This window comes from Acipenser ruthenus, chromosome 13 (assembly GCF_902713425.1).
Source record: "Acipenser ruthenus chromosome 13, fAciRut3.2 maternal haplotype, whole genome shotgun sequence".
Lineage (NCBI taxonomy): Eukaryota > Metazoa > Chordata > Actinopteri > Acipenseriformes > Acipenseridae > Acipenser > Acipenser ruthenus.
Window position 1 is genome coordinate 22,350,251 of NC_081201.1, and position 144,179 is coordinate 22,494,429.

Sequence of the window (144,179 nt, forward strand, 5' to 3'; positions counted from 1 at the left end):
TCCACAAGGGTAAAGTAAAGCCTTTCTTACTTCTGGGATACTTCAACTTTAATAATGTTACATGTAATGACTTTGATAATGTTTTTGTAATGAACAAATATTCGAATCCATGTCTGAATCCTGAACAGATATCTGAACATGAAAATGCCTTGTTCGTTCCAGCATTATAATAAATATATGTTACATAGATGGAATCAGTGTTCTATAAAGTACAGTATATAGTATGTCTTATGATGTATTACTAGAATATACATTATACGTTTCATTTCATGGTGTGTCTGTCACACCCTACATTGTGAGCATGATAACTGCTTTGATTCACCAAGCTTCTATTTTATTATTCAATCCTAGCCTCCCATGTATGTTTCGGGTTGCATTTGACTATAATCTTTCACTCACGCGATTATGAGGACCCTCTCTATATGCTTGCACTGGTTTTTATAAAAGGTAATGGCTGCAGATAGTGGAATATATGATTCTAGTTGATCATTTTGGACGACCCCTTATATCAACACAAATATTATGTACATTAAAGTACTTCTGAATTTACATTTAGATATTTTATATACTTATTTATTTAGTTAATTCAAATGTTTAAACACAATAATTCAGGGAGGATTTTTTAAAAATGTGAAAGGCAGTAAAGGCAGGAGCTGCTTTGGAACCTCAGTTGCGGCTCTATGTTCCGGAGAGCTCCGGTGACTCAGCCGTCCGGGTCTTTGTTTCACCTGTACCTTAAATTACATAGTGAACCAACCTACTTCCAGGTCAGTTCGTTAATAAAACCTAGAGCCCTCCAAAATTAAGAGACCATATTCAGACATTAAATACGTTATAAAAGACACTTTATATATTTGACTTTCTTATATTTTTACCTCAGATTTGTCCTTTTTAAATGCATAACCAGTTTGCAGCAATTCTGCCAGCACAAAAAAAAAAAAACATGTCATCATCCTTTTGTATCGATTGCAGTTTCACAGTACAGATGGAAATGTGGCAGTGTATTCCCACCTGAGCCAGGGCCTAGAGGTAAAGAGCTTATTCGTAGAACGCAAGAATGTTATTCACCGTCCACTATTTAAACAAAAAGTGCAGAAATGCCATCAGCATCTCAGTGGTTTCAGTGGAAAACAAAACTATTGGTTAGCAATAGTGAAATTGTTGCTTTAGCTTGTGAGTTTACACAGACCCTCAGCCCTTCAAAGAGCTCACACTTTGTAATTTTCCATCTCAAACTAGCAGAGCCACGTACCCCCTGTAAAACACACCCCCGTGAACATACACAGACAAGTATAAACATCCACATATTATGTTTTCCTAGTAGTGAACCCATTGACAGCAGTCTTGACTGATCTGTGACAATGTACTGTGACAGTTTACCAACAGTTTTCTTTTCTCTTATTCGCAGCATAGGAATTTGAGATATACATGTTTTCCCAAACGTTGTTCTGCATTTTTACAAATCACACTGTTTCTTCCTTTTATCTTATCACTTTCTGTGTGGTAGGTCACACTGCCCTAAAGTATTTCATTTTGAAGCTATAACTTTAAAACATTCTAAAAACCAAAAGAAAATAAGCCAAGTAGATACATGTTTCAGCTAGTGATTTTTTACTAGACAAATCTGAGTTTACATATCAATGCTTTGCAGACACTGCATTTCAAGTAGGGGCTAATTTGTGATTATAACAGGTATGTCGGTAACATACATCCTCCACCATGGCTGTACATTTTAATTCAGTATGAGTTGCTATCAGTATGAAGCTGATGACCATGATGGAAATCAACAGTATGTACAGAGCATTATAGAATAGGAAATGGCAATGAAAATTGGATAAGTGGTATTTAAGACCTATAACTAGTTATTGGGTAAGCAAATGAGGTGTAAGATTGTAATAATTGTATGTGCCCCTTTAAATCATTGAATCTCTGTCTCTGAACATTGTGTGATTTTTCTGTGGGTTTTTAAATCCACTGCTTAGCGCTGCCCTGTCCTTATGTAAATGTGCACCCAGCCCAAGGTGCCTCTATGTATAAGACTTGTGAAACTGGTTTTTCATGATTCTCAGAGAGCAGTTTTGACCTCCGGCGGATGACCCTTGTTTATGCATGAGTTGTCTCTACTTAAAATCAATGTCTCTACTTGATCAATAGGTTGGACCACAATCAACCCAGCTAAAGCTGGTTCTAATACACAAACTTCTGCTAGGAGTAGTGCGCTGTGCCTTTGGTGGTGCGTCTCAGAGTGCCTACTGGCGTGCCTCCAGTGAAGGGGGGCCACTCTGCTCATTGGTAAAAGTAGATTTCTGGGTGTAGTTCCACACCCAGTAGGTAGTAATTTGCTGAGTATATTAATGCTTGTAAAAGGTATTTTCGTTGCTCAAGATTCCATCTATCGAGACCTGTAGGTTTGCCTGCAGCTTTGTTTGCTCAAGATTTCACCTGTTGAGACATGTAACTGCACTTACATTATTGCTGTGATTGCATCCTGTGCTGTCTTTGGGTTTGCTTTGTTCCTGAATGAAACTCTTTTGATTGAAGATTACCTGAAGAAGACTGACGTATTATTTTGAAGAAAACAAACCTATTATTACAGAGGTGTTAGTATAATGGTAAATTATATCAAAATGACTAATTAACACTAACTGGAATAATTTATTTAACCTGTTCACTAAGTATATTTTATATGTAGAGTTGGTTCCGCCTAATCGGGGAACTGATAATCGGGATTTCTGCTTAAATGGGATACAACTCTGGGAGACGGTTCTTCTCAATGCTATTTATATAGTTTAATGGGGACATTACTTTGTTTAATTGCGATACAGTATTTTCAAATGATGAATGGAGAGCGCTTTTCTGAGCAAGACAGGTTTGCGTAGCGCAGTGCAGTGAGTATGTGATTATCCTGTGACATGCATAAATTGCGTAAACCTTGTTGAACTCTTGAAAGAGCTAGAGTCTCCTGTGGTTTTGCAGGCTGATGTTGCAAAGAAAGTTGGTGTGTCAACATCGCAGGTGCCTCACCTTGTGAAAAGATGTGATTTCATTCTTTTTCATTTAATGTAGAAATAAAAAACAGTGATTTGTTTTGTTTAGGAATTTTAAAAAAAGTTGACTCATATTTTAAATTATGTATTTAACATTTAATCATAATGTGATGTGATTTCATTATTTTTCTTTTGATTTAGAAACAAAAAAGTGACTAAGGTCGTCTCCAATGCCGCTCGTTTAATTGGGACAGCCGCTTATTTGGGATATTATGACTTCTCCCGAGGCGTCCCGATAAAGCAGTGCCGACTGTATATATCTACAGGAATGGATACAGTGTACAGCTGGGATGCACAATGTGGCCACCAAAAGGTCAACTTACAGCCCCTACATATAAGCCAACCATACAGGGATGATTAATTAGGGAATTCCATTAGGATAATGTGTAATTTATGTTTTAGTCAGTATTTAAATTACTTGATCAGAGGAAACCCACTGACCTTCAGTTCTCCTGAGCTGTTGTGGGGATTACTGTGGTGAGAGAATGGCCAATTATACATGTAAACTTGTGGAGATAAATAGAGTTAAAATAACTGGACATATTGGAACCATTGCATCAGTAGCTCTTAGCACTGTTGTTGCCCTATACTTGTGCAACTATTACCCTAAGTAGAAACCATTGCCTTTGGAGATCTTTTGGTAGGCATAGTCTAAAGCCGATCACTGCTTATCCTCAGAAGAAATGCAGAAGCAGGAATTATGTAGAGAGCAGCAGATGTAACGAACCATTCCCTGGAGAGCTCCACTGAGCTACTCATCTATGCATTTGTTCGATTACCAATTCTGCAGCAGATGTGTTGAGGGTCACTGGCCACTGCAGGAGCTTGCCAGGGGAATTGGAAGGAAGGTTGGAAAATCAATTATTGAGCTGAGCTGGAAATTGCTTTTTTTTACAGGCAGTTCAAACAAATCCGAATCTTTGTTATACTGTAACTGTATTCGAAGCACAGGGACTGGACATATAAAACAGAATCACACAACACTGCCCGTTACAGATGAGTAACTACCCATTACTGGTTAATCAGCTACAGCAAGGAAAATGAACCTGTACTAAACAAGGTACTGCATAAGAATTAAAACCCCCCCTCCCCTACATTATTATTATTATTATTATTTATTTCTTAGCCGACGCCCTTATCCAGGGCGACTTACAATTGTTACAAGATATCACATTATTTTTACATACAATTACCCTTTTATACAGTTGGGTTTTTACTGGAGCAATCTAGGTAAAGTACCTTGCTCAAGGGTACAGCAGCAGTGTCCCCCACTGGGGATTGAACCCACGACCCACAGGTCAAGAGTCCAAAGCCCTAACCACTACTCCACACTGCTGCCGTTTAAACATTCGTTTAATATTTCGCCCAATCTGGAGGGTGGCTGTTTAATTCGAATGCAGAGAGAGGTGCACAGTCCAGTGGCAAAGTGTATCAATCCATCATGCTGTAAAGCTCCTAACCACTAGTGAATCAATAATCAACATCATTTTGATGGTTGCCCTGACTCCTGGTTGAGCTGTGGTGGAGCAGATAGACCCCTCAGCACCCCATGACTGGCTCAGCTTTCAATGTGGTTGCTGATGGGACGATACCGCTAGTCCCGTGGTACCGCTCAAATCGAATCCAGAGCGAGTACCGTCGGTGGATTAACCAATCACAGCCAATTGCTGACAACACGTGCTTGCCAGGAGAAATCATGAACGAAACTGTTGTCTACAGAGGTGTCCAGGCACCCTGAAGTGTTTGATCCCTCCCATATTTCATAAAAAGACAGGCAAGTCAGTATTTTATGCATCACCCCTGATAAGCATCCTTCCTGCCATTTTTATTATTTCTGTAGTTCACAACTATTTTTACTAAATAACTGGCTTTAAAAGGATATTTTCTAGCACTTTAGTAGTAGGCTACTTGCTATCAGCAACGTATTGTGTGTTTCTTTGCTAAGCTCAGATCGCTCATGTCATACACCTGCATATAGATGACAGAAAAACAACGTTGAAAAACAAACCAGTGTTTTTATTTAGTAGATTATATGGGGGGCATTACAGCTATGGCCAAAAGTTTTGCATCATGCCTTATAGAATTAATAATGTTACGTTGACATACTGAAATTGCATATCGCTTTGTAGTTTTCCAAAAATTGAAAAAATCTGACATTTCGAAATCTGTACTATTATTGTAGTTTCCAGTAGACTTTTGAGATACCATTGTGTAGTTTCTTAGATTGCATGATGTTAAATAAAATATCGAAATTATGTTCATATAGGTTTTTCTTTTAATTATGTCTGCATCCTAATATTCTACTAGGTGATGCAAAACTTATGGCCGCATATGTAAATTATATTCGAGCACATAGCCTACGGTGTGGTACTGACAACTACTGTACCATGTAGTGCATACCGCTCCTGTGTGTCCGGGTGCAGACTAACGGTACCGCACTGAAAATGCCCAGCGGTGCCGCGCCACGCCTGTCTGTCTCGGGCTTTAACACAGAAAACAGGAAGCCAGAATCTTAAATGGTTTATTTGATATGATCAGTTATATTAATCACAGTGGAACCGGCTTCCCTCACAGCGAAGTACAAGACTACCTGAAAGTAATACATGCAAACATGTCTGTGACCTAAAATTCAACCAGATGCAATGTATTTAAAATTGGCACATGGAAGACCTACATTGTGAATGGCAGTGCATCAGGGAAGGTACAGAATCCTTTCATCTAGAAGCTTACATCTTAATATAAAAAAATAACTAGTACAAACAGTATATAAATACCTCTTGGTAAAATTGTCAGAGGAAATAAAGATTAATCTTCAGTCTATATTTTTGATGTCAGCTTATAAAAATTGATTTGTGTCATTACTTCGTAATTATAAAATACTCGATGGTAGAGTATTTTAAACGTATTTGACAAACGTTTTGACAAGCCAAATATCTCTTATGCTGTCTCTACAGTCAATGACAGTAAATTACAATACGATTAAACTGATGCTGCACGAACCAACCTTGTCTATGCATTTTAAAAGGTATCTTGTAACATCTAGATTTCAGGACAAGCTCATTTCTTAACTGTTTAACATTCTATATGTGTGTTTTGTAAAAGAAAATAATGATGAAAATCAGTTTCTGAGGGGACAGAACCCCTGTTGAAGTTTACCATAGTAAATGTGTGATAATTTCACAGTTTTCCCATGCTTTTCTTATTATTACACTATGCATTTACCTTTGTTAACCATGGTTTGCAATGTTCTTAACCATACCTCTGTGGGCTTCACAATGCTTACCTATGCTTTACCGTGCTTTATTACACTTTTCTATGTTTTTACTATGTAAAACTTTTATAAGGGAAGTTTCAGCTGCACACTCATAGAGGCTATTTTTTTTCTAAAAACCACCTCAGAAATTCAACATTTTAAAGCAGATCCAGTTACCAAGTAATCATGGTAAATGATGAAAAACAGGAAAATGACAGAAAACACACAACACTGGGGTATTAAATAGGTAAGAAATGAAATACTTTGAAAATCATATAAAGTATCACTATTACCTCATTTCGACAGTGATTGTTAGTCTCATGAGGACTGTATTACATTGGTTGAAAGTGACCTCTGACACTATGTGTGGCTGTGTAACCTCTGAGCCACAGCCGTGATGAGGGCAGCTCCTTTCCCACTCCCGTCTTCAGAAAGCACAAAGGTGACGTCACACTGGGGGGCCAAGTCTTTCACGGTCTCCTTCAGTACCTTCGAGAAACTAGGAAAAGAAGACAGGAGTCATAAGCCAGCTGTCTACAGTCATTTCTACTGAGCAATACTGCACATTGCCCAATCAACTAATATTCCAGGTTTTAATCAAACGGTTACCTTAAGCTACACGACTGCCATTACCTTGCTGATTAAAGTGACAATACACCAAATAAATGTCCACTTTTATATCAAAATAATTCATTTGCCTCTTTTTTACTAAATTCACCTTTACCTGCTGATGTTAAAGGTAGAATAAATAGGGTGTGTAAAATGGTATAGTTCTTTCACCTACATATTTGGTTTCCAATTCTTGTTTTGTTTCTGTATTTCATTACATCCTTGACATTTTTAGTTTGAGCTCAGCATGGTTCATAGAAATATTTTCTCTACTAAAGACCAACAAACACGATTCTAGTTAGTTCCCCATTAATTGGTTTTGGATTTGGTTTCTTTGACAAAAGTCTAGAACAGTCTGAATATAATGAATATATAATAAATATATTATATATTATTATAATGTTGTTACATTGTTTACCGTCAGGAGTTTAAGAGATTTAATTGCACAAGATTCCATGGTTAGATGATGAGCTGATACTATCTCTAAAGCCAAAGAATCAGCCACAGTAATTTAAGAGCAGCGCTACCATTATGTAAAACAGTATGTAGCGTGAGCTTTGTATTAAAGCAGGGTCAGCTGTTGAACAAAGTTTATTTCTCAAACTGACCATTTAAAAAATGTGAAAGCAGAACACACAGAAATGCGTGCGGTCAGCTGGCTTGCATTCCCTTCCCTTCTCCCCTGCTCCAGCCATGACGTACAACAACCTTCAAACTTGATTATTTCGACTTACAGCCACAAACATGCGCGCATTAGTTCATAGTGCTTTAGGGGCAAAAAACGGTGTAATTAACCCTTTCCAGGAATCGGGTAACCTGGTTCCTAGAAGGCCTAGAACCGACTCTGAATTCTTCTACCTGATGTCATGCTTAGTACTTACATATGTCGGGCAAAAAGATTGACATGTTAAATACATTGTAACTATGCATAAAACCGTAATTATGTGTAAGTATGCATGTATTTACCATGTAACTATAATGTAAACACAGAGTAATTAGACACACTTCATCTAAAGTTTTACTGAAAATGTATTTCATGCCTATCACTTCTGAAGTACTGAATCTGGCTACAGTTTTGTTGTCCTCAGTAGACATTAACCAACTGAAGAGCCGTAGGAGGTTGTGCATGAAAAGGAAGGGCAGACACGCAGGCCTCGCCTCACACTCACTGTGGGTGCAGCTTGTAGAGCGTCCCGTCCACCCCGACGGTGATGTCAAGCTGCTCCAGTCCTCGGTTCTCCCGGATCTTGTCGGCGATGGCAGCCATGCCGGCCCCACAGATCTGAGCGGCTCTCCGTGAGACCACGCCACACACCTCCTTCACAATGATACTGTCGTCACACGTGCTGTCCAGACCCAGCTGCTGCAGGATGCCTCGCACCTGGAGCAGGGCCAGACGGTCACTGGGTTGAAGATGGGAAACAATTACAAGATACTCAATAAATGTTTAAATACTGTAGTTATTCCATCAATGAAAATGACCAAATAACAAAGGGCGAGATTTGGTTGATTACAGCAATTCTTATAAGTGAAATAAACACGTCCATGAACGTTCACAGAGTACTCTGTTTATATAACAAGTGCAACGTAAGGAAAAGAAAGTAAGTTAAAACTAAATTAAATGGCTAAATTAAGATAATTCTTCCTTTTGATTAAACACTGTGTCTGCTTTGCAATACGGTGTAATTTGAAACAGTGCGATTCGCCCACACATTCTGTGGTTGGATTTGAATGAATTCCCCCAAAAATAAACAAAATCTCTCAGGAGTGAATACAAAACAAAATGTTAACACTCAAACTCTCTACCCTTGTTTAAATATAGAGGGCATTCCATAAGATCCTCTGCATAATTGTTAAAATTGGTTATCTCTATTTTTTTAAGCAAAGAGAAACAAATTCAGGTCACTTTGATGGGTGGTGCAGATAGTCAACTGGGTGTGGCTGCCTGATTTAATAGAGAACACCCTAATAAGCACAATATATGGTATTGACTTTGGTGTCTCATTTATGGAACACCCCGTACGGCATATATAAAATGAGAAACATTAAATTCTTACAGTATTTTCCTGTGGAGTGATCTACATGGATAGTATGTTCCATGCATTCTTGTAACTCATTTCCATGAAGACTTTGATCAAGTCCAGTAATCTACAATATGAGCTAGATTGTAAGAAGTGAGCCTGGAATATCACACACTACAAATTTACCTCTCAATCTGGGACAGGAACTTGGTTTCGAATATTCCCCTGGTCCGGAGCCTCTCTGAGATCTGCCCTCTGAACAGCAGCCCATGTTTGGTCAGGTCAATGAGAATTTGACGGACTATCTCCCCCAAGTACATGCCACTGGTCATCTTCTCATACCTGGTTACACAGAAGAGAAGGGATCTAATGGCTGAATGTTAGGATCAAGGTGTGCTCACTTGAGTCCTGAAATTTCTCAGGGAGCATGATTGTTTAACTGTAATTATTGCTTTCATAAGCAACAACTACAGAAAAGAAATATAAATGTTGAATCCACAAGGCATCTTATTACATTGACAGTTGAGTGGCACAATCAAATTACATTTACTATTCAGTTTATATACAGGGGATAACGAAAAATAGAAAGTCCTGCAATATGTAACACATACTGTTTGTGTGAATAGGATGTCCCTCAAGTGACTGTCAACTCTTGAGTCTGTAACGGGAGTGTATCACACAACATTGCCAGTTGTGCTCTTCCCCCTTTAACCTCGGCGATCGGCTGCAGCGGACTCTGTCTTCTTCTACTTTGACTTGCCACAACAAGGCCCCCAAACCATCATGACAGGCATAGCTGACAGCACAAAGGGTCTGTTAAAATCAGGGTGGGATGGTGCCCAGCTTCTCCAGTCTTCTGGGGTTAATCGTTTGTACAGTATGTTACTTTTTATTCTTCTTCCACAGCCCCTCCTCTTGAGTCCAGAAAGTAATGGATATAGTGGTTTAGCCTCGAGAGCAAATCCATCAATAAAAAGGCTTTAATAATGAAATAGCCCTAACACAGACCGGATTCTTTTTTCAGTCTTGCTGTCTTCAGACAGTCCCGATGTTGCAGACAGCGTATCCTTCTTCCCCATTGATGACTTGGTTTCAAAACTACAACCAAGATGATAAACCCAACAGTTGCTCCAATTGTCACTGCTGTTGAAACTTCCAGCAGCTGCAGGCCACTCGCAAGAGATGCAATTGGAACACACATTTACTGGCTTTTTACTGCACAGCCAGATGGAATATAAAATCCTAGCACAGGTTTACATCAGCTATATTCATTTAGGAGTGTAGTAAACAAATCACCTGAATAGTTTTTTTTTTTTTTTCCCTTGAACCTGCATAACCAGCTCCTTAACTAGAATGACTGAATTGTCCTGTCCTTGGGATATTGCGCCCTCTAGTGACACCTTTTTTGTTAGCACCTGGTGTTACAACAAGGACTCACATTCAAGTAGCAATCCCTGCTTATAACTGATTCTAAAACCGAATATTACAAAATATCTTATTCCCTAGTTCAGATAATTTCCCACAAGTATGCCGAGTCTCATGAAGATCTGTCTTCACTATATCTTTTGCCTCTGTAACAAGGAGAATAAGTACAAATTGTAACCACTTTTTGACTCTGAATGTATCCACAGATACCATTGTGTTTTGTATGTGATGTTATAGTGTTTATAGATGTCCAGAAAAGTAATTTGAATGGCTCTGAAACAACTGGGGTGGCGGTAGCAATACTCTAAAATTAAGTCTGATCCTATAAAGGTAGTCACTGCAGTTTTCCTCCATCCTTTAATGTAACTTGGCTGGAGTGACTAATGTGACTCCCAATGATGATAAAATATGCTAGCTAGGTATTAATACTTTACATATAATTAAAGTGAATGATAGCAAACCAAGCTCTTCTTTACCTTTGTTTACCTTGGTTTAGGGACCCTTCATCGACTTCTCTGTCAAACTTGGTTCGAATGAATTCAATGCAGTCATTGTCCCCGAATCCCCCCCACTCGGTGTTTACACACATTCTCCCTTCCTCTCCCTCCACTGTCTCTATGTTCCGCATCTCCTCCATGTAGCACACGTTACTCCCAGTCCCTGTGGCAGGGAAACACATGGATCACCCGTGTTAAAACTTCACACAACCTCGGGGAACGCTTCATTTTGAGAGACATCAATAAGCAAAAGCAGAGTTACTGAAGTGCACTCGTTAATAAACAGTCAAGAGACATGCAGTAGGTAATTGTAACCAGACACAGTGTTATTCCAAAACCTAATAATCTGTTTTACATGTCTGCAGATTTAAAACCGCCAATTATGTTCCTCGCATTGGACACTCGTTAGGTAACTTCCATCATCAGCACAAATTGGAGAGATTGATTTCTACCGGCCCATAATCTTAACTGGGACTGACAGAGTCCCCATTGAAATTGTGGAAATGTAGGAGTCTGATTTGAAATTGCTATCAAGGCAGTCCCAGTGGCAAATGGAAGCGTGGCATAAGTTTAGACCAACAAACCCATTTCACTTAGGCCCTCCAGAGGTGAAAGGCAGGAAAGGCTTGCTGTTGACTTGCTACTTATTAATTCCACTGATGTTGCTCCAACTAGACAATTCTGTTGCCCCCTTTCATCGCTAAATACTGTACACTAAAAAATACAGTGGTGGTATATAGTGGCTTTAAAGGTAATAAAGTCTTTTGTGTGTGGTCTTTTTTTTATATTACTACAATAATTTGCAAATATAATTAGAACATCGAACCTGGTCCAGTCTAGAACTTCATGTTAAGCTAAGACTAAAAAAAAACAAACAAGTGTCGTGCCTTACCCGCAATGAGTCCGATTTCACAGTTGGGGTCCTCATAGGCACAGGTCATCATCGTTCCGACTGTGTCGTTCACCATGGCAACAATATCCAGATCAAACTCCTGAGGGGAGACGCAGCTCGGTTACACAAGCACAACGGGGAGAAACAGGATCGTAATGAAAAATGAATGAGGACTTACATTTCTCCTTTTCATGGCTTCCCTTAGCATGTCAACTACATCCTGCCCCTCACAGTCTGTGGCTTTGAAACCTTTGGTCCAGCTAACAAGAGAGCCCTAGAGCAAGATAACAAAACACAACAGCTTGTATTTGTGTTAATGTTAACGTATGTAATTTATACAGTTCCCACACATATTAGGAAAGATGATTTACTGAAAGAATGGGGGTCCCCACTCAGACCCCGAACTTACTAAATTCCCAAGTATACCGGAATAGATAATCGTCTATTTAAAATATGCAAGAGATTTCAATTAACAGTTTTTCCCTCAAGTGCAGTGGTAGTCCAAATATGATCCACTTACTACCATGTGAAGTAACTTGGTTTGACATTTTCTCTTCCTTTTACCCTCAGAAGTAGGTTTCTGGCTAAGGGCTGCCAAGGACAACACTACATTGAATGTTGTACCAAAATCTTTTTCATAGTTTCAAAGAGGAGTTGATTATCTATCCAGAGATATCAAGGTAAGTGTGAGGGCTCTGAGTGAGGAAAAATAGGTAATAAATCCCCACCCCTAGTCTTGCTGTAAATCAGATGTTGTTTCCACAATAATGTGAAATCCCTCCCACAACTTTAGTAGCATCTGAAATATTAATGATTTACTAACAATACATTACAGTCACCACTAAAGAAATGGGTAACAGCAGTTCACTGAAATCCAAGCAAGCTGTCGGTCTGAGTGGTAATATGCGTCAGGAATTTCAACAACAACAGGTACCAGTAAGAACATTAGAACATAAGGACATTTACAAATGAGAGGAGGCCATTCAGCCCATCTAAGCTCACCTGGTTCCTAGTAGCTGCTTGATCTTAGAACTGTCAAGTTGGGTCTCAAAGGATCCAAGTGTCTTTCTGCCTCAACAACATGACTATGGTTGCTCTTCTTTGAACACTCCAGGGCCACAGTGTCCCTTTGGTGATGTGGTGACCACAACTGGACACAGTACTCTAGGTGCAGTCTCACCAGTTCCCTCACACATCAGAAAAGAAACATAATAGCCACTGGTTTTCTTTTGAACTCATGGGTTATATAAGGAAACCTTGCTCTTGTCTGATGTTGGAAACAAAACAGTCTCTTAATGGAAAGAATGAGACACACATACCTTATCAATTCCAGCCTGCCTGCATGGGAAGGAGAAGGTGAATCCAAGGGGCAGGCAGGCGTTCTTCATCCCCATGTAATCCAGGAAGTCAGAGATGCACTGAACGATGTGATCGAAAAGCTGGAGAAGACACAGGCATTGGTATGAACTGATTCTTACAAGCAGGTCTAGTTTAGAACTGTACATCCTTCACTTTAGTTTACTTATATTAAAAAGCTAGCCGTTCACTAAACTTTTAAATGAAACTCATCCATAACTATTAAACACTCTATAGTGCTGAATTTAAAATTGCTCAAAATAAGTAAATACATACATATATTGTTTTATGAATGTATTAAGTTTATTTTAAAAACATGGCAAACCATGTTAAAACTGTTAAATGCATAGTATAACACTGGAAAACTGCAAATTTACTGTGGTAAACATTTTATAATGGAAGGTTATACTAAAGCCTGGAATAACTATTTAATCAACAGTGGTCTTATTTCCATCTCTGAATCAGCTCCAAATTGCTGGACACCAATAAATTAGCAATGAGCCAGTACCACCTTCGTCGTTATGTTTTTGCTAGATTATGCTGAAGATCACTGTTTCCAATCATCTCAATTGGATGAGTGAATATTGCTAAACATGTATTTGTAACATACAGGAAGTGGAGCACTATGGATACAGTCGGAGGCAGGACTCACCTCTTCACCAGTTCCCTGCATGATTTCCAAAGGGATGGCATAAATCTTGTTGTACATTCGGATGGATTTGCGCAGACCACTGTAGATTTTGACCAGAAGGACTCGGAAATTGGTACCCCCCAGGTCCAAAGCGAGAAACTTTCCTCTTTCTGCAATAAATCATGCATGTTTTGTTAGCGATACAGATTTATGGACTGATCACCTTAGTACCTCCAGACGTGCGCTCACTGCTGCCAGGGTGAAGTACTTCTCAGAACTCAAATCTCTTGGACACGGTAAACCAAATATTCTCTTCAAAACCATTGACCAAATCTTGCATCCAGCCATCGATAAATCCACCTCCCATTCATCCTCCGCTCTTACCTGCCATGATTTCTCCTCTTTCTTTTGGAACAAAATCAACACCATTTATTCTACGCTCTCCTGCCATAAAACCCAGTATAGTAGTTGACCAGCTTGACTGTCCTGCTCTCTCTTCCTTCCCTCCTCTCTTCATTACTGATGTCTCTAGTCTACTCCAGTGCTTCTGACCTTGCTCCTTCATTATGCACACTCTCAACCTATCCCTGGTCTCAGGCTTGGTTCCTTCTGCCCTCAAGACGCCAGTGCTCAAAAAACCCTCCATTGACCCGGCTGTCTTATCCAACTTCCGTCCCATATCCAATCTTCCTTTTCTCTCCAAAACTCTTGAAAGGGCTGTAGCCAGCCAGCTGACGAAACATCTCACAGATAACAATCTGCTTGAATCTCTGCAGTCTAGCTTCTGGCCACATCACAGTACAGAAACCGCTCTGCTCCAGATTGTAAAATGATCTCCTGCTCAATGCTGATGTTGCTGCTCCCTCTGTCCTTGTCCTCATTGACCTAACTGCTGCTTTTGATACTATAGATCATAGCATTCTTCTTGACTACCTTCAGAAGTATGTTGGGATCTCTGGAACCTGTCTCTCCAGGCTGTCCTCTTACCTAACTGGATGCATGCAGTCTGTTTTCTATGATGGAAGCAGTGCTGACACAAACCCGGTCATTTGCTGTGTCCCTCAAGGGTCTATTCTCAGGCCTCTTCTCTTCAACGTCTACATGCTTCCATGGGGGGGTCACCTTATCCGCCAACATAGCCTCATGTTTCATTTCTATGCAGATGACACCCAGCTCTACCTAAAACTAGACCCTGGATGTCCCTCTGCCATGGTCCGGCTCTCAGCTTGCATCCAAGACATCGAGGCCTGGATGTCTGCCAGTTTTCTTCAGCTCAACACCAAGAAATCTGAACTTTTTCTAGTAGGATCGAAAACTCAACTCAAGAATCTCAATATTGCTGCCTTGAACCTCGGAAACTGTCTGCTGCTGCCTTCTCTCACTATACGAAGCCTTGGTGTACTTCTGGATAGTAACCTCTCCTTTGATGCCCAAATCTCCTCTGTAGTCAAATCCTCCTTCTACCACCTCCGAAACATCTCAGAGGTCCGTCCCTACCTTTCCCTCCTGGATGCAGAGATACTCTGTCATGCATTCATCTCCTCTCAAATCGACTAGTGCAACTCTCTCTATGGTGGTCTTCTGTCACGCGCCATAAACTGACTGCAGCTTGTTCAAAATGCCGCTGCTAGGATCCTTACCAGATGTAAAAACATGATCACATTACCCCCTGTCTTGCCCAGCTGCACTGGCTACCTGTTAAGTTCAGGATTACTTTCAAAATTCTCCTGCTTGACTACAAGGCCCTCCATCACACAGGTCCAGAGTATCTCTCCAACCTGTTGACCCACTATGTCCCTGCCTGCAAGCTGAGGGCCTCTGACTCAGGCCTGCTTGTTATACCCAAGCAAAAGCATGTCACACTCAGAGAGCACTCTTTTAGCTTCATGGCCCAGACTCTCTGGAACTCTCTCCCAGCTTTAGTGTGTGCAGATCCCACAGTCACTCGCTTCAAATCAACTCTCAAGACCCACTTGTTTTCTTTTGCTTTTAACGCTCTCTAAACCTTGAATCTGTTATTAGCTGTTGTCTAAACTGCTATTTCAGGTTTTTCACTCCATCTTATTCGTATGATTCTGCTTGACAGACGCATCCACAATGTTTAGAATTCACATCCTAGCCTTTTATTTAATGTATTATGCCTATATTTAATGTATTTGCTTTTTTTTATTTTACTGTTGTATTTAATGTACTATGCCCTGTAATTAATGTATTATGCATTGTTCCTCACTATCTTGTAAAGCGCTTTGTGATGGTGGTCCACTTATGTAACTCATTTATCATTTGATTTAGAATATAAAAACCATACCTTTTACAAACTAAAACAGTAAATTAATAGTTTGAATGGAAGAAAACTAACATTAACATCTTAGTGAAATTCTTTGACATATATTTTGACTATGTGCATTTAGTAGTAAGGCCAGCCCTTTTTTAAGACCACATTTTGTTGTTCCCTTCTCTGATTTGTGTAAAAGTATACAGTTCTAGAAGATACTATTGCTGGTACCGTAGCAATGACTCATTGTATTACAACTGAGAAATGGATGATTTTGTAAATTATAAAAAAAATCTTGGGGTCTGAAGCAGCATTTCAACTGCGACCCCTCTGCTTCTCTGTGTTCTACAAGCGAATCCTAAAGTATTTTTTTACAGTGCTGTACAGTACAGTAACTACTATAGGAGCTCTACCTGTCCCATCTGGTGTCCCGTAGACGTACGATGGCAACATCTTGACGCTTGCGCTGTGATGCGTGTCCTTCTTCAGCCCGCGCTCCAGTTCCACTCTCATCTTGTCCTTCACATCCTGCAGGTGCTGGCGGGACAGTTTGAATGGCGCGAGCGTCTCGTCGATCTGCTTGCGCTGAGACACCAGCCGGTACGCCACAGCCGTTACCATGGCAGCACCCTTCCCGCTGCCACTCTCTGACAGCAGGAACCGCACGTGGCAGTCCGGTACCAGACGTCTCACCACTTTGTGTAAACGCTTAGCATACCTAAACAGAAGCAGCAAAAACAGAAAAACAGGTATGGATCAGTACAGTGGACTATTGCTAATCTGAATCAATACGGTAATACAAGCAGATCCCAACTATGTTATTATAATGCATATGTAACATAGCGGAGGATGGGTGTCAGTCTGCATCAGGTGGTTAAAAGCATTGTCACAGGGAGCCCTGTAACTGGTTCGTGGAGTGTGTGTGCCTGGGAGAAATCAGCTGCGACACACAGCCGGAGACGAGTTGCTAAGCGACCAGCTGAGCGGGAGGCTCACCCTGATGTTTGTTGACATCAAGGAGGGGAGCGTCCGCTCTGCAGGAGCTATTACCACAGAAACCTTTAAATGCAAGACGGTGCCTGTGAAAGTGATTGCCCAGCGATTGCTCATTTTGTGTGGCAAACTTTTATTTTTAGCTTTGTTTTGTATTGGTTTCGTTATTAAATGTGACACTAGAGTTACCATTGTTGGTACCCTAGTGTCAGTACTGTGTTGAAATTATATCTGAGCTCCTAAGCGGCGTATCAACACGTATCAATGTTCTGTGTCTGTGTCAGTATTTTCCAGTGACTACCCACACATGTAACACATCCCCTGTTACAGGCACATATACCAAAATATAAAGTATCACGTCTAATTCATGGTTGGACTGACACATTTTAGTTTGGGCTTAAAAAAGACTTAACCTACTGTGGGTGAGTTCTGTAGACTGTTCCATCCATAGCGACGGTAGTCCTGAGGCGCTTGACTTTTTTATTCTCTTGCAGACGAGTAAGAATTGCGGCTAAAGCTGCAGCACAGAGGTTGGCTGAGCGGAATGAGACGATGGTGCAGACATGCTGGACAGCAATGCAGTCATCCTCTGAAGGGCTGAGTCCCAGATCAGCTAGGATTTCCTTAGCATTACTCAGACCCTCTTTATAGCTGAAACAGCAGAGAATTGCATACCAGTTAGACTGAAAAAACAGCTTTCAGACTTGGGTCTCCTTGCTGGAATCATGAGAGAGTCACTTTTAGAACATAAAATCTATGAACAAGAGGAGGCCATTTGGTCTATCAATGCTCATCCAGTTCCTAGTAGCAGATTGATCTCAAAACTCAAGTTGGGTCTTAAAGGATCCCAATGATTCAGCATCAACAGCATGGCTAAGTAACACATTCCATACCATCGCCACCCTCTGTGTAACAAAGTGTCTACTGTCCTCTGTCCTAAGTCCACTTCATTTCCAATTGTGTCATCTCGTCCTGTTTTATGTGATGCACTTTTAGTATTGGTTAGGATTAACATTGTCAACTCATTATTAGTTACAGTGATTGGAGATTGTAATTGCTGCTATAGTCTCTTTCCCAGCATTTTTTGCAAGAAACAAGTAAGTGCTGTATTTACAATTGCAGCACGCTTCCATGATTTCAGCACCCAGCAGGATAAAAACAGTATCAGAGATTTTAAAAAATGGCATTTGCTTTTATATAAATTGATTTAACAATACATTATCAAATATCCTTTATTCATTAAGCATTTTTATTGACAAGCATAGTGAATAGCACGTCATAAAGTTACTAAATTAATTTGTTTGCATTTTGGGAGAGTTTCTTAAGGCCTGTATGCCAAAGTTAGAGTTGCACACCCCTAGTGATCATTTTTCAAACCACCACGTTTCTTTTCAGAAGCAGACACAGTGGTCGGTAAATAATGATCTCAGGAGAAACAACAGAGAATGACAGAGAACACACATTTAAGGACATTACACAGGAAAATATTTAAAAAATGTACATAAAAGGCCATTTTTCCGGTTGTTAATGATTTTTACTGAAAGGTTTTACAAAAGCTTATAATAATTTTTGATATCTTACATTAGGTAGAAACGTTTAAGTTTGGAAATTGGCCAGTTAATAATAAAACAAAATGCTTGAAGTTGGAATGTTCTTACTTTTCTATTTCAGCCACGTGTTTGGTCTGGAACTTGCCCTTGGTGCGGAGTGCGTCTGACATCCTGCCCTGAAACAGCAGGCCTTTCCTGGCCATCTTCACCAGAATGATTCTTACCAGCTCCCCCATGTACATTCCACTAATCAGCTTCTCAAACCTGTTCAAAGGCAAGAACAATTACTATATAAAAGAGTATCTACAATGTATGCCTCTTGTGTCTCTCGATAGCTTAAAAATGTGCTAAAAATGATATCTAACAAAAGAGAACGATGAGAGAATATTAAACATGGGGCTCCCGAGTGGCGCATCCAGTAAAGGCGCTCCACGCGGAGTGCAGGATGCGCTCTATAGTCTGGACGCCACGAGTTCGAGTCCAGGCTATTCCACAGCCGACCGTGGACGGGAGCTCTCAGGGGGTGGCGTACAATTGGCCGAGCGTCGCCCGGGGGGAGGGAGGGTTGGGTCAGGTAGGGTGTCCTCAGCTCACCGCACACCAGCGACCCCTGTGGTCTGACCGGGCACCTGCGGGCTTGCCTGTACGCTACGAGAGAGCTGTGTTGTCCTCCGACGCTGTAGCTCTTGGGTGGCGGCATGGTGAGTCTGCAGTGCGCTTTAAAAAGCGGCCGGCTGACGGCACACGCTTCGGAGGGCAGTGTGTGTTCATCTTCGCCCTCCCGAATCAGCGCAGGGGTGGTAGCAGTGAGCTGAGCTTAAAAAATAATTGGCCATTTCTAAATTGGGAGAAAATAATACAAATATTTGGCAACGACTAAATTTATGAAATTAATTAATTAATTAAATAAATAGTTTAAACATTATGGGTGGGGCTTCTGATTTTGGGTTTTAATCGACAAAAACTGATAAAACACTCCCATACAAAAAATATGAAATTGGTGTATAGCCAATAAACACCAGAAAAACTGTGGAAAAACAGTGGAAATGGTTACTCAATTCACATTGACCACCCCTTTCCCATTAAAAAAAAGTACTACTACAAAAAAAGTCCCAGTGCAGCTGGGCAATGTCCCTCCTTCCTGAATTGTATCTATCATTGATTCGTTCTGAATACTTTAAACCCGCCCCAACTACTGAGTGGCAGAACATTCCTACATTGCTATTGGAGACTCCACTTGCAAGATTTAAAATGAGATTACAATCAGGAATGGAGGCCTGTTCGCAGGATTTAAAGCCGATTACAGTTAAAATACAGAGGATTTAAAACAGAATTGCAAATTGTGGCGAAATGTAAAAAAATGCCTACACACAAAAAAACTCATCAGAATGTGCCCGTGACCATAAGGATTTAGTTGTGGATCACAGCAAAGGAAAGAAGGTACAACGTAAGTACTGTCGAGTTACTATTATACATATTTTGACAGAAAAAACCACCCAAGCATTGTGGAAAGTAACTGAAAACAATAATTTCGTACAGTATATAAAAAGCAAAAGCCTTAAAAAGAAAAGATTTACATAAAACACAAAAATAGCTAAAAACAGAAAAACAGAAGCCCTAATTATTGGCCATATTTTCAAAGTGTTTAATCCAGCCTTTAATTAACTCCTAGTTTATGACAGATGTTAATTTTACAAAACTAGAAAGATCCAAGTTATATATATATATATATATATATATATATATATATATATATATATATATATATATATATATATATATATATTATTCCTGGAAAAGTCTAGACGGCAGCAGGAGATTGAACGCTTAGTTAGAGAAAGAAGACAGCTGAGGAAGCAATGGAGAAGAGCAGAACAAAGTCAGAAGGAGGGACTCAATCTCTTACAAAAGGTCATAAAAGATAAGCTTGCAACATTGCACAGAGCTGAGCGCCTACGGAAACGCTACAAAAAGAAGGAGCGTGCGAGAACTAATTTTTATAAAGAACCAATTCAAATTTGTAAAGAAGTTATTCACCAGTGAGAAGAATGGCACACTAAAAGCATCTAAGGTTGAGGTGGAGAGATATTTGGAGGAAACACATACAGATTCAAAAAGGCAGGAGCCTATGTCAATTCCGTCAGACATCCCACCTATCAATCCACCAGAATACCAAATGGAGGACTGTGCACCTAAGTGGAAAGAAGTAGAGCAAGCTGTGAAAAAAGCAAGGGCTTCATCATCTCCAGGGCCTAATGGAGTTCCGTACAGAGTGTACAAGAGTGCTTCAGGAGTTCTACGAATTCTGTGGAAATTGATGAAAGTGGCATGGGAAAAACAGGTTGTACCAAGAGCATGGCGCTGAGCAGGTGGAGTCTTTATACCTAAAGAAAAAGATTCTATAAGCATCAGTCAGTTTCGTCCTACTTCCCTATTAAACGTAGAAGGCAAGATTTTCTTCAGCATTATTGCTCAGAGATTGTCAACTTACCTATTAAAGAACTGCTTCATTGACACTTCAATACAAAAAGCGGGCATTCCAGGTTTCCCAGGATGCTTAGAACACATCAATGTGATCTGGCAACAAATTCAATCAGCTAAAAAGGAGAGGAAGGAGCTCAATGTGACATTCCTGGATTTGGCTAATGCATATGGTTCAGTGCCACATGAACTTCTTTGGGCAGCATTTGATTTTTTCAATGTACCGATGACAATAACAAATTTAGTGAAAGCCTACTTTGGAGATTTGCAATTTAGTTTTTCAACTTCAGAATTCAGCACTACATGGCAATGCCTAGAGGTTGGAATAATGGCAGGATGCACCATTTCTCCACTGGCTTTTACCATGGCAATGGAAGTAATCATTAGGGCATCAAAATGGGTAGTAGGAGGAGAGCGCTTGGCTTCTGGAATGCGACTACCACCAATTCGAGCATACATGGATGACATGACAACCATGACTACAACAGTAGCCTGCACTAATCGATTATTGGGCAAATTAACCAATAACATTGAATGGGCACGAATGCAATTCAAGCCCACTAAATCAAGGAGCATCTCTATAATTAAAGGCAAAGTAGTAGATAAAACATTCTTCATTAATGGTGAGGCAATACCAACAATGTCTGAGAAGCCAGTGAAGAGTCTTGAGAGATGGTACGACGGGTATCTAAAGGACACAGTTCGTGTGGGAGAAGTTGGACAACAAGCAGTGGAAGAGTTGAAGAGCATAGACAGCTGCGCTCTACCAGCCAAACTAAAGCTCTGGTGCTTTCAGTTTGGTCTACTGCCGAGTTTGCTGTGGCCACTGACTGTGTACGAGGTTTCTTTGACAACAGTGGAGAAGCTGGAAGCTTTAATCAGTTCATACATCAGGAAATGGGAGATCCACGCTGCCTCAGCAGAGTGGGACTTTATGGTAAAGGAATACTGCAGCTACCAGTCTCCGCTCTAACCGAGGAGTTTAAGTGTGCCAAGGTCAGACTGGAAATGACATTAGTAGAGTCACGCGACAAATGCGTAAGGGAGGCAGCACCTGTGTTGAAAACTGAAAGAAAGTGGGTGGCAAAGAAAGCTGTGGAAGATGCAAAGGCTGCCCTTCGAATTAGTGATATCATGGGGCAAGTTCAGCAAGGAAGAGGGGGTCTTGGTCTCAGTTCAGCTCCTCCTACATGGCACAAGGCAGCCCCAGCTCAACAGAGGAAGCTGGTAGTCAACGAGGTGCAAAAGCAGGAGGAGAGGATGAGGTGTATAAAGGCCATTTCCCAGGCCAAGCAGGGAGAATGGATGAGATGGGAGAGTGTGGAACAACGCAAGATTGGCTGGCAAGACCTATGGTCAATGGAACAGAGCAGGATCAGTTTCCTCATCAGGTCAACATATGATGTTCTCCCATTACCACAGAACCTAAACCTCTGGGTAGGAGAGGATCCTTTGTGTTCATCACCTGCAACATTAAGGAACATTTTGACAGGATGTAAGGTGGCTCTTAGCCAAGGATGGTTTACTTGGCGCCATGACCAGGTGCTGCGATGTTTGGCCTTAGCATTGGAAGACAAGCGTAACATGACCAATAAGTTGCCACCTGTTCCATCAAAACATTACACACAAAAGACAACATTCCTCCGCCCAGGAGAGCAACCACCAAGAAAAGGTGTTAAAACCAATCCTCGCCCAGGACAACTGGAAGCTGATAGAGACTGGAAAATGCTGGCAGATGTTGGTCAACGGCTTATTTTTCCACCTGAGATTGCCACCACTAACCTTCGACCAGATATTGTCTTGTGGTCTGGATCAGCACGCCTTGTTCACCTGGTAGAGTTAACAGTGCCATGGGAGGATGCTGTAGATGAGGCATATGAGAGGAAGAAACTGCGGTATACTCAACTAGCCACTGAAGCGGAACAGCGAGGATGGAGAGTCCGGGTTACCTAGTGGAAGTGGGTTGTCGAGGATTTGTGGCACACTCTACAACCCGGTTTCTCAGAGACGTCGGATTCAGTGGCCAAGAGTTGCGTCGCACAGTGAAGAACTTATCTGAAGCAGCAGAGAGGAGCAGCAATTGGCTGTGGTTGAGACGGAAAGATTCTGGCTGGGGATCTCAAGCACAATAGAAAGAAAGAAACGCTGATGTACAGGTAAGTAAGCTGGGCTGAGTTGAGTGGGGGACAGAGGAGGGTGATGCTGGGACGCCAGAATCACCGTCGAGCCCTCTTGGGGTGTCATGGGCTAGTTGACGAAACACTGAGGATGGAAGGTGCCCACTTGAAGACCCCAGAGATGTACCCTACTTAGCTCAATCCAGACGGTTGTCATGCTGATGCGCTGGGGAGGCTGCACTGTGGTTGATCCCCGGAGCCAGCATCGCAGCCGTTGTGTGTGCTGATGCGCCAGGGAGGCAAAATAAGCTGATCCCTGGAGCCAGCATTACACTTCAGCCATTAACACCAGACAGAAGGATATCTACATCATCATATGGAAGGAAACGTAAATGGATGGAGACACATATGGATCACATTAGTTTACTGTAAAGCTATGTCTTAGTTGGTGCTTATCTTGTCGAGAGCCGAGTTCAAATCAGCATGAAGTTTTAACATCTACTCTCATGTAATGGAAATCATCTTATATATTTCAATTAATATATTTCAAGTTATAAATTTCAAGTTCTTTTAAGCACTCTCAAGGTGTTTTGGTTATCATTTTGTAACATTCGTACTGTGCTTTGTTTTAAAGAAACCGATGGTAACAAATACATTTAACCATAGGGTCATTACAAAGAAAAAAGGAATCTGGTTAAGAAGGAAAGCACAGCCAAATAGCCAGGATTTGTTGTTGTGTCTATCATGAATAAAAAAATAAAGCAATAAAGAAAATATCATATGTGTGCTTTACTTATATGAAAGGAAATCAGCCACAATGGTGGCGATTTACCTGACCAGATAACCACGCTCAGCCGAGCAGTGGAAACATCCTGTTTGGTTGCCATTGGCAGCCATAGCCAGGCACACCAAGCAGTGGAAACAGCACATTAGGTGTGATATTTATCTAACTCCTAGTTGTGTACGTACAGTTGTTTCCCAGGGTTGATGGATCCCAAGTCAATATCTCTGTCGAACTTGGTGCGGATGTCTTCCAGCGAGCTGTCGTCCCCGAACGATCCCCACTCAGTGTTGATGCACATCCTCCCCTCGTCCCCTTCCACCAGGTCAATGTGTCTCATCTCCTCCATGTAACACGCATTGGTACCTGTACCTGGTGGCATTGTATTCATAATCTGAGAGCATTTACAAACAAGAGTACTGGGTAACGTTGTATTTTGCATGGAATAAATAGGTTTTTAATTGAAATGATGCATTAATTGACGTTAACTTTATATGTGAATTAACAACCAATATCAAGGACTTGGTTTGGTTTCTTGTAGTTCTACCTTGGAATTCTAACACATAAAAAAGGAATATTAAGATACAATAAACAAGATGTTTGTAAAAGGCAGCTGATATTTGGAAAGGGGTTGCTGGGTAGGAGAGAGGGTGTTAGAGACAAGGAAGGAGGAATATTGGACAGATTGGGGAGAGAAGATAAAAATAACTATATATATAAAAGACAAAAGAAGTGTTTTTGTTTGGGATGAGGTAAAAGGCTTAGCCTTCCTCTTGTTAATTAGTTTATCATGTTGTATTTATTAGTGCTCAGGGAGAGCTAGGTGTTTGTTTATTTTGGTTGCTTCCGCTCACTTGACTGTGAACAATAAAAGTGAGCAAAACGCGCTGAACTATAAATTCTGAGTACGCTTCCTATATCGCGGGGCGTAGTGTCCTGACAACAGGGGCACTTTACCACTATATGCAGTATATATATATATATATATATATATATATATATATATATATATATATATATATATATATATATATATATATATATGGTTTAGTTTGGAGCACAGTGGGAGCATTTTATATGACTACAGAATGCCTTGCATCATATTTTTGTCACCCAGCACTAGTGTAGCAGGTAGTGTTCTGTAATGCTTAGACCGATTCCCTCGGTAAGATGAGGTTAAAAGCTCTAAAACCATGAATCCAGACAAGCCCAACACTTTTACACTCGACTGGTTCAGCAAACCCCATAACTACATAAATATAAACAATCCCAATGTATCTCTGGATATCCTCCTTACTGATGCTGGCAGTTCTGCTAGTAGTGCATACAAATTAGAAACGTAGCCTGTATTTACCTATAATGGCACCAACTTCACAGTACTGGTCATCATATCCACAGGTCATCATTGTCCCCACAGTGTCATTTACCAAGGCCAAAACATCCACATCCATGCCCTAGTGAAGCATAACAGACATCATAGTTAAGCACACCAACCACACAGGAGAATAAGAGGGTTATCAAAAAGGAATGATTACATCTACAATATAATGACTGTGACATGTATTCATTTTAAGCAACAATATAGCAAAGTTATTGTTTAGAAAGATGTTATAGCGTGGAACTTTAGCACTGATATATCTTGTTTTGTCATTTAATTCAGGCTTTTGTCTAAATGTGAATATAAACAAGAAAGAATGAAGTCAAAATTCAATGTAGCATTACCCCGGTTTTGTCAATAGCCTTGCGCAGGGAGTCCACCACATTTGTGCCTTGCACTCCTCTGGCTTTGAAATGCTTAGACCATGATAACAGCACGCCCTAGAACAAACAAAAGATGTGGCAAAACCAAACATATTTCTATAGTCTAATAATGAACGTACTGCGTGGTTGTATCACACTTTATTTTAAGGACCCTTTACTAACACAGCATTGTTCATTTCAGGGATAATGGCACTGCTGTGGCATATTACAAGGTAATAAAGGGAGTCAATAAATTCTAAGGCTGGAGGTCAAGGGCATTATTTGAAAGGATGTTCCATTATTACTGAGGAACACGCTACAGCAATGCCATTATCACTTATACTACAAGTTTTTAAAGTTATTTATGAATGTACCTTTGTTTGTCTGACATAGTCATTGTAATCTGAGGGTTAATTTGAGAGCAGTGTCTGAGCGTCTCTGTCCAGCATTTCATCAGTAAGCAGTGTCATTAATTAGTGTCATCTGTTCCATTACTGAGCAATAATAGAACAGCTGACCTCCATAGAAAACAATGGAAAAGCAGTGCCCGGTTCTTGTATAATATTTGTTAAAGGTTAGTTTATATATAGTCACCTATTCATTAAAAAAGGAAGTAAAAACTGTTCTGCACACATCCCTACTTTGGGATTATCAACTTTGCTGCATTGAAATGGTATTTAAATTATTTTAAGAACCACTTTTAAGGTGGTTTGTTAAAAAACATGTGATCAGGTTTTATTTTTTTATTTCTTTATAATTGGTTAATATACATATATAAATCATTCAGTTTGACCTGAGCCTATTCAAGCTGTTTTTTAATCTTGGTAGTTCTCAGCAGCCGAGCAAGGTGGCACCTGGTCACTTCTTTGTGTTCTGATGTACTTGGATGGGTTGAGTCAAAGTAAAACTACTGCAGGGGCTTATTTTGTTTAGACCAGTGATGGGAATCGATGGGCGAAATTAGCACTCATGATCTGGTTTTCTTCAATGACTGATGATCACTTAATCCTTCATATAGTTTTCAGTGTGAATGTTACTGGTTAATACTTTCTGTGTTGTCCTTTTGCCTTTCACTTTGTTCAGATGTAGTGGTTTATTTTAAGACAATGTCTAGTTCATCATAACCTCAAAACTTTAAAATAAAAACTTAGAAGAAGCTAAGGCAAGAAGACAAACATTTCAAATAGTGCTTTCACTAGGTCACTGATGGAGGCAAGGCACTAACCGAAATGCTTGTCTGTGTGACTTTCTTATCTAGTTTATTATTAAATCGAGAATAGTTTGTTGAACCAGAAACAACTGATAATTCCAGTCATGAGTGCAACACTAGTTAAGACCACCAGACTAATTTCATTTGAGTTGGATTCAGACCCAGGCCTCCAGAGGTAAAAAGCCATGAAAAGTTGTGCTGTCAAGCCCACAATGTGTCAGGAATGGACATGGATCACTGTGCGTCTTGGGTATTGATTCCTGCTCTTTCTCTTACCTCATCTAGTTTGGTCTGACTGCAGGGAAAGGAGAAAGTGAATCCTAGGGGGTGTCTCTTTGTGTTCATATGTTTCCGCTCCATAAAATCCTTCAAACATTCAGCTACGTGATCAAACAACTGCAAGAAAATAAGCGACATGTGATAATATGAACACAATCCTGTATAACTCAGGACAAAAACAAAAAAGAAAGGCTGCTTACAGCTGTCCCTTTGCCACTCGTGATCTCCTCCGAGGTTGGGTAATGCTGGCTTTCCATTTCGACTCTCTGCTTCCCATTGTCCGATACCTTCACCCGAAGCACTTTGAACTTAGAGCCACCAAGATCCAGAGCGAGAAATTCGCCCTTCTCTATAAATAATGAACAGTGTTGGCTTGTAACAAACACTGCAATAGCGTTTGAAATTGCATACAGATCCCAACTGGTTAAATGCTCATTGGCTGGCAGTAGTTGAAATTACCTGACTGTGAAGACCATATTGGAGTCTAAACCTTTGTGGTTCAGAGCCCCCCCCCCCGGGTCAGAGCCCCCCTTGGGGGTCCACATCACATAATAGGGGGTCTATGGGGCAAACGTTACCCTTCTCAAAGATTGGGTCTTAAGATGTACTGATCCACAAAAAGGGAAACAAAACCGAACCAGGTATCTACAGACCAATAAGCCTGAATTCTATTATATGTAAACTTATGGGAACTATAATAATATCCAAAATGGAAAATTACCTTTATGGTAACAGTATACCGGGAGACAGTCAGGATGGTTTTAGCAAAGGGAGATCGTGTCTAACTAACCTGCTTGATTTTTTTGAGGATGCAACATCGACAATGGATAATTGCAAAGCACATGACATGGTTTATTTAGATTTCCAGAAAGCTTTTGACGAAGTCCTGTATAAAAGATTAATTATCAAACTGAACACAGTAGGGATTCAAGGAAATGCATGCACATGGATTAGGGAGTGGTTAACATGTAGAAAACAGAAAGTACTGATTAGAGGAGAAACTTTTTCGACCTGAAAAAAGAAACAAGGACCAGGGGTCACAAATGGAGATTAGATAAAGGGGCATTCAGAATAGAAAATAGAGAATCGTGGGAATCTGGAACCAACTCCTCAGTAATGTTGTTGAAGCCGACACCCTGGGATCCTTCAAGAAGCTGCTTGATAAGATTCTGGGATCAATAAGCTACTACCATCAAACGAGCAAGCTGGGCCGAATGGCCTCCTCTCGCTTGTAAACTTTCTTATGTTCTTATGTATGTAAAATACACATTGATCTACTGTAGGAAACTTAGTTAATGCTTTCTGAGTAGATTTACTGACTTGTATACAGTATAAACCTTTTTGTATTTCAGATTTGCATTCTGTTGTAAACCTGCTGTATAATTATCAGCTATTCTGGTGTTCCAATGAAGAACCCCAGTCAAATATGTACTGTAAAAAGTATGCTATTTAATACAGTATTTTGTGAGTCCTTGAAAAATAAACGCTGAAATAGAGCAAAGCCTCCTTATATTTTCTTCACAAACCAGGAGTAGCCCATTGAATAAAATACAGAGACAGCTGGTTTTATTCATTAACTACAGGTTTATGATACTGAAGTTTGGCTGCAAAGTTGGAACGATGCACTTCATTATGATAGCATGGTTTATAGGTCAAGTCACAGTATCAGGGCTAGCTGGAGTTCACTGTAGCACACTGCGTCTTACCTGATCCATCCGGGGTGGACCTGACATGCGTGGGCAGCATCTTAACTGTGGCTGTGGGGTTTCTGTCCTTTGACAGGCCCTTTTCCATCTCCGCCCGGAAACGGATCATGATGTCCCGCAGCTGCTCGTCCGAGAGGCGCATGTGATACAGGAACCTATCCACCTGTTAGACAGAACAAAGGGTACTGTACTTTTGAAACAGTGTTGTGTGATGCACTGCAATTATGGATTCTGTCCTGTCAGTGAGAAGACATGAGGTTAAAAGCTCTATAACCACGAATGCAGACCAGCTCAGCTCTTACATCGTGGTTAAGATGCTCGCTTGCGGTAAGCAGGGTTATACCCAGTCTCCTCCCTGCTCATATATTTTGGCCAGGGGTGTCAAACTCAGTTCCTGGAGGGCCACAGTGTCTTCTGGCTTTCGTTCCACCCAAGCGCTCAATTACTTAATAGGTCTAATTATTTGATTAACTGGACACATTTAACACGTCTCACTAGGCCTCAAAATGTTTCATAAGTAGTGTACCTTGAATCAAGTGCATTTTTAAAACCATCAACTGTTAAAGACCTTGAAAAATATTAAATATGTCAAATTCAACAAATAATTAGATCAATTATGTTAATTGACAGCTTAAGTTGGAATGAAAACCAGAAGACCCTGTGGCCCTCGAGGACTGGAGTTTGACACCCCTGTATTAGACTAATATGTTTATTTATTGAATTGAGTGTTTAAATACATGTAGGGGTAATGGTACATTTAAGTAAAATTGAAAGCAATGCAAAACAACAAGGTTGCATGAATTAGGAATCAGTCACCCTATTGACACTGTTATGCCGGGTGTTTTGTGTGCAGTCTTTTGGAGGCTTACTCCTGGTACTGCCAGCCTACACTGCATTCTTAACGGTTACATTTTATCATGTTTTATTTAACGGACTGTAGAGCAGAGTTTCATCATATTCTTTTCAATGAACTGCTGGCTTCACAGATCCCAGTCGGCATTAATCTCAGAGTACTTTACCTAAAGTAACAGACAGGGTTTCAATCTAATAAGCCATGCTTGCAGCGAGGCTTGACTCATAATATTAAGCTCCTGTCTCAGTGGAATAGACTGCTTCATCATTTTATCATACAGATTTAAGGGATGTGTAATTCTGTTTTGAGCTGCACTCTGATTCTTGTCTCTCCAGAGCTACACAGACTTCAAAGAAATAAGCTATGTTACATGATTTGCAGCTATGTATGAAAATTGGATTTAGAAGCTGTAAATTGAAACTGTGATTTATTTAAGGGAACATGGCATTTTTGTTGCGTGTATTTTGACATGCATGAATGGGACACATTTAGAATGAAATCTTTGAAAAATGAATTATGGTAAAACATTTGTAAAATCTGGACATTTACAATACAAATGTCTAAACAAAAATCTAAATAAAGGGCCTTGCTCTTGTTAAAGCAGGGTTGTACTGTTCTTTGTATAGGCCTACCGTATGCTTGTACCCTAAAGTGTAACTAGAAAAACCATAGAAAAGTGTTTTGAAAAAAGTATTTGTTTTTCACTGTATTTTATGACATTGATGAATAAAGTTGTTGAAATGTTTGTCTAATTGTATACGATTGATTCTGTTTGGATCTGGATGAAACCTCTTTCAGTACTGCCAATGGCAAAGTGGTATTGCTAAATCCAAAATAAATACTAATAGTTATTACAAGGTAACCAGGACAAAGCACTGACAATTACACCCATACACTATTGTGACTGATCTGATCTAAACAAACACTCACAACTAGGTAAATGTGCACAGCTTACCTTTTGAATCTGGTCTTCTTTCAGTTTTGAAAAGTAAAAGGATAGCAAATGTACAGCAAACATCTTGAACCCAAAATAATTCCCCAAAGCAGGTTTCTTGGATAAAAAGCTACTGAATGAATCTCATCTAGTTCTTAAAGTTTCTGTAAATCTCAAGTTTTCATCAATAGCAACCTGGCCCCTTTAGTTCCCAAGTCAAGTTTTGCATTCTTTGAGAAATGTCCTGTGTTATTGTAGGAGAAAGAAAAGCCCACCACTCTGCCGGTTCAATAATTAATGCCCAGCCTCTCACCCTCTGAATCCTCAACACATTGTTTACTCAAAGCTATCTTGCTGGCTACTGTCCAAACCCAATGGAGAGAGAGAGAGTTTGTCTGATAGGCTCTTTAGCACTTTGCATTTATTTCACAATCCATTCTAACTGCACCTTCATCTCTTTAACCTGTAATACAACAGATAACATGTAACGTATGTGGCAACCCACTAATGACAAGCTATAAAACAGGTAATTGCTGGAAAAAAGCACACTTGATAATAACTCTGGTTACAATTTTGCATTTTTAAAACTGCTGGGGTACAAGACATTGCAAATATTTTGTAAAAACATATATGCCTTCTAAAGGATAGCATAGATAGGAAACTTAGCATGGTACAAGTACAGTAGAGGTGCAGTTACTGAAAGGGTTATACATGTTTACTGTGGTACGCCATGGTAAAAGGACAACAGAAAAGTGTAGTAAATGGCATAGTTACTTTGAGAAAACCTTTAGAAGGGTACATGTATGGGTGCTATGTTCTGGAACACTATTCTGTGTTTTTATTCATCTTAGTTGTCATTAACTTGTACTATATCTAACTATATGGGTTTCAAATGTGTAGAAACAAATGTTATAGAGAACCTGTAGTCTCAGGTTTGTTTGCCTTACTGGCTGCAAAGCATGACAGTCATAAAAGGACAATTTCACTTATATGACCCAGGAAGTGCAAGACGATATGAACGCATGTCTTGCAAACAGAGATTTGAATCTAGTGTAGTACCAGATATCTGGTTTGCTAAAAAAAAAAACGTGTTTCTTTGAAAACTGCACATTTGAAACCTATAAAGTGAATGGATGTGCAAAGCAAGGAGAATTTATGGAACTATTTTGTTAGGTACAATAACTGTAATACAGTATGGGGCTAACATTTTAAACATGAACTTGTAAGGTATAAAAACAGCTGCCTACCTGCTGGTTTGAGGTGCTACCTGGGGGTCAGGCATTGGTTTAACCCCACCTGGACTGCTTGCTTATGAAATACCTCGGTATTCCTGCAAAGACAAGTGTCCACTATTCAAACACCTGCAGATAATTTAAATGAGCAAGCCATCCCACAAGTTTGTTGTTATGGAAAATGTTGGATGCTAAATGGCTGGGTGGCAGTCTTGGATAACACATAATGGACCATATTCACTAAAGACTTAAAAATAAGGTGCTTTGTTGGTTAGCATCTGCTGAATATGCCTAATGCATTGTAATGTATTAAAATGATGAGGAAATATCAATGGTAGGCCAGAGTATTTACAAAAATGAATGGGGCACTACTCCTTTAAACAGCTAATTCTGTCTTGTGGTCTGTATTTGCCTGCCTTGTTTTACAGTCAGCTGTTCTGACAGCTTTGGATTCCTGAATCTTGGTATTATAAGATTCCAGAATTACCTTCATGTAGGGGCAGGGAACAGCTGAATTAGTTTGAGGTCTCCAGCAGTTACCGATACATTTCCATGACAACCTTCAGCTAATTAAAGGAAACCAGTGAGAACAAACACACTGCACAGCACGTCTTTCTCCACCTTGTGCCTGTAATACAACTCAGTCTGGGATTTTCAGTAGTTCAGTAGTTTCCTTTGCAGAGTATTTTGGGTTTTTTTTTATTCAATGATTTCATGAACAAATATGAGCATGGTCATTCTTGCCACTGAATATATTTTAAGCAGATATATTTGCCCCAGTACTACCTTCTCAGCCTCTAAACAGTCCTGGTTTTCACTGTGTAGAACAGAGTTCCCTTCTGGGATGGTAATGTGCTATTGTTTTATTTGAATTCCTTTTCAAGCACAAAAGGGTTTCAAATATTAATATATGAGTTACTATGCATAAGGTTTCATTGATTAACATCAGGGCAGAAGAAAATGAATAGGGTCCTGGTAGTTATATTAACAGGAAATCTCTGGAAATATTTAAAGTGTAATATGCTGTCCCAAGTGTATCCTGAGGAAAGACGAATCTGTTTATGCATATAGGTGCTGTAGATGTGTTCTGTTTGTCTGTAGATACTCCTGCAGGCATGGATGTACCCAGAGCCATTTTCAGTGGATAAATAAATTTCTAGAACACCCCTCTCACACCAATACAATACATAAGACCTTTAAGGGATTACATGTGATTTTAATTCCGCACGTTGACTTCATCAGTCCATTACTGCAGCAATTAAAGGTGTATCCGCAGCCTTTCTAAGACTCATGACAGGTTTCACAGACTCTGATTACCACTAATCTTGGACTTAACCATAAGTGAGATAGTTCAAGATTAGTGATAATCAGGGTCTGAGAAAAAACTGAGTGGTCATTAAAGTTGGAATTAAAACAACATCATACATGAGAAAAAGAAGGTCCCAAAGCAGGATGAAGTTGTGAAAAAAGAAAAATAAATGAATTAAATGTGCAAAGAACCAACAGCTTTTCATCACCATTAAAATTGGAGGCAGGCTAATAAGAAAATAGATGTTAAAGTCTATAATGAATTAAAGTGAACATGTAAATTCATTGTTTGTAAGTTCATATTTTCATGTTTTCTTTCTTTTTATGACGCTGAAAATGATTTAATAAATTATCAAAGCTTTTATCTTTCTGTAAAAAAGTTGATGTGCTTGTCACTAACACAATAATTGTATGAATCTTACCTCTCACTTTTATTCACAGGTTCAAATATAGTTATAAATGAAACAAACGTGTATTTTCATTAAAACCGTGACGTACTACAGTAGAAAATTCTCAGTTTACATTTGTTATCTTCGAGGAAGTCTGTCATTGCTTTACTTCCTTCCTAGGTCATTTCATCCCAGCAGTCTTTGGGGTCATGTTTGCTTAAACATGTGTTTCTGTTAAAACTACACATCTGAGGCCTATATAGTGAATGGATGTGCATGATGGGGGAAAGATTCTGGAATGTTTTGTTAACTACAATCACTTTAAGGTTAGTCCTCAAGGTTTTATATGGTATTTTCCTAGTCTTTACAAGTTTCAAAAACATATTTTTATTGAACATTTTAATACATCTTCAAAGGCACTACAAAACAGTATTACTATGTCTTCTACTGCTTTGCCCTTGCAATGAGAACTCCACTTAGAATTCATACTTACTGTACCAATTTAGCACACTATCCCGCAATTTCAACCACTGACCAAAAGAAAGTGTGCCTAGTTGAAACCAGTCAGCCAACCTTTTACGCCCAAAGAAAATGCATTTATTTTGTGGTGGTGTTGCTGGTTGAGACCTCTCCTCTTTAATGGCAGTTTCTTGTTACCTGTCTGTTGATGTGGAATCATTTTTAGCTGCACTGCCAGCAAAGCTAGCCAGGGTTGCTATGATAACTGCATTTTTTTGGAGAATTAACCAGAAGCTGGGGTGGGGGTTGTGTAAATATTTAATATGTAATGGGATAGTTCAGGCACTGCAAAGTGTGATACTCTGCTTAACTACTGAGCTATTGCAAGAAGGAATGTGGTGCTTCACAAACGTATTATATCATTTAAGTACAACACTATTTTAATTTTTTTTTAAATGCTCTTTAAGAACTTGCTGGGTATTGGCATAGCTGGTTTATCCAAAAAGGTTGAACAGTTCCAAAACAAATTCTTAAAACACTATTAGGAAAAAATGATCGCTTGCAGGTCACATTTTCTACCACTTGCTGCTGCAGAGCGATGAAAGACTTTGAAGGTGGAAGCTTGATGCCTGCAGTTGAAACTGCCTGTAAAGACTGTGAACAACCTGGTCTCTACTACTGTAGTGTGCATAGAAGGCCATTTCACAATACTGTAAATATACAAATGATTTGTTCTGTAATTTCCAAATTGAAATGTAGCGGTCTGCAATATTATTTATTTGACAACATGCTTGTTTGTGCAGCTAGCTGTAGCAGTTTGCTATGGAGTGCTGGCTGTCTGTCTTTGCAGAGTTGCTGCCATGGCAACCTGAACCAGTTCATTCTGGATACCTTCTTACCATTAACAACGCAAGTCCCGGAGTAACTGTAAATCATGGGCATGTGAACCAAATAAGCTCAGTTACAAGCAAACAGAGTATCTGTTTTTGAGAACCACTAATTTCTGTTTGAAATGTATTTCAGAAATATTTTTGTGGGGCTAATTTTAGCTTTGGCTTGGTGCCATTAAGATATAAGGCATTACCAACTGGTAAAGTGAGGATTATTGCTTGTTAAAAACACAAACCCTAGCATTACATTTTAATTATGACAGGCTGTGACAGAGATTGTGAGAGCACTGAGTAAAGGGAACAGACTACCCTGGACTGGATGGCCCGACAGTTCATTCCCAGGGTTAAGCGGAAGTCGGCCATCTAGAAAGGGGACTGAGCGGTACACTAAATCATCGACCCAGAAGGTTAACAGTGTGGCATCTGCGGATTGGAGGAGTGGGTGCGCTCGTTAACCAAGGGGTCATGGTTGCCGGTATATAAAGGGGACGTAGTGAGGTGATCTGTTCCGTGTGATGGTTACGCTAAACCAAAAGAACCTGTAAAGAGAAAAGTACTGAATGTTTTGTCTGTCTCATCTTTAATAGAACTGTTTGTTTGTTATTAGATTACACGGCTAACACGATCCGGAGCTGTCACTTAAGGCCAGCACTAAAACCGGACAACACTGCACATTTTATCACAAATAACTTGTACTTCACCATGAGCACTACAGCACTCACTTTGGACTTGTGACTGTGTTTGTGTTTTGTGTGTATGTACTGGATTATTATTATTATTTATGGGACTGCAACCCATAATTATCCACTGTGCAATACGCATCGCTGTGTACTGCCAGCCCTTTACTGTTTGGTCATCAGACCATTTGGATTTACAAAATAAAACAGAAACCATTTCACCCATACTTTGTTGTCTGTCTTTCATTGTTGGATTACTGCACCTGCACACTAATTACCACTTTGCCACACAGCCTTTATAAGCTTCCAAAAAACAAGAATTATGAAAACTGTGTACAAAGTGTCCAAATCAGTTATCTTTATTAACTGGCTGTAAGGAACAAGAACTGGGGGTGGTGGTGAGGAAAGTCAGATTACACAGTATAAAAAAAGTTGGACAGAAAATTGAAACCAACCCAAATTGCAACATATAGTCCAAACTGTTTTTTCAGTCAGCTGTTTGTTAAGCAAATGGCATTCCAGTTATATATTCTGTAATAAAATGTGTCAAACTGCATTGAGTGAGTTCCAGTCCTGATCTACAGATGATACAGATATGATGTATAATAGGATCTGTTAGTAGGTGCTCTAGTATTCTAGACTGTACATTTTCACAAGAAAGTCTCAAAATATGAGTGAGTATGGAGCTTCATTGACCCCCAGCTTACCTGAATAAAGGCAATAACCAACAAAAAGCGGTCAGGTATACCTTCAGAACCACTGAAATACCTTCCAGATTTCTTCAGTGATCCATTCACTTAAACCTCAAGATCTTACAATCTAAATACATCAGCTTGATTTTATCTTATAACACAGCACTGTAATTGCCTACATGTCATTAGAATAGTTTACCTTTTTGGAAAACTTTGATTGAAAAGAAAGACTCTAGCACTGCAAATCTACAGGTGGAATTTTAACAGAATGATGAAGATTATGTTACAAAATACCAAAAAGAAGGTCAAGTCTAAGTGTAACTGCCATACTTTATAAATTGCCAATTGTTTTCTAGAGGATGTCCCAGGGATCAAGAGGCTAAAGCCACCTGCACCAGACTCTGAGTCACAGTTTAAAGGTTACTGAGGCTGTTATATGCCTGTCAAAGTGCTTTTGCAGAAATTGTAGTTGCCACATATTTACTGTATAAGATGATAAACTTTTATAACTTTGCAGTAGACTTTGAACACAAATGACAACTACGTTTCCTAATATGAATGCATGTTTTACAGATTGGGCGGCTCAGTGCATTATTCTACTGCAGCACTGTGTATTTTCATATTAAAATTAACAACCACGAAACACAGATCATTGACATTTATTAACCCTTTCACAAATATTATCGTGTTAGCAATATTGCATATAAAAAAGCTATTGAAGTACATTTTATTTTATAATAAAACAGTTAACAAAATCCTCACAATTAAATAGTTATGGTAGTTTATACCATCTACATTTCTGAAGATTTCACTTCTTACCTGTTTATTATCCTATCATGAGCGTTCTCAATCATTTTTTTCTATGTACATCTTTGTTTACTATGTCTATTAACTTACAGAACCCACCATTTTAGGTTTTGCAACTAGGGAGTTAATAAATGTAAACTCTATACAAAAATCATAGCCTCAGAGGGGACTGAAAATACAGCTGCATGCCCCCTGGTGGTCATTCTTTAAACAAGGCATGTGTTTGCTTGATAAACACTGTAATGATCTAAACATAAACAACAATACATAATGAACACGCACACTAGGATATAAAACAGGCAAGGAATAGAATATTATGCAAAAAGTATCTCATATATTCAGAATAATCTGTTTTACTTATTTTTCTTCTTTCCTTTCGAGTTGATTTTTCTGCCACTCCCTGCAGTTTCTTTCCAGGGGTCTTCCCCATTGGCCTGGCTAGCAGCCCACTCCCTCTGTAACTGCTCCAGCAAATCTGTACTCAACAGTCCCTCCTGCACAAGCCTGGAGCTCAGGGATCCGTCTTGCCTAGTGTCTAGTGTCCTGTAGCCCAGCATTTTGGAGCCACGGATTCTCCTTTGTCCCTGTTTTTGCTGTCTGGCTTCAGGCAATTCCTCTGCATTCAGCCCCCTGTCCTTCGGGAAGGTCCTGTGCAGAGGGATGTCGTCATCTGGGATGGCGTCTGTGCCAGTGCCGGAGGAGGTGTTTGTTTCGGAGGCTCTGATCAACCGGGTGATGTTGCGCACTCCTTCCTGAATGATGTTGTCCAGCTCTTTCTGGATGTCACGGATAAGGTTGGCGTCCGGGAACATGTCCATAAACCGGTAGCTACAGGGAGAGATGAAATGTAACATGTTAAAAAAATCGGATTATATAATCCAAATTATGCCTTGAGACAGGATGTTGGCAATTAACTTTCTCAATTGTTTATTTATATGTGTCAGGAGACGGGTGTCACTGAACCAGGACGCTGTAGCAGGCAAGCAGAGATAACACAAAACAGATGCTTCTGTAAAAAAATAAAAAGCAAGTCTGTGAAGTAACAAAAAACAATAGAACACTGTTGTAATAAATAAACAAAAAACAATGGCCAAACTGCTTTCGTCTCTCCACCACAGGTGCTCCAGCTTTTCTGGCAAAGTTCTCAATTGTGCTGACTGACACACTAAGCAGATCTGCCACAATTGCCTGCGACGCTTGTAGCTCCCTGCTACTCATTTAGCCATTACATTTTCATGTAGATGACAGGGCAGCTCCTTATCAAACTCTGCAGAACCTGCCAGTAATTTACTGCCATATATAAAAATGAGAACCTTTAGCCTACTAGCCCAACTAGGGAGAGCTTGAGGGATACTCCTAGTGTAGTTGGTGGTGTGTTCGAAAAGGGGCGACAGCCTACAATAGCTCAATAAGGTGTCCATACTGTAAAAACAATCACAGCATTTGGTAGTACTCATGCAAAGGGACCCAAGTTCTAATATAGGCACCCACAATATCATTGTTACTACTGTATTTCTGCACCTTCTGTCATTACAATGGAGGTAAAAAGAGAAAACTCCCTCGCTAACGTTTCAAAATAAGAAATAAGAACATTCCTAAAGACATAACACAAGGTGTCCTACAAGTCAAGCATCACAGGCATAATTGTTATTGGCTGTCTCTCCGTTAGGTGTGTCATTAAGCAAAGAGAAACTAATTCAGATCACTGCGATGTGTGGTGCAGACAGTTAACAGGGTGAATATCCTAACCGACATAAGATACTGCCCAACTCAAACACAACTGAGCGAACGTTTCATGAGTGTGAATACCTTAACCAGAGGTAGAGGTCCAGCGTGAGGTGAACAGCCTCCAGGTGCACCAGGTCCTTGATGTTCCGGGGGGCCACCAGCGGCCAGCGGACATGCCGGCACACCCAGTCAAAGGTCAAGGGCTCGTCTCGACTGAACTGCCTGGCAAACTGAAAAACAAGCATTGCAGGTCAGTCTGTCTTCTTGGATTGCAGAACTATAAAGAAAGGAACGAAATACGATGGCCAGAAATAATACAGGGAACGTGGTCAAATAAATGCTGATTTACAGACTCAACAGGGTTATTCATAAGTCCTGCATGACTATACGGAAGTAATTTGCTTTAAGTTTAGGTGTTTCTTTTTATTTACAAGGGATGTGATTTTTAATAGTTGTAAAAAACACACACTGACCCACCAATGGCTCCTTTATTTATTTATTTTCCAGCCGTGACCCAAATTCCCGAATTAAATAAATATGATCTCTGTTGGAATGATTTTAAACTTTTGTACATGCCTTTGTAATGGTGGGGGCACAAAACACAAAGAGATGCAGACTTCCCCCAATACACCAATTACTATGAATGCACTCATTTGTAAGCCTGCTTTGGGGTGTTTTTAAGTGTTGGGAAAACACTGTTCTAGTTGCTTTTTGTCACACATTCCCAGTGCAAAATAACATCTCAATAACTGTCCTTTGTGCCTTTGTACTTTCTCAGACAAAACTCAGCAAAAACAAATAGTAATTGGTATGCAAAAGAGACTTGTAGTCTTAGAATAAACTGTTTGAAGGTTCAGAAGTATGAGAAGGACGGTTAATAAGGTCATACAAGGTTCTGTCCACATCTATATAATGATTATATTCAAAAGAACGATTGTGAGAGCAGCATCACTAGTTTTAATACATGTTTAAAAAATAAACAGGGAAGCTGCAATCATGATCGTTCTTTCGGACCGAAAGAAAACTAATCACTTTCCCAAGCACGCTTTCTTGGTGCTGAAAGAATAACTCCCAAAACAGAATCCAGAGTACAGCACGGTATCATAGTACACACCGTCGGTGTGTAACATAGACCGAGCTGGCAGATACTAAACAACTACCGGTATAATGCAGGAAAGCTTTAGTTTAATAAACACATACAGCAGTATATCAACCCTAGATTGATCAGTAACAGTTTGTACCTCCTTACTTTGCATTCACATGGATTTCAATATTAAAGACACTGCTTACACAGTAGTAGGCTAGGCTACTGATTACTGTATTGGTACATTTTGTCAGCGTTTTGAAAGTATGTACGAAAGGTGCTCCTTTCTTATTCCACTTCCCGTTCAGCCCATTTTATTTAAGTTGAATTAACTGCCCCCCAGGTTTGTCAAGCAAGTTATATATATATATATATATATATATATATTATATATATTATATATATATATATATATATATATATATATATATATATATATATATATATATATATATATATATATATGACACTTATCCAGTTATCAAGTCGCTACAATATATTTTTATTTAAGTTATATGTTGAATAGCCTACACTATCCTGTGGTCCATTGTTTCATTTCTCCATTTAGTAGCTTATTTATATATTTGTGGGGGTGGGCATGTAACTTCGGGGATGCCAATGCTGCTGATGTGTGTTGAGCTTTGATTCTGCATTCCATGTGCTGGTTACATTTGAGTGTATACTCATCTGAGGAATATTGGTATGTGCTATACACCTATGATAGCTGCTTGGCAGGGTATTGTTAACAGTCCATTGTCGTGTAGTATTCCAATTCTGTACATTCACGCGTAGCTCTTGTGTATTTCTGCTATATTGGTATTGAATGTGCAGGTGGTTTTGCGAATTGAGCAAAAAACTGCTATTTTCCAACTTTTTTGTGCTGTGTTGGAAAATATCAATTTTTGTGCAAAAGCACTAATTTTTGCAAGGGGATTGCGCATCGCTTCGAATATCTGGGCCATGCTGTATTCCATTTAAAGGTGTAGTGTTTAAAATGCTACACTTATCTAAGTTTGAGATTTCCAGGTTGCTCATTAACAATATTGTTTTTTTAAGTTCTATACATCCGGAAGTTTAACAATCAAGCTTATTTGTGTTTCACTGTAAACGCACCTTTAAAAACGAAGTGCAGACGAAGGGCTGCTTCCTGTTGATCGGTGCAGTACAGAACACATATCTGGATCTCAGGTTCAAAGGGATGTGCTGGATCATGTCTGCTAGGAACTTAAAGTCATCAATGTTGCAGACAAAGTAGAGACCATCCACTTGCGACAAGCTCACAAATATATCCTGCAGGGGAAGAAAAAAGAAAAAAAAAATCACTTATATATACACACATGACTATCCTGAGTTTTATTTATTGATAGGGTTGAAAACTGAGATAGTTGCATAATTTGCTGAAGTCCAATTTTAGCTAGTTTATTTGATTAAAGATCATATTAAGGCAATCTATATACATAGAATAAAACATTTAAAAATATTTTACATAAGCAATAATCATGAGAGAGAGAGAGAGAACACATGTCGGGGTGTGTGTGGGATGTGTTCTATGTAGTTCCCTCTGCTCATGATATTTTTAGTACATACATTGTATTGGATACCTATCTATTCTACCATGATGAAACTTTTCTTACAACATCTTTTTCACAAGGTATTGTGTGGCTGCAAAAAACAGTTCTAGTGCAAAAGAACTTGTTTTACAGCCCATTGTGTACACAGGACACACTGGAAACAGAATGGAGTTGCAAGTCACAGTTTTATAACCTAATCTATTCTATCAATCTTAGTTTAGGAAACCTAAGGGGGTGCTCTATTTGACAAAGACTGTGTAAGATTCTTATCACAAGTTCAAAGTGCAGCATTGCAGGAAGGTTTTAGGATGGTTAAGACATTTGAAGTGGCACAATATGCTTGCTGCCATCTCAGTACTTACAATCAGATTTGACAGAGTAGCATCTGGCAGATGGTAGGCAAACATTTCAATCTGCTCAGCAGTAGGGTGCAGGCCTGCTGTCTACAATGAAAGAAACAGAAAACATGTTTAGTAAAGGAAGCCAACATGAAAATAACATTATTCAACAAGTTACAGGAAATTCAAAATAATTCAATTTTCTTACTCAGCCCATTTTTACTGAATTAGGGATGCCAGAAAAAACTAGCATAAAAAATGTGATATAGCGTTAGATTTTGAACATAATAAATGTTGATGGGATGAAAATACAGCAAGGCTTCCACTGTTTGAGCTGTTCAGGGTTCTCTCACCCCAGGCACGGATTATTATACTGGGCTGCAGGATCTGCTGCCTTGTCCTGTTCTTCTGCTTCTATTCATGCCCTTGAGTCCTAATCTGAGTGCCGAATCTAAAATAAAAACTTCAATCCGATGTTCTTATCTGTGCCTTTTTGTAGATTTACTGTTTGTTGCATCTACAGTACTATATAAAAGTGTTAAAACACCCATACTTGGATCCTATGATACTGGTGACAGCATTCATTTAGACAACAACAAAGAAACTCTCAAATTATGGCTTGAAGCAACTCCAGGGTGCTGTATATAATATTTGTATTTGTGTTGCACCTTGTTCTAGGATCAAAACATTTTAATGTGTGTTTCTGTGGACAAATACATTCTCTGTGTCACAACAAAGCGGATTCACTTGCCTATATAGACACACTGGCTTGTGATGCAATCTTTGGTACAGTAAGACAACCAGCAAGTGCGTAGGGCAATCTAATGGTTATTTTGCTGGACTTGTCTAATTAATAATAATATCTTTATTTTTAGCACCTTTCATAGTGGACCACCATCACAAAGCGCTTTACAGAGGTAGGCTGTGAACTGTGCATTATATGCAGAGTCACTTACAATAGGACATTTATTTAACATCTCATCCAAAGGATGGAGCACAAGGCAGTTAAGTGACTTGCTCAGGGTCACACAGTGAGTCAGTCAGTGGCAGAGGTGGGATTTGAACCGGTGACCTTCTGGTTATAAGCCCTGGACTTTAACCACTGGAACACACTGCCTCCAGTGCTTGGAACTTCCAGCTACAACTATTACCTTTCACCTAACCTAACCTGACCTGATTGATGTTGTGTTATTTCTTTGCTGTAATTATCCACAGTGTCCAGGCCTGCTCACCTCAATGGTGTCGACAGTGCGGCTGAGGATCTCTTTCAGCACAGGCAGGTCGTCGCGGTGCATGGTGGTCACCTCGCCCTCCTTGAACATGGAGCTGAAGCGGCCAGCCCTGCCAGCGATCTGCAGCGCCTGCGAGGTGGTGATGGTGTCCATCTCCTTCTCTCCCTTCTCGTTCACAGTGGGCTTCACCAGAGAGTTGAAGATGATGCGCTTGATACTCCTGCACAGGAGGAGACACAGATTGTACTGCTAAAAATACAAGGAACATCCATAGATTTCTTATATATTTTCCAACCAGGTAGAAAATGTTAGCTTTACATAAGTTTCATGTAACATGTTTGCATAGTTACTGAAATGAGTAGAATCCCCCAGTGGAAACGAAGTGCAGATACTCACAAATTCAATCCCATTCCTATAGCATCAGTAGCAACAAGAATCTTGCATGGGTCATCTGGGTCATTGAATTTCTTTGCTTGAGCTAATTTGGTACCTATAAAAAATAAAAAATAAAACATAATTATAATTATATATACAGCTATGGCCTAAAGTTTTGCATCACCTAGAATTTTAGGATATACTGTATATATATATATGAACATAATTTAGATATTTTATGTAACAGCATGTAATCAAAGAAACTACACAGTGATTGCAAAAGTCTACCGGAAGCCATAATAGTAGTATAGTTTTTCATGTTAGATTTCAAAAGGTCACATTTTTTGTTTTTGTTTTTCGTTAAGTACATGGAAAAATACAAAGTGGAATGCAATTTAATATGTTAACGTAACATTATTCAGCAGGTTTCATTCGACTTTATGAAGCAACATTTGTTCATTCTATAGGGTGATACAAAACTTTTGGCTATAGCTGTATATATATAGTAGCTGTATAAATATACTACAGAAAGACGTACACATTGTGAATTGATGTATAAATACATCTCATTTAGCTTCGATTGACATTTAATATATTTTTTCACCTCCCCCTTGCCTTTCTTTTTATATTTTACAGTAACTCTGCATGGTTCTGAGTTCTGTTGCTCAAATATTACATTTAATTAGGGAGCCATCAATTTTGATTTTGTATTCTGCCATACCAAAAATCTGCAGATGTGTTACAAAAAAAGAGGAAATGAAAAAGCTAAGTCTGCATTGGTTGACAGTACACTTAAAATATAGCTGTTGAAAACCCTGCAAAGATGCTTTCACATAGAGAAAATACAGTTACCGTATTTTTTTATTTTATTTTTTATAATCTGCACCAATGACTGTTAGTTATCATTCCCAAATTTTAATAATTTCAATCAGTATCCACCTGGCAACTTCTCCTGTAGAATCCTAGTTGCCAGCTCTTTTTAACTTCCTGATTTCAAAGAAAAAAATCACAGAGAAGTTGGACCAACAGATTCCTGTTAGAGAGCATCATTATAATTTATAAGAGGTTAATCCCCCATCCCCTCCCCCACCTATAATATCACTTGCATTTTCATTCACAGACTGTATACACCAAGGGGGCACTACAATACTACTGCTTCAAAGACTACTTCAATTAGCACTGCTAATGTCCTTTACCAGGAGGTAGACTGCCATATATGACTGCACACTCCAAGCCCCTGGCCTCAATCTGCCTGCTGATGGAGTAAATGTCGTTCTTATTGAAGCACACCACACAGTCTCCAGGGTGCAGGTTATCGAGGGACTCAACTGCGTGGTCCAGCACAGTCATGGACGTCAGCCTCTTGTAGTTTCTAATCTAATGAATGAAAAGAGATTGACTCTTCAGTATTTAACAAATGCACACAAACCTACTAAAGTAGGGGAATTGTAGATTGTATTAGATACATTTACAGTGGTGTTTCAACAAAACTATTCATCTCAAATGTATAAAACTCCAGGAGACACTGATATGGGTATCTTGAGCTGGTCACAGAAAATATCCCATTTTTGTTTGTTGTCAAAAGCTTCAATCCTGACCTGTCACTGCAATTTAGTCCATGATTTGTCCCTATCAGATTTTGTGATATGAACTGTGGATTTGAACTCTGGCCTCCAAACTCTGTATAATGCATAATCTTTGGTTTTAATTGCTCAGCTGACACCTACCTCCACTTCCTCCCCTGTAGAGTACATGAGCTCCGTAACAAAGTCAATGGCAGCAGCTTCCCCACATACGTGAATCTCTTCAGCACACAACCCTGTTTCAATGGGAACACATCACTGTTTCAATGGGAACACATCACTATTACTATGACTGTAAACAATACTTTATAGAAATACTTTACGTAGTCCAGACTTTTCTTTTCAGAAAAAGACGACAATTACTTTTTTCATGTGCAAACCTTTTTAATATCTCACAACTATGGTTCTTTGTCTGAATGCTTCAGCCAACTGGGAGATCTGTTCCCAACATACCTAAAAGCGCTCTTGTCCAAGCCCACCCTCTGGAAAGATCTCTGATCATTTGGATTTCATCGATAACAGCGACTTCATCTGGGAAAACAGACATATTCATAGTAATACAAAAATAAAATATGCTGCATAACCTTCATATTTAATTTATTAGGACAACTTGGCACAACACATACAGTACAGTACTATACACTGATCAGATCTTAATTTGAATATTGTTTTTTTAATCTCGTTATTACCCCATACCAGGTGACCATTTATTATTATTTATGACAGTTTCTGCTCGAGCTGTGTAGAATTTGTGTAATGAGGCCAGTATAAAAATGACCACTTGTGGTGTGCAATGATAACGTGTTTCCATTGCAAATCTTTAACAAACTCACTATTTTAAACTGGCCTTATTATACACATTCCACCTTGCTCAGGCTTGCTCAAAGACCGCGCCAAAGGTAAAATATGATGGTGAATCTGACTATTACAAAAACTCTTGCATGAGGCAATGCAGAACACTCTTAAAAGTGACTATTAGTCCTCTGTAGTGGTTCAATCGGCACCCTAATTTCGTATTCGATTATCGTATAGGCATTTATCAACGATAATGAATGCATTGACTTTTTATTATTCAAAATAAAGAACAAACATTAGTTTAACAGAAGGTCCAATAACTAAAAACACTGTTGTGCATAATTGTTAAACAAAAAGGCATTCAAATTTGAACACTTAAAAAAGAAATACAAAGGACTTGAGTTTTTAACAACTATAAAGAATATGCATGTGTCCCCATCAGATGTCCCTTTAACCGCCGTGGTTATATTGATACCTAAAACCACCGCAGGCAGTCATTATGAAGGTTACATTTTAAACAACATCAATATTAAAATGAAAGACAAACATATCGAATACAACTCAAAAGTTTTATTGAAGCACGTCATATCAAACATCTTCACAGCCGAAACACTGTATTTAAATGAACAATTAAACATAAAAGGGTTTATTTTCTAACTTACCACTATAAAGCACTACTTCAAAAAAATGAAAAACTATAATAAAATAAACATTTCAAAAGAAATTAGTTTGTGAACAGGTACATACAAAACAAATGTATTTTGTAATTTAAAACGAAAGTAACTCTGCGTGTGTCACTCTGTAGCACAGAATCCAGGTTGAGCTGCTGCATCCTGCTGCTTTGCAGTTTTCTGATTGAAATGTTTCTGCCAAAGTGCCGTGGCTAGATTCAAGATGAAATCTCTCCTACTGATATTTTACCTGGTGCATTCCTTGTACAAAACGAAGGAATTGGTGGCTGGCATGTCCAGTAGAGATAACAACAGGATTGTATATTAAAAAAAAAAAAAAAAAAAAAAAGATTATTGTAGGTTATTGTGACAGAAATACAATGAGTTCTGGTGATAAATCTTCCTCCCGACCTGTGAGGGCGCTAAAGAACGGGAGGAGAAGTATCTGGAAGGGCTGGCCTGACAGTTCGTTTCCGGGACCGGAAAGTGGGTCAGCCTGGAAGGAAGCGAGACTCTGTTGTAAGACCGTATTGATTTGACAGGTAAACAAGGGGCAGCTGCAAGTAATAAGGCAGCTGCAACCGTTTACCTAGATATCATGCGGGATTACATATAGGGGCCAGGGTAACGCTGTTCTTTTCCTTCGTTTGGGTTAAGCCAAGGACCGAGAAGGACGGTATTGTGAAGTGCTGTATTACTCTGTAAAGAGTTGAGTGTGTGTGTGTTTTTTGTTTGTTTATTGCTGTACAATAACTGTCTGTGTTTTTGAAACCACCAGACAGCTAAAGCACATCCGGAGCTGTCGCCGTGGGCCAGCACAAACCGGATCACCACCTCACAACTGTCACCGAATAAAAAGTGTATTCATTCACCACCAGCACGACTGCACGCACCCGGGACGGGTGAACGTGTTTTTGTTTTCTTTATTCAGGACTGTAACCTGTCGTTTTCATCCCCGCGCTCTACACATCGTTGTGTATTGCCGGGGCTTATTATTTACGGTCGCTAGACCAGGATTTAAAATAAATAAAAACATTTGTCACTGGATTACCGTTGTCTGCCTGTCACTCCTGCACCGCATCACCGCTACACCTGTTCCCCTTACTAACCACTTTGCCACAGTTATATTCAAAATAAAAACGCGTATTGTAAAGGGTAGTCAAAGTTCCTGCCACGGCAGTCATATTGACGGTTTTCACTTTTAAAATTTTAATTGTGTGTGTGAAAGATACGTGGTTGTCTGTTCTTGACTTTTCCTAATACATGTATTAAATACCCTGATCGCAAAAATAAAAATGTTATAATCCCCTCTACCTAAAACCGTCACTTTGACTGCCTTTTACAATACATGTTTTTACTCTGAATATAACCTACAATATTCTGTTTTTTATTAAATATACAAGCCTGTTATCTCTACTGCCACGGACCTGGCAGCCACCGATTCCTTCCTTTTGTACAAGGAACGTACCAGGGAAAATATCAGGAGATGTCATCTTGAACAGCGCTGCGGCAGAAACATCTCCACCACAAAACTGCAAAGCAGCAGGCTGCTGCAGCTCAACTTGGATTCAGTGCTACACAGAGTAACACACACAGAGAAAACATGTTACTTTCGTTTTAAATAAAAAAAAATACACTTGTTTTTAGTTTTGTATGTACATATACCTGTTTACACACTAGTTTCTTTTGAAATGTTTATTTTATTTTCATTTTTTATTTTTATTTTTTTAAGTAGTGCTTTATAGTGGTAAGTTGGAAAATCAACCCTTTAATGTTTAATTGTTCATTTAAATACGGTGTTTCGTCTGTGTTTTTTCAGCAGATATTTAAAAAGAAAAGAGGGGACCCAGAGGTGAAAAAAGATAGGACAAGCCTGGTTCATTAACAATGTGAAAACTGTAATGGAGTTCAGTCTCAAAGCAGCAGTTCAATGACAGCCTTGTATTGGCTAGCTACCTGACTACAATGGGGTCCACTCAATCTTGTAGGTTTTTGGCACAGCCGGGTATTTTCTGCTCTTCCTCTCCCCCATTTCCTGCAGATCTATAGTGTGCTTGACAGGTCTCAGAGATTGCTGTTCAAAGAAGAGGTACTTACATGGAGTGGTGACGCTGCACATTTCTATTGTACAAGCAACGTGACTAGACTGCTTTCCTTCTGGGTTGACGAAGGTTCGCTCTTCTCCTGTCACCAGGTCACAAGGCACATTCTGAAACAAGCACAAAGCAAGCGATCAGGATCCTTTAAAAGCACCATGACCGAGGTCCATGGTTTATAAATGCAGATTATACAAGTGCTTATTGAAGAAACGTTTCAACTAGTACTTTTTATTTCAGAGGTGTTTTATTATAATGTAGGAGTTATTATCCTGCAAATATGAAGTCAGTAGCTCTCTGAGGCTTTGACAGTGTACCAATGGCAGCATTGTAAAAGTTCTCCACAAGATTATGGTCATTATTACTGGAAACCAAAAAGTCACATTGACCACAATAAGACACACAGCATATGTCATGGGTCAAAATGAAGGGTATTGTTAAATATTGCTTGAGGAGTTTCCATTAATACAAAAAATATGAAGGCTTCTGAAATGGTTATGAGATACTGTATGAGCAATAGACAATGGAGGTGTATTGTGTTCATCTAAATAGTGTCAGACCCTAATACCGGTACAGCTGACCATGGGGAGTGTGTTGTGTCCTTTAATAAAGATGCTTTATAATTTAATCTGTAAAGCGTCTTATAATTGTATATATTTCTTCAGAATTAATGTTAAGGAAACTTCACTATGCAAATTCAGGCACACAATGTACTTCCACTTTTACAAGGCAAAACCCCCTGAAAACCAAACTTTCCACATTTTATTAGCTTCAGTGCCATTCTCGCCTCATGATGGTGCTATTATACTTTAATTACAAATACATATTCTCTGAAAAAGAAGTCTGAAAAATCACCTCCAGCTTTACAGACGCTTTCAGTGTTGTCAGTGCTGGGCAAGTTCCAACTTTCAGACTGATTTACTCTGTGTCATTTAGCTGTTCCACAGTTTCAATAAAAACACTCAATCCAGCTAAGTGAATTAGTAAAATGTTTCGGCTACTGCCTTCTTCAGTACACTAGATGAAGTACACTGAAGAAGACACTCGCCGAAATATTTCTACTTGTCTTAGTTTTACCAATAAATCTGTTTTGTAGGTGCAGGTAATGGCAAGGTAATGGTAAAGTTGATCAATGAGTATCGGAAAATCAATTCTATCTGGCATGAAAGTGTAATGTATTAATGCTTGTTTCATACTATTTCTATGTTAATCTAAATAGTGACTCAAAGAAGCAATTGATTTCACAGTGTTCATAAGATCCATTTTCCTAATGACTATAGCATGGAATACATGCTTAGCATATATAAGGATAGCAAATAGACTAAACATCCTGAGTTACAGCACACAAGCAGACATCTGTGGAATGACATACTGACAGCATTGTTACTCTTTTCAAAGATCTCATGTGCCAGCAGCTTTAGGGGACCACAATACACGCCGGACTTGGCTGTTAAATATCTCTGGATAGCATGGTGCGTTTTCCCACTGTTTGTGGGACCGGCATGAAAAATGATCTTCCTCTGAATAGCTCTGGCTTCTGGATACCTACAGCAAACAAGAAACAGCAGGTTATCCATTATTCAGTGTGCTGATTTTGCTCGGAACACCCCATCCTTCTCTCCCAGCTTCTGCACAAACCTACCAATTAGCTGGCACACGTAGGTCACTGATTTTACGGAGGTCCTCCATGCAGTCCAGCATTGGGAAGATCTGCTTGGCATGTCTCATGAAATAGGGGTAAAGATCATCTACATGACCTGGGATGAAGACATGTATTAGAAATCAGCAATATACTAGTTTAAATGACCTATACTATATGTTTATATTTTCGGATTCTGTACTGTATTAGGTTTTTATAGTGTTGTTAAGAGGGGTTTGTAAGCTGTACCTACAAAGCAAAGCACCTGTACTCAGAAATAGAAGTCCTCTTATTCGGAAGGCCTCTGTCATTCACTTATTAGGATTATTGGCTGGGTATTTCTAACGGAAAGCCAATTGATGCAATGCAGATTCTTATCAACATACTATTGAATTTGTAGCAGAGTTGGTGATTCTGCTACAGTATATGTCAATATTCTAAACATACATGGTTATAAATGCTGCGTAGTGCAGGGCTGTCCAATCACAGTGCTGGAGGGCCATTCCACTCCAGGTTTAACAGGGAAAATTAGATCATTAACTCATTCAGGGTCTGGATGGAGGTTCAGTTGGTTCCATTAAACAATTTACAACAGGGCTGGAACAAAGACCAGGAGTGGAAGAGCCAACTTTAGCCACCCCTGGTGTAGTCCAATTGTGTCACCACTCTACTTTCCGCCTGAGAACTCGTTAACTCAGATTGGGATAGTTGAGTAATCTTCAACATATGGAATTCCCAGAAGCATAATGAGATTAATTCTATATGTTTTAATAACAGCCTTTGAGGCTGAAATTAGATAATCGAGTAATAAATAATAAATTTGCACATAAGGAACGACTGAGTTACCTGACCCTGAAGGAAATCTTTACATTGTTTATTTTTTCTTTATGTAAATAAACTTTATCAGTTTGCACCACACCAGGCTCTTTCTACAGTGTTACGTATTTTTTTCTTTCCCACTAACCTGCGCCACAGCAGAAATCATTTAAAATGATATGTAAGTCGGCTCCAAGCGCATCCGATTCAAGAACATATTTTCTAAAGCTGATAAATGCTTGATGGAAGAGGCGAGCTGTAAAAGAAGACTAGATGCAGATAAAGGCACCTAACAACTTTGTTAAGTCCTATTCCAACTGGATACTGTGCATACTGTACAGAGGGACAGGCACATTCACATATACCCAGACTCTGAGTCTCTCAAATACTAAGTTGGAAAACCTTTGCTAAGTTTCATCAGAGTTGGGTAAGTGGATTTGTAAAATTATTTAACAAAATAAAAAAAATAAAAAAACACAAGTTCAACAACCGCAAATGTTAAAATGTTTGCTCAGTATTAAACTTTTCAGATTTTGGTTATTGACAAATATTGCATGACAGTTTCTCTATGGCTGGTTTCCTTTTTTTTGTAAGCTGTTTCAAACATGCATAGTACAAATAGACAGGGAGATCACCAGAGGGAAAGTGCACAAACTATTGGTAATGTCTGTTGCATTACTATGCAGGTTAATGCATTTCATCTCAACTGGTAAGTAATGGATGGCTATGTTATTGACTACAATATTTCCACAGGGGAGATGCTGTTAATAGGCTTAATGCAGAACCCATTGGGTTTACCCAACTAAGACCCTATTGCCTCAAAATATCTCATCAAGCACCAGGCCAATAGCAACAATAATTATTATTGCAAGACTTGAAACCAAATTTACAAATAGAAGTTTGAAAAAACTGTCAAAACACTTCATATCCTGCCAGGTTGCCCTGAAAGTAGTTCACAAGATGAGAGGTTGAGGGTTGTAGTATATGACATGCAATTCAAGTAGTAGGTGTAGGTCATTTTATAGGAGACTGTGTGGTCCAGTGGTTAAAGAAAAGGGCTTGTAACCAGGAGGTCCCCGGTTCAAATCCCACCTCAACCACGGACTCATTGTGTGACCCTAAGCAAGTCACTTAACCTCCTCGTGCTCTGTCTTTTGGGTGAGATGTAATTGTAAGTGACGCTGCAGCTGATGCATAGTTCACACACCCTAGTCTCTGTAAGTCGCCTTGGATAAAGGCGTCTGCTAAAAAAACAAATAATAATAATAATAATAATAATAATAATAATAATAATAATTGTGACCTGTTTTTTTATTATTTATTTTAAAACGAGTAATCGTTATGCAGCTACAAGTTTACTTTACTTACCGTCTAAACCATTCTCTGCAGCCAGTCTCTGCATTTCCTTCCTTTTGTAGAATCTGTTTAAAACCTTAAGCACTTCACCTGCAAAAAAAGGAATCACCAGCCTTACTACTGCACCCAAAAGACGTGTCATTTGTACATGAACGATAGGAAAAAACAGGTACAAAAACTGCTGTGTCACACAATCCAATCCTGTTTAAGTTAATAGTAAATATCCGTATATATTCAGGGCATTCTACTACAGAAGAAACCAGACTTTTCTGGCTGTCTAGTTCGTTTACATTCTTTAAAATGTAGTTTTACCTACAGGTGGGCAAGATTTCTCCCAACTTAAACTTTCATTTCCAACATGAATCATACAAGCTTCAGTTAAAACTTGCAACAGTAGGAGGTTATGTCATTGCACTACATGCCGAATAACTTTATTCAGATAACTTGACTTAAGGCTTCAGCTCAAAATACAAGAACCAGAGTGACCCTATTGTAAAAGAAAACAATACCTTTAGTCGGTGGATAATAATAATAATAATAATAATAATAATAATAATAATAATAATAATAATAATAATAATAATGTACTCAAATCTCAACGCCTTACTTTTATCTAGCGGCTGGGTGAGCTCCGCTCCGATGGATCCTTCTCCGTTGTCGGTAGCTTTTACGTGCAGTGGTACAAAGAGAGAAGTATCTGGAGGTTTGGCGGCGCTGCTTGAAGACGCATTTCGGCAGGAGATGAAGCCAGAAGCCCCAGTCTCGCCAGTACAATGTCGCTGTACAGCTGAAGCCCCTGCGCTGCCCTTACCGAGCACAGCAACGGTGCTGCGGAGACATCTTGCCCGGTTTGGAGCACGAGACAGCAAAAACAGGCACCGTTTTAAAGACATGGCTTATTAAATAAATGAAATAAATGATCGCCAGCTTAGGTGTATCTATTCTATCTAATATTTTATCCATGTAAGGGTTTGTTTCGATAAAATACAAGATACATTGTGTTCAATAAACTGTTAACCACATTCTAACTGCTAAGGACGGTCAACATAAGTTTCATTTCGACAACGTGGAAAAGGACCCCATGTGCTCCAAAGCGCTCTGAACAATTGCCTTAACAAAATTGTTAGAATGTATTTTTAAAAATGGATTCAGTCAAGCATGTAAACCAAAGTATAACAAGACATGTTATTATGTCATGTATAATAGTATTTTAAGTCCCTTGTGTTGTTATTAATAAAAAAAAAGCCTGTGGGTTGTTGTTGTTTTTTTGGATAACAGTACGAGTCGACTCAATTATGCTGGAAACAAAGGACCCAAGGGGTCGAAGTTCTTACATGTCAATTTCTTTCTGGTGTTATGTGCCCAGGAGCGCTGTAAGCCGCTAAACATGCATTCGGTTGCTATTGTGTTAAACGTGTTAATAAAACGAGGCCAGGATCAACATCTGTTTACTATAGTTTTAAAAAATGCTTTAACCAGAGTCCTCGCTACACTGTTACAACATGATTACCATAAAAAAAGCCTTTCACAGAGTTAAGAAATCGAAAAGTAGGGTATGCTATGATAAACCTAAGTACTACAATTTAGAAATGTTTACTTGTACAAACAGGTTGAACAGTTGTATGTTATTTACAGTGGTCGTTGTACACAACAAGGACAGTTAGAAGGCTCCAAGGTTGACTTCCGGAGCTGATTCATTTTTTCATGATGAAATGGACACTAACGCGCCCACTGTAAATGTGTGGTTTCACTAGTATTGCTCTACAAAGCAGCAACCACAATTAGCGGCATTTGTGACGATTTCAGCAGGTGGTACTGTTGAAGAATTAAAAAAAAAAAAAATCTGATACTCTTTTCGGACATTTTCAATAAGTTATATTGTTAATACTGTGTACACCGTACAGTCAGCAGAACCTAACGCGTTCCAATTACGAATCGGTTCTCGCGAGATTGAAACACGCCCTAGTTATTAAATAACCCCGCCCCTTTTGTGACAGGCAGCGCTGTAGTCAATCATCGTTTGGGTTCCAAATCAATGTAAAAAAGTCGCAGTGCTTTAAATACGTAGCTTTTAAGATTTAGGAAACTAACCGGCTTTCTCGATTCACCAGCAGGTGCACATCACCCTTGTATTGCCGCATCCCTAGTTTATGCACCATCTTGGTAGCCCAGTGAGTCGGCGTGAACGTGAAGATGGCCTCCATTACCAGCTCTGAGTGGAGAGTGTTGTGCGAAAAATACCAGCGCTCTGTTACGCTTTCTGAGATCGAGTCCAAGAAAGACCCAGAGAACGATCCCTTCCGCTCCAAGTACAATGCCAGGGAGCTTCTGAAACAGATCAAAAGTTCTCTAGGGCAGTATGCCGGGGAGAATGAGAACGAGCAGGGGGAGAATGGTCAGCAGCAAGCAGAGAAAGAGCTCCAGGTGGAGCAGCAGATCGCCGCAGGAGGGGATTCTCCGGCCGGGTTGAGCGCAGCGCGGCTCGGGGTTATAGAGTACCAGCTCGGGCTGAACCACACAGAAACCGAGGAGCTGTCGGCCGGGGAGGAGCACCTCATGAACTGCATCCGATTGATGGACAAATACGAAGTGACCCAAGAAAATATCTCGCTCTTCATACAATCCAGGGTATTGTCGTCATTAATAACAATAATACAAATAATAACAATTTTAGTTGCATGCTCTGTGTCGTATTAATATTTGCCTGTTGTTAATATTCCCAAACTACCCGATTGTGCTGCGTGTACGCTCTGTTGTAACGTGAGTAACATTAATTTTCTGCAGGTGACGGTTGAATATTCACAAAAAACACTTATTAAAGAACTAATTTGCAGCTGTCAAACCAGAATTACGGTATAATGATCTAAAACGACTTTACTGTATCCCCATCAATGATTTACCAACCCTGTAATTTCGAGCAGAGGGGGGTAGCGTTGAAATGCAACCTACCACCCCTACGTGTTTGGTAAACAGTATGTTGATGTTGTGTTCAGAATCAAATTGGTGTACTTTGGGCTGGAAGAGGTGAAATTGAAACTGCTCAGGGTTTCTTGGAGTCGGCGGAGGCCCTCTATAATCGCTACATGAAGGAGGTGAGTACATGTCAATGACATGTTAATCATTTTTAGGGATTTTTTTCTTAAAGATGTAATCAGCAGTCGCTCAGAATACTTGTGTCTTTACTAGTAAATCTGCATTAACGACCAGTGGCCAGTTTAATTAGTTTTTAATAAATTCAGAGTTTCAATTTGCTGCTGACCTAGCCCTGGCTTTAGACCATTCTTTCATTACATTTCTATTTTATGTACTTGAAGCAAAACAGTAAATATATATATATATATATATATATATATATATATATATATATATATATATATATATATATATATATATATATATCTTATATATATATATCTATCTCTCTGAATATAAATGTCAAACAGAGTTTTTTATTGTATTGAAGTGTGTCTATAAATCCCCACCTGTATTAGTACAGTTAATGAGCCATGGTATTTAAGAGAATTGATCCTTTAACATTTCATTTTAGGATGGAAAACCTCCAATGGATCCCAATGAATATTTTATGGCAGAAGAGGAAAAATTAACTGAACAAGAACGAACTAAACGGTATGAATACATGATAGAAACAGCAATAATATCGATACCGTATGTTATGGAGAGGGTTTTATGGTACCTGGCATGTATAATGTGATTGCAGTTGAGCCACACAGCTGTAACTAGCGCAGGGGTCTCCAACCTTTTTACTACTTCTGATTTTCAAAAACATTTCCAAGCCACTCCTCAAAGAAATCCCAAGGTAAAAATAAAAAAATGTTACTCTTCCCTAGATTTCAGTGTGAGACTTGACAGTGCATGCTGTCTACCAGCCCAGCAAAATCTGGCTTGTAATTAGAAAACGCAAGCCTGATGGAGTCGTTCAGATGCTCGTCACTCAGACGGATTCAAAATTGATTTGATAAAGTCCACGTCAAACGACAGATTCACATGGATATGGTATCTTGCTTTCAACTGAATAACGTTTTAAAGATTAAGAATCTCCATTTCCTGTTCAATACAATCCAGATTAAACAATGACCCCACTTGTTCAGAAATGTCACTTACATCCATAAAGGGATTCGGAGCAAACATTACACAAGGTTCCAGCTGCTGAAAATCATGAAATCTGTCATTAAATTCTTGCCTACATCTGGTCAAGAGGTCTCAGTATTTCCTGGGTCTGGTCAAGAGATCGCAGTATTTACTGAGGTCCACGGCTTCATTTCCCTCAAACATTTCTTGCACAACCAGGAAAGTGCTGGATTTTTTTAACAATGCACCGTCTGTATGCCAACTTTGTTTTTTTTGCTAGAAAGTAAGCAACTTGGAAAGAGGCTTCTGTTATAGCATTTGCTTTTTTTCACTGGTTTGGAAAAAAATGACTGCTGTTTCTGCGAAGTTGGCTTTAGTTCACTTACTTTTTTGACTCGGAGATTGCTTCCTGCAGCATTGCTATTTTTTCCAACTGCAACTCCTGCGCCACACATCAGGCAAATACACTTATAAACAAAAACTCATTTTCCCATTCTTTGTGGAAATAGTAAGTTTTTTTCTGTTTTTGGATGGATCTGCATCCATGATTCACTCTGATCCGATGATTAGTGACAGACTTTTTTTTATTTTTTAACGTAATAAAGACAAAGTGAAAATGAAATAATTTGAAGCTACCCTTTAAAACTATTTAGTTCTGAGATGTTGTAAAGGGTGTGTTCATAGAGCAGATTCATTTTGATCGCTTGGTGCACATCTGAACAAAATCTGACTGCTAGAATGGTATAATTCTCACTTTTATAAATCTAACATGACTGCAAATATGGGATGTTTGTCACAGACTCCACTTCCATGCAATGCCGTCATGACACAATTAAAAAACAAAAAAAAAACAAAAGTGTCAAGCTGATGTCCTTTTCGATGAACTTTACAAGTCTTTATATCCTACAAGGTGACACAGTGAGTACACTGCAGTGTGACACCAGGGGTTCACATCAACACTCTTTTCTAGTTTAAATGGGGCTGTTTTACAGTGTTGAAACCAAAGTTAATGCTAGCAGTATTTGTTTTGTTTTACCAACTAGATTTTATTTACTTTTTTTTTGTATAAGTTTTAAGTTTCAAGTACATTCACAGATCTGTAAACATTTTTAAACTGCTGCTGTTCTCTCTTTCCTTAATAGATTTGAGAAGGCCTACACTTATACTTTGTACTATCTGGCACAAGTCTACAAGAACTTGGAACAGAATGATAAGGCTGGTCTCTATTGCCATACCACTCTTCAGAGGCAGTTGGAGTTCAATAACTTTGCCCCACTGGAGTGGGCTGTCAATGCAGCCACACTTTCACAATACTACATAACGAAGGTAACTCTTGGATATCGTTTTCTCAATAATGTGCTTAATAAATCTGTGTTTGCAGGCTTGGCTTTCAGCCTCGACTGGCTTCTGAACACATTGCATGTAAATACGATTATTTAGCTGGAAATATAGCCAATTCAGTACTCCAATAGATTGTCTGCTAACATGCAAATATAAAGTAACCATTTACCACAGGAATAGCTGCAGCATGTTCATATTTGTCTTTGATACCTGCTATGATGGAACTGCCCTTACATTGTTCGTTCTTGTTTATGTTCCCAATCAAGTCTTGCTACATGGAAGGACGCCACTGTTTGGCCGCTGCAAGTGTTGTTGTCGGTCTAGCTGGAGAGGTCCCTTCTGTGGCAGCTGCGAAAGAGAGTAAGTCAGTGTGCCAAGGAGGAGGGACCCTGCACAGAGGACACGTCCCCCACAGGCTAATGGACCAGTACAGGTGGAAATACACACTTTATATTGTGTGTGTGATTTGGCAAATTACAAGTTTTATGGCCTACAAGATGAGTCAATCAACCTTTCAGAGTGAGTTCTACAGAGACCAGCTGTTAATTTTCAGTTGCCAGTATAAAAGGGGAGGTTGATTACCAGAAAAGAGATTGAGAAATGAACAGAGCTCTTGTAAGATGATTCAGGATTAAAAGGAAAACCTGTCTTTGAAAAGTACAACACACTCTGTTTTGCCTGATTTGCTTTAAGTATTTCTTTTGTTTGTGAAGAATAAAGGTGTACAGACCCATGTACACCTTTATTGAACAGTTTCCTTACCACTTGTCACAGTTTATATGGATGGCTGTCTTTAAAAACAAGCAATCAAATTGTGACTTTGTTTGCTTGCCAGCTGGCTCATGTTTCTTCATCCCCACAAGGGAAGGGAATGTTTTTGTAACCCTGCCTCCTCTGCTGCTGCTTTGTTTCAGGTGAGGCAGAAAGTGAGAAGCGGGAAAAGCTTTGCCAGAGGAAAGCTGAAATTGCAAGGTGCTGGATCAAGTATTGTCTGAATCTTATCAACGATGCCAAAAAGATGCTGGAGGTAAAACTGTCATCTTTTTAACTTTGCTTTCATTCAGAATGTGCCCTGTACCATTAGTCCTACCATTATCCTTGCAATCCACTCTCCTGTGCATACCCATCAGTTAACAGGGCCCAAATAGATCATTTAGTGTGTTTGAATATTTAAGCACCCCTGTGTCCAGTAATTAACTGTTTCAGTGCCACATTCTTTTAATCTCTGTCCATGTTATTGATACAGATCCTTCACATTCAGACAGTATCTTTTCCCACTGTTGTCTGTATTCTATGATCCCCTCAATAAAGTTACTTGGGGGGGGGGGGGGGGGGACCTTTTCTTTGCCACTTTGTTTTGGGTTAAGAGAAATGTTTTGTAATTTGGTTTCTTGGAATTCAAACTTGCCTAGTCATGTGGTTCCCTGTTTCTTTTGAAATGGCACCTTGTTCTTCCCTCTCATTTCTAAATCGTCTGCCTTCAGGATAACATCGGCGAGCTGGATGCAGACCGTCAGGCAGAGATGAAGGTGCGGCGGAGACAGGAGGAAGAGGAGAAAGAGAAGGGCAGGAAGACGGTTGTCCTGTTTGGGTCCAGCGATACGTCCGACTCTATTTTAAGCATGGAGGAAAAAGTGAGCTGCGCCTACCCATTGGATTTCAATGAAGCCCGAGCCATCTTCTTGGTGGGTCAGAATTATGTCAACGAGGCAAAGGAATACTTCCAGATCGATGGGCATGCCACAGACCATATAGAAGTCGTTCAGGATCACAGCGCCTTGTTTAAGGCTCTGGCGTTCTTCGAAGACGACTATGAGAGGTGTTGCAAAATGCACAAACGCCGCATCGACATGCTGGAGCCCATCTGCAAAGACCTGAACCCTCAGTATTACCTCCTGATCTCAAGGCAGCTCCAGTTTGAGGTGGCGGAGACCTATTATGAGATGATGGATCTGAAGATAGCAGTGGCTGACAAGCAGGAAGAGCTGGAGGCTCACACCATCAGGAAGATCAACCACCTTACCACGTCCTCCATCAAGTACTACGAACTGTTCCTTGATTCACTCAAGACCCCCGACAAAAAATTCCCTGACAAGTTGGAGGAGGATGTCCTTCGGCCTGCTATTGTCGCCAAATTCCGTATCGCTCGCCTTTACAGCAGGATTATTACGGCCGACAGCAACAAACAGATAGAGAACATCAGTCAATCCCTGGAGTATTACCGCTTTGTGGTGGATTACTGCACTCGGAATCAAGATGCCAAAAAGGCTGTGGAAACCGAACTGGAGCTGAGCGAAGAGATGGCGAGCCTTCTCCCACTAAGACTGGAGCGCCTTAGAGCAAAACTGACCTCTGTCAACTAATCAGCCACATTGACCTGCAGAAGAACCGTTCAGAATTGCACTGGCAATTCTCTCCTGTCAAATTCGTCAGATGTGATAAATGTTTCTTAGAAGCGAGCAGTTTATTTGCATGGCCACTTTTAAAATTCTATTGGTATTTATTAGTGTAATTCTTCCTGGCCTGTAGTTAAATGTATGTATGTATGTGTATTTCAATTAATGTATCAAGTAAAAAAAAAAAAAGTTATGTTGGAAAGTACTAATAATATGTAGTTGGATGTGTACTCTTGATTTTTCTACTATTTTTATATAGCCTAGAGTCAAACTTGAAACATGTTGTAGCACATGTACAGGATTATGATAAAGTCTGGTCTACTGATCATTAGAGTAAAACTCCAGTGGAGATTATTCATGGTAAAGCTTTTTCTTTTTTTTCTTTTTTTTTTTTTTTTAATAATACTACGAGTCGACTCCATCATTTGGAAACAAAGGACCCAGGGGTCGGAGTTCTTACATGCCAATTTCTTTCCGGTGTTATATCAGAGATGCCGAGTAGTGCTGAAAGCCATTGAACAAAACTGTAACCCCTGTATTATTATTATTACTAGTTTATTTAGCAGACGCCTTTAGCCAAGGCAACTCACAGAGACTAGGGTGTGTGAACTATGCATCAGCTGCAGAGTCGCTTACAACAACGTCTCACCTGAAAGACGGAGCACAAGGAGGTTAAGTGACTTGCTCAAGGTAAGTCAGTGAGTGAGCTGGGATTTGAACCGGCGACCTCCTGGTTACAAGCTCTTTCCTTTAACCACCGGACCACAGCCTCCTATCTGTATGAAAGCCGTGTATTCGATTGCTATTCTGTTAAACATGTTACTAAAACAAAGCCAGCATCCACACCTGTATCTATTTAAGTAAAATAGGGTGTTACGTGGCTTTCCTATTGAACGATGCGCACGCCGCGAGCACTTCCTAACAGTAGCAAGTCAAGCTCAGAGCTGCCTTGCTGGAAGTCCAAAATGGCCGACCTGTATTACCAGTGTAGTGGGCTGCAAATTGATTTTTTCAAATATGGATTTGTAGACCTACTTACCAAACTTAAACTAAAGACATCATTGATGGCAAAAACTGTTAAAATACCTTGAGGTGTAGAGAAAACAAAAGTATTAAACACAGACCATGAGTTATTTAGCAGACTTATGATTTTAGCACTGTCCAGAGTGATTGACCTGAAGGAGGTATTTAAGTATGAGCTCACAAGTGTCCCTGTGTCACAACCTCATTTAGAAGGTACCTGTAAAAAAATGTGAAATCAAAGTGTAGCAGGATAGCTTCTGGAATGAGACTGAGACAAGAAAAGCTGCTTTTAATACACAAGTCCAGGAACAAATAAACAGGCACAAGGGTGAAAATAAAAGGTTTAAATAAAATACAATAAGTGACTGTAGGCTGGGTATTCACTTTCACTACAGTCTCCCAAACACATTATGCACACAGCTCCAAACTCGCCTACACACCAGGCCCCAAACTAAGGATTTTCTCTTCCTTAAAGACCAAGTGGCTGGAGCCTAAATAACCATTAATCATTCAATTAAAGCTCCAGCTACATTCCCACATGTATTATGGCAGGGAGGCTTTTAATCGACACGATCATGAGGACTCAATAAAGGCAGGGGAACAAAATAGAAGGCAAGATTCAGAATACAGCAGTTTAGTAAAAATCCACAGTCTGTGTAGCAACATACCTATGACCCTACACAAATTCTACAACAATCCATGCAACAAGGAGAACTTTGGAACTTTTCTATCAGACCTATGGTGTGATGTAGCAAGTTAAACCCTGCAACCTGGGAAGGAGTTAGTCATTGCAGGTGGTTTTAAAAACAAACTGATGGCAAAGTCTCTGTTAAGAGACAGTGTAAAGAAGTTCCAGCACTTTATTTTACATGAGGCAGCAGATACATGTTTCTTCTTACATGCAGGTCATGCAGCACTCAGCTGTCCACGACTAGTCATGTGGTCACCAGATTCAGATGCAGGAATTCTTTGTGTGCATTTTTCATCACAACTGGCTAGCCAGGAACTTTGGCAAAGGACTGGCATAAAGGACAATCACATGCAAAAACATGTGGTTCAGACCTGCGTGATGTACTCCCTGCACTGTATGCTATCACAGTGTGATTCCACAAGTGCGCTGGCAGGAATTGGGAAAGTAAAGCCACTAAAAACTTTCAAAAAATGTTGCTCATTTTGTTGGATTACAAAGCTTGGGCTTTCAGTGCTGTGCAGAGACTCATAACAACTCTGTATGGTGACGAACCTGATGGTGGTGTGAATCTGTTGTGCTGCAAGAAGTTCTGCAAGAACTAAAATAAAAATGAACTTCTACCCCCAACATAAGACAGTCTACGACAACATGCAATGAGGGCAAACTATCAAACATCTGGCGTAATGCTTTGGTGGCCAAACCTCATATATCATCGGCCACTGGTCATGGCTGGCACAGGGATAATGTCAGTTGCATAATGGTGCCAACGTTAATGACACAGCAAGCATCTCCTGGTACACTTTTACAGTTAGTTTCATGTGGGTGTAGGAAATCTGAGTGCAAAAGTCACTGCAGTTGCACTAGGAACAGGAAAGACTTGCCTGCATGCACTGAATCCTGTGAATGCATGAATGAAGATTGCTGCCAAAATCCTTACAGTTCAGATTATTGTAAATGACTCTGAATCTGATGAAGAACAAGATTCCAACTCTGATCAGTAACTCATGTAAATTCACATCAGCTCAATATATTCATGAAAACTGACAATGGTACCATAAAAACGGACCCCTTTTTAAAAAATATTTTTACTTTTAATAGCTCATTTTCAAAACAGAAAATATAATAAATATTTTTTTAATGCCATTATAGCGTGTTAATTAAAATGTGGTTCCGGGCCGATTCGTCTCCTTCCATGAACTCCTTCTGATTGATATACATGACTACGATACATAGGGAATGCAATAGACTTCATGACAGTTGATTACTGCTTTAAAAGCTTAAAACCTTCATAAGATACACAAGCAAGAATATTTTTAAAAATGTGTAGGCCTATCCATCCCAGTACGATCACTATGCTTATAAAACCGGCACAAATATTTTAATCGGGAAATAAACCAGCCAGATGTCAACTCTAGTAGTATACCGGATTTATACGCATCATACACGAAGAGGTCATACGCAAAAAACACTATCATAATGGACGTTTCCCCTCAACTCAACACCACACGACCACGCGTTCTTACTGGTAAGTTAGTGATTAGCAGATGTGTCAGCCGCACGAAGAGCACAGCGTGTGGTTTTCACTAACTCTACTGTGTGGAATAAATTAATTTCTTTCTAGTATGTGTAAATATCGGGACTTTCTTCCTATGCATCGTGACGCTGGACATTTGCTAGGAAATCGGGACTGTCCCGACCATATAGGGACTGTTTGCATGTATGGTACTGCATCCAATTGCTGGACAAATATGAAGCGACCCAAATATCTCACTCTTCATACAAGCCAGGGTATTGTCATCTCTAATAACAATAATACTGGAGATGTGCGAACCGGTTCCTTTGAAACCGGGTACACGGTTCCTGCTTTAGAACCTTGCGTATGTCCTTCGGCCTGCTATCTTCGCCAAATTCCGTATCGCTTGCCTTTACACACTGCTCTGGCAATTCTCTCCTGTCAAATTGTTCAGATGTGATAAATATTTATTGGAAGCAAGCAGTTTATTTGCATCGCAATTAGTTTATTTTATTGCTATTTATTATTGTAACTTCTTCCTGGCCTGTAGTTAAATGTATATATTAAGTAAAAAAAAAAAAAAAAAAAAAAAGCTATGTTAGAAAGCATTAATAAAATCTATAAATGTATGAATGTGGCTCGCTCAAACGTTAGTTAAGTTTTTTGCAGTTAGGAATCCCTAGTTGCAGCGGACGACTGTGTTAGAACCAAAGAGGTGGCAGTCTTTAACCGTTAATGAGCAACTTTATATTTGTAAAGATTCCCAAGCTGAATGTTATTGAGCCAAGTGCAGGGATGCCACTAAATATATATAGAATAATGATTCTCTCACAAATAAGGGTGAGCATTTTGTATTTTAATACTTGACCAATAGGTGGCACCAAATTATAGACTAAACAAAAACGATTTTAAAGCAGAGAAATACATTACAGGAATAGCTTTACACATTGCTGCTAGAAATCAAGCATACAGTATACTCAAACAGTTCTTTCTTGATCAGATTAGATTGAAGTTAAAGTTTTCAAATATTTTGAACTTTAAGAAAGCACAGACTAGTTGCACTTGTATTTCAAAAGACATATTATGTGGGGGCGGGGGAACTAAGTTTTTATTGGTGTCGTTAATAGGTCTGTTTGCTGTAAGCGTGTGATGGGGTTTTAAAAACACTTTTCAAATCCAGTATCACTCCTGGATGAATTTTTAAGGGCCACATTCAGTAATGAAGAGCATCCAAGAATTCAGATGTATTCAGAGAAAAATATGTACATGTAACACACGGCCAAAACATTTCAATGCATGGCTTATATATCAGGTAACCTCAGTTTAAAGAACTACAAAGAACTCCATGTTAACAATGGGTTTTTGCCTTGCTTGTTATTACTTGAATGACTAACAGTTCTAGAAGTTCACCTTTATCCTGGAATATTGTTTTATAAGTAAATAACTACCTGTTTTTCTATCTATGGAAACATCTCATGCATGAATAAGTGGAGAAAAATAGATGATAGGTCCACAACCAAAGTCTGTACTTTTCTACTGCTCACATTTAAAATATTAAAGCATTTAATTGTGGAATTGTTGTCATGAAACTGGATATAAACATTATTTAGTGTACGCTCTTGAGAGTATCAGATTCTCAGGGAATTTTTCCATATATCTGGATCATTTCTTATCAAATTACAAAGAAACTTGTTAGGTCTTTTTCTATAATAATCTGTAATGGTGATCAACTTTTTCATCATATCTCTAATTTTGAATGTACAGCCATATGCTTGCATATCTTTTGTTAAATCATAATTTGGTTTGTATGCATTTTTAAAGTCTGACGTCCAAGATGTATTTTGACTTTAAGATTAGATCTTGGTGCTTGTGATATTGTAAATAAGAGAGTTCTCACACCAGCTAGTTTAGTCTTAACTCATTTATGTAACCGGAAAAATTGAACCGCAGCTTAAACATAGAAATGCCACACTTGCACATTGTATACTAGGTAGGGTATAACGATTCACTGGGCATGCATCATGATACTTTCTTTAAATGCTATATCTCATCGTAATGGAGGTATGCATCATTTGAGTCATGATAAAAGACCTAAAGCACAACATAGCTCATTGTAGTTCACCAAATAGTTCTTGAATGTTGGTATGAATACATACTGTACTGTCCCCTATCCCATTTAATTTTTGTGTCAACAAAATAGTTAATCATTAAATGACCAACTCATATTATTATGCATCATACCAGTAGCTCATCAGGACCAACACATGTATCATGATACACATGTATCATGATACATATTGTATCGCGACCTGTATATCATGATACAAAATGAAACATGCAATTAGTGTATTATTACACTGCTAATAGCAGGGCAGCAAATTATGAACCCATGGGTTCTTAGTGGCTGATCAAGCAAAGGCACCATTGCGTGGAGAACAGTCAAACGATCAGGTGCTTACTGGTTTGAAACCTGGTTCTGCTGAGTTGCTGATCTTGGCTGGGGGCCTATAGGGATGCATTGGCTTTTTGAATACCTTGTAGCACATTAGCGGCCCCTACCTTGTGTCAAGGCAGAGAGATCACGGGCTGGATCCTTGCTTCCAGGGTTCAGTACCTTGATCACAGCTGTTACGTAGGTCCGGCAGTAAAGATTGGCTTGACAGTGTAAAAAAAAAAAAATTATAGTATACAGATCGTTAAGTGGGTTAAAGCAATGAGGTAATTTGGGTAAAAAAAAAGGATTATCAACCATAGCAGTCCAATAAGTAGTCTTTCTAAAAGGACACTCGACAACACAGGTGTAAAGTAAGCAGAGGCAGAAACTGGAACGCAGAAACTGGAATGGAAAATACATGTTTGAAGATAACCACCAATGGTCATTTGTTGAGTGACCTTGACTTTGACCTCTTGCATTTTTTACTTGATCAAAATTATTTTTCAAAAATGGCTGAACAAACATTCATAAAAAAAAAAAAAAAATATATATATATATATATATATATATAGTATAGTATAGATTATAGCTTGGAGATTATTTAATTAACTGGTGGCCATCTCTGTCTTTTTATTTGACAGGTTCTTCATTTTGTACCCTATATATTGTGGACGTGGTAACTGGTCTACTTTTTTTACTAAATTGGTTTCTCTAATTAGTATTTACAACTGTGTGGGTAATTTTGTTTGAATCTACATAATCAAAATGGCACTGCTTTTGTACTGGTCACAACTCCTAGATCAGCAGTTAGCTGGTTGGGTATGTGTGGCAAAGTGGCTGCTGAGTAGAAAAGGTGCAGAGGTGATGCAGTGCAGAAACAATCACAAATGGAAACTAATCCGATTTGGAAAAGGGATCTTTATTTTATAAAAATCCCGGTCTGGCGACCAAACAATAACCAAACAATAATACACACCAATGTGTAAAGCTCAGCAGGAAAATTATAATAATGATTTGTAAACAAAACCAATAATAACACATTATCAGCTCCCACAATAATACTAACACAATCACCAGTCCCGGTGCGTGCAGTAGTGCTCGAGGTGGGTGACAACAAACAAACAATGTGGTGTTGTTGTTCTGGGTAGTGCTGGCCCAAGGCGCAGCTCCGGAGATGTGTTAGCCGTCTAGTGAATTAACAAAACAAAAGACAATTACTAACAGTGCTACAAACAAACAAAACACCCACAAATACTTTTTCACAGTTCAAATGGGGAATCTCCCCCGGTCTTTCTAGTTCCGTATGCGCTCTGAAACCAAGCGAAGGAAAATATTTACAATTCTCCGGCCCCTTTATGCCATTACGCATGACCCCTTGGTAAACAATTGCAGCTGTCTTTACTGTCTGCAGCTGCTACATCGTTTACCTTCCGGGTCAATACGTTCCTGCAACATAGTCTTGCCTTCTTCCAGATTGACCGACTTCCGGTCCCAGGAAAAGAACTGTCAGGCCAACCCATCCAAAGCCTTTCCCTTTTGCTGCTTAGCGCCCTCACAGGTCGGAAGGGAGATTTACAACCAAAACTCATCATATTTCTATTACAGTAAGCTATTGGACAGCATTTAGTTTTAAGGTGTCATTGCCCTAAATATTTTTAACCAACGGTTGATAATTGCCCAACTAGGTCTGGTGGAAAATGTGAGAGAGAGATTGCAAAAAGCTTTTTCATCATGCTTTCTCTTTCTTGTGGTCAGGCCATGAGAATGATTAAAAATCACTAGGAGAACTCAGTAATGAGAAGTAGCTATTAGTCTCTGAACTTCCCAAATTTTACTTCAGGTTCCATTAACCAGCTTACGACCACTTTATTCAACAATCCATTTAAAAAATATAATTTTTTAGCAGATCTCATTATGGAATCTACTTTGCATTCCTTGAAATCCAACGACGGAATGAATGACCAGACAGCGTATCCCCTTTCATACCATTTAACAACAACTGGAATGCAGCTTTACAGTCGTATTACCAATAATTAGGAAGTGCTTGATGTAACTGTAGGAAATGGAAATCACATTAACCATCACATGGATTGAAAACTGAATGATTGAAAACAGCACACCCTATGGGCCTCAGGGGAAGCAACTGCCTTTCAAATGATAGTGCTCCGTGCTTAATACTTTTTCATCAAATTAGATGTTTAGTCCCCAAGTAACTAGACTAGAGCTTCTGCTCTTAAGTGTTCTGGCCTGCAGTGCGGTTCCTCTGAGTCTGAATTAATCTGCCACTCATCCAGCCATACGCTCATGTGCTATTCTGTCAATGGGAAGGTTATATCATAAATGGACAGGAATACAAGTGAAAGTCAGTATTAGTGAGATAGAATAATACAGTAGAATAAGCATGTTTGCAGAGCCTATTGTATAATTAATCTAGGTCCTGCAGGTACATTTTTGGAGGGTTACGTTTTACAATTGACCATCTCTTCTCATATGGTATAAGAGCCTGTCTTGTGGCCAATCACAGTCCTGGAGGGCCATTCCACTTCAAGTTCAACAGGTAAAATGAGATCATTAACAACTTTAGGGTCTGTATGGAAGTTTAATTTAGAGCAAGGTTGGAAGAGACCATGAGTGGAATGGCCCTCCAGGACCAGGATTAGCTGTCCCTGGTCTAGTGACCCCTATTGGTCAGGCACTGACCAGACAGACTGGGCCTTGCCTCCAGGATTCATAAACCTGTTACCTTCCCTAGCTTCGGTTCAGTGGGTGAAAATAGATAGACATTTGGCTTGACACTGGAGTGGGAGTCGCCTTCTGATCTTCAGTACTGAATTAGGCATTTCAAATAGGATAGAGAAACAAAAAATGACACTGAATGCATGCTGCTAAGTCCCTGCACAATGCAAAATATAATGTAGAATTTCCATCACACTTTGAAATATAGACTTAAACTGGTTCTATAGGTTTGGAAAGACAGTTTAGACAAGAGTGTTTAGATAAGAGTGTTTTGTATAGCAGGAAAGTGGACAACACTTGGTAAGGTACTTCAGTATATTTAAACGGAAGGATCTATCTGTTAAGTGATAAGCTACATTACAAACCAGATGCAATTTTTCAGAAACATGAGGAAACATAAACAGAGCAGCAACAGGAACTGTTTTTAAACCACAAAACCCAGGCTTGAGTAAAATCATCAGCAATGATGAACAGATAGTAGCCTGTTTGATTACTGTTGACTGCTCTTACCTCTGAGATGTGTTTGTACATGTGTTTATGTGTGTGTGCATGGTTGCAGTGTATGAAATTATACATTGTATCACCTTAATTTTTCTAGAAATGTTTACTTATTTGTGTTTTAATAAATTAAGCACATATTTTTATCAGTGATATTGATGAATGTGTACAGAACACAAAGCACCAGGATCCTATAAACCACCTTTTGTTAATTGTAGCTAATTCTGCTGCTTAATCACTCACTCAAATGGCTGCTTATTCATAATGTACTGTACAATACAAACCCAGCTAATTTCCCCCCATAGAACCTGTGTTAAAGCCAGGTTGTGTAGTTAAGTACAATAAAAGAAAAGCTGTAGACAGTCATACATCAGATGATTATTTTTTTATGAAAGTAATACTATCAATTGACATACATAGTCAGATTTTCAAACCGGCAACATAAACGTTTTATTGAGTTCCCCCAAAGTGAGAGAGATGCCCGTATACAAGCAGAGACTGCAGGCCTAGTTACACTGTCTTGCTGACACATTGGGATATGTTTTATAAGTGTTACTCCAGTCTGTATCTAACTTCTGTTTTTGGGAAAGGTGAGAAATACATTTTGATCTTGCAAAATGAGAAACAACCCATTTTAGAGCGATTAAGAAACCCAGGGTGATATTAGAATTTGTTTCTAGTTCTGGAATGTGACTACCACCAATTCGAGCATACATGGATGACATGACAACCATGACTACAACAGTAGCCTGCACTAATCGGTTATTGGGCAAATTAACCAATAACATCGAATGGACACAAATGCAATTCAAGCCCACTAAATCAAGGAGCATCTCTATAATTAAAGGTAAAGTAGTAGATAAAAGGTTCTACATTAATTGTGAGGCAATACCAACAGTGTCTGAGAAGCCAGTGAAAAGTCTTGGGAGATGGTACCATGGAGATCTAAAGGACACGGTTCATGTGGGAGAAGTTAGACAACAAGTAGCGGAAGGGTTGAAGAGCATAGACAGCAGCGCTTTACCGGGCAAACTGAAACTCTGGTGCTTTCAGTTTGGTCTACTGCCGAGTTTGCTGTGGCCACTGACTGTGTACGAGGTTTCTTTGACAACAGTAGAGAAGCTGGAAGCTTTAATCAGTTCATACATCAGGAAATGGGAGTTCCACGCTGCCTCAGCAGAGTGGGACTTTATGGTAAAGGAATACTGCAGCTACCAGTCTCCGCCCTAACCGAGGAGTTTAAGTGCGCCAAGGTCCGACTGGAAATGACATTGGTAGATTCACGCGACAAATGCTTAAGGGAGGCAGCACCTGTGTTGAAAACTGGAAGAAAGTGGGCGGCAAAGAAAGCTGTGGAAGATGCAAAGGCTGCCCTTAGAATCGGTGATATTATGGGGCAAGTTCAGCATGGAAGAGGGGGTTTTGGTCTCAATTCAGCTCCTCCTACATGGCACAAGGCAACCCCAGCTCAACAGAGGAAGCTGGTAGTCAACGAGGTGCAAAAGCAGGAGGAGAGGATGAGGTGTGTAGAAGCCATTTCCCAGGACAAGCAGGGAGAATGGATGAGATGGGAAACAACACAAGATTGGCTGGCAAGACCTATGGACAATGGAACAGAGCAGGATCAGTTTCCTCCTCAGATCAACATATGATGCTTTCCCATCACCACAGAACCAAAACCTCTGGGTGGGTGAGGATCCCTCAGTCCTTTGTGTTCATCACCTGCAAGATTAAGGGACACTTTGACAGGATGTGAGGTGGGTTTTAGCCAAGGACAGTTTACTTGGCGCCATGATCAGGTGCTGCGATGTTTGGCCTTAGCATTGGAAGACAAGCGTAACGTGACCAATAAGTTGCTACCAGTTCCATCAAAGCATTACAAACAAAAGACAATATTTCTCCGTCCAGGAGAGCAACCACCAAGCTTAAAATGAAATGGCCAATAAAAATCTACTTTATCTTAAAAAAGAGATACATCTCTTTATTTCTTTTGTTAATATTGTAGCATGCACAGGGGAAGGCAGCAGCAGGGCTGGTAGGTGACGTAATCACACACGAAGAAATGAGCTCGATATACGCTCCTTGCAAAGGAGCCGGCTCTTTTGTACAGTGGTATTGGTGCTATGCTTTAGTGCGAGAGGTCCTGGGTTCGCGCCCACCCTCCGCCTGTGTGTGCATTGCCTCGCCCTGTGAGATGTGCCTGCCTGCGTTAGCCAAGATCGCTACAATATGTTTGATACTTTATATAAAACAACTCAACAATGGCTATTGGCTTCCTGTTCAGAACTACATTTCTCTGTATCCTAATGATAAAACAAAACACTCATGTAGTCATCATTGCAGTCTGAGAGATAGTAAGACACTAGCAAATGTCATATACATATAGTATATGACATTTAAAAATGTTGGCAGTATACTGTCGATCATTTGAAGTTCCACAGGCTATTTTAAACTATAAATTATTTTAAGTAACTACACAATTTTTCAAAACGAAGCTCAGTGCACAAGAATATGGTATATAATTGTGAATATTTTTATTCAAACTTACTGTTTGCAAGCAATTATGTTTGAGATACTGTACTAATAAGTACATTTAGATATATGATTATATGTACCTATTCAATACCCATCAATGCTGGCCCAATTCCTGGTAGCTGATTGATCCCAAAATGTTATCAAGCCAGGACTTATGGTTGGTTACACAGAACCTAATTAATACTAAAGTTGGATTACTTTACCTAACATTATATAGTCCAATTAGTGCTAATCTAGGTCTGTGAAATCACCCACTAAAGTATGCAAATGATTCAGCAGTCTCTTAATCTCTTCCAAACTTTTGAGAGCTGGTGTACATAGAATGTAAGTGTGACACTTGTATGTTAATAACTTCTGCTAAAGAATGTCTTTATCGGTACTCCAGATACATGTAAAATTAAGTGTGTCAAATGCATGGTGCTTAAAGGTGCCTTTTCTATGCCTGTCGCTGGGGATATGCCCTACTTTCAAAACAGTTTACATATGTGTTCAACTCTTTCTCTGTCCGTGGAAACATATGTAGTATGTACCAATGTGTGTGAATTGAAGGGTTGCAGTTAGACGCAATTAAGAAACCGATACAATAATTCAAATAAGTGCCAACTTTTAGCTCAAAATGCACAGTGAACTTTTGTGAAGCCCTGTCTGGTCTGTGTAATTATATTTTTGCTTCTGTGGCAAGATGGTGTTAAGAAGGGAGGAAGCACAGCAGGTTTGGCGATTTTTTTGATTAAAGAAAAATGTATTTGATTTAAATCAGATTTTTTTATTTAAATCGAATTTTTAAAATAAAAATGTATTTATTTTTTTAATTATGGATTTTATTTTTGTAGTACAGTAGTTGTAGCTCTACAGTACCACCAAACTGTACATTTAAGGATATTTATCATTGTGGCATCCTCTAAATGTGAACTACAATATGTTAACTTAGCATATGAGAATTTAGCGATGGAGTACACCAGAGAAAAATACCCTTCACTCATCCCAGTCATTGTTTTCTTTTACTTTTCTTTCTTTGATTTCCTCTTTCTGTGTCAGTCCAAACACACACAGTTGTTACTTAGGACTACTTTGCGTTATATAGTGTATTCAATTGTTAAAGTTCCTGATTGCACCACTAAATAAACCTGGTTTCAGCGGGTCTTAACACATCGTTCAATTGTCTATTTGGGACCCCATCAGAATCGCTTTGGCAAATATGTTAATGATGGGGCAGGCACTCTATAATGGGTAAAGACATGTCTTCAGAATACCATTAAAGTGCACTATTTTTTTTTACATCTTCGCTTCATTTATGAGCCAGAGATTCAGGGACAAGCGCCGTTCACGCTTGCACTCGCATCAGAATACAACCCTAAGAGTTTTAGTTCATAGACAGTAAGAGTTTTTGGTTTCTTTTTAATCACTCAATCATTCATCCTTGACCAGGACACACTTGAGTGACTATGACTGACGCATATGCACTTAATCACCTAATTATTGAAACAGTTGATTGGACACTGGATATGGAGTGATTTCAGCTGTTGAATTGCAAGCTTGAATAAAAGCAATAAAGAAAATCACAGAAAATAAAACAATATGCCACGTCTGTCAAGAGAGCAGTGCCTTCGTGCAATCGGCATGTTGGAGGCTGGACTAGGGCAGTGTACTGTGGCTCGATGTCTTGGGTGCTCACAGCCAGCAATTTCGAACCTGGCGAGACAGTATAATCAGAGACACTCTGTCAATGACAGGCCACGAACTGGGAGACCAAGAGACGAACTGGGAGCCCAAGATCGACAAATCATTTTGCAGCATCTTCTTGATGTCAGTTGTTAATCAGCACTATAAAAAGTCACTGCACCTGCTCTAAAACAGACTTTGTCATTTTTTGATCACATCTAGTGAATTTTATCAAAATATAAGTGATAAGTTTCTTTTGATGCTCAAATATAAGTGATAAGTTTCTTTTGATGCTCAGAATATGTAAAATAGGCAGTAAATGAAAAAATATTGATATCAATGATTTTTTTTTTTTTTTAAATCAAGTGATTTAAATCGACTTGATTTAAATCAGCCAACCCTGAAGAACAGTGCTGAAACTACAATTACGCTGTGTAATCAAAGTGGATAGCAAACAAAGTCTGTCTTTGTAAGTACCATTTTGTAGGGAGCAGTCACCCGAGGATAAGTGAGAAAATTAAAATCCAGGAAATACCACAGATGTGATTTGAAAGGTGTGAAAAACCTGGTTGTGGTTTTATCTCATCCCAGTGGTTTATTTCTGTAGCTAATGCAGTTTCTGTCAGTGGATTATGCACCCAATGACCAAAACAAGAAATATGATCTTATGTTATTAGGTCGTTTGTAGGTAAGTTAATCTTGTAACCAAATATATTTTTAGCCTTTGTTAATTAGTTTTACCATCATGCTATTTGCACATACTGTACAAGAGCATCCTAGCAATCACATATTAATCACACATCATCTGGAAGATTAAAAATATTTATATGTAGCCAAATGTAATACAAAACATCTCTAGGAGGTTAGGAGTGTATTGTGCAAACTCAAGGCAGGTATTATGGTCACCATGTGGATTGTGATGGAAGACATGATCAATGCATAAATGTCTCTGTTTTTCTAATGAAGACCCTGAAGAGCTTCCTTTGTATAAAACTCTTGACAGGGTATGATAACTGAGAGGTAAGAAAAAGGGATTTTCAAGCCTGATGTGTAATTACACAAAGAAAAGATAAGTCCTTGAAATAAAATGGCTGAATACAATGTATTCGCACAATGTATTCGAACAATAATACACATCACAGTATTGGCCAAATTTGTCTCCCTTTACTTGTGTACTCTGAACTGCAGTTCCATTTCCTGTGGAGAGATGAGAACACTGATAGCTACCACATCCTGTTCCTAATTATGGCACCCTTTCAATTGTAAACTACAGAAAAATGCACAGCGTTGAAAACAAACCTTCTCTAGGGTATAGTCTCTATTAGCTGCATTGAAATGTAGTTAAACTTAATGTTAGACTTTGTGAGTAAGACTGCAGCCCCCTCCTCCTACTCAATGGAAACAAATGTAGTTGTGGGGGACTGATGATGTCATTAACACCAGGGCATAGTTTGTTCCTTTCAATGTGCTTTTTTCATTCTGTTTAATAAAATAGGCAGAAAATTAGGTCAATTTAATTTCCATATAAAAAATCACTAAAGTATCCAGTAATGAAGGGATAATGGCATTGCCATCATGTGGCTCGTTTAACTCCAGGAACTGATTGATCTCCCCCTTCACAAAGTTCTGAGATCAATCAGTTACTAGGAACCAGACGAGCTCAGATGGGCAGAATGGTCACAGCAATGCTATTATCAGTACTACAGCTTTACAAATTTATTTATTTATGTATTTCTACTGAAAGAGCAGGGCTCAAGCGTCCCTGTGAAGTGGTTTTAGAGCAGGTGCCATTAATTAGTGTCATCTTTTCCATCTTTGAGTAATAACAGAATGGCTGATCTGCATAGAAAACAACAGGAGAGTGGTGTCTGGTTCTTGTATAATATACGATCACATGTACTGCAGTATAACGTAGGAAACGACAGTGTTTTTGGGTGACACTATAGTGTTTGTTTTTTTTTATATATAGGTTACACCACCCAAAGATACCTTTAAATTGAGAATAATTATGTAGTTTACATTAGGTAAAGTAGACGATAGTCCAATATTAGTGCTAATCTGGGTCTGTAAAGGTAAGGTAAGGTATTCCAGGATTAATGCTTGGATCCTGCAATCACCCATATAAATATTTACCACCATAAATTTGCACAGTCATTTTGCAGTTTTCCAATAGTTATGCTATGCATTCAGTATAGTTTACCACAGTTTGAATATGCTTTTTCAGTCACTCATATCGCAAAACTGTTTGAGATACAGACTTCATATACTTTTTCATGGCTGTTTTTGCAAAATATAACTGTAGTCTTCAGTTTGGCATATGGCCAATATGGCTGCCATAGTGTGGTCATGAGAATTTTAGATTGTGGATTTTAAAGGCCAAGCACTCACAAACACTGGCTCTCTGTCCGGTTCACAAACAGTATCCTGATTCACTTGCTCGAGTGGTTATTGTACAAGAGAAATAATCCCTTTTTAGGTAGTAGGTTTTCAAAGCTGCTTCCTCAGCACTGTTAAAACCTCAGTTCTCATTTGAGGTCTTGACTTCACATTTACAGGGTTATATATGAACACTGCAGTTGCTTTGACATTGGCACAATGGCACAATTAGAGATACTGCCTTCGTATATATATATATATATATATATATATATATATATATATATATATATATATATATATATATATATATATATACACACACACCAGAAGCTCTCATTTTTAATTTACAGCAATGGAGGGGGTATATGTTACTGACATACTATACTTGTTTGAATATGCCATGAACACTTGTGTTTCAATAAAAGTATACAGGGATAAAATATGACTTTCAGATAAAGGGCATGATTTTTTTTAGAATCTTGCCATTCAACCTGACAGAAGCAGCCATCAGAGGTAAACCAAGGTGATGTGACCCAACGGCCCCCTGAAAAGAGAGATACAGCAGCAAAGAGGCCTGAGGATGAAAAGACAGAGAGAGAATTTGAATGACAGAGAGAAGTACAGCCAAACTTTTAAGACAAAGAAGCAATGGTTGTGGGAAACCTCTATAAAAACACATGAAAGAATGAATGTTGTAAGATGAACATGTATCAGTGCTCATCTGGTTCCAAGTAGCTGGTTGATCTTAAAACTTAGTTGGGTCTTAGAGGATCCCAGTGATTCAGCATCAACAACATGGCTAGGTAACTTATTCCATACTAACTGCTCTCTGTGTGAAGAAGTGTCTCTTGTCATAGTGTCCACTAAGTTTCCAACAGTGTCCTCTGGTCCTAGTTATGGGCTGTGCTTAAAGTATTACATTCCCAATATGCTTAAAACTTTTAAGATGGATATGTGGAACCACCTAATATGACATGAATTCTGAACATTTCCTTCCACACTTTTTTAGCATGTCCTGATCTTCCCTTTTCAAGGTCAGTCATCTGCAGTATCTGTCTGTACCGTTCTGCAGTTTGTTTAGACTTTAAAATACGTCTTCTTTTCCAGTCCTTTGTAACCTCACCCATCAGTCGTCTATTTTTGGATATTCACAGACCAAAGTGTGTGCGAGAAGACTTGTTTCACACGATTGCCTCAAATCTATAAACTATCACTGTTTCTTTTTAGAGAAGTTATTTTTTCAACTCAGAAGGGCTCTTGCTAACAGTGCAGCACACAGACTCCTACATTTTACTGTCGCTAAATAAAGTAGTGTTAGTATTAAAGCATAGCATATTTTCACTGCTTGTCAAAAATGTACCAGCAGTATTTAGAAAAACATCAGTCAGCATCGTGTTCAGACAGCTGTGGGGCAAAGGTGTTTAGTTTCAGGCAACACCTATAATCTTGCTTTCCTTACATGATTACCTTAAACGATAACCTTACATGCAGTTTTCAGTAATATCTCTTTTATAACTCTTTTTGTGTTTCTTGCATATTTACAGTTCATTGGTAACCATGATATTTCAGTTACGGTACTTATTCCTTTAACTCAAAACATTCATTCATTTAGTATTCCAAAATCAAATGAACAATAATATGTTTAGTAAAAAAAGTCTTGAAATGTAAAATGTTGCATTGTTTAGAGTGTAGCGTTAAATAGATATTCAAATCTGATATTTCCTGTCTGTTTTGAACACTTAATGGCCATGTTGTTTATATTATATGAAATACTAAACGTAATCAAGTTTCTTTTAGTATTTCTAAACTTAGAACTCTTTTATTAGATATGGATGATATTATATTAAAATATTTCTTGGTTATATGTTGATGCTCAGCATTTTCCCAAAATTATTCCTGTATTTTTGCTACAGCTGAAATCACCGAAAACATCTAGTGTAAGAAAAACCTTGACATACAAATCATAAAACTACCCTATACTGATAAGATCGTATATGCCAAAATCACGTTGTTAATGTGCTTGAATTCTGGCCAGCCCTTGTAGCAAACTCTTTACTGTATCTTATCATGCTTCTTTTTTTAATAGACATAGGGCCCTAAAAAAATAAGAAACCATTATAAAAGAGGGTCCTCATAAAAATAAAAAAAAAATTAAAAAAATAGTGACGTTTTACGCTGTTCGTGTCTGTTTTTTCTGTTTGCCTGTCTGTCCGTCCGATCGTCTGTCTATCACACTGTATTGGGTGAACACGATATTATTACTGAGTTGATTCTGCACCGGTCTTCACTCCCCGTTTATCATACACCCCAACCCTCCTATAGACTTGGATCGCATGTGTCTATAATTTGAATATTTCTAACCTGTGCATGCACTCATTCACTTTATTAACTTCAGCAGTACAAAAGCATTACATCGTCACTTCACGACGGTTTACTACGGGATTACGAGGACCCTGTGCATGTGCCTTCGCTGTTTAACCGTCTGTATTGTTAACAGAATCCATGACACAGAATGGGTCATTCCGAATTCTGAATGCGGTCCTATGGGTGTTAGTTCATATAAGGTTCAGCTTGACATGGGGGGTATAAGATCAAAATCAGCTAGTGGCTACAAAAGAGATATGATATGTTTCCAAGTCACTTGATCATGACCACAATCTCTCTGTGTCATCAACAGAGCCTTTTCAATGTTTTGTTGTCACACCGCACTAACTCCTGGTCAGAACCACATCTGAACACTGCAATAAACAAAAAGTATACTGATGCTGTGTACCGCAAGTATGTGCACTGAACTGCATAGCATTGTTGAATAAATGCAGAACAGACTGTGTTTGGGCCATTTGTAGACCATTTTACCCGACTCAGATCCCTCGCTTACAAAGTGTCCCTGAATTGTTTATCCTCAAATGCATGCAAAAGACTTTATTGAGCTGGCTTTCCCATAAATGCAGTACTACCCCTAATTCTATTAATGTACTTCCAATGCACTATTGGACTGCCATTTGTAAGGGAACACTTGAATTAGACAGTCTTCATTTCTGAGCAACTCTTTTGCAGGGGGTATGTAAGTAAGTATATTAATTTTGAATTATTTTCAGTATTAATATGAGCTGCTTGGAGCTACTGTACAGTATTAGAAAGTGTGCTGTAAAAATGTGTAGGACAAGTGTCAATAAACTAAGGATTCTAAATTGTAGGTCAATTGTAAAGTACTTCTATTTTTTCTTCTGTTTTTGTCTACACGTCAAGAGAGAGACATTCTATGAATGTTCCTAGTCCCTGACTGGCTCACCTAGTAAGGGAACTACCATGTGCAGAGACATAGCGATCGTGATGGTGCCCTGTACAAGATATATATATCCAGTCAGCGAATAAAAAAAATAAAAAAGGGTTCTTTGTAAATGTCCAATAGAAATGAAACCTAAACCCTACAAATGTACTTTTCTTGCCTTCAGTAATGCAAAGTCATTGATGACATGATCATGGTTCAGAGAGTTGGCCAATGCAAATTCAATGGATATAATGGCTAGATTGGACAAGCGTCCTTGGCCCATGGAGGTTCGGAGATCATTTTTAATCAATTCCAGCTTACTGAAACTATGTTGGATTGTTAGGGAACTTGCAAATAAATTACCTACCTGCTTGAAAAATCTTACTGTTAGTTGGATGGGAAAATGTTTATTTGCATGTAAAGAATTATATTATGTGAAGATTGGAACTAAGTTTTAGGTTACCAATAATCAGTATAATAATTAGAATTAATAGTAGAAGATGCTGAACTGGAAAATGCTGCCAATCTCTCTTTTGGATAGATTTTCTGTGGAAGGTTCCGAGCCCAGAATAAAGAAAAGGAGACTCACACTCTCTAAACTAAGAGCCTGTTCTTGAGAAATATTATTTGGCTGCAGGGCTACATTTGGTGCAATATTGGATTTTCAAAAATGTTAATGCCAGATGTACCCACATGAAACTATTTGGAAAACAATCTGACTATTCACTCCTAACTGGTCCCCCCAAAAAATGTTTAAGCATTTCAAATAAAAAAAAATGCTATTTTACATACACTAAATTTCTGGTGTAATGTTTAAAACTGTTTAGGATTAGACAATGATTATTTAAAACTGGAGGATATTCCATCCACAAAATAGAAAAAGCTTGGTATGAACACTGCAGGACATCTCTCAAAATGACCACAATATAGTCTACACACTAATAGCATATGTCCAATCGAATAAATATGATTGCTGCATTCTAAGCCGTAAAAAAAAAGACCATGAAACTGCAGGGCACAAATAAAGCATAAAAAAACGACAATATTAGCCAAACACTTGTGCCCTTTTCACGTGGTTTGCAGGGTGAGTCATACAATCAGGGTAGCACTGGTTCACGCCCAGGCTGTGCGAAGTTGACAGTCTTTGCTGAGTATTCCACAAGGAGTGTTGCATTGATTCTGGTGCTTCTGCGGGTTAGGGAGGTACAATCTGTTTCTCCTCACTGCGCTACAGCTCAAAGCAGACTCCTGCAAGGATGACCACTGTTCACCATGGGTATAAAGAGGCAATTAGCTCGGTAGTAGATCAGAGGATGCCCACTGACCTTCAGTTCTCCCAAGCTGTTGCAGGGATTGAAAAAATTAAAAACAAATCAATATTTATAGCCCCAGGGAAAACTAAAGGGCACAATAATACACAGAAGCTGTCTAAATTTCAGTCAATAGGTGGCACTGTGGTTACTGCATGCAGCATGGTATAAATGGGAATGACTTCCTGATCCCTGGTTCTCCTACCCCATTTTTCGCAATATCGCAATTTCCTCAATCCCAATTCATGTCTAAAATCAGTTACCTTCAGGGATTAGACTCAAACATAAAACCATAAGAATAAAACGTCCAAGACAAAAAGAAAAATAACTATGAAAGAAAAAAAATAATAAGCAAACATTGGATTGATATTAAAATCTTGTCTACAGTATAAAACAAACTAAATAATACATTGTTGCTTTGATAGATGTGTATTTGATTGTGTGTTTTGGATAACAGACATTTATTTGTAAAAGTGCTGGAGAGCCAATTACACAAAAAAAAACCTGGAAAAACCTGCAAAATAAGTTATGAAACAGAATAAAAAAGAAAAGCATCAGATGAAGGAAATATTGTAAAGCAGACCATTTATCATCCAATCCCAGGGAACATTTCTATATTGTGAAGGCTTGCGTATTACAAAGTAACTTAGACGAGACGTGGTAATAAAATTGAAGCATCCTAATAAACAGGAAATCACCTGGTTGCACTGGCTAAATAAAATGTATTCATTGATGTAGGGCTTAGCTTATTGATTTCTTCAAAAGATATATATTTATATATGACTGAATTGTAGCAAGTTACCAGTGGTTTGGTCCCTGGTCATTTTGTACAACAGGTAGCTCATAGAAAAGGGTAGCATAGAGCAATGCAACTCACAGCATTTTGTGCTTATACCACTTGTCCATTTACTTATGATAGATGTTCCTGCTCTTGTTAGCTAGCATCTGATTTGCTGGTCCCATCCTACCAGCGAATCAGTTTTGAAAATGCTTTGTAAGTACACGCCCCTCTGTGTATTTGATGTAAACAAAGAAAAAAGCGTGGCGTCTAGAATCCAGAGCAGGACAACAGGCTTGTATTCCTGGCAAACAGCCTGTAAATAAATTGTGCACACTGAAGAAAACTGACTGTATATAGTTTGCGCTTCTTTGGAGTTTCAAAATGAACTGTTACATAATGAATATTAAAAAAAAAAAGATCAGTGATGTATGCATGTTGTAGTTAGTACAATAATGTATTATTATTATTATTATTATTATTATTATTATTATTATTATTATTATTATTATTATTATTGGTATGGTTTTAGGCAGGGATTCTCGCATTATGTGTTTCACAGATAGTGAAGGTTAGGTGGTACAGTATTAACAAGATGCAATGCGTGATGCTGTCACTCAATAAATTAAAAAAAAACGTTTTTCATAAACTCGTGTCAAGTTAATATAGATTACATTCCAAAGTACTGTCTGTTTGGAATAAATATTTTAGTAACACTCCTGGAGTATGTTAAACTTGCTTTAGGCTTGTTGCAAATGTTGTTGTTTTTCTTTTCTTCTGAGCTACCACGGCGTAATTACCCCTCGCATTCAATTGTTGTGCACAAGCTTTTACTGAACTGCAATGATATTAAAATAATCACGTCGTGGGGAGAGGAATGGAGCGAAAACGTATGTGGGCAATCATCGATATTTATTCGAACGATTTAATTTTGTGTGCCCAATTAATCGATTGCTATTTGGAGGCTTAACTGACAGCCCTAATGCATTGAGGAGAAACAGCCCTTGGAGATTTTGCCTCCAGCGCCTGGTACAATGCAACCTTCCCAGTGGAATCACCAGAGGTGATCAGCAGCTTCGCACAGCCAGGACATCATTGCGGACACTGGTAGTAAATGATCATATTTAATGTACAACTGTACTTGTGGGACAGATTTTTTATTAATTTTATTATTACTTATTTTTTATTTCTTTATTTATATCTATTCAGGGATACTAAGATATTTAGTGAGAAACGGGCCTGAGTGGTAAGTGTGATACAAATAAAAATCGATGTTTTTTTTAATTTTTTTATCCGAATGGCAATTACTAGCTTTGATTAAATATTAAGTATCTAGGAAGTGTCTTTTTTAAAGAATTTCTATGATAGACTTGCAATGCAATGCTAATGTCTTATTATACCTGAATCAGACGAAGAAACTATGGATTTAACTAGTGCAGGCACATACAACATTTGTATAGCAATATAAAACTACACTTTCCATGACATTAAAAGTTTCTATGACATTAAAAAAATGCATAAACCCCAACTTTAAAACAGATGTTGATCCTTTTTTAAGCAGTGCATGTGTTAAACTGTTACTTTGTACAATATTCAATCTGTTAGTTTAAAGGGAATATATGATTATTCCTGTAGCTTCGGTCCCTGAGTGATTTGCTTGGTAAAGGCATGACCACGTCCTCACATTTTTGCAGATGTTTATATACAGTACTGTATATGGAAAGACTGAGAATAAGAACACATTCATGGCATTCAGAGAAGGAAGTAAAGGGAAGGGAGTTTGCGCTGATAAAGGAGTGGGAGGAAGGACTGCTTGTGTTGCTTGGTTGTATAGAATTTGATCCACAGACTGAAAATATATCTGAGAATTTGAGATATTGCAATACACCCCTGATAATGTGCAGGGCAGCCTGCTTCCAGCCAAAACCATTCAGACATCTTGCCAGCAAGGCTGCAAAGTGCAGGGTACTTGACTGTGGCCTAGAACAAGGGAAACCACCAGACGCTGCTGTAAAGGATTAGTGCACTGTAAAGAGCCACTAGTATGCTTTTTCTCAACTCAGACACAACCATAACCACTGGATCCACCATTCTCAACTCAAACACAACCATAACCACTGGATCCGCCATTCTCAACTCAAACACAACCATAACCACTGGATCCGCCATTCTCAACTCAAACACAACCATAACCACTGGATCCGCCATTCTCAACTCAAACACAACCATAACCACTGGATCCACCATTCTCAACTCAAACACAACCATAACCACTGGATCCGCCATTCTCAACTCAAACACAACCATAACCACTGGACCCGCCATTCTCAACTCAAACACAACCATAACCACTGGATCCGCCATTCTCAACTCAAACACAACCATAACCACTGGATCCACCATTCTCAACTCAAACACAACCATAACCACTGGATCCGCCATTCTCAACTCAAACACAACCATAACCACTGGATCCGCCATTCTCAACTCAAACACAACCATAACCACTGGATCCGCCATTCTCAACTCAAACACAACCATAACCACTGGATCCGCCATTCTCAACTGAAACACCAACCATAACCACTGGATCCGCCATTCTCAACTCAAATACAACCATAACCACTGGATCCGCCATTCTCAACTCAAACACCAACCATAACCACTGGATCCACCATTCTCAACTCAAACACAACCATAACCACTGGATCCACCATTCTCAACTCAAACACAACCATAACCACTGGATCCACCATTCTCAACTCAAACACAACCATAACCACTGGATCCGCCATTCTCAACTCAAATACAACCATAACCACTGGATCCGCCATTCTCAACTCAAACACAGAGCTTCCTACTACCGCATCATCTACATACTACTCGACACGTTCATTGCACGTGACGTCAGTTGCATGGATCGGGCCCCGGCACAGCTTGGTTGTACAGTGGAAAAGAGAGATAAAGAGCTACTAAACTGTGAAGAGTTACTACTTGTGTAACCCAGTTTTGTTCTACTCTTCACAGGAGCCAGACAAATTACTGAAGTGCACAAATCATCCAAGGCAAGTCTTCAGTATTTTGGTATTTTCTAAGCCACGGGATCTGCAGCTTTTAGAATACAGAATTAAGAGATATTGGCTTCTAAACCTGTGGTAACATTGGTGATCTCAGCTCCAGCTCCCTCTAAATAAAAAAAGCTTGGAATTACTGCTAATGTAGAAAACTGGTGAGTCACTTGGGAACATGTTATGTAAGCCCCCCCTTCTATTCAGCTGTTCACTGTTAACCCAATTAAAATAATTTGGACTTGAAGGACAACATTTTATTGTCCACACAAAAGCCATACAAGCAAACTGTGCACAGAAGCTGTTGTAAGCTGTGAGAGAAGTCTTTATATTATTAAAAATTGACAAAGAGAACCCTACCCAATACTTAAAGTGCAACACAAAAACCAGGACCCTGTTGAAAATGAAGTGTCTTCTTGGGACTCTTAGCAGGACTAATTTGGTAATGTACTTATATGTTCAATATTTGTTTAAACAAACAACAACTCATGATCATTCGAAATCAAAACTAATTCAGAAAACAACACTTAAGCACTGAGAAACTTTTAAGGGCAGTGCTGACAGTTGCAATGGTAAAAACCCTTTATGTACAGTTCTGGGTCACCTAGAACACCACCCCCTCTCTGTGTTTCAGTAGGACCTCTCAGTGTCAACCCACTGGTAACTTTCACCACAAAGGGGGAATAACATGTAATAAAAGATACAGAAACATACCTTGGGCCAGTTAAAAACTACCTTTTGGTGTGCGTGTGTACTGTGTTAGCTGTTAAACAGACTTGTAGCAATGTCCATTATATATCCTGTTCAAGATGACAGTGCCAGCATTAGGATAAATACAACATTGTTCAGAATCTGTGCCCAGATTCTGATACTTACAATAATGTATGCTAAAAAAAAATGTCATGACAATTGAACAAGTAGTTCTCTATGTACACATAAAATAAGGCAAGCTTAGAGGGAATAATAACTTCCAGGTATTTTATTTTTTGTGTGTGGTGATTGCCGCATTTTTATAGCAGTGGTAGGCAAATCTGGTCTTGGAGTGTCCTTTAAAATTGCAGTTTTGATAGATATAAATAAATGATACATTGCTTTAGAACCAGGTCAGAGGTTAATCAGTTAAAGACCGGACTCAATGCTGACATTGCCTACCCCGTTTGATAGCATTGTCTATTAAATATCTGCATATTCTAAATTGATACATAAATACAACAAACCAACATTAGGTCTCCGGACAAGAAAAGCGGAACATCTAATAATGCTAAATAAGGTAAGGAAGTAGATTTTAAACCATTAGAATTAGCCACTTCCTCCTGTTAAACGTTTTTAATATAAATCACTATAGGGAAACGGGAAGATTGCTCAATATCGAAACAGCGTAGTTAAGTGAACTCAGCGCATTTTCTCTGGTGCCATGATTATCAACATGAAGTTTTGTTTTTTTTTTCTGGGGGAAAAAGGTGGGGCGCTTTAGAATTAGGACAGAGGAAACAACCAGCTATAGTTTCATTACGGTACTTTATTATGTGCGTCTCTAAAAGAAGAAAAAAAAAAGGTTGCAGTGCAACACTTATTTCTAAACTTGATGATGGTTTTGCAGGAAACAGGCTGTGACGCACGTCTGCTGCCGGATTGGGGTTGAGTGATATTATAAAAGCTGACCAGAGTTTATTTCGATAGTGAGTCGAACAGTTTTCACACGGTTTGGCAGAGAGCACGGTAAAGCGAGACATGAGAAACTACACCGAGCTCCTTTTGAAATCCAACCAGAGGATTCTGCTGGCTTTGGGTTTAATCCTCTTTCTGGGATACACCGTACAAGGTAAGTTTTGTATATTGTCCAAACTTTGTAACTGCTTGGAATTCTGTTACCGGTTATTTAAAAAAAAAAAAAAAAAAAAAAAAAAAAATCGGCTTTTGTTCTAGAGCTAAATACCTGGGTCATTAAAAATTAATAATAATAATGTATTTATTAGACACCCTGAAGCTTGCATTTGTTGGAAGTCAAACAAAAAAATAGTAATTTTTTAAAAAATATTTTTTATTGGTGTTTAGTTTTAGAAACGTCTATTCGAAATATTAGGAAACTATAAGTTAGTTAAAAACAATCCACATCCAAATACGATGGGCTACCGTTCTGTTCTAAGCGCTAATTATTTTTTTCTTGGTAGCTGATGAAAGAAGAAACGGGGGTGTTTCCTTTATTATTTCACAATCGATACGTACAGCGACTAGTAAATGGCGGTACTTAATTTATAAATTAACAATAGGTTTACATATTTAAGAAGGTTGTTGTTGTAACAGATATAATAGCAACTCTTTAGTGTTTCCTGTAAAATGACTCTGTACGCAGTAGAGTTTATACTGGCACTTGGCTGATTTCGCTCCTGCCGTATAGCTGTACAAAATATTTTCCAAAATAGTCGTTTATCTTTCTCAGGATGCAAGGTTATTAGTTTCTTTAACCCTAATGTTAAACTACTGGCATTAATCTTGTTTGGAGAGGGGAGGGGAAGAGGTCATACTGGTAGTAGAATTTATACTGGTAATAAGCCATCCCAAGTAGATTTCTGCGAGTCACTCCCATAACAAAAACATAATTTGGAAAAATTGCTTTTGGAGATTTAAAACCAGTCCTTCAGTCTTCTTATAAAGTACTGTACACTGAAGTAAGAGAACATTTAGGTAAAAATGGACTAAACTCACACCATTGTCTATGGTCGGTATAAGATTGTTATAATCATAAGAAGACAGCCAGATAGTCTGACAAAACATTAACGCCTGTGTCTTTCTTTCTTATGTAAGCTGCCCCATCCAAAGGGAGATATATGTGGGTACGATGCAAACCGGACACTAAAAACCCTAACTGTGTGGAAGAAAGCGGTCCTTGGATTGATCTTCCAAAGTCCGGAGCTGAAATACCTTCACCCAACGCTGATCATGACCTGTAAGAACACACCTGCTTTATATATATATTATTTATATATATATGTGTGTGCACTCCATTTAGAAGAATCACATCCATCCCGGATGATTGATTCTTATAAGCGGTTGATTATTTAAAAATATGATTACTGTGGTGAAGTGCTGCAGAATCAGTATGTTAGTTTGAGAAGAGCTTCCCTGCAGTGTAAAGGGTTGACCACTAGATGTCATAAGTTCCCGCATGTATGCGCGCCTCTGGAAAATCCATAGTTGTTTCCTTAACAAATTAAGGATAATGGTCAGTTGGTTAACTGCTTGTTAAAGTTAATGATACCTCAATAAAAAGGGCTTAGCCGATAGCTTTGTGGTGGGGGGTATAGAGGAGTGTGGAAGTGGAAGTGTGCGTGCATTGCGGAAGCAGAAGTAAGAGAAAGAAATCGAAACCAGAGTGAGTAAGAGATCTGTTTGTTCCAGTACTGTGCTGTGCAAATAAGTAAAGCAGTCACAGTATATGTGTAGTTCTGGGGGGGAATGTATGAACTGTTTTGATTTGTATTTGTTTAGTTGGGTAAACGGCTCATCCGTCCTGACATCAGACAGGGACCACACAAAGTATTGTTCAGTTATTGCTCCAGCTGAGAGCTAGGTTTATTTTGTTTTGTTTTATTAGTAGTTATTTTCCCACCGCACAGTAAGAAAAATAAAACCAACACCAGTTTTAAACTGTAAATCAAGACTCCAGTCTGATCACTTACGCTGCCCTCGGCCGCATCACATTACAATTAGCAAAAGCGCCTCCACACATCAGCAGTTTAAATACAGTATACTAATGTCAGTGGTGCTCAGTCACTGAGGACAATACATCAAAGCAATCAAACAAGTCCTCGTGGGTAAGCAACTTGTTATGTGATCACGATTATGTTTACTCAAGGCTGCAGAATCCTATTTTACTACAGTATACTTGAGAAGAAATCGTCTCGTGAGGGTGCCTAGTTTCGTGTGGTGTTACCGTGTAATGGACTTTGAATTAAAATTACATCTGTGGCTTACTTATTTTCAGTTATGATGCAAATCTCACAGTCTCACAGTTTTTCACTAGAGACACAGCTGAAGTGCTCATAAGCCTCTGCTGTGCTGTTACCACAGACCAGCTTCTGGCAGCTATTTTGGCAACATTTAGAGGAATTGAATTGATCTAATTACTGATGATATTTTAAATCTAGACCATGCTAGCAATTTTCATTTTAACACAAAAATACACACTTGTACTTTAATATTAGAGATGTTGTGTGTAGGGTGACTCTTCTTTTATAAGAGATATCCTCTTGTGCAGTTTGGTTGAGAGGATTTCCTCCCCACCAAGTCGTGAAATGGTTCAGTCCAGAAACAACTGCCATGGTCACAAAATAATCTGTGTAGGCCTACAGGTGCTGCGTTGTGGGTGAGACTATTTATTAAAAACAAAATGCTTTTCTATTTAGAATTTCAGTAATATATTCTTCAGCAAAACTAGTGTCAAGTTCATCAAAATATAAAGAAAGTTAACAGTATGATCCATTTTACAAAAGGTACCAGGTATAGGTGTGGTGTTCTATGCACAGGATGACGTGTACTGGCGTTTTGGCAAATACTTCAATGTGATTGGTTGATTTGAGATATGTGATCTATAATAACTACCCAATCATATTTCCTTCTCTTTCAGCATGAACAAAAAGCCAGTTGAAGACAAGACGGCACTGACTTTTGAAGAGTCCGGAGATGATTCTGGGGAATTCCAGGAGGACATGCCAATCGAACTTGGCTCAGGAAGTCAGTGGAATGAGGATCTCCTGATAGCCGGCAGCACTGCAGAGCCTGAAGAAGGAAGTGCTGACTACACAGAGGACTTCCTGGCCACACCAGAAGGGGGCGACGTTGATTATTCCCAATTTGTCTTTCGTGACAGAGTTCCAATCAAGCAAAACCACCCTCAGAATCTAAAGCTCCATGAAGAGGGGTTTATCCTGTAAAATAATCTTCATGATGCAATGAAAGGTTTCCGCTAGTTATGCTGTGTGGTTTTACCACACGCTTTTCTATTACCTATCTCTCAGGATTAAAAGCATTGCTTTGGGTTATTGTTTTAGTTCCCCCCCAGCTATAATTGCAAAAACTGCGTGTTCCGAAATTCGCCAAATTGTAGACTGAAATATATTCCTATGAAGTAGTAAAATATATATTTTGTCTATTTTTATTTTTAAAGAAAATAACAATTTAAATATAATATATAGAACACAAGTGAGATGTATATTGGAGCGAGGGGTATAAAGCTTATGCTTCTAAAAATACATGATACTATTTAATTTAGTGGGGATGTTTTTATACCAAACATGTAGTTTATTTTTTTCCCCTTAAAGTGTAATTTCTGGATAGCAGATCATAGGAATGAGACGTGTTGTCAATCTTATGCATTCATTTTGTGAATCTTACCTTGAAATGCTTGTCTGAGATTATTGGTCAAGAGAACAACACTTTCCAATCGCTGTATCTCCAATGGGACCAGTGGTGATGTCTCATAAAAACTGATGACAAAAACTTTGCTATAACCAAGGAACCTACTGAATATCACTGCATTCAAGATACAATTCACAAAATAAATGCTTTTGCTGTATGTCCGCTAATGGGCTGACTGTTAAGTACAAATTTTATTTTCTTGATGCAGTAAGGCTATAAACAATACCACTGAAACACTTTCCACCTTATCTACAGTGTTAAACATGAATGATTCTGTTTTATCGAATAACATTAAACATAGAAACCCAATTACACCAGGCTATACACTTGTGAAAATGGGAAACAATACTATTGTTGATTATGTTTTAAAAGTGCCTTAACGACTATGCCAATAAAGTCTGTAAAGTGAATTGTGGTGTCAGTTATAATTAATGCGGAGGAGTTTTCTAATTTCCACATATGCGTGCTTTCCCAATATGCCCCGTGGTCATGACCCCACAATATGTAGTTTGTGTATACTTCAATACTTAAGTGTAAACCCCTTTCACACTGGCATGCTCTACCCGGGTCAGGACCCGATGTCATGCGGGTCGGGTACGTGATTTCACATTGCTTTTCATAAAGCAGGGTTGATCTGGGTGACAGACGCAAGTAAACAATATGCGTATCAATGACCTGGCAGCAGCCTGTTACAGACGCTTCCATCCAAGCTTCTCTGGATTGAACCGTCGGCCACATTTTAATTAGAGCAAATGTTTCTACATCCCTGCTGCAATCTGGCGATGGCGCATCTCAAGCAACAAAAATGTGGCTAAACAGAATAAACAAAAATGTTCCTTGCAGAAGTGAAACCTTCACGCAGGCGTGGCTGCTTGTTATTTCGTCGGCTTACGAATGGCCGTCATGCATTTTGTCTCGCTCAACCCGGGTCAAAGCATGTCGACCCACATCCTGAAGTGGGTGACTGGGACCCTGGTTAACCCTGGTATGACTCAGGTACGTGGTTTCACACTATGTAGGATTGTGACCCGGGTAGCCAGAACCCGGGTCCGGACCCAGGTAGGTGCCAGTGTGAAAGGGGCTTTAGATGCATTGCGTTAAGGCATCTTAGATTTGTTGTATAATAAACTGTCTGCGTCACAAAACCGATAGACAATTGGACACAATTCAATGTCTGCTTGAGAGAGGCCCAGGCCATAATGATAGTCTTCTAATGATGTTAGTCATTCGGGGCAGCGGAGAATAGGATTTTCAAAAGGTGCGTTTACACTTACAACTCAGACTTGAGCTGGCTTAAGAGTCGATCAGATTAAAAGATTCTTCTCATTTGAGCCACTCCATTTACATGTGAGCACAGACCTAAACTGGCTTTGGCCCCAGAATCCAATGTTCTCAATAACGTAAACAAATAATGTTGCTACCAAGTCTCATGACAATTGGATAAGTGGTTCTCCAGATATATGCAAGAATGTAAGTGACATACAGATGGATGGATGTACAGGCAGACACCTCTCTATATCTCCAGAATCTGATATTCTCAATAACTTATGCCAAATAATGTTAATACCAAGTTTCATGGATAAGTGGGAAAATGTATGAAGTGTGACACACAGATGTACAACCTCCTCCACTATATCCCCATTCCCATCGGAATTTCATCCTAATAATAATGAAGACTTAATCAAATCTGGATAATACTGGTACTTTTATTTGACATTATCTACACTTGTTCAAAAAAATAAAGAAAAAATGTCAAATGTACATTGAAATAAATGTTGTTCTATTTTTACTTCACAACGATAAGTTCTCGTTGTTTATCCACTCAGGAGTTTATTTTGTCATACACTTAAGAAGCCCCAAAGTTACTTGCATTGCTTACGAGCTTCAAGTAGCTGCTGCTTCCAGTAAATTGACTAATGTCTGGTAATTCTCAAAAATGCTTATTCATCTTTACTGCTGAAAACATCAAATATTCTGAAACTTTGCTGTGGCGTACAAAAGTATCAGAATGAATGTTCTATGAGTACCACAGACATGTGTAAAAGGCGCCTTGAGATGTGATTTGCAGCTTTTTTTCCATTTTATACAGAAAAGTAAGTTCTATGAATAGATGTGCACGAGATACACCAAGAACTGTGAACTATAAAAACATCTTAAACCACAAAATGTAGTTCTGACACGTCTCTGTGCTTGAGATAAAATATGCTTGCATTCTCCATTCTCTCTGAGCAAAAAACAAATGAATAAAAATCCCAAGTGCTACATATTTTTATATGCAACACTGGGCTAGATTCTCAGAGTCATTGAGTCCAGATTTGCCTTTTTTTTCTGAAAGAAAATAAATGCCAACTGAGTTGTTTAGAAAGTGGAATTCCACATGCCTGATGTTTTTATTTCTAGACTTTTGGAGAGTGTTGCTAAATTAATTCATAAGAATACAGTAATTAGGGCAGCAGTGTGGAGTAGTGGTTAGGGCTCTGGACTCTTGACCGCAGGGTCGTGGGTTCAATCCCAGGTGGGGGACACTGCTGCTGTACCCTTGAGCAAGGTACTTTACCTAGATTGCTCCAGTAAAAACCCAACTGTATAAATGGGTAATTGTATGTGTAAAAATAATGTAAATGTATGTAAAAATAATGTGATATCTTGTAACAATTATAAGTCACCCTGGATAAGGGCGTCTGCTAAGAAATAAAAAAATTTAAAAAAATTATGGACTAAAGGCCAGTCAAGGGACCATCACAATCTGACCTTACCAGTGGGTGGCCTTTCAATTTCTTAAATATAAATACCATAGAATTTTAGCCAATGTATTTTCACTAATTAACACAAGAAGTTATTCCACATACGCTGTATCAGTCATTTTAATATGCTTTACAATGATACTAACCCCTTATTTGTGCTTATCTAGTGCTTAAATACCATTTATCTGATTTAAATTAAACTAATCATTTCTATGATAATCTGTACATGCTGCTGATATATGTCATGATCACCAACCTTTTTCATCATTCCAGCTTTCATTTTGAAAACACAGCTGTGGTGGGGGATGTATGTAGTTACTGCCATACGAAGGACAGAGCACAAGGAGGTTAAGTGACTTGCTCAGGGTCAAACTCAGTGAGTCAATGGCTGACCTGGGATTGAACCAGCAACTTCCTGGTAACAAGTCCTTTATTTTAAATAAATGGACCACCAAGCCTCCAACATACTTGTTGAGAGAGGTCATTTTACACTTGCATCTGCAGATGGTGAACCTAATATTAAATACAGGGGTGGCCTTAAGAGTGTAGGTGACTTTGGCTTCATACCTAACCTTATCCTCTGCGTTGAGTCATCAGAAACGTCACAGAAAGGTCAGCGTCTGCGGGTAGTCGGGAACTTTGTTGAATGAAGATGTACTATAAGATTTTAAATGCATTTAAAAAATCGCTATATTTTATGATTATATTTGTTTAAGTATTGTCAATGAAAATAGCCTATTCCTTGTGATCTGTATCTTTTTATACTGATGAGTCATCACTGCCAGTCAACAGCCGTCATCGTTGAGACTGACATTGGCAAAATGTTATTCAGTCAGTTACATGGTGTGTGTGGTGTTTGGAAACCATTGCTTATGCCAGCATTCAAGGGATGTGGTATTGTTGCAGATGTTGACGCATTTCAGAAGTGACAGTGTGGTTATTGGGATAGTTACTATACTTCTTTTTTTTCACCTCAGCAATTCTCCACACCAACTCAGAACAGGTGTCAACGGGCTATCAACCCCTGGAGGGCAAAGGACAGCTCTGAGCTCACATCCCTTATAAAAGTTTAGCATGGTAATTGTGTAGCTGTCCCATGCTTTTCACTATGTCTTTACCATATGCTTTACAATTCTTACTATGCTTTCTCTAAGCTTTATTACACTTTGCTATGCTTTTACCATGTTAAACTTGTATTAGGGAAGTCGTCTGGTCTGTTGTAGTGTGGTGAGGAGAAACAGTCCTCGTTGATTTTGTCTCTCAAACCCATGGAAGTTCCAGAGTCAATGCAACACTCCCTGTGGAATCGCCAGTGTTTACTACTGGTAACTTCACATAGCGAAGCTGCTCTTCCCTCACTGTATCACTCACCCTGCACACCGTGCATTAGCAGGGTGAGCCACTCGGGGGCCCAGGGGGGGTCACTTCTGGGTTTTAGATGTCTACTGCTAAGAGTGGCTTCAATTATAGGGTGACCACCCATCCCTAATTGGATGGGACAGTCCCTAAATGTAAAGATCAAGTCCCGGTCCCGGGCTAAATTACTTTGGGACAGAATTTGTCCCAGATTCATAGACAGTGCAATCTACAGATTTAGCGCCACAGTCTAACCATAGCATCTGCTTAGTGCAAAGCCCTGCCCTGGCTGCATAATTTTGCAATGCCTACACAGCCCCAGAATAATTGACACACTGGATAGCCAATCTAAGACATAAAACTATACAGTCCCACTATCATGTTTTTTTTCTTTTTGCACTCACATCACATCTTCCACAACAGCCTGACACTGATCTGCTTTGGCAAAAGCAAACAAAATACAATTTGAAGAATATTTTAATTTCAGTGTTTTCTTTGTTTTTGAGAATGGCTGACTCTAAAAGTTGAAGTGACACTGATAGTGATATGCCGGTAAAGGAAGGACACTATACAACCAGGCCTACTCCACCACAGAAAAAAGTAAGCACCTGTGCAAATTCAGAGAGTAATGGGTTAGGTTGTTAGGTTATACACATAGATTAGGAAAAGTGCAAATGATTCAACACGTGTTTTGTTTTGTTTTTTCTATACATTGTATTGAAAATATTTTAGAATTGGAAACTGGGTTTAAAATGATATTAAGAAGCATTCAAAGTTTATATTTAATTTTGAAATGCTGTTATTAAATATGTAAATACATAATACCCCCTCCCCCCCATTACAAAAGTGGCAAGTGACCCGTTTTTATTACTGGTGCTCCACACATTTAATTTGCAAATACACACATTTCTGAACTTTAAAGACGCTCTGCACATTATCTAAACACAATTCCATTGCTAACACACTTGTCTCTTATTTGAGTGATTCCTCTTCTTCATTTCCAATTGCTAACAACATGTGTTTCTTTGAACAAACATTCCACATTTATGCAATATTCCCAGCAAACATTAGTACATTTTTACTCATACAGAGGTCTATATGAAGCCTAAAGGAAAATCCAGACCAAGTTCATGGATATAGGCTCATTGTTGTCATGCACTACTAAAAGACACATACACATAGAATTTCCAAGGATAAATATCGAAACTTTCTTTCTATGCTTCTGGACGCGGGACATTTGTTAGGAAATCGGGAATGTCGCTGCCATAGGGGCTGTTATTAGCGTGTATGCGCTTGGACTCAGACAACAGACCCCAGTGCATCCAATATATGAAACTATTCATTATGAAAAAAAATTATTTCGTTCGTAAGACAAAGAATAAGTACAATACACAAATCCACTGCAGTTTCTATACCTTCTTCACTCCTTCAGCATATACCACGTTCCTACTACTGTACTAGCACTTACAATCCGCCAGCCCTAGAGTCACATGATAGTTAGCACACAGTTCAGCGGCTATGGGGTGTGTGTGTCACATGACCGAGGCAGCAGGAGTTAGGGAGGATTTTCAGAGGGATCAGAGTAGTATACACACACACACTTTGGAAACGGGCTGAAATGGTGAGTTTAATTCAAACTGAAAACACTACGATGTGAATAAGAGTTTTAGCTTCACTGAATGCACCGTACCTTTCCTGTAAACGGAATATCAGGCTTTATAAATTGCATTTACGGCGAGCTGTATTGTTGTTTTATCCGTATGGCATGAAAGTGCAGGAGGCCTGTGTTGGTCCTGGGACTTGATTTGGGGGAGTAATTGAGTTGAGGCCCATTTTCTGTGACTAACGTCAGAACAGTTCATGTGTATTTGAAAGTTAAAAGCATATTTGAGACGCTGTGAAGTAACATATGGTTGCATGCGGTAAACGACATTCCAGGCGTGCAAGCTTAATTTCCGTGTTAACCAATGTCAACCGAGTGAACCTTTTGCTTGTGGAAGCGTGTCATACTTCCCTTCAATTAATAACACCTCTCAAGTCTTAGGGAAAACACGAAGTCGCATTGTTATAAAACATACTTGAACTGTGGTCGGTTGTTCTGGCATAATGAGAGTAATAATTCGGTTGGTAAATTGTCTATTATTGAAATTATAATTTTTTATTCAGAATCTTGTTAACGTGACACGGGTCTGGCTCATTGGCAACAGGAAGACGTTTTCTTGAATGAACCCAACGAAACATCAGTATGTTGTTAGTTCTCAAGGGGCTTGGAAGTGTTACTGTAGATTTGAATTGCCTTTCTGAAGGAACTATCAGGACATACAGTTACAAGCACGAAATAGCTAAGCAGCATTTGGATTACAATCTCCATTTTCTCCCAAACCTACCTAAACAACAACCAGTTTAAAGGTGGAACAGGGAAATAACAGACCTCTCCCCTCCATGTTCATGTATAATCAAGAATCAGTATTAATGGGTACTGTAAGATAGAGGTTTAGATTGTCCATTGCTGGGGATACATATCATATATTTCAATATATCTAGGGAACCGCGAAATGTACATCTTTAGCACTAGCTATTGACCATGTTAAAATCTAGGAGGATATGGTGGCTGTCTGTCTGTCCATGTTTCAGTTCTCCACAGCAGGAATTACAATGCAAAGTAAAAGCTCACCAACACTACAAAGTTTAACCTCACACAACGCAGCTGTATTACCTGCATGCTTTAAAAACAAACAAAAAAACCCCAAATCTGTTCTTTGAACATTCGGTTGTGACTTTGTAAATGTGATTATATTGGCTTACTTAATAAAGCTAATTAAGGATGTACATAATTACTGATTATCATTTAATCTGTAGATGAATTGCATAAATAGCACCTGATCAATTAATAATAAAACCAGAGTGACTTTCTTGTGCTCTTAACTGCAGTTCTTGGTAGTAGCTTTTTAGCACTCTGTAATCCACCGCCAAAAACAATCCTGTTTCATGTATTGATTTCTTGTTTTGTTGCGTTGCAGAGTTTCCTTGGAGGTTTGTTTGGTCCAGTGTGTGAAATCGATGTTGTTCTCAATGACGCTGAGACAAGGAAGACGGCAGAAATAAAGACAGAAGATGGCAAAGTAGAAAAACACTTCCTGTTCTACGATGGGGAGTCGGTTTCAGGGAAGGTATGTTCATTTTGGGTAGTCCTTTCTTCTTGAACTAAAAGTACATACTTCTGCCTTCATTCATACTGAATTGTAGTGAGTTGTGATGTGCTGTTGACCAAAAAGACACAGCCCTAATTCTACTACAAGGTTAATTTAGTTATAAACACACACCACAGTAGAAATGTTTATGGATGTAATGTTATGTTTTTACCGTATGGTAAGTGGTTTTTTACACATTGTGCGCCTTAAAATAAATGTGAACTCATTTAAACATTAATGTCGGAACCAACAGTCTTTACCTGCTCGTAATTGACCTTGGCAACTAACGAAAGGTCACAATAGTGAAAGATGAACAGGATATTGGTATAAAACGAAAAAATGTTTTATTTTTATTTATTTATTTTTATAGGAGGAAATGTTTTAGGTTATATTTTGGACATGAGGCCTAAGGCCGATTGAAAATGATGTAGTCGTTTAAAGTGAATTTCTAAAGTCCCGTTACCTTTTGAGGGTGTCTACTGTAGGATAATGACCACTCTACTTGGAAACTGATTTAACTGAGACAATCAATGAGGATCATAATAAAGAGTAAAATGTTGTATTTGACTTTCTGGCAAATAAATTGGTTTAATTAACATTTTTTTTTTAGAATGTTAAGCACCTCAATATAAATCAAAGGTGGTTGTTTTTGAAAAATCTAAGAGTTTGATGAATCAAGTTCTGTATGTGGCCTATGCAGTTTTCCCTTAAGTGTAAACCTTTAGGTTGAGTTTTGGGGGGCGCTGGTGAGTTGCGTCTATCCTTCCCCTAGCTCTAATCTCTATGTCACTCACTCTCCCTCTTCTATATAAGTCTCCTGTTTCCACTTCCGCCCTCTCTAGCGTTTGTTTGTTTTCATACCCAACCTCCTCCCCTTCTCCTCCTTTCTGGTTCAGCAGCCCTGCACCGGTCCCATCTGGGGGGTTAGTGAGGCGCACTTTCCCCAGCCTCCCTGGGCTACAACCCTTTGAGCTGGAGGTTCTGCGTGGGGCCAGAGGGGACCCCCGGCCACACACTCTATCCTGTCGCAGCTTGTGCGCTTTCCCTATTCTAATTTCTGGAGACTCTCTCTCCTTCTCAGCTGTTGACGCAAAGTCTGTCTCGCAGTCCTTCGATCTCTTTCTAATCTCTCTACTTCTTTCTTTCTAGCTCCAGGACTCCTGTAAGCTCCGTTCCACAATCCTGAGTCCCTCTAACTTTTTTTCCTTTCAAGGCTCTCCTCTGGAGGTCCGTTCGGTCCCGGTGGGTAGCTCCGTTCCCAAGTTGCTCAGCTGCAGCGGCTCTCCAAGAGTCAGGTCCTCTGTCCCTTCAATCCTTTATGGGTAGCTCCATTCCCAAGCCGCCACGTAAGCGGCTCTCCGCAGAGTGGGGAATTCTTTCTATGTGTTTTCGGGTCTTGGGTCACCGGACCAGCTTTTGGCAATAAGGTTCTCCATCGCCGAGAGCAAGACTCCTGTTCTATCCCTTTAACTCCCTTCAAGTATCTTGGCGCTCTCCGAGCTGTCATGAAGCACTACACTTACCTCTTGCCATTGCTCCATGAATTGTTTTCGTACAAAGGGAATTTTTTTTTTCTCATTTCCTCCTTTTGCCAGTTTCTGAAATGTCTTCCGCCCCAAACACACAGGAAGCAGCAAAAGAGTTTACTTACCTACCTGTCCAAGCATTGTTATTTCCTATCCCAAGCTTGTAATCAGCAAGGCAGTATTGTTTTGTGTGGGAATTATCTTGTGATCTACTGTGGATTGTTTTTGAACAGAGTTTTGTAAAGTCACTAGTAAAGGTTATTACCAAGATTTGTGTGTAGACTCCTGTGTAGTAGTCAAAAGACCAATATGAATGAATCAAGAACACACATATTCAGTGTTAAACCAAACACTTTGAGATATTGGCTTCTTTTCTGCTACTGTAGAAAACTGTATTCTATGATTCTCTAGATCAGGATTGATTGTGGGTACAATGAACCCTTCTCTGGCTTCTAAAAAGCTGCCACAGCCACACTATCAAAGCCTCACACAGTCGTGTTCAAATCCAATTACTTGGCTTGGGACTGACGTGTGTGCTACATACACACACACACTGACTGATAAAAACAGGTCAGTGCATCGATTACTAAGTACTGTAATAGGATGAATGAGAGAGTGAAATAAATCCATCAATCCCAATACAGGCCTAGGACAAATAAAGGTCTGGTCTGGCGAATTCGCAATTGCTGCAGAGACAGCGTGATTTGTAACAGTAGGTGTACGCCGTAAGGTTGAGTTTCTTCACAGCGGTCCATGTCACCAAAACCAGCTTCCTGTCTTTCGTTTCACATTTTAATTCTACTTCCATGTACTGTAATGCACATTCCGAACGGGAATTCATAAATTACTGTTAACTCTTTTTCTGGATAAAATTCAATTCAGTTCAAGTGTTATTGTTTAACCAGGATGTGAACCACTTACAGTAGCAGCAGCTGCAGCTCACAATCCCACAGCTACCCAGAAAAAAAGAAAGAAAATACATTAAAATGAAATTAAATCAGTTCTGAAGATAGGTGGGGACACTTCTGATGTTTTCAGATTTTGCGAATTAAGTAGTTTGAATAGCAATAGCAAACTGGACCTTTTCATAAAGGGTGTACCAGAGGTCCAGAAAATGATCTGGAGAGTAATAGGCTGCTGGTGTGTGCAGAGGCACATTGCACTCATAGAAGGGACTTAGGGGATGGTCTGGATACAATGGAAATATGTATTGGGTGGTACTGTAGGTATAACTTTGTTTGTTTGGCATATCATTTGCTTCCTGGTCAGGGTATCTGAATGTGCTTTTCGGCCCCATAGCCATGCTATAAAATGCGTTATTTTGTATGTCCATGTTGTCCCGATTGGTTTACATTCTGCCGGGTGTATTATATCTTGATAGACCTAATGTATTTTTGGCCTTTCATTCCATTTGGGGGTGGGCAATTCTCTGTCTAGCTTAGCATAGTCCTTTATCCCTGTCACAGGAGTGTGTTCTCTCATTCAGATTTCATGCCATGTCTGGTACCATAGCCTGCCATAGCCTGCCATAATGATCTGTAGCTACAGTAGCTCAGTGATTACAGTAATATGCAGCTCCCTAGTGTGAAGTGCACAGGCTGCCATCCAGTTTAAATAGCTGCTGGTTACTGTGTTACCAGGCTGTTCTGAGTAGACCACACAGAGGGACAGACAGTGATTAGGAAAGACCATTCAAGTCAAGTTTTTGCCCCACTAAAGTTTTCAGATTTTGCTGTTCACTGTCTATACAGAAGGTTATTAATGGAGAGTGGAAATGTTTGTCAGTTTCCACTCTAAATATACCTAAATATGATTTACAGGGTTAACACCAGTCACAAGACCATGGCTATTGTAACTCTGTCAAATACTCTTTAAAAGCTGCTGTAGTAAAAACATAGCAATGTGATAAAGACCAGAAAGGTATAGTAAAGCATATTTTAAAATGTGGGAAACCAAAGTAGACTTTGGTAAAGGCACAGTATAGCAAGGCAAAACTGCAAAAATACTAAGGTAAACTTTTATAAGAGTATGGCATAACAACATTACAATTAATGTTATAAGCATATCTTTGTGAAATTAAATACAGTATGAAAAAATAGTCATTGGATAAATAGGATTAAGACAATGCCAGAAAGCATAAATATTAAATAAAATCTAAATTATGCTATTTGTAGGTAGCAGTACATGGCTTGTGCAGTTAGTAGATATGTTTTTCAGTCACACTTGCCATTGAGAAAAGTATGTTGAGCACAACTTGACGTTTAAACTTTATTTTTCAAATTGGTTAAAATATTTAAACGTGGTAGATTTAAAGGTGTTAAAGTTAGAATGTTTAATAAATAAACAGAATCTAACACTCCTACTACTAGGCATGCAGAAATTCTACTGTAATAGAGAAAAATATGCCAACAAAGGTGCCATGTAATTTATATTCATATTATACAGTACAGAGCATAACCCTGAGGCATTTTACACACTTGTGCTAATGACGCTGTTCCTGCTATCTGCAGGATGTTTCAAGTAATTAAATAATCAGACCATTGTATACATACTGTGATCATTTTTCTTTTCCAGGTAAATCTCACTGTTAAACAGACGGGAAAGAGACTAGAGCACCAAGGGATTCGGATTGAATTTGTAGGGCAGATTGGTGAGTTATCTGTGCATCTGTTATACAGTCTGCTCCTTTTCACTAATCAGTAAAGACAGTCGGGTCTTATTGGACAGTCCTGGAATGTTTGTCATATTTGTTCCACATTTAATTATCTTTGAATTGTTCTTGTATCATATAATACAGCTATCTGTATAAAAGTGCTAAAAATTCTCCAAAAACAAAACAGTTTTGAGTTATAAACTCATACAGTCAGGGGAGCGCAGGTTCGTGTCCTTGCTGTGCAAAGTTGCCGATATTCACTGGGGATTGCACAGGGATTGTCGCATTGCTTCTGGCACTCCCACGGTTTGGGGAGGAAACATTCTGTGAATAAAATACCATTAAAAATCATGTTTACTTTAATGTTTGTGTCTTTTGTATAGGAAAAGGTGAGATCTACAAAGTGACGGCTAAACTACTGTCATTGTTTTTCTCTGCCCTTTAAAGCTGCTGTTACAACAGCGGCACCATAATTAAAATGTGAGCAAGACTGAGTGATTAAAAAGTTTGCAGGACACTTTATAATCCTGCCCAACAACAGAAACATGTGGAGGCCACCATTTCTAGAACAAGGCAACAAGATTCTAGAACTACAATAGCCATCAACTATCAAGGGTCCTGCGGATGATGCCCTACAGTTCTTAGGGTCCTTATTCAAAATGCACTGATTCTGTCTGTCACACTCTACACCATGAACATAACTGATTCATCATAGGCTCCTAGCATCTTCTAGACATTTGGGTATAATTTGAAAAACTGTTTATATTAAGGATGCTTATACAAGTTGGTTATGACTAACACGTCCTTGAAGTGCAGTAGTTTTTTTTTTTTTTTTCCCTTGTTTCCAGTAGATGCTGACGACCAGTTAACAGAATTGATTTCTTTTTGCATATTAGCACTTCCTAAAGGGAGTTAAAAAGCATGTGTTTGTCATGTGAACTCTGGGTTGGTTTGATCCTTTACCGATGATAGAATATTTGTGTAGCAGCTGCTCATGTGGCCTGATGAATATCACAATCACGTATTTGATAGAGCAGCCACTGGGTGTTTTGAGCACTCACTTTTGAGGCAGCATTTTTAGTTTAAAGTAAAGCTGAGGATAGATATTTGTTCAGAAAGTCCAGTTTAGAGGCACCTTTTAGTTGTTGTATTAAAGTGATTTACAACATTTTCTTAATACAGTTGGCCTATCCCATTTCTTACCTGTTTACTATCCTAGTGTTTGTGTTCTCTCTATCATTCTCTGCTGTAGTTTCTGCTTTGTTATTTACCAGCATTATTGGAATGGAAAATACAACATCACAGCTGCTGAGGGTCAGAAATTACAGCTGCACACTCCTAGTGGTAGTTTTTCAAACCAACCCATTTAAGAAATTGTGTGATTGATATAGGACATCAGGAAGCCTGCTAAACAGAAACCACAGACACAAATGTAACTGCTAAGAAATTAAATATTAAGAAAATGTTGATGGTTTAAGTATCCCTTTTTATGCCTTATTTCCTTTTTCAGAGCTGTTCAGTGATAAGAGCAACACCCATGAGTTTGTGAACCTGGTGAAGGAGCTGGCCCTGCCAGGAGAGCTGACCCAGAACAGGAGCTATGACTTTGAGTTCATGCAGGTGGAGAAGCCATACGAATCCTACATCGGCGCCAATGTCCGGCTCAGGTATTCTCCTACTTTCCTTTATGTTGAGACCACAGGGGTGCTTTAAACTTCAAAAAACAAGCAGATTGTGAAGATGACTGAAACAGAAAATTATATACAAGTTAATGTAAAGAAGATGAAGAATGCATGGGTAGTGTGACTAATATTTCACATGCATACAAGGTTGCTCTTAAAATCTTTGAAAGCAGTTGAGAAATAAATGACCATACAAATTAATAAAACTCAAAAATATGTGCTTTCAATCAATAAGAACAACTCTCCAGGCCAGCCCTAACAGCCAGAGTGGTCTGATGAATTTGATTATCCCCCTGGGTATGCAAATTGTTTTACATACAGTGTCTATATACAATCTCCAATTGTGGTGATACTTGGTAAAGACATTCTGTAGCACAAGTTAGCAGTACCTGAAACTGGGGATATAAAGAGGTGCATGTCGCTTATGCATTTTATGTACATACTTCTATCATGTATTATCCAATTGTGAAAAAACTTGCTAACCATAGTTAACCTTTTTCTGTTCTCCCAAAAGGTATTTCCTTAAAGTGACGATTGTGAGAAGGCTGTCGGACTTGATCAAGGAGTATGACCTCATAGTACATCAGCTAGCCTGCTACCCAGATGTGAACAACTCCATCAAAATGGAAGTGGGGATAGAAGACTGTCTACACATAGAGTTTGAATACAACAAGTCCAAGTAAGTCTTGCATCTGAAGAAGAGATTTCTGAAAGTCTTAAAAGCGAGGGATTTTTCATCCTAGTTAATAGAATAAATAGTATCAAATCTATTACCAGATTTTATAACTAACTTTATATAACGGTGGGCAGTCCTGATTGTGCTCAATTATGTTTCAGATGAAAATAAGGGGGCTGAATGATTGTATTTTTTCCTGCTGTTGTTTGTTTAACCTCTGCTGTCTTTTATCAGTAGTTCCTGTACATGCTGGTTTAACTCAAGAGACAAAATTGGTGAATTCTCAAGAGACAACATTTAGAATAGCACCAGTAAGAATTGTATGAACAGTTGAAGGACTTTGCGTGTAGTGGCAAGAAGGAAACTATTTTTTTTCATGTTTCTTAATATGCATCGTGCACAAAAGACTAAAGTATGTACCAAAACCACAACAGTTCAATGTAGATCACCAAGTGGTTTGTGAATGAATACGTGTTTTTAAAGCTGGTATTGATACATATTCTCCTTATCTCATTTAATTTGTCTTAACAGAAAGGTCCATCATTAAATGACCACTTGATCTTATTATCTAATTATGCATGCATCATAAAAGTACAGTAGCCAATCAGGACATTTGCATGTATCATGATACATATCGTATCGCGGTCTGTATATTGTGATACAGTGCATATTGTATCATGAGATTAGTGTATTGCTACACCCCTAATTCTAATTGTTCTGATATCAATCTGCTACCAATAGAAACAAACAGGGTCAATATGAAATTACTTTCATCCCAGTTGCAGATGGAAACAAGTAATAAAAATAGTCTGTTTTAACATACCATGATTTAGCACTACCTTGTGGTTTAGTGCTAATCAGGGTTTGTTGAAGCATTCAGATTACACACTATAGTAGTTTATTTTACATGTAAATTTAACATGGTATTTTCTCCTTTCAAATGATTGAAGTTACTGTCTAGACAGACATCCCCCATTATAGTACAGTAGTAAACAGAGAGCACTACTGTTTTAATGATATAATTCTGTTGTTTGATTGCTGTAAACATAATTATTTTATTTTTTCTATTTGTAAAGGTACCACTTAAAAGATGTTATTGTGGGCAAAATCTACTTTTTGTTAGTGAGAATTAAAATACAGCACATGGAGCTTCAACTAATCAAAAAGGAGATTACTGGCATCGGTAAGGCTGACATTCGTTATGAGTGTTGACTAATACCACATTCTGTTCATTCCTGTATTTCACTACAACTGTCGGGAAACAGGTGACTTTTCTATTGCATAGCCATGTCAAAACAGTTATAACCCAGCCAGCAGCCTATAGTAATGATGAAGCTCCAACACTGGGTATGGCTTGTTGAACCTGGAATAGAACATATCTCACCCTGTATTTCTGTACCAGGCAGTCATCAAGGCTAGGGAGGATGCACCCAAGGGTAATTAAAGCCATCCTTGGCATATGTAATTGCATTATATTGTAGTGAAATAAATGTCTACTTTTCATAATTTGTTGGGGGATATACAGCTGTGGCCAAAAGTTTAGCATCACCTAGAATGTTAGTATTTGAGACATACTTAAAAAACAAATGGGGGTCAGTCCATGTCACCCTCTAATTTTGACCGAAGTTCACACCATCAGGTTTGTACTAATAATCGGGCTGAATTATGGTGTGAACTTCAGTATCCAACCTTGATTTTGGTCATCCATGTTGGGGCTGACAGTCCAAGGGAGGTTAAAACTCAACAATTCAAATTCAAAGGTTAAACTATTTGGAAAGAGCACAAAGAGAGCTTTCCAGCAGCAGTTTACTTTCTACTATAGCATTAACAATAAAAAAGTTACTGGTCAAATATATGGTGACCTTGCATAAAAACCGTTTGACCTAGAGATGTGAAACTTGGGGGAAATCTTATATTTCTATGGCACCAATATCCCTGCCAAACATCATCAAAATTGGAAGAGGTCAGTTCAGATACTTTCCTGAAGTTATTGATTTGACATGGACTGACCCAACTATATGAACATAATTTGGGTATTTTCTTTAACTTCATGTAATCAAATAAACTACAAAATGATTAGCAAAAGTCTACCGCAAGCCATAATAGTAGTACGGTATTTCATGTTAGATTTCGAAATGTCACATTTTTAAATTTATCATTTGTCAGTATATGGAAAACTACAAAACGGTATGTAATTATTTTTTATTTTCCAATAATGTTTTTCATGAAAAAGGTGTTATCTTTTGTATCTAAACCAGTGGTGCATTTTAACGCTCTTCTATATCTTAATACAAATTCATGTATTTTCCTACAGGGCTGGTTTACCTACTAACAATGCTACATAGAATACAAATACAATAAAAATGAGCTCAGAAATAAATGAAAAATGAATAACATTTCTAACTGATTTATATTTATATATAATTTCCCAGGACCTAGTACGACTACTGAGACTGAAACCATTGCTAAGTATGAGATCATGGATGGAGCTCCAGTGAAAGGTAGGAACAAAAACATTTCTGAAATGTTCTTTTTTTGGTTGAAGAAAGATGTATATGTGATGGTGCCACCCGGATTGGGTGACGTCAGGCCAGGAAGACAGTGACAGTGCTGGCAGCGGAAAGGCTGACAGCGAGGCGAGGTCCTCCTCCAGTGCCACCGCTGGCAGAGGAAAGGCTGACAGCGAGACGAGGTCCTCCTCCAGCGCCACCGCTGGTTTAGGAAAGGCTGACAGCGAGGCAAGGTCCTCCTCCAGCGCCACCGCTGGCAGAGGAAAGGCTGACAGCGAGGCAAGGTCCTCCTCCAACGCCACCGCTGGCAGAGGAAAGGCTGACAGCGAGACGAGATCCTCCTCCAGTGCCATCGCTGGCAGAGGAAAGGCTGACAGCGAGGCGAGGTCTTCCTCCAGCGCCACCGCTGGCTTAGGAAAGGCTGACAGCGAGACGAGATCCTCCTCCAGCGCCACCGCTGGCTTAGGAAAGGCTGACAGCGAGACGAGATCCTCCTCCAGCGCCACCGCTGGCAGAGGAAAGGCTGACAGCGAGGACGAGGTCCTCCTCCAGCGCCACCGCTGGCAGAGGAAAGGCTGACAGCGAGGCGAGGTCCTCCTCCAGCGCCACCGCTGGCAGAGGAAAGGCTGACAGCGAGGCGAGGTCCTCCTCCAGCGCCACCGCTGGCAGAGGAAAGGCTGACAGCGAGGCGAGGTCCTCCTCCAGCGCCACCGCTGGCAGAGGAAAGGCTGACAGCGAGGCGAGGTCCTCCTCCAGCGCCACCAGCTTTTTAACAATCATGTAGGATAGCGAGTTTGTCATTTGTTTCCACTTTTTTTTTTCACATTTGAGAGCACTGTGGAATGTCCTTGGAATGCATCAGCCATCTATCTGTGGTTAACCCAGGATCACCCCTAAAAATAGTAGATAGTAGTGGAAGATATGAAGTTAGTTTCCTAATTTTTAAGTTTTTGTTTGTTCCAGGTGAATCTATTCCTATCAGACTGTTTCTAGCAGGATATGACCTCACTCCCACAATGAGAGATGTGAACAAGAAGTTCTCTGTGCGTTACTTCCTCAACCTGGTTCTAGTGGATGAAGAGGACAGGCGGTACTTCAAACAGCAGGTACACTCCAGTTAGGGGTAGCACTGAAGAGTCGAATAGAAAAATCACCGTTCACCTGAGAAACTGGTAGTCCACAAATCTCACATCACATGATTGTGAAGTAATCGTGACGCATGTGGCTTTAGATGGCCAACTGCTAGTTAGGGGTGTTATATTTGGTTTACATGGTATATCATTATACAAGACCAAAAACACAACCTAGCTCACTGCAGTTCACCAAGTGGTTCTTGAATGAAGAAAAAGTGTATTTTTTCTTTGGTATAAATACATACTGTTCCCGATCTCGTTTAACAAAATGATAATTTGATCTTATTATGTATCATACAAGTTAGCCCATCTGGTCCATCGCATGTATTATGATACCTATTATATTCCTGACTGCATATTGCTATACAAAAATAATTCACGCACACATACAGTTATAATGCTCAATTTATTTAAAATAACACAATGTTATTTATTTAAAATAACATTGTGTTTTCTGTACACATTTAATTATGTACAAATTTAAATCTGTACAGTAGGCTTATACAGTACAGTAGTAAAATCAAATGAATACCTAGTGCACTTTCTTTTTTACTTTAGCCTATAAGCTACTAGTAACACAAAATATATCATGCTGCTGCATTGTACACATTACTGTACAATGCAAGATTTTAAATTGAAGCTAAATGATTTTGGCGCATTTTCTTTTTACCGTAGCCTACTTAGTACACAATTAACACAAAATAGATCATGGTGCCGCATTGACACGTTATGATATACTCCCCATACTTTACAGAAATAAATCATTTTTAACATGTTAGTGTAGGCGTGGCTGCAAGGTAAACTTATAGCCTACCTTCTGCTTTTGTTTTGTGTTGGTATGAGTCAGACTTTCTTTGCAAAAGATACAATTAAAGACTTCAAATTCAGAATTGTAAATATTGTAGTCCACATCTAAACCACTGGATTCCATCAATATTTCTGAAAACTCCTAGCCCTTTTCCAACCGATCAATCACAGTTAGTTTAAACTCTGTAGAGTTTATATGCCCTCTTAATCATGTACTTCATTTTAGAGATCTAGTAGACTACTTGTATCTGTTCTGTTTATTTTCATCCTGTCTTTGGTGTCAGTGCAGCAGCTGTTTTTTTTTATTTATTTTTTATCCCCAGTGTGTGTGTCTTTGGATCATACAATTCACAGTGACCTAGCATCACACTTAATTGGTTATTATTGGAGGACATACGTTGTGTCCGGCATATCCGAATGTACGGCATAACAGTGTCTGTATTAGCGAGGGACTGCTGAACATATTGTATCATGACATTAGTACACCCATATGGCTAAGGAACAAAAACACAACAGACCTAACCCTTATACCATTTCTGACTTACTTCAAAATATGATTAAACTATTTAAGCTGTTATAGGTTGGGTTGTCATGCACAGTAGATCTATGTCAACCAAAATGTGTTTTTCTTTGTTTTCAAAAATAAGAATGAACCTAGAAAAACAGGATAATGCTAATTTATTTTGGTTTTTATTTCCCTTTATAGGAAATTGTTCTGTGGAGGAAAGCACCTGAGAAGATACGAAAACGCACCAATTTCCACCAACGCTACGAGTCCCCTGAGTCCCGGCCAGCTGTGTCTGCTGAACAGCCTGAAATGTGAAGAGCACACACAAGCAAACCCGGCAATGTGGACAGCAGCAGCGCAGCGAGCTGTAACGAACAGAGTGTGGCCCAAATCTACAAACAAGTTATCACTGTCGTCGTCCATCTTACACGGCTGCAGATACTCTGCTATAGTACTTAACATCCTTCAAGTCTCTGCAGACTTTCTCTTGCCAAAACACTGGATCGTTCAGAAGCTACCATTTTATACTGCACCTTTTACCCTTTCGTTTAATAACTTAATGCACTTGGATATGCAATGAGCTTCAAAGAAAAGAAAAAAGTCTGTTTATAAATATTTCAAGAATGTTCCCCGTGCATGTAGGCTGGTTAATGTATATGAATGAGAAGTTAATGTGTTAGATGTTGGTTACAGGTTTTCTGACACACATTGGGACGTGGCACAGTTGACCCCCAGCTGCCATAAGAATTTTCTGTAAGATGGACACGATTTAAGTTGGAGGGTTTTTTTCTCTCATAACTTATGTAGTGTTTGTTCTGTGGTTTACACCATCATTTGTTCCATTTTACTAATTTCACTTTAATGTATTAAAAGCTCCCTTGACGAGTTATATTTACTTTTACTACTTTCTTTCTTGGAATAGAAATGTAGACGCTTGTGTTCAAAGTAGTGCTGTTACACGAGGCTAAGAAATATCCAGCGTTTATGGGCAGACCTTTATGAATTCATCTGAATATCATTTTTCAGCCCTTTAAAATATTTGATAGCCTCTTTTTTGATCATCTTGTATCATTGGTTCAACACCTGTACTGGTTGATTTTTTACCACTTTATCAGAACTGCATTGTTTAGTGCCCCTATGCTCTTTGAAGTGTGGAAAGCTAATGGCACCATTGTTAACAGTGCACTGAAACACAACCCAGGCAGATCTGCATTTGTTTTAAGTGTTGTCCCCCCCAATGTAAGTGCCTCTAAAGGAATGGATGATGGTTATGCCAAATATGCTGGCAACTTGCATGTTCCCTCTTTTTACATTGTCTGATTTAAACAACAGCAAAAATAAGGTATATGAGCATTAAAATTGTATATATGCAGGCCTCAGACTATTTATCCATCTACAATAAACATTTAAAAATTTCTACTGGTATTCCAGCAATGTTGTGTTGTCCTGAAGTAGGAGTTGCACTCCAAAACACTGTACAATTAAATGAAGTTATAAGAAGTACTTTGATATTGTTTAGAAAAATATTGAAATACATCTATGAATAGAAATCTATTTATTGATCAAAAATTAATATTTTTAGATGTCTTAGTTTATATCCACTTGCAAGGTCAGAGAAGCCCTTGTTTTGATGCAAATTAAAGAAATTTTTAGAAAGGAATAAAACTCCATATAAAGCTGTCAAGAAATGCAATGGCTTTAGCCTTAACGTTTCCGCTATTTCATCATACAAGGATGGTTTATGTCAACTGATTGCTGAAATTATGGTCTTGATAGACAATAATCATTGTGCTTGTCTAGTTTTTTTTCTGAAACATGCTTTAAACCTGGTTAGACAACATGACTTTAACTGTTTCAACAGACTTCTACACACCAAACAAATGTGTGTTATAGACCAAAATGCCCCTGAAGAGGAAAAGCAGAAGTGGGCAGAATGAGTCAGAGGTGTGAACTCTGTGCTCTATTCGTGTTTCTGCTTAGATCATTCTTTACCAGGCTTACTAACTAATGTCATTTTTTCATCCAGAGTCTGCTTCTGAGCAGACTCCTAAAAGCTGGATTTCAGAAGTGATGCTTTTGAAATGACTCTAATTCCTGTCCCCTCTACAGTTGTGATTTAATAATGTGTATTTAAGTCTTTAAATTGCATGGGGCACATTTAACAGCTGGTATCAAAGACCCTGATTAGCACAAGTCCCCCTTTCCACTGCTGGCCCGGCCCTAAAAAAAGGTTACCTCCACTTTTGGTGCATCTACCAGGTTCTGAGCAGTACATTTAAAGCCAAAAAAACATAAGGCAACTTATGTTTTCTAGCAAGAAAATATATGGCTTCTTTAAATCATGATTTTTTTTTTTTTAATTTATTTATTTGATTGTAATGTGTTTTTTTTTTTTTGTTTGTTTTTTACTGGAAGACAAATTAATTATATCTAAAAGAAAATGTTGATAGCATCCATCTTTAGAGGTGCAATCAGTTTCTTAATCATCGATGCATTGAAAAGAATAATCACAAAACACAACTGAAAACGTTCATGTGCATATTGTTATACATATGATATGCATTACAAAATCTTTTTTTATTAAAAAGCAAAAAGATATTCAATTTTTTCATTAGATTCTGCCATTTCTCATCACAAAACAAATACAAACAGAGGAGCTTTAGTCTAGCAACCTGCAAGCAACTACCTAACTAACTACGTGAGCCTCCAAATATGCAAAATAAAAGCCATGGTTATCAATAAATCAATTAATAGACTAATAGTTGCACCTCCATCCAACTTGTGTTCTCCGCTAATTATCTTACAATAGCTATACAAAAATACAAATAAATACGATATAATATGAATTTCTGAACTTAAACACTTGTCAATCAAAACACTGAATAAGTGCCAAACATATATCTCTCCCTCTGGTGACCCCTCCTGGCATCACTGCCCCTAGAGGTACAGCACCAAGTAACAATTTTAGTTATAATTGCAATCTCTGTTACAGTTTTGGGGTACTTATTTATAGGCAGTGTAAGGATAGCCATGGAAACATTACATTATAAATCTAGTACTGCTATTTTCACTTTAGAAAAAAATGGGTCAGTCATTGAATTGGATCAAAAGCTTAGTAAAATCTATCAATGTCAGTAATGCTATTATGCGATTTACAACAAATGAGTACAGTATAGTACAGTAGTACATCAAATATTATGTAAAACACACATTATACATGTCTTTGTCTATTGCATTTGGCAGTCAGTCTATTTCATGTTTAAGTACAGCTGTGGCCGGCACCTCTGCAGATGAAGAGGAGGGTAAAGCGGTGCCTTTCACAGCACTTGGCACAACGATGACTGATCGCTCCTGCTGCGAAGCCAACAAATCTATCACCCTGTCCTGAAGGCAGTTAGTTGTGTCGATGCTCTCCGTTATCTTGTGGTGGATCCCCGCTAACTCTTCGGCTAAATCTGACACACTTTCGTTTTTCTCCGCTAGGCGGGATGCGATGCGCGCAATGTTCTTGTTGGTTTCGCACATTTCCCTGTAAATCAGTCTGTTCTGCCTGGTCAGGGCTCTGAAGCCCTCCTTGACGACAGCAGTGTGCTCCCGGTGAGCCCTCAGCAGCTGCTGCTCAAAGTGCCCGACTGACACGATCCTGTTGGGACTGTTCTGGATCCTCCGAGGGTTGCGCAGTCCAGGAAAAGAGGCTTGCTGGGTTTCACAGGTAGGAAGTGCTTCTTCTGTGTGGGGAAGACAGCCCAGTGGCTCCTCAGGGCTTTGAGACTGGATATTGTCACACTCTTGGTTCACAACATGAGTTTCATGGTTTGTAAAAGGCATGCTGGTAGACTGTTCTGTGTACTGCTCTGTGTACATATGTGGTTTTAGAAGTACAGGTGCTTGTGTAGATTCCACACATTGTTGAGTCTGTAGAATCGATGGTTGTGGTAAAGGAGATTCCTCACTTTTTTCAGAGCCTGTGATTATAATTGGAAAGGTGTCTATAAAAAAAAAAAAAAAAAAAAGAAAAAAAACCACATAAATAAGCTTTTATTATTTGACGCTTTTGAATGTGCTTTCTTTTGCACACCCTCCCAGTTTTTGTGAATAGTCAATATACCTGTCTCAAACATTATGTTAGGATTCCAAGCCGAACTATGACCCCCATCAGCTTGAGGTGATAGGATCCCAAGTAGAAATATGATCCAATTGGCTTAGAATAAAAACTAGTCCTCAAGTAGAGTATTTATGCACAAATAATTTAAAATAAAATACTTTTATACATCCTACTCAACATGCACCTCCATTCACTATGTATGTCTCAAATGTGCAGTTTCGAAAGAAACATTATATTGCAAGCATGTATTTTCATGGTAACAGTCATTAGAGGAAACAGCTGGTTGGTTACTGACAGGATAGAAGGCCCTGAAGGGATGGCGAAATGTCCATGAATGTGCAAGACTATCTAAAAGTAGTGCTGGGACGAACACAGGATTTTCATGTTCGGATATTTGCTCAGATTTTAAATATTCATTCAGATATTCATTCGTTTTCAAAAAGTAATAAAAGCCATTATATTGCTCAGAACGCAGGCAGAGACAGCATTGCAGCAGGAGCAGGGGGCGTGGCCCCTGTGTGTGTGCCTTTATTTTACAACAAGACATTACAATATGTAACACGTTAAAATAGAGAAATATCCCAGGAGTAAAGAATACGTTGTGTAGGCCTTACTTTTACCCCCAATCAATTAACTTCAAAACAAATGATGCCAAATATCAGTTCAAGTTAAACGTTGTTTTGTTTATTCCTGAAATAAAGAGTATTTATTTATTTATTTTTTAAAAGTTTTTTTCATTCCTTGCCATTGCCGTTTCTTCACAGTAAACAGTAGTCATAGACATGTTTTCATAAAGCAATAACATGAGGTTTACTTGTGCTTTTTGTAGCTGAACAAGCAAATGCAAACTGAAATTTAACTTTGAACACTTCAAACAAAACAAACGTGGAAATGGCGCTGTAAAATGAAGGGAAAAAAACTCACCGTTTTGGTTATCGTTCATTACATTCCACGTAACACAAAGTTGTAACAGTAAATATATAATATATAAAATCTATATAAAAATCACTACACAACATTTCCAGCAAGTTGGGCACTGTTTAAGCGAGGCATTTCAGAATGACATGCTTGCCTTTTTTGTCACCAGTGCATGGTATTGTTGTCATTTCTAGCGAATAAGAACATCTGATTTTTGTATCCGAATACATGTAAAAAAATATTTGTTCAAATATTCGGATATTTGTCCCAGCCCTATCTAAAATCAAGGCCTGCAAACAGAGCTTTCTTTAAAAAACTACACATCTGACATCTTTATAGTGAATGGATGTGCATAGCGTGGACATTTTTTGTAATCATTTAATAGTGAGTGGTAAGGATATCTACTATGAACCCTGACTGAGTCACATGTTTACCTGGGACCCTAACATATAAACAGAGCTGGCATAAAGTCACAGGACAAGCCATGGGGAATACAATGGTGCACATTCCCATAGCGGGTGCTGTTGAATTCCATAGCACATGGTTAACTAACTGTGAGAGAATGAGGAAACAGGAGAAACATTTCATATAAAAGTACATCCCATCCGATGCATGTTTTTTTTTTGCACTGCACGTCTCTGTAGAGATCAGGGGTCCGTTTTAACACTTTACTGTAGCGGGCTACTAGCAAATATAATGTCTGTCTTCTTTCTATCTATTTCACAAAACTATACGAGAGTACAACACAGTTTTGTAGAAATCAGCTTAGCTGACCTTTGGGAGGAGACACTTCTTCACACAGAGAGTGGTGAGAGTATGGACTGGGTTTCTCAGCCATGTCGTTGAGGCTGAAACTGGCCCTAGAGAGGTATCGATAAACTAGACATTGATTATTTCCAACTGTAATATTTAACACACAGTAAATAATCCACTTTTTTATTTTTATAAATGTTCTAAAAGACACATTATAACCACTTGACACATAAACAGTAGGTATAAAATAATACAGAATCAGAATTGGCAATGAATAATTGTATGACAATTAGACAAGTGGTATTTAAGACCTAGCCGTAAGTAAAGCTAAAGAGGTATCAGTATCATTGTAAAGTACATTAAAATAACCGATTTACATTATGTGGAATAACTAGTGTTCGCAGGATACGTATAATCAATGTGTAACATACAGACAGGCAGATGTTAAGTGTAGTGTGACACATAGGCTACATACAACTAGCTCCCTGCATAATAATGGTTGTTGCCATAGTACAAACATGTTGTAAATGTTTCAAACTCATTCTAAACTTGATATTTACCTTCGTGTGGAGATGACCGAGGAATGTCTTGTTCTTCCTCTTTTACAACTGTCTGGATATTCAAGGAGTCATAGACTCTCTGCTCCATCGCAGTCAAATACAAGAGAGAAGACGGGCTGGTAGTTGAGACGTGAAATCTTGCATCTTCAACCTTCTGCTTTGTCCTGCGTTTAAGGTCTTGCCACCTTCTTTTTATTTCACTTACAGTGCGATGCATACCAGACGTGGCATGGAGTCTGTGTGCTATTTCAACCCATATCTTATTTTTCTCATAGGTTGTCATACAGTTCCCTTGCAAACCAAACAAAACGTCTTCTTTTTGAGTCACTTCTTCGATTAAAACATCCAACTCTGCTTCTGTGAATTTATGTTTGCGCATCCGTTCCCTGGCCTGCATCTTCTGATACCAGTGCCTGCTAAAATATGTATATTAAAAAAATATTTAATTTCATGCATGTTAAAGGGGGAACTAAATCATTCAAAAGGCGTCTAATGGAAATAAATTGAGAAACATACAAACTTAATGGATTTCACATAACACGTTTCCAACATTTGGCATACAAAAGCTAACTCTTCCAAAATGTATGTTCTTAGATCAAGAAGGCTACAGTTATATTTATCCTTGTACTAAAGAAAGTCCAAGCAAGTTTAATCAAAAATGAATAAAAAGTTATCTAAATACTGCTGTACAACAATGTGAGATACAAAGACTCCAAATATCTAAAACACTTTATGTAATACAGTGTTTATGTAATACACCAATTTTATGTAATACAGCAAAACTATAAGAACAGAAATACTTTAAATAGGAGTTTTTGTGAACAAAGACAATGCATCCCCAGGGAATCAGCAAAGGGGAATGATCAAAGGGTTTGTAAAGATTGATGTTTGAAAAATAAATCTGTATTTTAAATGTCCAAAAGGTTTAAACAATGTGGTAATGAGATGGTTAATTTCAACTGGACAGTATGAAGTATGAAGCCAGTATCAACAAGCGTTGGATCATCCGGAAACCAAAAAGTCACGTCTTAATAACTTGCAAACGTATTACTATTAAATTGATAATACAACTGATACCTAATGGAATTCAGACTAAGAACGTTAGGGTTTTTTTTTTTAACGTAACGTTAAATGGCTGTAAAAAAAACAAGTGCAAACGGAGGGGGCAAACTAATGCATAAATATGTACATTTTAATAAAAAATTGAGATGAATATGTTTTACTATTATTATTATTATTATTATTATTATTATTATTATTATTATTATTATTATTATTTATTATTTATTATCATGGTCCCTTTATCATGGAATTGCCCTTACGTCTCAGAAATGTAGCGCATCTTGTCAATAAGAAACATACCCAGACAGGCCTCTGTTTGGTGTGTTTTCCCATAAAGAGCAAAATATTAAACAACGATTAATATTTTAATAACGCAGCTCATATATAAATTAGCAACATCTATTATTTTAGGAAGTCCGTGAGTAATGTCTGTTTTATTTGTATTACAGTTGAATACAGCTGGCTACGCACATTCAGGTTTTGTTTGCATGTAGTTTATATTAAAATTTATAAAGATTGCGTTATATGAACAAAATTGCAATGTCAAAAACACAATATGTATCTAATATTCCTGAAACGAATTAGTCTGACGGCCTGCAATAAAACGGATACACAAGCTGCAACACTACAGCTACACAACAGGAAGATGTTTAGCGTCAGCTTCAAATTAACGCAAATAGCGTATCGGTAGCACAAACATGAATTCGATATTGTATTTTTTATAGGCTGGTTTGAGTTCATAAGGTATTCGTTTGTAGTTTTAAGCTTACATTTCTAGCCTTACCTTTCAGTTCCTGTGAATTTGTAGGCTAGGTAGGAGTGTATTGGTGTCTCTGATGGCGCTGCGGCAATTCAGAAAGTCCAGTTACTTACCACGCTGCAGCGCAATTTGTTCTTCCTGTGGAGGTCACCATGGCAACACTAAAAAGCAACACAAATATGAGTACTAAATTCAAAACTGAGCAAATATAAAACATTAAAAAAAGATCCAAAAACAGGTTGCTAATAAGTATGTTTAATAATCAACTGCATCTGTAGTATAATGAGATTAACAGACTTTTTTTTTTTTTTTTTTCTGCGTTTCAGGAAGCAAACAGCACTGTACAATATGCCCTCTGCTGCAGGATTAAGAAAGACTGACGTGGATCCTGCTGCATCTTGCAGCGCCGCTAAGTGGAACAGCACACATACTGCCACTCTAACTACGACTTTGGAGTAACAGCACTTTATACAGTATCATTTATGAAGTTTCTTGAATTTTCGGGTGTGTAACTACTTTGTGGAAATGGGTGCAATGGCTTTTTAGCAATTTTTCTTATCTTTTTTTTCTTTTACCACACCACTTTTAAAAAAGAAACGCAATAACTCACTTTGCATTATACTCTGTACCATTTATGTAAATCCAGACAGTGAGTTATTATATTACTTAGCAGTATCAAATGTGCATGAAATACTTCAAGGAAATCCTACAATAAAAAACAAAACTAATTGAATCCAATATTATGCACAACACCAATACGTTTTTTTATATAATTAAAATTAAAGGAGTTTGAAGATTGAGCTTAGGAAAGCCATGCTGTTAACATTTTGGATTTTATATAATTTCCCATAATAAAGCCATAGCAAAGTGTGATAAAGCATAGTACATGCATGGTAAAGCATAGGTAAGCATTGTAAAGACCAGCAAGGTATGGTCCAAAAAAAAGACATGAAAAACCATTGCAAACTATGGTAATAACCATTAGAAAAGCCTGTGAAATTACTGTGTAAATTTACCATGATAAACTTTCATAAGGGACATTAAAGCTGGAAATCCAGCTTGTTTGACAGTGTTCCCCTGGACATTCACACTACCACCTGCTTAGGACAGCTGAATGCATTTAGAACAAGTGTACAATTGAACATGGTTGTTTGACATTGCAGCTTTAAGAGAGTGCTGATGACCAAAAAGCATTGGCAGTGCTAAAGCAAAACCTAACTACTATTTCAGACAAACAGAGGTAAATAAATAACTTGCAGTATAATAGTGATAATACCATTGCTGTGGCGTGTTCCTCTGTAATAATGAAACTCCCTTGTTCAAATAATGCCCTCGACCTCCAGTCTTTGGCTTTATTGACTCAGGAGATCCATTATAGTCTTGTAACACTACAGCAATGCAATTATCCCTTAAATATATAACAGTACTGCACTGTTCTGTAAATACCAGTGATTGAGGGCTGGTTTGCACATTTTCAGTGACAACTAGGCAAAGCGATGCACACAACAAGATTAACAAGGGGCTGTTCAGATAAGAGGTGTCTGGAAAATCAGGTTTTACTGTATGTGCAAAATAATCTAATGGCAGTCCCCCTCTTCACTCCTCCCTTTGATGGTTTTAGTCAGTGCTGTTTCTTCCTGGATGTGCTGTTTGCCATGGCAGCTTCTCTGCTATGTCGGAATTAATAATTAGTCACTGTCTCTAGAGTCAAGGGGTCCACAGTGTGTACTTTGATTCCTGAAATGCTAACTTTAAACATGCATGCCAATTTCATTTTACATATTTATATTCATATTTTTTATTTGTATTCTTCTGCGTGTGCTCATTTTTATGTTTGTGTAACACTCATGATTTCAAGACGTTGCCATGGTTACTTACAAAGGAGATTGCAGTTTTCTATACTGCTTATTAGCTCTAATGCAGCATCAGCCCAAATTAGCCACACAAACCTGCTGATGCACACAGATTTTTACAAAAAAAAAGGTAAGGCTTATGATGTATGATTGAAGATCATAAAAGCATTTTGAAGTGTGTTGACAAAGTAGTGATGAATCATTTGAGCCCAACGTTCAGATCACCTCAGCTATGGTAGTATAATGTCGGTACTGAAACTAAAATGTAAATGCAGCATTGTGAATTTTTGTTTTAATACAGTACCAACATTTATCCTGCCATACCTAAAGTTCCACACAGAATTTAGATTAATGTTTCCTGGCCCTGAATGAAATCAGAATGTATGGCGCCTCCATGCTATACTTTATAATGACTATGGCACCGCCATACATTGGATTTAATCTAGGCTACTTGTTAGGTAGTTCAAAATTTCGATAAAAAAAAACAACATTTTGTTAGTGATAAATATAGTATTTATTTACTGAAGTACACCTACAACTAAGAATAATAAATCAGGAATAAATGAACCCATTTGAAATGTTACCACTATATTTGTCTTCTTTCAAGTGTTATGAAAAATATGTCTGTATGTAAATACTATACTGTTTGTTCAATTGTAGATGGTGCTACATCTTGCTAAAAAAAATAATGGCAGTGTGCCCAGATGAAAAAGTGTTAAGTTATGTGGGTGTAGAATTCTTAGGAAAAAGGAGGGGCAAAAGAAATAGTATATAGATAGTTTTTCTTGTGCTGTTATCAAGAATCAGAGTTTGATCATACGGTTAGAGGAAGTCGTCTTGGTGTACTCAGTAACTAGGTAAGCAAATGATTTACTGTGTCTGCTAATACTGCAGAATGCATTGCACGTAACTGAAAAGTTTAACAGTAATCTTGAAGATTTGTTTTAGATATTTTAAATATATTTATTTATACTGTTAATTGAGCTTTTATTCTGAGTAGAATACTATACGAGATACAGAAGCATGAATATATATTGGCACATCTTAAAGGATTATTCATAAATAAAAATAACTTTTGTGTCCAGTTGAAAGTGTTCAAGGTTAAGTGAAATTTGATTTTTACTCTGAACTTATATTACTAATCAAACACATCAGGGATTTCATTTAGGGTCTTTTATGTTCTGAAAGTCTGTATTCAGCTTAATAATTGTGTGGGAAAAACACAGGCAAAGTTTTTTTTATTTTTATACCAAACCATTCTCTCAAAACACCCTGGTAACCTGTATGAGCACAGAGCAGCCGTTTTAAGCAAACCTTCCAATTTTGTTTTCTTTTTTGTAATTTAAAATGGTGGTTTTCTTATGTCTGTAAACAAGGATCAATTTACACTTTGAAGTAAAAGGCTACTTGACTGGTTTTGTTTAAGCCTGTATCAAACTTGCATACAAAACTTAATTAATCAAAACTGAAATTAAAACACCTTTCTTTAAATGTCTTAAGTTTCAGAACTTTATGAAGGCATTCGTTGACTTACTTTTTAAGATCACTCATCACTACAGTAGTTTTCCTTTATTTTGTAGTGATAATAAATGAAAACGACCAGACAAAAGGAAATGTATCAAGGCCGTCTTCGCTTAAGACCATGGCTGGAGGAACAGATACGATCCAACAAGTACCCAGGACTGGAGTGGGTAGATGAGGTAAGTGGGGTTTAAAAATTATACATCATTCACCATACAGTACATATGAGAGGCCCAGCAAGGATCGACACTTGTTAGCACATCATTTGCCCCTATTAAGAGAATTTCATTTAATAGGACAGAATCTCATTTTTAAATGTTCCCATTAAGTGTTTTAGATCCTGCTATGTCACCTGGTAGGCTGTTCCATGCATTTATAACTCTCTGCATAAAAGAGTGCTTCCTACCTTCTGTTCTAAACTTACTTTTACTCAGCTTCCATTTATGCCCTCTTGTTCTATTCTCTGTGCTAAATTTGAAGTAGTCTTTGGCTAACTGTATCTATACCATTTCTGACTTTATAGACTTCAATCAAATCCCCTCTTTCCTGCCATAGCTCATGTCATGTCTCTGTACCTTCGAGTGCAATGATGTCTTTTTGTTGCACAAAGTATTCTAGGTGGGGTCTAACTAGAGCTTTGTATAATCTTAGCATAACCTCTCTAGACTTCTATTCCACACTTTTTGCAATGCCTGATTCTTTTTGCCTTTTTTAATTCCCTTACAACATTGGCAAGATACTTTTAATGATGAGTTCCCTATGATCCTGAGATCCTTTTCACAGTTTTTGTTCCCTGTTTTCACCCTGTGCATTTTATACTTGTAACCTGGGATGTAAGCTGTCAGTGCCAGTATATGTAATACTGAGTTTTAAAAGTCTTGTAAACTTGTTAAATTGTATAAGAACATAAGAACATAAGAAAGTTTACAAACGAGAGGAGGCCATTCGGCCCATCTGGCTCGTTTGGTTGTTAGTAGCTTATTGATCCCAGAATCTCATCAAGCAGCTTCTTGAAGGATCCCAGGGTGTCGGCTTCAAAAACATTACTGAGGAGTTGGTTCCAGATTCCCATGATTCTCTGTGTAAAAAAGTGCCTTCTATTTTCTGTTATGATTAGAACTCAAGTGTCATGACTTTAATCTGACTAGGCACTGTATCTTCATTGTTTCTTGATTCATAAAATTGAAAAAGTGTTTTAATGTAATTAATGGTGATTAGTATTTTTTCTAGTTCATTCAAAAGGTACACAATGAAAAACAGCTGTATTTTAAGGATCTAATCAATATTAATGTTTTCCCCTTTTCCCTTTATTAATATAACTAAACACAATTAATAACACAGTTCAAAGAAGTCCACAGGTTTATGAGTTTTAGTATTTAGATGGTATAAAGATTCACCACTGTTTAGATTAGTGATCTTCATAATATCACCAACGGGCCCCATGCAACCCCTGGGGAGCCAATGCACCCCCAGGTATATATCTTGCTGGCTCAGTAATTCACCTTTAGTCCATGCCACATGGAGAGCAGGGTGAGTCATGTGCTTGTAAGTTCAAATCCCAGTCCCGCTGAGTTGACGCTCATTGGCCATTGCATTCCCACAGGCTAGAAAAGGAAAATCAACTGAGATTCACTCAGCGCCCCACAGCTCCCCTTACTAAAGGCATTTTAAATCTGGGGGTACAAAAATGCCATGCCTAGTTTTCAAATCACCCTGAGTAGTTGCTCCTTAACCAGCCTGCAATTACTGCGGTTTCAGGCAAAATCTGTGTAATTTTATTTTACTTTTTTTTTTTTAAAGGAAAGAAACAAAATTAATTTTATTCCACCATCCTATATCAAGGAACAACAAACATCCACTTCGTTCATATTTATAAGCAAGCATTATTTAAAAGTATTCCTGGAGGAATTTGAATTAATTTATTTTGCTCTTATTTCCCCCTCCAGAAGTCAGGAATGTTCCAGATTCCATGGAAGCATGCAGCACGTCAGGGCTGGAACATTGAGAAGGACGCAGGCCTTTTCAGAAATTGGGCAATGCACACAGGTAAAGAAATAATCTGGCTAGTATACCATGACAGTATGTCTTTTATAGTGGCTTTAAACAACCTTATCAGTAGGAGAACTGAATATAGTTTTAATAAAGTTAAAGTTTTACCCAACCAGCTTAAACCAGAGGTACTTTATTAAATAATGATGTCCTGAGTTGAAACAATAGGCAAGGCATTCTGAAATGAATCATAATGAATTAAAATAAGTATAAAAATACAGTGAAATGAATAGTATGTTGAAACTTGATATAACTTGAGAACAAGGCTTTGTGGTTTGCAGCATTTCAAGGGTTGTCTTTTTTTAATACATTTTGAAAGAGATGGCAGGCAATGTGCCTTTACAAGCAGAGCATAATTGAATCTAATTGGAAATCAACTATTATACAGGGTGATTCATTATTCCCACTGAATCCCACAACATTTTTGGATCAAAGATGCAAAGTCTGTGACCGAGACACTCTGAGAGATTTGACCACAAGAGGGTTATTTAAGGAGAATTATGAATCACCCTGTATAATTGTATCGTAGTAATATTCTGTTGTATTCTATTATATTATTCTTTCAATAATATTGTCACAATTACGCAATGATACAGATTTTATATTTGCAGTTCCATATTAATGTCCAATTAAAGTCCCATAAATCTTGCGTGTGCAGTTTTGAAGTACATATAGCAATTATGTATTTTGATTTAAAATAATATCGGGTACCATAAGAGTTTAAAGAAAGCTCACAGTTTTTACGAGAGGTACTATAGTCCATTATACTTTTTGCTTGGTTAAAAGTTTGCCTTTCAGTCATGCAGATTCTAGTAGGTCTGTGCAGTTGTGTACAGCCATGTGTTCGATGCAGCCAGCTGCATGAAGTCACACAAAGCTCTAGCCAGCTGGCTGCACAGATCCTGCAGCTGATTGTGCTGCTTTTAAAAGTGACTGCAGTGCAAACTAAAGATAAGAGATGATGAGCTGAAAAACACTCGGTTTGTTATTTCTTATAATAATGAATGACAGTTATGTTAACTTACCTATGAATTGCATTAGGATTAAACATGTGTAACTTATTCATATAAACAATCTTATGTTTAACATATTCAATTTGTTTTGTATCGACTTTAAAAGCCCCATAGGTATCTTTCTATTTAATTACCTCAAGCCTCTGATTTATATAGGGTTCCAATAAAAAGGGCCTGCTTTATGTGAACAAGTCAGTATGTTGTGTTTCTTTATTCAGGGAAATACAAACCAGGCATTGACAATCCAGACCCCAAGACATGGAAAGCCAACTTTAGATGTGCTCTGAATTCACTACCAGATGTGAAGGAACTTCACAACAAGAGTATCAAGAAAGGAAACAATGCCTTTAGGGTCTACCTACTGTTGCCATCCTTTAAAATCCCCAAGAAGAGAAAAGGTGAGAGCTATAAATAGGGTTTTAGAAACACTAATCACTTACAGCAGCACGGTTTCTAAACAGGAAAGTAAACGTTCTGAGAGCTCAGGCCTGTCCAAGGAATAGCCCTTCACTCTATAAGCACAGAATAGTCAACAAGTGGAAAGAAAAGTGACAGTCTACCTCAGAAACTGGCAGTCGACTAATGGCACATCACATGATTGTGAAGTAATTGTGTGTGCGGTTTCAGGTGGACCGATGCGCAGTTTGTGATTGCAATTGTCAGATTTGCACGTACTTCTTTTATTGCTCTGAGCACGCTCTTAAACTCAGGGGAGATGTTTAAGGAGGACAGAGATGTTTTAAACTCCTGTAAGTGGATTGTTCATGCACTAGGCTTACAATATGTCCAGACAACTTTTTAATAATCAAGAAAATCACAAAGACTTAATTTAATTAGAAGTTTTAACGAATCAGAACAGGAATAGTGCTCTTTCAGTTTATTAAATGCTTAAAAGTGGATTGGGTGGTTGCAGGCCACAGCAAATCCCAAGTAATAGGTTGTCTGGGTATTTCCAGTGCCTTTACAGGTTTAACAGCATTAATACTTCAATACAGTAATACAGGTATGGTTATCATTAGCCCTTAGGCTAGCCATGCAAAAAGCTAAAACGCCAACCGCTAAATCCTAAAACATACAATATATCACTCGCCAAATATAATTCCTATACCTTATAGCAATGCATCAATATAAATGAGATATAAATTCAAAATTGTTCTTACTTTCCACTATATGGAAGTGTAGTTGTAGAATACAACGTAAAAGCAAGAGCTGTCTTCAAAGGCAGACTTCTGAACACGACCAAATAGCAACCAATTTTTTCAAAGATCCTCAGAGCATGGATCACATCAGCTTGTATTCACTATATATAGTGAATACATAGAGAGAGATGTTTTCCAACCCAGGTTTCAAATATATTTCCCTCAATAGGTTGGATTTGCTTCATGTATAGATGTGTGTCAACACAATAATATTGGATAAAGACTGTTAAAAGGTTCATGACAAACCTCTGAGTCTGCAATTGTTGATCCAGTTATTTTCATTTAAATTCAGGCTATAATGAACATGTTAAATATAATAGTCTCATATTAACTATACCATACTTGGACCAAGCCTGACCTCTCTCTCTGTTTCTAAAAAATCCCCTGCGCAAGCAGGTTTCAGACACCCTGTTTACTTGCCAAGGCTAGTTTTTTTATTAATATGAAACTCTACTGTAAGCGCTTTTCCAAATTCACCGCATGAAGTCATGCTTTGGCTGGATTCAAGACATGCCTCGGACCGGTATCTTTTCGAGTAAGAAAAAAGCTTACATCCCTAATTTTTATAACTTAGCTCTCATTATTTTCTTAATATAATGAGGTACATACTCTTGTCTTTCTTAAAGCACCTTCCATTGGTTATCATGCAAGGTTGATACACAGCAAATACAAATCCCACTTTGAAGAGCCAACAATGAATCCTGCTTTGAAGTGCCAAAAACTAATCCTTATCTCTTGAAGATCTAATGCCCTTCCAGAATTCTACTGTGTGTCTGAGACTGACTTTTATTTCTTTCACTTGTAAACTCTACAGTTTCCCTGTAATAAATACCTCTGTTTATTACTGCAGTAAAACTAAAAATAAATGCAACACTGTGGCTTTTTTAGTTTTAAATGTAATTCTGTCCAACAGTTGCTTTTTCTTTTGTAATACAAAAGCCTCTGTATTTTTGGCTCACAAACATCATCCCAATTAAATGATAAGAACTTATACTGTAGACAACTCTTCTAATGCTCGCTTCGGCTGCCAAGTTTTCATAAATTTCTATAATATAATGAAGTGAACGGACATTACACCATATACTCCCTTATTCTGTTACCAAAAGGTATTTCGTTAGTTCATTTTAAAAAGATTACTCATTATAGAAAGACCATGGATTCAAAACTGCTAATGCCCAGCGAGTCTCGCTTTGACTGCCTAAAAGCACTTCCCCTGCCCAGCAGCGCTCTGCTACAAGCAGGTAAAGAAGAGGTCACTTTCCATGCCCAGCACCGCTCTGCTACAAGCAGGTAAAGAAGAGGTCACTTTCCATGCCCAGCACTGCTCTGCTACAAGCAGGTAAAGAAGAGGTCACTTTCCCTGCCCAGCACCGCTCTGCTACAAGCAGGTAAAGAAGAGGTCACCAAATTAATTACATTTCTTTAGTAGATCCACTGTATAGTACAGTTATTAAATCCAGTTTACACTTATGGTCTTATATTCAAACTTAACAGTTCCTCTGTCATAATAAAACATTTACACTTATACTAGATTAAAATACATGTGTTTAGCTTAGACTACTTTCAGATCAAGCTTACTTCTTTTCTAAATAAGAGACTTGACTATGAATACACTCTCAAGCAAAGTAGATACTCGGTCCCTTTCTTTACAGTGTTTACTTGTTACAATAAAACTCAAATAGATGCAATACTGTTATGTTTTAGTTTCAAATATGATCATGTCAAAAGGTTGCTTTTTTCTTTTGCTATACTAAAAGGCTTGTGTTTAGTTCTTTAAAAACTATGACTTCATCTTCAAGTTGAGATGCCTGCTTCGACCAAGGTTACAGGCTTCCGCGTGCAATAATCTTCATTAATTTAAAGATAGGGGAAGCCCTTTTTTAAGTCTGACCAGCTTCCAAGAGTTTATATGCACTCTAATAACAAAGGCACACAGACAAGCTTTTTTTCTAACATTAACATTTGTTCAGTTTTCTTAATTCAAATCCTGTTATCCTGCTCATAATTTGCTACAATAGTATTTCTACTGGTTGTATATTCTTTAAAACACAGTACAGTTATTACAATATTTTGATATTGTCAGTTAGTACTGTAATATGTTCTTTAAACAATAATTATTTTATTCGTATAACAGTTTAACTTTAATTGATTTTATAACATGTATTTCTAATTCAGATACAGTACCATAGCAATGTAGCAGTCTCCTTTATAAATTGTAATTTTTTTTACTCCATTGATAAGAGATTAATTTTAATTAGGCACCTGCTTGGCAGCAAATGCAACCTTGAATATTAAAATTTAGGACTGCTATACTTTGATACAGACTAACATCCTCATGCATTTACTTAAGGTTATTATATATATATTTTTTTTTTTAAATCTCACAGTTTTCTATTTATTCAAATACTTGCTTTTTTTTTGCTATAGTAGAACTACGAACCTATTTTAGTTCAATTGTTTCTGGCATATTAACTGTGCTCCATTGAGTTTGCCATTCTGTTCTCGCTGGATCTGAATGTTTTGAGGCTCTGAGTCTAATTTAAAAAGATGCTTTTGCTTGATAAGGGAGGTTTGGCACTTTCAGCAGGTCGGCCTGACCTTTTAATACAAGGAGCTCTCTTTTCAGACCTTACTCATTCACTAATAATATTTTCTACTGTTATACTAGAATAAACAGGAATATAGTATCCTACAATATTCTCATTGACTAATACAGAGTACATTATAACATTTTTTCTGAATAGTGTGTTTTAACAATTTGTTTAATATTTCTACTGACTTTAAAACACAGTACAGTTATTATGACATTTTAACACACATGCAGTTTCACAGATGTTCAATTTGTATCCCAAAGATCAGCCTGCTTCCAGTAGCGGTGACAGTTTTGGGTCAGTTTCTGCTCTCATTGAGCCTGTCAAAGCCACCACAGGTGTGGGTGACAGTCTTTAAAAGCCTGATGCCTGCAAAAAACTTAAATCCTGTTAGCTGGGCTCCCATCTCTACATTCTTATTCCCATCATCAGTGGGACTTCAAATAAATTAAGCTGTTTCTATCAAAGAGCCATACATCTCTGCCGCATACACCTTTCACTCAAAAAAGGTGCTCGCACCTTGTACAAGGGAAGTCAGGTTTTAGGGTCACATATAACATATAAATTACATTTTAGAACATTTATACATTTAAATATAGCAAAACACAACTTTCACAAAGAGAACACCAGAAATGATCAAATTCAGATGTATTGATATGTTTTAAGAGGCAACTAGTCGGCCTACTACTTGTACCTCAGCTATTCTGTCAAATTGGTTGTCGTTCTGCCTCTATGTATTGATTCAGAGGTAATGTCTGGACATTGGTAGTTTTTGGTAGAAGCAAGTTAAAGTGCAAAAACAAATTAAACGTACTGTATAACCCGTGTAATGAACTATACTGAAGAGGTTTTGTAGTCCAGTTGAACGCTTCCTTTGTTATTTTTTGTTTGGTTTCTTATGGCTCTCTCTTCATCGATACAGCAGCTGAATAGGTTTGACAGCTCTGGTTTAGCTGCTTACTCGTTTGTCATATTGCCTTATAGTTGTGAAAGAAGAGATGTATAGTGAAATGCAAACAGCACAAGACTGCTCATATTATCCATCAGACATTCCCAGGACGGACTGCTGCCACCCTCTGGAGGAATTTAATGGTGAGATACTTTCAGTAGTAACTGGTCACTCATCATAAAAATACTTTTTGTTTGTGTTTCACATTTTGTTTTGTTCCTGTATAAAATCAGTATGTCCTGGGGGTGGTTATCTCCATAAAGGCTGCCACAGACCAAACACAATGGGTTTTCCACAATGTGGTGACACAACACTTTTGTTGCAAAATTATCATACTTATGAAATAAAATAAAGGAAGGAACTTGAAACCCATCCGCATTTCCAAATGCAATGACGCACAGGTATGTGAACAATAACACTTGTATCTTCCTTTCTTTCAGCGGCCTTCTCTAAATATTTGGATGCTTCAAACATGCAAAGCAGATACAATCCTGCCGCCTGCCACAGCATAAACAGCTACTGCCCAATCCAAACAATGAAAACCCAATCTCCAGCCAGCCAGAGCCTTTCTTCCAGCTTCACAGACAAAGAAGGTATGAGGTTTTTTTAAAAAAAAATAAACTAGGAGGTATTATAATACATTGTGTATTTGGTGTCTCTTATTGCTGGAAGAGATGACATCTTGTGCAGTTTTGTCTAGAGGACCACAAAGGAACGCTGAGCATGTCTACATACTGCATTACCCTTTCATGCATGAAATATATATATATATATATATTTTAAATAGCTGAAAAAAGTTTTGGACTATGTTTTTCATTGAAAATGTATTATTTTTTTTCAATTGCTTTAAATGGGGGAGGGGAACAGCATCATCATATGAGGCTATCATGCATTTGCATCTTCCATATGTCCCCATATAATGAAGTCACCATGCATGAAAGGGTTAAAGGTAGAATGGAAAAGTTTTAAAACATGCATTATTATCTTACTGTGAACAAGTGGTTTGCAGTGCGCAGGTGCAGTGGTGATGCAGTGCTCCGGAAATGACAGACACAAGACAGTTCACAATTAAACAGCTTTATTTGGCTGGGTTGCGTGTCAACAACACTTAAATAATAAGCACCGGCTCTACACAGCAATGTGTATCGCTCCGTGCAAAACAAGTTTCAGTCCCGAAATAATAAGACACTAATAATAATAACGCACAATACAGACTCCAGACAACGAGTGCTCTTTATGCAGGTGTGTAATAATCAAGAGTACTGTTTAGACAGTTGGTTTGGAAGGGTGCACACTTCCAGAACAATGTATTGCAGTACTATTGTTAAGCTAAAATGAACAACAGTTATTTTAATATGCATGTTTTTGATATGCAGTGGTTTAGGCAACCGGAGTTGGGTGTGGTGGTATGGTCCTCCATCTTGACAGGAAGTGGGGAACCAGCCATGTTGGTGAGGAAAGCTTTTATTGACTTCCCTCGGTACTGACTTCCTGTAGCAGGGCTGTACCTGTAGAAGATATTGATAGGGGGGGATAGTTGATTTTAATTAAGTTTCCCTCTGTTTGTTTTAAAGCATAGTATTAATGCATGTGTTAGATTAATGTTTAGTATATATACATATTCATTGATTTGTTTCTTTTTGAATACTTTATTTATTATTGATAACTGTTTGCTGTTTTGTTCTTATATAACCACCTGCATAATGGTTTATTCTGGGGGGAGGGGTAGGCCTGGAAAGATATAAAGGCTGTCATTTGGTTCAGTCAGGATCTTCCTTTTGTGTAGATCAGAGGGCAGTTTTGCAGCTCTATGGTTGGACTCAGTTATTGAAGTCAGTACCTGTGACTAGGTGACTATAAATAGTTATTTTTGGTTTCCACTTTTTCTTTCTTCAAGTTGTTTGATATTTGGTTCAATTAGCTTTTTGTTTATCATTGTTCTTAAATAAAAATAATTGGTTTTACACCAAACTTCTCTGTGCTCTGCGTGCTTCCCTGCGAATCAACATCAGCCGCTGGCTGCACTCTCCAACAGTGTGGTACAAGACAACGATTGTGAAACAGTGGTGCAGTGTAGTCCGGGTTTGGTGCTGGCTTGTAGCGAAAGCTCACGGTTAGTGTTAGGCGTCTAACAATGACAAATAACAACAGTTAACTCTCCTTTACAGGTCCTTGCAGTAACCATAACAAAGAAACACACATCCCCTGAAATACCCTTAGTCATGCCCCATTCGATAGCTAGTGCAATCACGTATCCTCCAATCCATGACTAACACATCGCTTACCGTATTAAGGCAATGACTTCTTGTATTTTGACTCCGCCCCCTTCCTGGATGGCTGACTTCTGACTGACTCTAGAATGAACTGCCAAACCATCCAGTACGGGGCACACTGTTCCTGTTATACAGTGCCCACACAGGTCAGGAGGGAGATTGTTGACTCGCTCTCTATCACACTTACCCATGTGTCATTCATGTTAATTGGTTTCTAATTCTTGTCTTGTTGCTGTTTTTCATCATTGTGATAAAAAGAGAAAGAATCGATGCTGTAAATCTCCCTCCCAATCGGAAAGGGCGTCGGGTAAGGTTGGCAGTACACTTCCCCATAGACGGGTTGACTCGACGGTGGGCGGAAACCGGAAATCGGCCATCTTGGGGAAAGTGTGTAACTGCAAGTACTCCAAACAACTCCATTGCGATCAGATATGGGTCAGGCAATGATTGGATAAACCATGGCAACAGGTTGATTGCAAGGCGGAGTTTGGTGGTACAAAGGGGATGCAGTTGCGTGAATACAGCCCCTTGTGCTGAAACGTAACATAGGGCTTGAGCTTTTGCTTGTTTGTTTTGTTTTGTTGGCGTTTCTTTTTGTGTATCGCAGAGGAGGAGTATGGAGCCAAGGGCTTCAAAAACGGAGCCAGCCCAACCTACTGAGCACTACCCTCACCTCACGACACCAGCACTCACCACCACCCCGCTGATTGGAAAGCACACTTTCGTGCACTGGACTGTGGATTGGGGATTACCTGCTGCTGTTGTTGTTATTGTTTCTGTTTGTGGTCTGCAAGCCAGCCGTGTCCCCCCTGATATCATCGCTGGGCGTTTTTGGACGAGTACAATACTGTTTGGACATTCACTTTGTTCACCACACCACTCGCACTTTCAATCACCTTACTGAGACTTATTTTGAAAAGTTTAAGCACAGCAAAGTTCATAGCCACAAGCCTTGCTGCTGATGATCATTTTAAGTTGCCTTTTTCCCATATGGACTGTAAGAGACTAATTAGATTCACATTGATGATGCAAAAAGCCCTTGTAAGATATAAAAAATATGAATAAATCATGTTTTTGATAATGTCTGTTTGGGAATGCATTGTTTCGAAACACTGTTTGTGCTCTATATTTTAAACCTGCTTGGATTTTTTTAAAACTCTTTATTCATGTTCTAAAATGAATGTACAGGTAGTGGACAAATAAATGGAAACACCAATGTAAAGTCACTTAATAGGGCATTGGGCCACTATGGTATCCCGCTCTGTGGAGTTCTCGGCGGACCGAGAAACTGGCTGCTCGCGCCCCAGGTTGAAATTTGCAGTCAATTGATCTGCAGTTGCTCACCTGTTTTGCCTTGCACTTCGACTTAATGCACGGATATCACGATCCTAGAGTATGCGCTTCCGCCCACTGTTGCCCTTTGCTGATGATGTCTTTCCCTCGGAGTTCCATGCCGACATCACCTTAGACACAGTTGCTCGTGAAACATCAGCAAGTTGAGCTGTCTTGGTCACTGAAGCTCCTGCCAAACATGCCCCAACAATCTACCCTCTTTCAAAGTCACTGAGGGCATTGGATGATTTCTGTTAAAAGAAGTACAAAAACAGTAATTGTATTTTTGTTGGCATTGTTCAGAATTACTGATGACAATTTCCCTTTATATTTTACAGCCAACAAAGTGAGTTCCTCCATTCAAGATGAACATTCAGACACTATACAGCAGGTGAGCTAGTTTGAACAATATCTTGAGAAATAGCTGCTAATTTGATATTCTTGGTGGACATTTTTTCAAAGTTGATATATAAGGACATTTTAATTTTATTGTGTCACATGTTCCCATGTGTTGCTACAACTGTTTACATAAGGTGTGTGTATTGTTTTAATTTAAACTTTTACATCCCTGCCTCAAGATGGCTTCCCATGTACCTGCATGGCCCTCTCAGAACTACATTTCCCATCATCCCCTGCTCACATATGTAACTGAGATGGATTTACCAGTGAGCAGGAGGATGATGGGAAATGTAGTTCTGAGAGGTCCATGCGGGTACATGGGAAGCCATCTTGAGGTAGGGAATGCAATTTAAAAGTTAAAAAAATGGTCAAAATGTAAAGAAATAAAAATAAAACAATACACACACCTTACATAAAAAGATGTAGCAACACAATAAAATAAAAAGGTCCTTATGTACCCTTTACGTTTCTCTTACTTTTTTATGGGGAAACATCCATTACATTTGATGAGAAACAAATAAGGTGAGAGCACTGAAGAGTGCTTTAGTTCTATTAGTTTAGTTTTTAAAGACTGAAGTATAAGCTTTGAAAAGATGCTTTTAATTTTTCAAATGAAAAATACTTTTTTAAATTAATTACTTTAAAAAATACTAATTCTAATAATATAAACTAAGTGAATGCTGTCTGTCTTGTCTTTATAGTTTGGCAAAGAGTCAATGACAATTATTCAGATTAGCTTTTTATAGAAAAAAAGTTAGTGCGGTAAATGTTCACAGTAGTTTTGCATTTTTCCCATGCTTTTCCCATGGTTATACTTCACTTTTACCATGTCTTTTAATGTGCTTTACCATACCTCTCTGAGCTTTCCAATGCTTTTCTATAGTTTACCATGTTTCTAAGACATCTACTTTAATTTTCAATATTCATATATACTTTTTATTATCTAGTTCAATTGTTTAAACAAGCTTCCATCAAAGTTAAGCACTGTACTGTATATAACTTATGAACATATTAACAATGTTTGTTTAACAGGAGTATTCTGCATCCAGAAAGCAAGAGGTACCATATCATCCTGTGGTTTTAAAACTTAGGCTAACGCTTCGTGAATGGCCACAAATAAACTGCCTTCTTTACTGACAAGTTATTTTTTATTAATTCAGATAGTCGAACACCTGACAAATATGGATCAATGGAACGATTCGTATGGCAACAGTAAAAATTCCAATTCCTTTGTCACCTTTTTTCAGTAAGTATCAGATCATGAAATACATTTAAAAAAAATGATATATTTCACTGCTTATGCTCTGTTATGGAGTTTCGGAATGCTAGAAAAAATGTATTCCACCATAAAGCACTACAGTGTAACATTTCGCTCATTAACTCCCTTTGCCTGCTAGATAATTGACCACGGCAGCAGTTAAATGTCGTGAGCTGACAAGGACTGCTTGAAATTCAAGTCACTGCTTAAAGTGAATTTCAAGGAAGTATTTTCAACAAATTAGGCTGCATTTAAAACCGATGGTCACTTTAGTTAAGCCCTACTTTATAGATATGTGATACGTGTCTGAGCTTATCAAAATAAATGGGTAATGTATTATGATTACAACATAAAAAAGTAAGAACATTCAACCTATCTAAGCACGTGTTCAGTAGAATGGTTATGTATTAATAAGTACCTTCCTTTTACACAGATGAAGGGATCGGACAGCCAGGACACTCGACACAAGCTGACTTCTCTATGAGGAATGAAGTACAGAAGCCTTTATTTCCTGATCATTTATGCTCACATTCAACCATGATCTCCAGCACGTAACACCAGAGAAGGCGCTGAATGCGTTTGTACGGTAGAGAATAACTTTATGTCGACAGTGAATTCTCAAGCCTGTGGAATCAGGGGAAGTAACTTTGTACTGGAATATGGACTAACTTCCAACAAGAACTGGGAATTGTATGCACCAGCCTGGCCAAACAGAGGTCAGAAATACCCAAAATGTATTAGTAAAGACCATTCACCAGCATGAAGCCAGATCCCAGTGCAGACACCTCCATCAACTTTCAACAATACCAGGGTTCATCCCCACATCTTCTCACTGATCCAGTCAGTGTTCCTTGCACCACTAATGAGTGGCTTGTGTGCAGCTCCTTGGTAACAAAGTTCATGAATGGATTTTCATAGACAGCTTTTTGAAACGTGTTTGCCAGTGATGCAGCCTTCTTCTGATTTTGTTCCTCTTCAGTATCCTCTTGCCTCTTGGGGTTATTTTTATACCTGAGGCTACAACAAACTATGGACTTTGGGATTCCGGTTAGCTCAGCAACCTCACATAGAGACTAATGCAGCACCCAATGGCCATTTCGCATTATGAGTCAGCTTTGGGTTTGTGAGACCGTAACACACACTCAGTGATCAATATGCAAAGCAGATCAGGTAACACTCACTGTCATTGTGTGGAGAGTTATCTAAAAACCTGTCGGAGGTTAGCTTAGAATCAGCACTGAGCACCTCAGTAAATGCACTGAGGCCATTTCAAGGTCCCATCTCATTTTCCATATAGTAAGGCCAGTCATTTTTTTTTTCTGGAGGAAAATGTTCTGGATACAAGAGCAAGCCAAGAATACGAGGCTTGTGGCTACATTCTTCTAATCGAACATTCTCTGTTTTTAAATATTTTTGCTGTTTAAAAATAAAACATCACTGAACTGGAAAAAGAACTAAGACTACAATTTTTACTCAAGTATCATTCGTATTGTTTGGTTTCCAATTCTTATATTGCTTTTGTTTGACATTAAATCCCTGAATCTTTTTAAATTTGAGCTCAGCAAGGTTCATAACAGTATGTTCTCCAATAAAGACCATTAAAACTTCTTCTGGGTAGTTCCACAACTTAGCTTTTTGCATCATCAATGTGAGACTAATTTGATTGTTGCCCACCTTCTACGCCTGTGTGAGCTTCCTTGCTAACAGTCGCGTTGGGATGGGCCAGTTCAGTTATTTACTGCTGCTAGCGAGATGCAATGAGTCTGATGTTTTTTTTTCTTTTTCTTCTTTTCATTACAGGGAAGCTCATACAGGTGTTGAAGGTGAGGCTAATAATCACTTAATCTTCTCACTTTGATAATGCAAAAAGCTATGTGAGGAACTAACTAGAAGCATGTTTTAACAGTCTTTAGTAGATAGAAGAGCTGTGAACCATACTGAGCTTAGAATGTTGGGTTCAGTTCTAGGAATCTCTTTGTCAAAAGGACAAAGGTTAGTGTTTCAATTGCATTCTATTAAATAATAATAAATAATAATATATTTATATAGTGCCTTTCATAGTGGACCACCATCACAAAGTGCTTCACAGAGGTAGGCTGTGCATTATATGCAGAGTCACTTATAATATCTTATCCACAGGATGGAGCACAAGGAGGTTAAGTGACTTGCTCCGGGTTACACAGTGAGTTGGTCAGTGGCAGATGTGGGATTTGAACCGGTGACTGTCAGTGGCAGAGGTGGGATTTGAACCAGTAATCTTCTGGTTAAAAGCCCTGGCCTTTAACCACTGGACCACCCTGCCTCCCTAAGCTGCAGCATTCAGAGGAATATATGTATTGAGCATACAAGAAAAATAAAAACGTCTAACAGCCTCAGAGTTATATGTTAGTCTCCAAGTACACTCAATGCATTAACTATCTCCAGCTTGCATGTACCTTAAGTGTGACAAACACGGTGCCTCCATATACCCCCAGATTCTTATAGTACACTGACATGCATACAACCGCTTCCTCTAAATCTCCCACCTGGGGATAGTAATCAGCTGATGCAGGTCTACAGCTCCTTTCTGTAGCATGGTGCCTGAAAATTGTAAGGTTAACCTAAAGACGTAAAGGAGGGACATCCATTGATCTTTTTAAAGGGTTTTGCACAACTGAAAACATACAAAACAGTGTTAGATTTTTTGAAGGTTAAAATGTTTATACTTTATGTGGCATAATAGTCTCTATTCAGTGTGTTCCACAATATTTTTTAAATAATAGTACAGTAATTTTCAGAACAAATGGCCTTAGGATATAACATACACTTGATTCATTTTGCAGTTCAACTGAAAACTGGATTTGTGACAGGTTTGTGAATACTGAACTGTGGATTTGTCAGGCACCAAATCGCACAATAATCCATTGCTTCCTCACTGAAAGGGTTTTTAAGTAGTATAAACTACTCAAAATGCTGCTATTAAGAAGAGAATGAAATATTGAAGCTTTTGACGTTCAATGTAACCAAATGGTGCAGGGAGACAAAGCACGGAAATGCATCCGTATCTGACTTCTCTCAGCAGTGTATGTACTTGGCCTTCAATTACACAACAAAACCTTAAATACATCTGCATCTTAAACTGTGGTTGGGCTTATCTGTTTTATAACAATTACATACCGACAAACAGTCTCATGTGTAGCTTGTATTGCAAAACAAGCTACACAGCATAACTTCAGACTCACACACACTTGCGATTTGTATCTTTCTCTCCATGTGGAATGACTTTTTTTTTACTGAGAACATGATCTGAAATGAATCATTGAAAATGTCCTGGCAGGGAATGTTTAACCTAGAAGCACCTGGTTGAGTGTCCTCGGGCATCAGGGTGCTTCTGGAGAACAGCAGTGCTGGCTGCAGTCCTAGTCATCAAGACCGGTTTTGTTTGGATATGACAGATTGTTTTCCAAAGAACGCAGTTACATCTGCAGATTGCACAACTTGGTTTGTTAACTCTATTACATTCTGTTTTTGTAATTCCATAAATCTTACCTGCTTTGCACTCCCATTGGCTACATAGGTCTCAAAGTGTGCAGGCTTGAAAGAAACACATGTAATAGCATATATGTATTTTCATTTAAAAAAAATCTATAAGTGCAAACAGATAACCTTTTTTCTTGGGTTATCTGTTTGCACTTAAACTTCCTGGATCGTTTCACCTCAGCAGTGTCTTCTAGGTCAAAGCATGCTAATGGCTGAAAGTAGGTCAGTCAATAGGGGAAGCAGCTGGTTGCACATTGACAGGAAAGAAGCCATTGAATGGGGTTGGGACAATTTCTCCCTCCAAGTGACCAAGCAAGTGCAACACTACCTGAAAACACAGCTGGCAAACAGAGATTTATTTACCCAAGTGTAGTACCAGATACCAGTGTGTTTCTTTCAAAACTACATTTGAAACTTCTATAACAGATTGAAGTACACAACTTGGAAGAGTCAAGAGATTATTTATTAGCTTCAACTACTTTAAGCACAGATCACATCTGTCTATCTTGGCTTGTGCAAATATTTTGACGATGACGAGGACCTTTCAAACTGACGTGCACTGGTTAAAAAAAGAAAACACCCCTCTTCACTATACAAGATATTTTTTTTGGAGTGAACTATGAAAAAGATCAACAGATCTCAAACTTTTGATATGATATGGAGCACAATAACATTTATGTTTTGTTGTGTAACCTATTTATTTAGTGTATTTGTTTATATATTTGATTATTTAAAAATAAATGAAGCCCCATTGATTGGTTGAGCAATTCAATTTAGAAATACTAAAATAAATCTGACAAATGCTTCACCTAGAAGTCTTCAATGTTTTGTGGAAAATTAAGATAAGAACTATTTTTAGAAGGTAAAGAAAGTTAAAAGATGAATGGATAGGACATAGGCTTGTTACTATCTTACTTAGAAAATAATTTCTAGTATAATAGTATTATTTTGTTTAATCCCTATCTGTTCTTTTAATGTTGTAAAGTTCTGATACCTTACAAGACTGACATACAGTGCCCTCCATAAGTATTGGGACAGTGAAGCCAAAATTGCTATTTTTGCTGTACACTCAAGCAATATGAAAATACAATTAAAAGATGAATATGAGGCAAAAGTACAGAATATCACCTTTTATTTCTGGCTGTTTCAACACATATATGTTTTACCAACTAAGAATAACAGCACTTTCAGAGTTCCATCCCCCCATTTTATGTGAGCGTAAGTATTGGGACATTTGGCTCACAGGTGTTTGTAATTGATCAGGTGTTTCCTGTTGCATTGATTGTTCACACATAAAAGAGCTGTGAATGTGTAGTCTCAGTTCTATCCTTTGCTTTTGCCTTTGGAGTCTGCGTTTGGTGTCAGTAGGCATAATCCAACATGAAGACTAGGGAGCTGTCTATGAAAGAAAAGCAAGCAATTTGGATGCTAAAAGAAAAGAGGAACTCAATTAGAACCATAGCACAAAAGTTGGGCATAGCCAAATCAAGAGTTTGGAATGTCCTAAAAAAGAAAGAAACCACTGGTGTCTTCAGCAATTGGCAACGACCAGGTCGGCCAAGGAAAACAACAGCAGTTGATGAGAAAAAAATGACCAGAGCTGTGAAAAACAACCTAAAATAAGTGTCAGTGAAATCACCAACAACCTCCAGAATGCTGGGGTGAAAGTGTCACAGTCTACTGTTTGCGGAAGACTTTGGCAGCAGAATTACAAAGGCTACACTGCAAGATGCAAACCTCTGATAAGCACCAAAAACAGAAAGGCCAGATTAGAATCTGCTAAAAAGTACAGAGATGAGCCAGTAGAGTTTTGGAACAGTTTTATGGACAGATGAGACTAACCAAGATTAACCTTTATCAAAGTGATGGGAAGGCAAAAGTGTGGAGAAAAAAAGGAATTGCAGATGATCCAAAGCATACCACTTCATTTGTGAAGCATGGTGGAGGTAGTGTCATGGCATGGGCATGCATGGCTGCCTCTGGAACGGGCTCACTCATCTTTATTGATGATGTAACGAATGATGGCAGCAGCAGAATGACTTCAGAAGTGTACAGAAGCATCTTGCTACCAATGTACAAGAAAATGCCACCAGACTCATTGGGCAGCGCTTCACAATGCAGCAGGACAATGACCCAAAACACACTGCCAACGCAACCAAGGAGTTCATCAGGGGAAAAAGGTGGAACGTTTTAAACTGGCCAAGTCAATCTTCTGATTTAAATCCGATTTGAACATGCATTTCACTTGCTGAAGAGGAGACTGAAGTCAGAAACTCTCCAAAACAAGCAACATCTGAAAATGGCTGCAGTAAAGGCTTGGCAAAGCCAGAAGGACGATACCAAGAGTTTGGTGATGTCAATGGGGTCGCAGACTCACTGCTGTTATTGCATGCAAGGGATTTGCGACTAAATACTAGCTTTTATACTTATATTTGCTTTAAGTTGAATTGTCCCAATACTTATACTCACATAAAATGGGGGGATGGAACTCTAAAAGTGCTGTTATTCTTAGTTGGTAAAACATGTATGTCTTGAAACCACCAGAAATAAAAGGTGATATTCTGTACTTTTGCCTCATATTAATCTTTCTCGTAGTTTCATATTGCTTGAGTGTACAGCAAAAATAGCAATTTTGACTTCACTGTCCCAATACTTATGGAGGGCACTGTACATACATGCTGTTTGAATTGTTTTTGAGAAAGCCTTCTAGTTGCAACATTTGTCATTCTCTTTTAGTATTTCTAAATGCACAATATTGAGCATTTAATACTAGTTATGGATGATTGGTCAATTCAATTCTGATTTACAATTGGTTTACACAGAACACCACAAGTTAAAAGTTATATTGCTGTTCAACAGGCTCCATTGACAATTATAATGTGAATTCTATTAAAGACAATGAGATAATCTGTACAGGTATTTTCTTGTTGGTGTTTAATATAAAATGATAAATGCTCCATGCAAAATTAACAGCTGAAAGATCATTGTTTCTTGTACAGGACACTTGAGAGGCTTCCTACAAAGCATTGATGCTTTCACGAGCTGAAGCCTTTCTTGTTAACACACGCGCAAGAACTTTATTCTCGCCTCGACTTCAACCAACCCTTTCAGCACCAAGTAACTATACAGAAAATACTAGACAGAAACTAGTTTAAAATCAGTCTTGTTAATAAACCAGGGGTCCTCATAATCAAGTAAAACTAAAACACATTTTTATAAAATCAGTTTATCAGATTCTAACAATGCAATCCAAAATGCCTATGAGGCTATGGTAAGACTTTCATGAATATTTTGCGATACCTAAATACAATGATTATTAGTCTTCCAGTTCTAGTGATGGTGATCTGTATTTTGAGTAATCTTTTCTTGACATTCAGAATACAGGTCTGTTAACTTGATATTTATGCCGAAGTTGCAATTTCGTACACAACCCAAATTAATGTACAGAGCTTGTGCATGTCCTCACATCATCTTGCTATACTGCATTAGTAGTTTTGTTTTCATAAAATATCTGACCCCCTATTTTCTCTCTAATTTAGAATGTACAATTCTGTTCCCTCGTTGCAAAAATTCCGTACAACAGCTCAGGAAAACTGAAGGTTCTACCAGCCTCTGGAGAGCAAAGGCCAACCCAGCAGGTACCAGCTTCAGCTCACCAGGCGCGATGAGGAGAAACAGTCCCAACTTCCATATTTGTGAACTACAACTAAATTTCCCCTATGTGATTGTAACATAAGGATTCTATTGAATAATCCTTTTTAGTCACTTTGACAATTTAAGATATAAATAAAACAATAAATACACACACATATATTGGGTAACACCTTTAATGAAACCGAGTTCATTCCAGTGAACGTGCTTATACATAAAAGAATGCATATGAAAACCAATCGTTCATCAATTTCCAAGAACAGCTAAGATTATACAACGTTGTTTATAAGCATTGATGTGAAAAGATGAAAACATTTCTTGGACAGTGCCATGAGCTGGCAGTTTCCAGGGGGGCAGGAATTTGGTCCTCCAAGTGCAGCAGTTTAGTAATTGAATGCCCGGCCAAAGCTTCTTTTCTGGCCTCTGTGGTTGTTGTTAAACCTGTCATTCCTGTTGAAACCTCTTCCCCCACCCCTACCACCGCCGAAAGGCTTTCTCCCGAAACTTGAGCCTCCTTCACGCATCACCGCTTCCCGTTCAGGAAGCTCGGCTGCTACAGACAGCTGCCAGCGTCTGGAGTCACTCCATTTCTCCTGTTAAAACAAGTTTATTTTTATAATCACATCAACAGATAATACCGCACATAGACACTATGCTGTTGTGAGAGGGTTATTAACCCTATAGCTCAATGCTGTGATTTATACTTTCATTCAAAACTTATCTTTCGTGGCAGTGCCAGACTCATCAGAAAAACATGTCTGGCCAGATATCTTTATACAATTACTAAAAGCAACAAAGAATAGAACTGGGGAGGCCATAGAACTTCATTTCTAATGCCTGACCCCACTGGATGAATGCTATTAACCCTTTGCGGTCCATTGTCGGACTGGGTCCGACATTGCAATTATTCCTCACAGGTCCTTTGTCGGACTGGGTCCGACATCATTATAGCAACGCAATAAACGGGTGTTTAGTCGTTTTTTCGCCGGAAAAAGCAGAGAAAACCATTCAATTGCCGAGTGGGAGCGACAGGAGCCGAGACAAGTCAAAAAAAAAAAAAAGGCGTATCTCATGAATAATCATACATAGTATCAGGTATCAGATAACGGGGGCGGTCTGAAGTAAACAAGTTGGCTGACTGAATCAGCGCACAGAAAACACGGACATTTGCAGAGCTTTTTTGAGATGTTATAGTAATAAAATAATGACTTGGATTGCATTATTGAGGAGTTTGGTGATAAAACGAGTGATCCGGAGATGATCGATCGGTATGTACGACTATTATTATTATTATTCATTTCTTACATAGCTGAACGCTATAGCAAACGAAAGGGTGGGGCGGGGCTGGAGATGCCTAGTGAGTGCTTTGTTGATATGCAGGGCCATTTAAACCCGTTTGACTGTGAAAAAAAATACTTTTAAACAGCGCGTCTAAAATTAACTGCACATGTGAAAATTAATTAGACCTGGCGTGCCTGACGCGCAATTAATAAATGGACCGCAAAGGGTTAAATGAAACAACTTGTGATTTATCAAGGTGTCAAACAAACAATCTCTACAGTAGCTTAATTTACAAGACCTTGAGGAAACAAGTATCTAGAAAAAACGCTCTTATGCAGATTCATATAACCTTTAGAAAAAAAACAAACAAAAAAAAAAAAAAACCTGGGAACAAGAATACCACCCCCATTCCCACTCAAACAAGCAAAGCCACACATGTTGATACATATCAAAGCCTCTTCTCAACATCCCGTGCTGTATGAACTGTTGTGAAATGCAACACACTGACATCACTCAGGGTTATATACCTGTACAAGCTTTGGTGCTCTGCTTCCCTGCAAGCGCTTGACAAGTCAATGATCAAAACAAACCCCTCTCAAGCTACCGACTGAATCAAACCGATTTGGTGGTTTGAGATGAGCACACATGTCCTATACTGTAGCACTTTGCAAAACTAGGTGTCTGTAGGACACATTTTATTTATTTGTTACATTTTAGAGTGACCAATTATTTTTGTGTAAATTTACCCCCAATTTGGAATGTCCAATTATGTTTTTTTCTCCTCATCGCAGAGTAACCACACAGCACAGGCGTTCTGAGGGTGTGTGAGCATCCTTCGATCTCATAAGCCTAAAGCCAGAATCGCTTTTACGCCAAGCAATCCAGAGCAGAGGTGGGCAGGATACCGATCAGAACAGAGACCAGCCCTGCCTCTTATCCACTCTGAATATGTGTCTGGTCAGTAGGGTTCACTGTTGCACGATGAGATGCAATCCCTGCTGGTTTCCCATCTCCCACCCCGGGAGCGCCAGGGCCAATGCGACACCCCTCTCAGGGGTCCCCAGCAAAGTTCGGCCTCTTTGCACAGCCTGGACGCGAACTGGTGCCATCTAAGCTGTGTGACTCATCCTGCGCGCTCAGCGGCAGTGCTTTAACTGGATGAGCCACTTGGGGACCCTAGGGCGCATTTTGAATTGTACAATATACTGTATGGGATGGGGTTAACACAGCCTCCAGATTACATGTAAACTCATGCTCAGTTACAAGAGATTTTTGGGCAGTTCCATTTTATGGGCTGCATTCATTTTACGTAACAGTTCGATTAATTAAATCATTAAATTGTTTTACAATATTAACTTTTACTTATTTTAAAATCGCCAGCCAGCCAGTTTTTTGAAGAATTGTATAATGTGACTGTGCATGCTGTCAGCATCCACAATTTAATGCAAATGATAAAATACAAGAATTAAATTAAAAGTGATCACATGAAATGGCAAAGCATCTGAAACTTGTTGCACAATCAACATGTTTCATTTTGGCTTAACCCTTTGCAGTCCATTGTCGGACTGGGTCCGACATTGCAATTATTCCTCACAGGTCCTTTGTTGGACTGGGTCCGACATCATTATAGCAACGCAATAAACGGGTGTTTAGTCGTTTATTCTCCGGAAAAAGCCGAGAAAACCATTCAAATGCCGAGTGGGAGCGACAGGAGCCGAGACAAGTCGGGGGAAAAAAAAAAAAAATCTCATGAATAGTCATACATGGTATCAGGTATCAGATAATGGGCCGTTCATAGTAAACAAGCTGGCTGAGTGCGTCAGCGCACAGAAACTATCATGGACATTTGCAGAGCTTTTTTCAGATGTTATAGTAATAAAATAATGACTTGGATCGCATTATTGAGGAGTTTGGTGATAAAACGAGTGATCCGGAGATGATCGATCGGTATGTACGACTATTATTATTATTATTTATTTCTTACATAGCTGAACGCTATAGCAAACGAAAGGGTGGGGCGGGGCTGGAGATGCCTAGTGAGTGCTTTGTTGATATGCAGGGCCATTTAAACCCGTTTGACTGTGAAAAAAAATACTTTTAAACAGCGCGTATAAAATTAACTGCGCGTGTGAAAATTAATTAGACCTGGCGTGCCTGACGCGCAGTTAATAAATGGACTGCAAAGGGTTAAACATTTAGTACTGTATGGTAGTAATATTATAGATGCAATTAGGTACCTGATATTCCTTCACACAATCAGCTGGGACATCAAAGCATACACCCTGGAAAAAAAGGAAAGAATTTAAAAACAGACACACAGTGAACACATACATGCATTATTTTATGTATTTATTTTACTATTCAGTAGTAAAGCTCTTAATTTGCTTGTAGCATGCAAAGCAAATGCTAATAAAAAAATTGGAACAGAATATACAAAGAATGAATCTGTATCACTTGTCTTGTTCTCAAGAGTAGGTGTGTTTGTTTGTGTGTGTGTGTGTGTGGGGGGGGGGGGGGGAGATCTTAAAACCTTGCAAAACAGATGATCAGTTCAGTTTTAGACCTCCATTTGTCTATGATGAATACGCCAAGTTACTGCATTATTCAATTTTTACATTATGTAGATACAAGGTTAATCAAAAGGGTCACTGAAGCAATGTGTACACCAATGACTTACGGTCTTTCCTTTCAAGAAGTTCATTCTCTGCACCTTCTGGTCAACTTCTTCACCCAGCTGTTCCTTTAGAGCCTTCCAGGCATACCCAATGTTGTGCATTTCCACAGAGCAGGTACATGTCATTGTTACATAGCCCTGGA

At 38.5% G+C, this 144,179-nt stretch overlaps 8 protein-coding genes across 14 annotated transcripts in view; 4 read left to right on the top strand and 4 right to left on the bottom strand.

Moving 5' to 3' along the window:
* Positions 1-5,552: 5,552 nt before the first annotated feature.
* On the bottom strand, positions 5,553-30,963 carry hkdc1 (hexokinase domain containing 1). 2 transcript variants are annotated; one of them, XM_034030111.3, is made up of 18 exons: positions 30,672-30,963; positions 28,864-29,026; positions 27,358-27,506; positions 27,155-27,274; positions 25,651-25,746; positions 25,283-25,382; positions 24,117-24,300; positions 18,658-18,813; positions 17,417-17,650; positions 16,420-16,724; positions 13,753-13,901; positions 13,064-13,183; positions 11,923-12,018; positions 11,745-11,844; positions 10,832-11,015; positions 9,117-9,272; positions 8,079-8,312; positions 5,553-6,799 (listed from the first exon to the last, which is right to left on the bottom strand). In XM_034030111.3, exons 1-18 carry the CDS (start codon positions 30,732-30,734, stop codon positions 6,661-6,663), a joined length of 2,748 nt encoding a protein of 915 aa, XP_033886002.3. In that variant the 5' UTR covers positions 30,735-30,963; the 3' UTR covers positions 5,553-6,660. The 2 variants fall into 2 exon arrangements, with proteins under 2 accessions (XP_033886002.3, XP_033886004.2); XM_034030113.3 differs by lacking the exons at positions 5,553-6,799; positions 8,079-8,312 and having other exon boundaries at positions 9,123-9,272; positions 10,842-11,015.
* A 5,977-nt stretch (positions 30,964-36,940) lies between these two features.
* supv3l1 (SUV3-like helicase) lies at positions 36,941-53,565 on the bottom strand. Its single transcript, XM_034030051.3, has 15 exons — positions 52,996-53,565; positions 52,401-52,478; positions 51,181-51,288; positions 50,220-50,334; positions 49,954-50,122; positions 48,579-48,690; positions 45,469-45,546; positions 45,160-45,251; positions 44,629-44,809; positions 43,454-43,547; positions 43,058-43,277; positions 41,850-41,930; positions 41,030-41,206; positions 38,914-39,062; positions 36,941-37,932 (listed from the first exon to the last, which is right to left on the bottom strand). Exons 1-15 carry the CDS (start codon positions 53,279-53,281, stop codon positions 37,458-37,460), a joined length of 2,415 nt encoding a protein of 804 aa, XP_033885942.1. The 5' UTR covers positions 53,282-53,565; the 3' UTR covers positions 36,941-37,457.
* A 785-nt stretch (positions 53,566-54,350) lies between these two features.
* Positions 54,351-60,593, top strand: kifbp (kinesin family binding protein). Its single transcript, XM_034030089.3, has 7 exons — positions 54,351-55,016; positions 55,382-55,480; positions 55,936-56,015; positions 57,620-57,803; positions 58,085-58,178; positions 58,733-58,845; positions 59,303-60,593. The coding sequence occupies exons 1-7, from the start codon at positions 54,582-54,584 to the stop codon at positions 60,179-60,181; spliced, it is 1,884 nt and encodes a 627-aa protein (XP_033885980.1). The 5' UTR covers positions 54,351-54,581; the 3' UTR covers positions 60,182-60,593.
* A 25,146-nt stretch (positions 60,594-85,739) lies between these two features.
* Positions 85,740-89,940, top strand: srgn (serglycin). Its single transcript, XM_034031835.3, has 3 exons — positions 85,740-85,934; positions 86,918-87,059; positions 88,740-89,940. Exons 1-3 carry the CDS (start codon positions 85,844-85,846, stop codon positions 89,044-89,046), a joined length of 540 nt encoding a protein of 179 aa, XP_033887726.1. The 5' UTR covers positions 85,740-85,843; the 3' UTR covers positions 89,047-89,940.
* Positions 89,941-95,126: 5,186 nt separating this feature from the next.
* vps26a (VPS26, retromer complex component A) lies at positions 95,127-109,733 on the top strand. Its single transcript, XM_034031184.3, has 9 exons — positions 95,127-95,251; positions 96,651-96,800; positions 100,922-100,997; positions 102,511-102,667; positions 103,197-103,361; positions 104,435-104,541; positions 105,791-105,859; positions 106,832-106,974; positions 108,515-109,733. Exons 1-9 carry the CDS (start codon positions 95,249-95,251, stop codon positions 108,629-108,631), a joined length of 987 nt encoding a protein of 328 aa, XP_033887075.3. The 5' UTR covers positions 95,127-95,248; the 3' UTR covers positions 108,632-109,733.
* A 1,276-nt stretch (positions 109,734-111,009) lies between these two features.
* On the bottom strand, positions 111,010-116,807 carry LOC117418096 (myb-related transcription factor, partner of profilin-like). 4 transcript variants are annotated; one of them, XM_034030686.3, is made up of 4 exons: positions 116,499-116,807; positions 114,653-115,065; positions 114,114-114,218; positions 111,010-112,305 (listed from the first exon to the last, which is right to left on the bottom strand). In XM_034030686.3, the coding sequence occupies exons 2-4, from the start codon at positions 115,047-115,049 to the stop codon at positions 111,560-111,562; spliced, it is 1,248 nt and encodes a 415-aa protein (XP_033886577.1). In that variant the 5' UTR covers positions 115,050-115,065; positions 116,499-116,807; the 3' UTR covers positions 111,010-111,559. The 4 variants fall into 4 exon arrangements, with proteins under 4 accessions (XP_033886577.1, XP_033886576.1, XP_033886578.1 ...); XM_034030685.3 differs by having other exon boundaries at positions 114,653-115,068; positions 116,499-116,806; XM_034030687.2 differs by having other exon boundaries at positions 114,114-114,199; positions 114,653-115,068; positions 116,499-116,805.
* A 2,328-nt stretch (positions 116,808-119,135) lies between these two features.
* LOC117418115 (interferon regulatory factor 2-like) lies at positions 119,136-134,612 on the top strand. 2 transcript variants are annotated; one of them, XM_034030722.3, is made up of 9 exons: positions 119,136-119,184; positions 119,908-120,027; positions 121,795-121,894; positions 123,129-123,308; positions 127,685-127,792; positions 128,090-128,242; positions 131,593-131,645; positions 132,814-132,899; positions 133,345-134,607. In XM_034030722.3, the coding sequence occupies exons 2-9, from the start codon at positions 119,917-119,919 to the stop codon at positions 133,346-133,348; spliced, it is 795 nt and encodes a 264-aa protein (XP_033886613.2). In that variant the 5' UTR covers positions 119,136-119,184; positions 119,908-119,916; the 3' UTR covers positions 133,349-134,607. The 2 variants fall into 2 exon arrangements, with proteins under 2 accessions (XP_033886613.2, XP_058891700.1); XM_059035717.1 differs by lacking the exon at positions 127,685-127,792 and having other exon boundaries at positions 133,345-134,612.
* A 5,629-nt stretch (positions 134,613-140,241) lies between these two features.
* The window catches only part of LOC117418455 (nucleolar RNA helicase 2-like), a 21,153-nt gene continuing 17,215 nt past the window's right edge, over positions 140,242-144,179 (bottom strand). For both annotated transcript variants that reach the window (XM_034031532.3, XM_034031531.3), the window contains exons 13-15: positions 144,040-144,174; positions 143,600-143,644; positions 140,242-140,674 (exon numbers count right to left, since the gene is read on the bottom strand). In XM_034031532.3, the coding sequence (XP_033887423.2) occupies positions 140,465-140,674; positions 143,600-143,644; positions 144,040-144,174 (390 nt within the window). In that variant the 3' untranslated portion in view covers positions 140,242-140,464. The remainder of the gene's footprint in view (positions 140,675-143,599; positions 143,645-144,039; positions 144,175-144,179) is intronic.

What these genes read in the sequence shown, in the direction of transcription:
- supv3l1 (XM_034030051.3), bottom strand. Translation starts at nt 53,281, where the DNA reads ATGTCTTTAAAACGGTGCCTGTTTTTGCTGTCTCGTGCTCCAAACCGG. An exon ending in TGATTTCTGCTGTGGCGCAG is followed by an intron (nt 50,335 to 51,180) that starts GTTAGTGGGAAA and finishes TCTTCATCCCAG; the next exon opens with GTCATGTAGATGATCTTTAC. An exon ending in TCTGCACTTCGTTTTTAAAG is followed by an intron (nt 39,063 to 41,029) that starts GTGCGTTTACAG and finishes CTTGTTTTTCAG; the next exon opens with TTTGCCAGGCAGTTCAGTCG.
- srgn (XM_034031835.3), top strand. Translation starts at nt 85,844, where the DNA reads ATGAGAAACTACACCGAGCTCCTTTTGAAATCCAACCAGAGGATTCTG. An exon ending in TCTGGGATACACCGTACAAG is followed by an intron (nt 85,935 to 86,917) that starts GTAAGTTTTGTA and finishes TTCTTATGTAAG; the next exon opens with CTGCCCCATCCAAAGGGAGA. An exon ending in CCCAACGCTGATCATGACCT is followed by an intron (nt 87,060 to 88,739) that starts GTAAGAACACAC and finishes CTTCTCTTTCAG; the next exon opens with CATGAACAAAAAGCCAGTTG.
- hkdc1 (XM_034030111.3), bottom strand. Translation starts at nt 30,734, where the DNA reads ATGTTTGCTGTACATTTGCTATCCTTTTACTTTTCAAAACTGAAAGAA. An exon ending in TGCAGGGAACTGGTGAAGAG is followed by an intron (nt 13,184 to 13,752) that starts GTGAGTCCTGCC and finishes TGTCTTCTCCAG; the next exon opens with CTTTTCGATCACATCGTTCA. An exon ending in AAGCCATGAAAAGGAGAAAT is followed by an intron (nt 11,845 to 11,922) that starts GTAAGTCCTCAT and finishes GTCTCCCCTCAG; the next exon opens with GAGTTTGATCTGGATATTGT.
- kifbp (XM_034030089.3), top strand. Translation starts at nt 54,582, where the DNA reads ATGGCCTCCATTACCAGCTCTGAGTGGAGAGTGTTGTGCGAAAAATAC. An exon ending in ATAATCGCTACATGAAGGAG is followed by an intron (nt 55,481 to 55,935) that starts GTGAGTACATGT and finishes ATTTCATTTTAG; the next exon opens with GATGGAAAACCTCCAATGGA. An exon ending in TGTGGCAGCTGCGAAAGAGA is followed by an intron (nt 58,179 to 58,732) that starts GTAAGTCAGTGT and finishes GCTTTGTTTCAG; the next exon opens with GTGAGGCAGAAAGTGAGAAG.
- LOC117418115 (XM_034030722.3), top strand. Translation starts at nt 119,917, where the DNA reads ATGAAAACGACCAGACAAAAGGAAATGTATCAAGGCCGTCTTCGCTTA. An exon ending in GACTGGAGTGGGTAGATGAG is followed by an intron (nt 120,028 to 121,794) that starts GTAAGTGGGGTT and finishes TTCCCCCTCCAG; the next exon opens with AAGTCAGGAATGTTCCAGAT. An exon ending in AAATTGGGCAATGCACACAG is followed by an intron (nt 121,895 to 123,128) that starts GTAAAGAAATAA and finishes TTCTTTATTCAG; the next exon opens with GGAAATACAAACCAGGCATT.
- LOC117418096 (XM_034030686.3), bottom strand. Translation starts at nt 115,049, where the DNA reads ATGCAGGCCAGGGAACGGATGCGCAAACATAAATTCACAGAAGCAGAG. An exon ending in TCGGTCATCTCCACACGAAG is followed by an intron (nt 114,219 to 114,652) that starts GTAAATATCAAG and finishes ATCAATGTCTAG; the next exon opens with TTTATCGATACCTCTCTAGG. An exon ending in AGAAGTGTCTCCTCCCAAAG is followed by an intron (nt 112,306 to 114,113) that starts GTCAGCTAAGCT and finishes TTTTTTTTATAG; the next exon opens with ACACCTTTCCAATTATAATC.
- vps26a (XM_034031184.3), top strand. An exon ending in TTTGAATACAACAAGTCCAA is followed by an intron (nt 103,362 to 104,434) that starts GTAAGTCTTGCA and finishes CTATTTGTAAAG; the next exon opens with GTACCACTTAAAAGATGTTA. An exon ending in GGATGGAGCTCCAGTGAAAG is followed by an intron (nt 105,860 to 106,831) that starts GTAGGAACAAAA and finishes TGTTTGTTCCAG; the next exon opens with GTGAATCTATTCCTATCAGA.